General features: G+C 42.5%; 1 protein-coding gene across 4 annotated transcripts; it reads right to left on the bottom strand.

The window, feature by feature from the left end:
- Positions 1–23,506: 23,506 nt before the first annotated feature.
- GPR20 (G protein-coupled receptor 20) lies at positions 23,507–107,474 on the bottom strand. Of its 4 annotated transcripts, none has more exons than XM_077268341.1 (5): positions 107,159–107,474; positions 102,330–102,418; positions 26,010–26,162; positions 25,585–25,751; positions 23,507–24,960 (listed from the first exon to the last, which is right to left on the bottom strand). In XM_077268341.1, exon 5 carries the CDS (start codon positions 24,939–24,941, stop codon positions 23,874–23,876), a length of 1,068 nt encoding a protein of 355 aa, XP_077124456.1. In that variant the 5' UTR covers positions 24,942–24,960; positions 25,585–25,751; positions 26,010–26,162; positions 102,330–102,418; positions 107,159–107,474; the 3' UTR covers positions 23,507–23,873. The 4 variants fall into 4 exon arrangements, with proteins under 4 accessions (XP_077124456.1, XP_077124457.1, XP_077124455.1 ...); XM_077268342.1 differs by having other exon boundaries at positions 25,585–25,737; positions 107,159–107,271; XM_077268340.1 differs by lacking the exon at positions 25,585–25,751 and having other exon boundaries at positions 107,159–107,473.
- Between the last annotated feature and the right edge of the window lie 36,705 nt (positions 107,475–144,179).

The raw sequence follows: 144,179 nt of genomic DNA on the forward strand, positions 1-144,179 counted from the left end.
AACGGAGCAGAGCACTATATGGCACAGCTATGGGGCAATAATGGTGCAGAGCACTGTATGGCACAGCTATGGGGCAATAATGGTGCAGAGCACTGTATGGCACAGCTATGGGGCAATAATGGTGCAGAGCACTATATGGCACAGCTATGGGGCAATAATGGTGCAGAGCACTGTATGGCACAGCTATGGGGCAATAATGGTGCAGAGCACTGTATGGCACAGCTATGGGGCAATAATGGTGCAGAGCACTGTATGGCACAGCTATGGGGCAATAATGGTGCAGACAGGGGCTGACTGGCCCAGGTGGCAAAGAGGCAAATGCCCCCCGGGCCGCTCCCCCAGCAGCTGTTCAGGGCCGGCTGCCTGATGGTGGCTACAGCCACACAGCAAATTGTGCGCAGCCATGTCTGCTGTACTGTGACATGGCTGACAGCAGACACAGCCGCATCACAGTTAGTGCACACGTCTGCGCTGGGGCCAGGAGCTATGCTTGGCTGTCACCTTGACGGCTGCGCAGCTACTGCTCCCTTCATGTTCTCTATACTTCCAGGTTAGCTGTTGGGCATGCGCAATGGCGTCCTCACGCACACGCTGACATGACCCGGATGCTAGAAGCAGAGAGGCACTGCAGGGCAGCGACTGGTGAGGTAAGTATGAAGAACTTTTTTGTTTTCTTTATAAAATAAATTTAATGGTGGGTAACTGCAAGTTATGAAGTGGGGGGTGTAAGGAGGCTGCACATGATAGAATTTGGGGGTTAAAGGAGACTGCACATGATGGAGTGAGGGGGTAAGTGGGGCTGCACATGAAGGTTGAGTGGGGCTGTACATGATGGAGTGGGGCTGCACATGATGAAGGGGGAGTGGGGCTGCTGTTATGATCCCAATGGCAGAGGATCTCTGATATTCCGGCAAGATAGCAAAAACATAAATACTGCTCTAGGGAGGTGGAAACTGGGCTAACCGCATACCTGATCCTAACACAAACAACTAGAAGCAGCCGGTGAACGTGCCTACGTTGGTTCTAGACGTCTCGAGCCAGCCGGAGAACTGTCTACCCCTGAAGGGAAAATAAGACCTCACTTGCCTCCAGAGAAATTGAACCCCAAAGATATAGAAAGCCCCCAACAAATAATAACGGTGAGGCAAGAGGAAAACACAAACGTAGAGATGAACTAGATTTCAGCAAAGTGAGGCCCACTAGTCTAGATAGGCAGAAAATAGATAGTGGACTATTCGGTCAGCAGAAAACCCTACAAAAACATCCACGCTGAACATTCAAGAACCCCCACACCGACTGACGGTGCGGGGGGAGAACATCAGCACCCTTAGAGCTTCCAGCGAGCCAGAAAATCAAATATAAGCAAGCTGGACAAAAACACTGAAAAATGCAAACGATCCAAATTGTTCAAAACAGACTTAGCTTTTCTTGCATGAGACAGACTGAAAGGAATCCGGAGGAGACCATATAGGTCTGGATACAACGATGCCAGGCAAGAGACTGAGTCCAGAGGAGACTTAAATAGGGAACACCCGCTGCTTAACGACACAGCTGGAGCTCAGGCCTGCAACAAGACATGCCTAACACAATACCGTTAGTGACCACCAGAGGGAGCCCAGAAACACAGTTCACAACAGTACCCCCCCCTTGAGGAGGGGTCACCGAACCCTCACCAAGACCCCCAGGGTGATCAGGATGAGCAGCATGAAAGGCATGAACCAAATCAGCCGCATGAACATCAGAGGCGACAACCCAGGAATTATCCTCCTGACCATAGCCTTTCCACTTAACTAAATACTGGAGTTTCCGTCTAGAGATATGAGAATCCAGAATCTTCTCCACCACGTACTCCAACTCGCCCTCAACCAAAACCGGGGCAGGAGGCTCAACAGCAGGAACCACAGGCACCACGTACCGCCGCAACAAGGACCTATGGAACACATTATGAATAGCAAATGACGCTGGGAGGTCCAAGCGAAAAGACACCGGGTTAAGGATTTCCAAAATCTTATAAGGACCGATAAAGCGAGGCTTGAACTTAGGAGAGGAGACTTTCAAAGGAACATGCCGAGAAGACAACCAAACCAAATCCCCAACACGAAGTCGGGGACCCACACCGCGGCGGCGGTTGGCAAAACGCTGGGCCTTGTCTTGTGACAATCTCAAATTGTCCACCACATGGTTCCAAATCCGCTGCAACCTTTCCACCACAGAATCAACCCCAGGACAGTCAGAAGGTTCAACCTGGCCCGAGGAGAAACGAGGATGAAAACCAGAGTTGCAGAAAAAGGGTGAAACCAAAGTGGCAGAACTAGCCCGATTATTAAGGGCAAACTCGGCCAGTGGCAAAAAGGTAACCCAGTCGTCCTGATCAGCAGAAACAAAACATCTCAAATAAGTCTCCAACGTCTGATTAGTTCGCTCGGTCTGGCCATTAGTCTGAGGATGAAAAGCCGAGGAAAAAGACAAATCAATACCCATCTTAGCACAAAAGGATCGCCAGAATCTGGACACAAACTGGGATCCTCTGTCAGATACAATATTCTCAGGGATGCCGTGCAAACGAACCACATTCTGAAAGAACAAAGGGACCAAATCAGAGGAGGAAGGCAACTTAGGCAAGGGCACCAAATGGACCATTTTAGAAAAACGATCGCACACCACCCAGATGACAGACATCTTCCGAGACACCGGAAGATCCGAAATGAAATCCATGGAAATGTGCATCCAAGGCCTCTTTGGGATAGGCAAGGGCAAAAGCAACCCGCTGGCACGAGAACAGCAAGGCTTAGCCCGAGCACAAATCCCACAGGACTGCACAAAAGAACGCACATCCCGCGACAAGGAAGGCCACCAAAAGGACCTAGCCACCAAATCTCTGGTACCGAAAATCCCAGGAAGTCCCGCCAACACCGAAGAATGAACCTCAGAAATAACTCTGCTGGTCCATCTATCAGGGACAAACAATCTCTCTGGTGGGCAACGATCAGGCCTATCAGCCTGAAATTTCTGCAGCACTCGTCGCAAATCTGGGGAAATGGCAGACAAAATCACTCCCTCTCTGAGAATACCAGCCGGCTCAGAGACTCCCGGAGAGTCAGGCACAAAACTCCTAGAAAGTGCATCAGCCTTCACGTTCTTCGAGCCAGGCAGGTACGAGACCACAAAGTCAAAACGGGAGAAAAACAACGACCAACGAGCCTGTCTAGGATTCAGGCGCTTGGCAGACTCGAGGTAGATCAGATTTTTATGATCAGTCAAGGCCACCACACGATGTCTAGCTCCCTCGAGCCAATGTCGCCACTCCTCAAATGCCCACTTCATAGCCAACAACTCCCGATTACCAACATCGTAGTTCCGCTCAGCAGGCGAAAATTTCCTTGAAAAGAAGGCGCATGGCTTCATCACGGAGCCATCAGAACTTTTTTGCGACAAAACAGCCCCTGCACCAATCTCAGAAGCATCAACTTCAACCTGGAAGGGAAGAGAGACATCCGGCTGGCACAAGACTGGCGCTGAAGTAAACCGACGCTTCAGCTCCCGAAAGGCCTCCATGGCCGCAGGAGACCAATTAGCAACATCAGAACCCTTCTTGGTCATATCCGTCAAAGGTTTAACCACGCTGGAGAAATTAGCGATAAAACGACGGTAAAAATTAGCAAAGCCCAAGAACTTCTGCAGGCTCTTAACAGACGTGGGCTGAGTCCAGTCATGAATGGCACGGACCTTGACTGGGTCCATCTCCACAGTAGAAGGGGAAAAAATAAAACCCAAAAAAGAAACCTTCTGTACCCCAAAGATACATTTTGAGCCCTTCACAAATAGAGCATTCTCCCGCAGAACCTGAAACACCATCCTGACCTGGTTCACATGGGACTCCCAATCATCAGAAAAAAACAAAATATCATCCAGATAAATAATCATGAATTTATCCAGATATTTCCGGAAGATGTCATGCATGAAGGACTGAAACACAGAAGGGGCATTAGATAATCCGAAAGGCATCACCAGGTACTCAAAATGACCCTCGGGCGTATTAAATGCCGTTTTCCATTCATCTCCCTGCTTAATGCGCACAAGGTTATACGCACCACGGAGATCTATCTTGGTGAACCAACTGGCATCCTTAATCCGAGCAAACAAATCAGACAACAATGGCAAAGGATACTGAAATTTAACCGTGATCTTATTCAGAAGACGATAATCTATACAAGGTCTCAGAGACCCGTCTTTCTTGCCCACAAAAAAGAATCCTGCACCAAGAGGGGACGAGGATGGGCGAATATGTCCCTTCTCCAAAGACTCCTTTATATAACTCCGCATCGCGGCATGCTCTGGCACAGATAAATTAAAGAGTCGTCCCTTAGGAAACTTACTACCAGGAATCAAATCTATAGCACAATCACAGTCCCTATGAGGAGGAAGGGCACTGGACCTGGCCTCATTAAATACATCCTGAAAGTCTGACAAAAACTCAGGGATCTCAGAAGGAGTAGAAGAAGCAATAGACACCAATGGAGAATCGCCATGAATCCCCTGACACCCCCAACTAGACACAGTCATAGCTTTCCAATCTAAAACTGGATTATGGGCCTGTAACCATGGCAGACCCAAAACGACAACATCATGCATTTTATGCAGTACCAGAAAACGAATCACCTCCTGATGTACAGGAGTCATGCACATGGTCACTTGCGTCCAATACTGAGGTTTATTCTCTGCCAATGGCGTAGAATCAATTCCTCTAAGAGGAATAGGATTTTCCAAAGGCTCCAGGACAAAACCGCAGCGCTTGGCAAACGACAAATCCATCAGACTTAAAGCAGCACCAGAATCCACAAAAGCCATAACTGGGTAAGAAGATAATGAACAAATTAAAGTCACAGACAAAATAAACTTAGGCTGAAAAGTACCAATGGCGACAGGATTAACTTTCTTCTTTAAACGTTTAGAGCATGCTGAGATAACATGTGTTGAATCACCACAGTAGAAACACAACCCATTTTGACGTCTATGATTTTGTCACTCGGCTCTGGTCAGAATTCTGTCACATTGCATAGAATCAGGTGACCGTTCAGACAGCACCGCCAAAGGATTATCAGATTTGCGCTCCCGCAAACGTCGATCAATTTGAATGGCTAGAGCCATTGAATCATTCAGACCTGTAGGGATAGGAAACCCCACCATCACATCTTTAATGGCTTCAGAAAGACCATTTCTGAAATTTGCGGCCAGTGCACACTCATTCCATTGAGTAAGCACGGACCATTTCCGAAATTTTTGGCAATATACCTCAGCTTCGTCCTGACCCTGAGAGATAGCCAGCAACATTTTTTCAGCCTGATTTTCAAGATTAGGCTCCTCATAAAGCAAACCAAGCGCCAGGAAAAACGCATCAACATTCACCAATGCAGGATCTCCTGGCGCCAGAGAGAAGGCCCAATCTTGAGGGTCGCCGCGCAAGAAGGAAATAACAATCTTAACTTGCTGAGCGGAACCACCAGAGGAACGAGGTTTCAGAGACAGAAACAATTTACAATTATTCCTAAAATTCAGGAACTTAGATCTATCTCCAAAAAACGGCTCAGGAATAGGTATTTTTGGTTCAGACATAGGGCTATGGATAACAAAATCCTGAATGCTTTGCACCCTAGCAGCAAGCTGATCCACACTAGAAGTCAGAGTCTGGACATTCATATCTGCAGCAGAGTTTCAGCCACTCAGAGAAAAAGGGGATGGAAGAAGCTAGGCAAACTGCAGCAAAAAAACCCCCCAAAAACTCAGAACTTCTTTTTAATCCCGCTTCTGCGATGCATTAAACATTTTCTTTGGGCCTGGCATTCTGTTATGATCCCAATGGCAGAGGATCTCTGATATTCCGGCAAGATAGCAAAAACATAAATACTGCTCTAGGGAGGTGGAAACTGGGCTAACCGCATACCTGATCCTAACACAAACAACTAGAAGCAGCCGGTGAACGTGCCTACGTTGGTTCTAGACGTCTCGAGCCAGCCGGAGAACTGTCTACCCCTAGAGGGAAAATAAGACCTCACTTGCCTCCAGAGAAATTGAACCCCAAAGATATAGAAAGCCCCCAACAAATAATAACGGTGAGGCAAGAAGAAAACACAAACGTAGAGATGAACTAGATTTCAGCAAAGTGAGGCCCACTAGTCTAGATAGGCAGAAAATAGATAGTGGACTATGCGGTCAGCAGAAAACCCTACAAAAACATCCATGCTGAACATTCAAGAACCCCCACACCGACTGACGGTGCGGGGGGAGAACATCAGCACCCTTAGAGCTTCCAGCGAGCCAGAAAATCAAATATAAGCAAGCTGGACAAAAACACTGAAAAATGCAAACGATCCAAATTGTTCAAAACAGACTTAGCTTTTCTTGCATGAGACAGACTGAAAGGAATCCGGAGGAGACCATATAGGTCTGGATACAACGATGCCAGGCAAGAGACTGAGTCCAGAGGAGACTTAAATAGGGAACACCCGCTGCTTAACGACACAGCTGGAGCTCAGGCCTGCAACAAGACATGCCTAACACAATACCGTTAGTGACCACCAGAGGGAGCCCAGAAACACAGTTCACAACAGGCTGCACATGATAGTTTAGTGGATAAAGGAGACTGCACATGATGAAGTGGGGAGAGTGGGGCTGTACATGATGGAATGGGGCAGCACATGATGATGTGGGGGTAAGGGGGATTGCGCATGATGAAGGGGGAGTGGGGCTGCACATGAAGTGGGGGGTAAGGGGGACTGCACATGATGAAGTGGGGGGTAAGGGGGACTGCACATGATGAATTGGGGGGTAAGGTGATCTGCACATGAAGTGGGGGGAAATGGGGACTGCACATGATAAAGTGGAGTGTAAGATGGACTGCACATGATGAAGTGGGGGGTAAGGGTGACTGCACATGATGAAGTGGGGGGTAAGGGGACTGCACATAATGAAGTGGGGGGGTAAGGGGACTGCACATGATCAAGTGGGAGAAGGGGACTGCAGGACTGCACATGATGAAGTGTGTCTGATGTGGGACTGCTCATGATGAAATGGAAGGGGGATAGGGGGCTGCAAATGATGAAGGGGCACTGCAGATGAAGTGAGGGAGTGATAGGGGACTGCAATGAATGATGTAAGGGGACTTCAAATAAAAGTGGGGGGACTGCAAAATGATAAATTCAGTGTGAGGGACAGGGGACAGCAATTTGGGAGAGCAAATGATCAATTGAAGAGGGGGTGGGGAGAGCAAATCTAGGGGAAGAACAAATAATGAATTTTAAGGGTGGGGGAGTAAATGATGTATTGAATGTGGGGTAGAGCAGTTGATAATGAATAGAGGGTGAGAGAGAGACATGACAATGAATTGGGGCGGGAGGGGCATGTAACTATAATGAATCGGGGTTAGGGTTAGAGTGGTAGGTACATAGTGGGGGGCGTTGAGGATGAAGTGACTGGTAATGCATTGGGGGAAAGAGTACAGGTGCTAATTAATTTATATATTAAATGGGGAAAGTGGCTATTTATAGTTAGTGGGTGCACAGTGGTGGATTATAATTTATATTTGGAATGGTCAGTTAATAATAATAATTATAATAATTTTATTTCTATAGTGCCAACACTTTACATTTTAGAGGGAACTTGTACAGACAATGGACATTAAGCATAACAATAAACACATAGATCAACAGATACCAAAAGTAATGAGCGCCCTGCTCGCAAGCTTACAATCTATGAGGTTGCATAATAACCAATTATATATTGTTTGTGGGTGCACCTCTGTATTCAGATGTCTAGTGTACACCATGTTCCAAATTATTATGCAAATTGGATTTAAGTGTCATAAAGATTTAATTGTTTTGTTTTTCAAATAAACTCATTGATGGTATTGTGTCTCAGGGCTCAATGGATCACTGAAATCAATCTTAAATACATGTGATCATTAGTTTTCCAAGTGATTTTAATTAAAGAAAAACTACTTAAAAATGATGTTCCACATTATAAAGCAGACCACAGGTTTCAAGCAAAATGGGAAATAAAAAGGATCTCTCTGCTGCTGAAAAGCATTAAATAGTGCAATGCCTTGGTCAAAGTATGAAAACATTAGATATTTCACGAAAACTTAAGAGTGATCATCATACTGTGAAGAGATTTGTGACTGAAACAGAGCACAGACAGAGTTCATGCAGATAAAGGCATAATGAGGAAGGTTTCTGCCAGACAAATTCATTGGATAAAGAGAGCAGCTGCCAAAATACCATTACAAAGCAGCAAACAGTTATTTGAAGCTGCTGGTGCCTCTGGAGTCCCTCGAACCTCCACTGGTTCCACTGACCTCAACCCTATAGAGAACCTTTGGAGTATCATCAAGCAAAAGATCTATGAGGGTGGGAGGCAGTTCACATCAAAACAGCAGCTCTGGGAGGCGATTCTGACTTCATGTAAAGAAATACAAGCAGAAACTCTCCAAATACTCACAAGTTCAATGGAGGTGAGAATTGTGAAGGTGATAACAAAGAAGGCTCCTATGGTAACATGTGACTTGGCCTGTTAGGATGTTTTGGAGTTAAATAGCTTTTTTTGTTCAGTAAATGTGACCTCCTAATGCTGTAAATTCCACAAATGAGCATTTTCAGTTCTTTAAAACAGATCAAATGTTTAGAAATTCTACTGTGCCTAACAATTTTGAACAGTGCATTTTGAGGTTTTATTCATTTTGTAGATTATACTGTTATCATTGGCAGGTTTCTTCAATAAAATTCGATGTATACTCTAACGGGTGATGACTTTTATTAGACTGACTGTCATTTGCTCCGACCATTTAGGAAAATCCGAGAAAAATATAATTTGCATAATAATTTGGAACATGGTGTAGAAGAAAGGGAAAAAGTGGGGAATGTGGTCTGGAAGCCGTGCTCTAGGTAACTGTGTTATTTTATGCAGAGACGAGTCCTGGCTGGAAGAAGTGATGGCAGTCTGTGCTGGATGAAAATGAAAAGCAAAGATGAAGGACTACAGCTAGAGACGTCACTAGTGAGTCAGTGTATTACCTGTACACTGACACTATACACTGTATACCATATACAAAGCTCCTATGTATAATGTCACTGGCAGTGGTGATCACTGTATTACCTGTACACTGACACCTTATACAGATCTCCTGTGTATAATGTCACCAGTGATCACTATAGTATCTTTAACCTGACCGTAAATAGAGTTTCTGTATACAATGGCACTTAGTGTTGTGCTTTTTTAAAATTAATGATCAGTATTGTAGTATACAAGAAGTAAAAGTTGTACACTCCCTGACAGAAGTAATGTCGCTTATCCATGTTATGTAAATAAAAGCTTATAACCTGATGTTAAATTCATCCATTGGTTGTATAAATTATTCTTTTGAAAGCTAAAACCTTCCAAAATGTGGTTTAGGTTAAGAAAATTAATTGACATCAATGCAGAAATATTGATCAGTTAATGGACACAGAATGGTCAGATTTTAGCAAGACAAAAGTTTTGTCGCCTGGTCATGTAATGCACCCAATCCTAGTTTACATCCTCACCTGTGCTCAGTAAATGATCGGTTATTTAGTGTGTGTGTATAAAAAGAAACCCAGCACCGGAGACCTTAACTTGAACTGCAACTTGAGCTCTTGACAACATGCCAAAAATCCACCCTGCGACCAAAGCCTGGATTATCAAGAGGCTAAAGACCAGATCCACTGCAGAGGTGGCTAGCACCTTTAATGTGTCTCAGCGTCAAGTACAAAGAATTAAAAAAAAGATTTGAAGAGACTGGAGATGTGTTTGACTAGCCCAGGTCCGGCAGACCCCGCAAGACAACTGCTCAGGAGGAATGTTTGTTGGTTAGAAAATCCAAAGCAAGCCCCTCTTCCACAGCAGCAGAGCTCCAACAGGTCTGGTCACCTCAAGTCCCTGTGTCAACTAGTAAATGTTAAATTCACCGCACGTGACACGCCGATCGTTAGCAAGGCGCTGGAGCGCCGCTTGTCATAACAGACACTGCAGGTCCACACTACTGGACAGGATCTTCCATAGGCGGACATTTAGATTACAATAGAGCTTATATTGCACCGCTGGGACTTTCCGCCTTCTCTGTATATCACTATCTTAGCTGGAACAAGCGATTACGTGACAAAGGCTCTGGTTGAGCGGAAACGTTGTATATAAAAAATCGCAGATGCTGTAATATTCTGTTACGCTCCCAGTTTATGTATAATAAATTTATACCAGACTTTGCATAAGAAACCTAGAGAGAGTGCGGTGAATTTAACTTTTACTGTTATTCTGGGCCATTGGTCCGTTACACCAGCACCTCGCCATATTAAGGCTGAGTGCACACCTAAACCTTTACCTGTGTCAACTAGAACAGTTTGTAGGATTCTGTCTCAAAATGGCCTCCATGGTCGAATCAGTGGCCAGAAGCCAGCACTAAACAAAAGGCAAATAAAAAACCGTGTGGCATTTGCAAACTCCCACAGCCTGCTAAACAGATGGACACTGGAAAAGTGGCAGAAGGTGGATTTCTCTTCAGTAGAATTACACCACAGCTGCCTGCCACAAACACTGCAGGAGACCTACTGGAGCCAGTATGCATCCAAAATACACACAGAAGACAGTTAAATTTGGTGGTTGAAAGATCATGGTCTGGGGTTAAATTCAGTATGGGGGTGTGCGAAACATTTGCAAGGTGGAAGGCAATATCAATAGCCTAAAATATCAAGAAGTATTAGCTACCGCTTATATTCCAAATCATAAAAGAGGTCAAATTCTGCCGCAGGATGGTGCTCCATCTCATACATCCATCTCTGCAACAAAGTTCCTCCAGGCAAAAAAGATCAAGGTGCTCAAGGACTGGCCAGCCCAGTCACCAGACATGAACATCATTGAGCATGTTTGGGGAAGGATGAAAGAGGAAGCTTGGAAGACAAAACCACAGAATCTAGATGAGCACCACAACTTCATTCACCAATGTTATTCAACATATATTTGTATTTTAAGTTAATTATTTGTCTGTGGGCAACAAAAATTTTGTCTTGCCAAAATCTGACCTTTCTGTGTCCATTAACTGATCAATATTTCTGCTTTTGATAACAATTTATTTTCTTAACCTAAATCACATTTTGGAGGGTTCCAGCTTTCAAAAGAATAACTTATACAACCAATGGATGAATTTAACATCAGGTTATAAGCTTTTATTTACATAACATGGAAAAGAGACATAACTTCTGTCAGGGAGTGTATGGTGGCATCATTGGTCTTTGTATAGAGTGTAGTTTCATGTAGAGGTAATAATGATATTATAATATGTATTCACTGTGTAGTGGTGATAGTACTAGGCACTGTGTAGCTGTATTGTTGTATGTATGTTTGTAAGTAAGCTCCGTTATGGCACCATATCTAAGCAGTAAGCTTGGTTCTGGTACTCTATCAATGTAGTAATCTAGAATATGGTACTGTATGTATGTCGTAATCTCAGTTCAGCTCCAGTTTCTATGTAGCAGACTTGGTTCCATGTAGTAGACTTATTAAGCTCGTTCCGGCTCCCTTATCTCTGTAGTAAGCTCGGTTCTGCTCCCATATCTCTGCAGTAAGCTCGGTTCTGCTCCCATATCTCTAGTAAGCTTGGTTCTGCTCCCTTATCTCTCTAGTAAGCTCGGTTCTGCTCCCTTATCTCTGTAGTATGCTAGGTTCTGCTCCCATATCTCTGTAGTAAGTTTGGTTCTGCTCCCATATCTCTGTAGTAAGGTCGATTCTGTTCCCATATGTCTGCAGTAAGCTCGGTTCTGCTCCCATTTCTCTGCACTAAGCTCGGTTCTGCTCCCATATCTCTGTAGTAAGCTTGGTTCTGCTCCCATATCTTTGCAGTAAGCTCGGTTCTGCGTCCATATCTCTGTAGTAAGCTCGGTTCTGTTCCCATATCTCTTTAGTAAGCTCGTTTCTGCTTCCTTATCTCTGTAGTAAGCTCGGTTCTGTTCCCCTATCTCTGTAGAAAGCTTGGTTCTGCTCCCTTATCTCTGTAGTAAGCTCGTTTCTGCTGCCATATCTCTGTAGTAAGCCCCGTTCTGCTCCCATATCTCTGCAGTAAGCTTGGTTCTGCTCCCATATCCTTGCTGTTAGCTCGGTTCTGCTCCCATATCTCTGTAGTAAGCTTGTTTCTGCTGCCATATCTCTGTAGTAAGCCCCGTTCTGCTCCCATATCTCTGCAGTAAGCTTGGTTCTGCTCCCATATCCTTGCTGTTAGCTCGGTTCTGCTCCCATATCTCTGTAGTAAGCTCGGTTCTGCTCCCATATCTTTGCAGTAAGCTCGGTTCGGCTCCCATATCTCTAAATCTAGTAAGTTCGGTTCTGCTCCCATATCTCTATAATAAGCTCTGTTCTGCTCCCATATTTTTGTAGTAAGCTCTGTTCTGCTCCCATATCTCTGTAGTAAGCTCCGTTCTGTTCCCATATCTCTGGAGTAAGCTCGATTCTGCTCCCATATCTATGCAGCAAGCTCCGTTCAGTTCCCATATCTGTGTACCAGCCTGTTTTTAAAGCCTGTTATCTCTGCTACTTTAATGCAGTGGCCAGATATAAGCAGGGAAAAGGAGGACCACTGCAACTCGACGGCCATTGCCTTGTGATTGCCGCCCAGGCTGAAAATTGCCAGCCAGCCCCTGGGTGCAGAGCACTATATGGCACAGCTATGGGGCAATAATGGTGCAGAGCACTATATGGCGCAGCTATGGGGCAATTATGAACGGTGCAGAGCACTGTATGGCACAGCTATGGGGCAATAATAAACGGTGCAGAGCACTGTATGGCACAGCTATGGGGCAATAATAAACGGTGCAGAGCACTGTATGGCACAGCTATGGGGCAATAATGGTGCAGAGCACTATATGGCACAGCTATGGGGCAATAATGGTGCAGAGCACCAGGGAAACAAGCATGGTGCTCCCACTCATTCTGAACCTATGGTAAGTTGAATCACATTCTCATTATAAATGTCATAATTATATGATAAGTATGCACTAAGCTCCATCCCTCCATAACCCCACCCCCATATGACCAAAGCCCCGCCCCTGCCCCACCCCCACCGGGCCATGGAAAACTGGTCTTGCTTAAAGCCGGTCCCTGGTGCAAAAAAGGTTGGGGACCTCTGCTCTAACGGGTGATGACTTTTATTAGACTGACTGTCATTTGCACTGACCATTTAGGAAAACCCGAGAAAAATGTCATTTGCATAATAATTTGGAACATAGTGTAGTGTCAGTGTACAGATAATACAGTGATCACCAGTGACATTATACACAGGAGCTCTGTATATAATGTCATTGTACAGGTAATACAGGAATCGCCAGTGACATTTTACACAGGATCTCTGTATATAGTGTGTGTACAGGTAATACAGTGCTCACCAGTGACATTATACACAGGAGCTCTGTATATAGTGTCAGTGTACAGGTAATATATTGATCACCAGTGATATTATACACAGGAGCTCTGTATATAGTATCAGTTTACAGATAATACAGTGATCATCGGTGACATTACACAAAGGAGCTCTGTATATAGTATCAGTGTACAGTTAATACAGGCATCACCAGTGACATCACACACAGGATCTCTGTATATAGTGTCAGTGTACAGGTAATATAGTGATCACTGGTGACATTACACACAGGAGCTCTCTATATAGTGTCAGTGTACAGGTAATACAGTGATCAAACAGTGATATTATACACAGGAGCTCTGCATATAGTGTCAATGTACAGATAATACAGTGATCACCAGTGACATTATGCACAGGAGCTGTGTATATAGTGTCAGTGTAAAGGTAATACAGGGATCGCCAGTGCCATTATACACAGGAGCTCTGCATATAGTGTACAGGTAATACATTGATCACCAGTGACATTATACACAGAAGCTCTGTATATAGCGTCAGTGTACAGGTAATACAGTGATCATCAGTGAGAATATACACAGGATCTCTGTATATAGTGTCAGTGTACAGGCAATACATTGATCACCAGTGACATTATACACATGAGCTCTGTATATAGCGTCAGTGTACAGGTAATACAGGGATCACCAGTGACATACACAGGAGCTCTGTATATAGTGTCAGTGTACAGTTAATACAGTGATCACCAGTGACATTATACACAGAAGCTCTGTATATAGCGTCAGTGTACAGGTAATACAGTGATCATCAGTGAGAATATACACAGGATCTCTGTATATAGTGTCAGTGTACAGGCAATACATTGATCACCAGTGACATTATACACATGAGCTCTGTATATAGCGTCAGTGTACAGGTAATACAGGGATCACCAGTGACATACACAGGAGCTCTGTATATAGTGTCAGTGTACAGTTAATACAGTGATCACCAGTGACATTATACACAGAAGCTCTGTATATAGGGTACTGTGTATAGTGTCAATGTACAGGTAACACACAGACTCACCAGTGACGTCTCTAACTGAAGTCCTTTATCTTTGCTTTTCTTTTTCATGCAGCACAGACCGCCATCATTTCTTCCAGCCAGGACTCATCTCTGCATAAAATAACACATAGTTACCTAGAGCACTGCTTCCAGAGCACATTCCCCACTCTTTCCCTTTCTTCTCCACTAAACAGCTGAATACAGACGTGCACCCACCATTAATATGTAATTAGTTATTATGCAATCCACCATTCCAAATATAAATAATAATCCACCACTGCACCCCCACCAACTATACATAGCCATTTTCCACACCTAATAAATATATAGATTAATTAGCACCTGTACTCTTTCCCCCAATTCATTAACAGTCAATGCATCCTCAACGACCCCCACTATGTGACTCCTGCTCCACCGATTCGTTACTATTATATGCCCCTTCTGCCCCAATTCATTGTCTTGTCTTCTCTCTCCCACCCTCTATTCATTATCAACTGCTCTCCACCCACATTCAATACATCATTTACTCCAACCATCCTCACAATTCATCATTATTTGCTCTCCCCCATCTCCCCACCTTCAATTTAAATTGCTGTCCCGTATCCCTCACCCTCAATTCATCATTTGCAGTCCCCCTCACTTCATCATTCGCTGTCCCTGTCCCCCTCACTTCATCATTTGCAGTCCCCCGTTCTCCCCCAACTTCATCATGTGCAGTCCTCTTCCGTTCATGTGCATTCCTCCCACTTCATCATGTGCAACCCCCTCCATCATTTGCAACCCCCTCCATCATTTGCAGCCCCCTTCATAATTTGCAGCCCCTTCATCATTTGCAGCCTCACCATCATTTTCAGCCCCCAACATCATTTTCAGCCCCCTCCATCATTTGCAGCACCCCTCCATCATTTGCAGCCCCTCCATCATGTGCAGACCCTTCTTCATTTGCAGCCCCTTCATCATTTGCAGCCCCCCACCATCATTTGCAGCCCCACACCATCATTTGCTTCCCCCTCTATCATGTGCAGCCTCCCTCCATCATGTGCAGCCCCCTTAATCATGTGCAGCCCCCCTTCATCATGTGCAGCCCCCTTTACATACTTACCTCATAAGCGATCCTTAGCAGGCGTAGCTTCGCTTCTGATCTCAGTGTCCTCGTACATGTCGGCGGGTACATTTCCCACACACACAGTATGAAGCCCCACAGTGCATTCCCCTACAGACAGTATGTTGTCCCACAGTACATTCCCCACACACAGCATTATGTTTCCACAGTACATTCCCCCCCAAACAGTATGATATCCCTACAGTACGTTCTCCACATGCAGTATGCTATCCGCAAAGTAAATACTTGTCTGCACAGTACATTCCTCTACACACAGTATGATCAGTATTCCCCTACACAGTATGATGTTCCCACAGTACATTACACCACAGTACATTCCCCCACACACAGTATGATGTCCCCACAGTACATTTCCCCACATACAGTATGATGCCCCCACAGTACATTTCCCCCCACACAGTATGATGTCCCCACAGTACATTCCCCCACACACAGTATGATGTCCCCACAGTACATTCCCCCCACATGCAGTATGATGTTCCCACAGTACATTCCCCCACACACAGTATGATGTCCCCATAGTACATTACCCCCCACACAGTATGATGTCCCCACAGTACATTCCCCCACACACAGTATGATGTCCCCACAGTACATTCCCCCACACACAGTATGATGCCCCCACAGTACATTTCCCCACACACAGTATGATGTCCCCACAGTACATTCCCCCACACAGTATGATGTCCCCACAGTACATTCCACCACGTACAGTATGATGTCCCCATAGTACATTCCCCCACACAAAGTATAATGTCCCCACAGTACATTCCCCCCACACACAGTATGATGTCCCTATAGTACATTCCCCCCACACGCAGTATGATGCCCCCACAGTACATTCCCCCCACACAAAGTATAATGTCCCCACAGTACATTCCCTCACACACAGTATGACGTCCCCACAGTACATTCCCCCACACACAGTATGATGTCCCCACAGTACATTCCACCACGTACAGTATGATGTCTCCATAGTACATTCCCCACACAAAGTATGTCCCTACAGTACATTCCCCCACACAAAGTATGTCCCTACAGTACATTCCCCCACACGCAGTATGATACCCCCACAGTACATTCCACCAGTGGTGGCTGTATGAATCTGTATGTAGTGAGCTCCCCCTAGTGGTGGCTGTATGAATCTGTATATAATAATAATAATCTTTATTTTTATATAGCGCTAACATATTCCGCACCTCTTTACAGGTTGCACACATTATCATCCCTGTCCCCGTTGAGGCTCACAATCTAAATTCCTTATCAGTATGTCTTTGTATATAGTGAGCTCCCCCTAGTGGTGGCTGTATGAATATTTACTGTATGCAGTGAGCTCCTCCTAGTGGTAGCTGTATAAATCTGTATAATATGAGATTGTCCTAGTTTTGGCTCTACGCTAAATTAGTTTTTTTTTTTTAATTGCTGTGATAGAATTTGGAATTCTGATCAAAACTCCAACCCCCTATATAAAGTCATCCTATTATTCTTTACATATAGCCAATAAATATACAGTATTATTTCTGTTGAATACATAAGGTAAGCTCTGCATCAGGAAGGTGTAATATGATTATTAAGCTACATAAGGATCATACTATTCTTATTGTGTATCTATGTACATATTTATTGGTTTTTTGTTAATTAGGTGAATCCACTGTACATATTCTGCAGATTGGACACCCACCGATTCCTGAAAACACTACTAAGGAGCCGACAGCTCATCAAGCAGAGGCGCTCAGCATACACATGAGCATGCACGCCGAGCGCTGTCCCTGCGCTGCAGTATGCACATTCCCATGCCGGAGCTGTGGACTTCTGCTTGCAGAGCTGCACTCTTTAGCAATAGTTGGGGTTCTCAGCACCTGGACCCCCACAATTTGCAGGATGTGTATCATATGGTCCACAAAGGATCTCTCCCCAACCCATATACCCTCCCCCCACAGCCGTAAAGCAGAAGATTACGTTTTTCGGGCAAGAGGCAGGCTGGCTTATATTCTGCATGGGAAAAACAATTGGCCTACGGGGACCCTAATCCCCTAAACTCTAGAGATAACAACCTAAAATCTGAACATACTTTCTTTTTTTTTAGAAAAACAAATACATTACATATAGTTATTGCTGGAAGACACTCATCATTTTACTGCATTTATTATTCAGTCTTTGCAGCACTGGAGGTTTTCCAAGGAAACATTATATGTCAAAAAGTGAAGAACAGAAAAGAACAGATAATGATCCCATTGTTTAATTCTTGACTATTAATGGAACCAAAAACTAAACATGGATAATAAATATTTGCCTTCGCTTCTCTCAGATTCAGCGCCTGCAGGTGACAAATCTCCATTTGTTTGGCCAAAAAAAAGCAAAACTTTGAAACAATAGAAACAAAAAAAAAAGTAAAATGTGTGAGAAGTTTTCCTGATCTAATCTCCCCTGCAGCGCTCGCTCTTAGTTCTGGAGTATTTAGAGCTTTGGGCTCATGTGAAGCCGCAGACACGATGTAGATACAAATCTGCTCATGAATAGAACATTCTCTTCTGCCAACTCGTAATCCAAATGTTGCAGCCATAACGCCCAAGAACCACTTGGAAGATGATTCCGTAGACGAGATAACGGGAAGGCCGTCATCGCTCTTACACCTTCTATCACCAGATAATTACCGGTAGATTTAATCTGGACTTTAGGACTGTCTATATTAAGGAATGTCTTCTTTTCTTAGGGATCCCTTAATCCAGTACTGTCTAATCTGAGTATCTCCTTAAAGGGAATTGTTACATTGTAAATGGTGTCTGCAATATGTTAGACATCAGGATTGATAGTTTTGTGAGAAAATATTCAGTATAACTAGCAAGGAATACATATCCATGGTCATTCTGCTGGGCTTAGGAGTCCAGTGGGTGGTCTTGACAGATCGCAGTTATTGAGTAAGACCGCCTATTGGACTCCTAATCTGAGAATGAGCTTAGATTAAAATGAACTAATTGCAAGTTATTCTACAAGACTATATATCCACGTCTTCCGCTCCTTTCGTGCCCTATAACCAGGGCCGGACTGGCCATCTGGCAATTCTGGCAAATGCCAGAAGGGCCTGTCTGGTCATGGGCTGTCTTGTCTGCTATGTTGTTAACAGAATCGGTGTTCTCAAGATACCCATACTGTTAAGAGTTGGGAGGTATCATTAGAAATATTGGTCTTGTAGTAAATCTCCCTTTCTTCCATCCAGGGTAATATTAGTAATATATCCCATCTGGTGCTTGGGGATGGGGACAGCATGGGCCTGTGTGATTTCAAATGCCAGGACTGAATTTCAGCCCCAGTCCGTACCTGCCTATAACCTACCGTCCTCAGATGACAGGGTTTCATTAACTACCTTGGCTATCTGCGATCGATGATTCGTAGGACAATTTACATTGATTTGTATCATAACATGATCATTACAATATTACATCTCCAGCTCTTGGCCATTAGGACTTTCTCCATTGATTCTCTCGGATTCTTTGGTGTCTAGGCAGCACCCCAGGGTCCTGGTCGTTGCAGTAATGTCATTCTTCCACCAGGGGGAGTGATGTTACGTCTGAAGGCAATAAAGGAGATCTCTTTACCAGGTATCACAAACCGCACAACACACTTCACACTCCAGTCCACCAGGTGGAGCTATGCTCCTATTACTAGGGCTCTCCTCACAATTAGGTAAAACTGGTGGTCTGGATAGGAAGTTAGTCAGAAGCTGACTGGGCTTCACCCAGGTAGCACCTGTCAGGCAGACAGAGAGGAAAAGGGAACATCTAACAGTTGCCGACAGGGTGGTCCCTGACAGGGGTGGGATCCTGTCAGAGGCCTAGACAGAAGGCCACGGAGCTGCGCCTGCCCCACATGCGGCAGCATCCTAAGGAAGAGACAAGAACAGCGAATTGTATTGTAGAGGGTGAGAAACGAAGTCATAGCAAAAGGAGAGGAAACCTGAAGGAGTTCTGCCCTACACTGGCTGCCTCCTTCTGAGGCGCAGGATCCGGTAGCCGGAACACCAGGGAGCAACAGTCTCCAAGCCTTGCTCCAGAGACCGTCAGGACAGCTAATTCCACGTTAGCTGCCCAACCATATACCCAGGAGGCACAGTGGCAACTTGTGGGGGCCGGGGCATGATAGAGTCCCTGTAAAAAGCCTCAGGCCATCAGTCATACGGGTTTGTTCCTATCCATCTGGGGGACAGAGAGAGAGACATAACATCTAGAACACCAACATCAGTTGTGAGGACCTTACCGAGAAGCTCAGCAGGGAGGTACTACAACACCCAGGGGCTAGAGGAAGGCTACTGATTTCCATATGGATAAGGGGACTCTGGATTTGCCTTCAGACCGGCCGGACTCTGCCTGCCCTGTGATCTGGTACTCTGGACTGTGGACACTGAAGCCTTCAGTAAAGGTAAAGAGACTGCAACCTTGTGTCCTCGTTCTTCTCTGCGCCTCTCACCGTCCACCATCTACACTCTGGGAAGCCCTGGGGGTACACTTCACCTGTGGGAGGGTATACCATCTAGCTGCCATCACATCACCCCAGCGGACCCCTTAAAGCAGCATCGGTCACCCTGACCGAATACCACAGGTGGTGTCACGAACATTATCCCTTTAAAGACATTTCCCCCCTTTTATTAACGGACGTCCCTAGGGCCACGGACAGGGTCAGCCACCGTGACATCCCCCTTGAGAACCGAAGGGCCCGGTACCGAGTTCCCCAAGCCCTTGGGGGCGCTCCATCTACACCGAGTATCATCTGGACTGGTGGGGTTAAAAGAGGACCACTGTGCTACACCGCCATATAGTGACAAAGGAGAGGAGTGCGTCCCACCCCCCATCAACTTCAGGGGAAAGAACCTTATGTCGAAATGCCGGCAGATGGTTCTTTATTGTTAATTATGAGATCTCTGAATAAAATCCTCAGGTTTCTTTGCAAATAGTTTATGATCCTGATGACGTCTTAGATGAAGTAAGCAGCGAACAGATAGTTGATGAAATAAAATAAGTGTAAATCCACCAAATTAGTTACTGGAGTAACACATGCTTATTAACACATTAATGAGAGGTATTTTTGTTTTTGCATTTTCATTTTTTTTATCCCTTTCTTCCCAGAGCCATAACTTTTTTCGTTTTTGGTCAATATGGCCATGTGAGGGCTTGTTTTTTGCGGGATGAGTTGTATTTTTGAACGACACCATTGGTTTTAACAAATAGAGTACTTGAAAATGGGAAAAAAATTCAAAGTGCGGTAAAATTGCCAAATAAAATGCAATCCCACACTGGTTTTTTGTTTGGTAGGCTCACTAAATGCTAAAACTGAGCTGCCATTATGATTCTCCAGGTCATTACAAGTTCACAGACACCAAACATGTCTAGGTTCTCTATTATCTAAGTGGTGAAAAAAAATTCCAAACCTTGTTACATTTTTTTTTAAATTTGCTCCATTTTCTGATACCTGTAGCATCTCAATTACCTCTCGGGTCGGGTGAGGGCTTATTTTTTGCGTGCCGAGCTGCCATTTTTAATGATACCATTTTGGTGCAGATACGTTCTTTTGATTGCCCTTTATTACATTTTAATGCAATGTCGCGGCGACCAAAAAACATAATTCTGGCATTTAGAATTTTTTTTTCTCGCTACGCTGTTTAGCGATCAGGTTAATCCTTTTTTTTGTTGATAGATCGGGCGATTCTGAAAGCAGTGATACCAAATATGTGTATGTTTGATTTTTTAATTATTGTTTTATTTTGAATGGGGAGAAAGGGGGGTGATTTGAACTTTTATATATTTTTTATATTTTTAAAAACATTTGTTTTTACTTTTGTCATGCTTCATCCTTGGGAGACTAGAAGATTTCATAACCCAATTGGCTCTGCTACATACAGGCAATGGTCAGATCGCTTGTATGTAGCAGAATTGCTCACTTGTTATGATCACCGACCACCGGGTGGTGCTCATAACAATCCATCAGTGACAACCATAGATCTGCAGGAGACTTCTGGATGTCATGCCAACCCATTGGTGACCCGCGATCGCATGACAGGGGTCACTGGTGGGTGGATTTCCGGCGCGATTGCCGGAAGCGCATGTTAAATGCCACTGTCAGCGTTTGACAGCGGCATTTAACAGTAATAGCCGTGGGTGGATCGTGATTCCACCCACGGCTGTTCCGGGCACACGTCAGCTGTTCAAAACAGCTGACATGTGCCGGAAAAGGTGCGGGCTCACCGCCGGAGCCCACATCAAAGGGAGGGTGTCCGACATCGGCGTACTATTACTATTCCATGTGGTGGCTAATTATGTTTTATTGAAGCACTTATTTCTTTTCATGTTTGTAAGTATAACTTAATTAATGTTTGTTACTCCTGCATGGAATTTGGTGGATTTGCACTATGTTTTATTCATTGACTAGATGTTCACTGCTCACTTTCTCCAAGTTATACTGTAATCACGATCCAAAGCTGTTAGCACGGACAGCTGTGCATTTCTTCAGGAACATCACCAGCAGCGACATATAACAATCTGCTGGCATTTCTACGTCAAGTTTTTTTTCCCCCTGAGCTATAAGTTGGTGATGAGTGTGGAGCAATCCATCGTTGTCTTCTCTGGGAGTATACGTTGTTGTAGTACTGTGATTTTCTTTTAAACCTGTTTGTTGCTGGATTATTTGTCCGCACTTTAAAAACATTTGTTGGTCTTCTGAACTGTGACATGCATTGATACGGCAACACAGGAGCCATAGTCCATCTCTATATGGAGAATCGTTTCACTACGTATAATCTTGACTGATTGGTTGCCCATATTAAATATCTTCATACTTTGCCTATCCTCTTGACTAGGAATACTATCTACACCTCGACCCTAGGATCTTGTTAAATATTAATTATTGGTTATTGATTTATTCTTATTATTCTTAATTCTGTACTGAGCATATTGCCTTTTGCTGACATTACATGTATTATTCCTGTATATTTAGCCATATACAGAGAACACGTGCTCTATGGGACGTATATAACACATGACCCACAGGTAGGGGGGCTCTCTTCGCTCTCTTCGGACTCTTCACACACTCCACACATAAACCATCTGTCCAACGTTCAACCTGAAGTCTGAGTTAGCCACGTACTTCTTGATGGACTTCTACCATGCTCTTGACAGAGACAGAAGCCATTTACCATTCAGGGTCCCAAAAAAGATGGGGAACAAACTTTGATATGGACAAATGAACAATCTCTTTGTAACTATTTCATCTATTTTATGTTTTGCTGCAATGATTCTTTTTGGTGGACAATCCAATAAACCACTACATTTTTTTATAAGAAATATCATGACATTTTCTTTAGAGTATCGCATCTGATAAGAAGTCCTGAATAAATATATGATATAAGTATATTTAGCAGGTCTCTACGATGAGAATCTTATCAACTGGTACGGTTTCTTTAGACGAAGTATAATTTTTACTGAACAGGAGCCTACGTTGACTAGGAGAACTTTCTTCATTGATTTGCATTTTGTTTGGCCTTACTATTTACAGCTAGAGTTTCATCCTGACCGGTATGGTAACTTCTTGACTGGCGGGGCACTCTACATTGACTATCATCTTGACAATTGGGGTCTTTACAGTGAATATCATCTTGACCAGTTGGGTTTCTACATTAAATATTATCTTGACTTCAAGGGTCTTTGGCTTTGAGTATCATATTGACTGGTAAGGTTCTATTCTTTACATAACCTGTTGATTATCTTTACGTTGAGTATCAGCTTTACTGGTTGAGTCTCTCTGTTGACCATTATCCCGACTGGTTGGGATATCTGCTGTATATTGAATTTGTAAGTATAATGAATATCACATTTTATTGTGTCGGGGAGACTTATCTACTTTGAGACTGACACCATCACCAGCGGCATAGATCTTCACCATTAGGATTGCCAGTTTTGAACTACATGTGAACCTTATAAAAACATAATCTCCTTTGTTTTTGAAAGAAGAAAAAATAATTTATTGTAGAATCGTTTACACCAAATTATATCAAATTAGCTTGTGGATAAATAGTTTTTCATTAGAAAAGAAAAAAAAAATGAAAAGTTAGAAAAACTACAGTACAACTGAATTCCCCCATTACATCTCCATGTACAATAGGTCGTCTTTGGAATGCATCTTGTTTAGGTTTTGGTCTTCATCACCAGTCATATGTCTCTAGTGATACAATGTCTTCCCTCGTTGAATGCTTGACTCGTCGTCCACATTTATGTGACCATGTTGACCACACTATATAAGATTGCTGCTCTGTAATGGCAAACTCACTATTGCGTTGGAAATAGCAGTGATCGTCCCGGATCCCTTAGAGTTTTTGTGTAGACTCACGATGTCCATGCTGGTCTGCTGCGGTCGATGCTTTCTGAAGATACTCTTCATGGTGGACTGGAAGTTGTTGGTGACAAAACAGTAAACTATTGGGTCCATACAACTATTTAGGCTGCTCAGAGTCACAGTGACATGGTAGACAATAAGTATAACATCCCGAGGCATGGATAGACTGGCACAGAAGACTACTTGGCTAACATGTATGGGTGTGAAGCACACCGTGAATATGATGAGCACGGTAATGAGAAGTTGGACCGCCTTCATGCGCCTCTCCCGGCTTTGGTTCATGAGGGTTGATCTGGACAGGGCCCACATGATTCTTAGGGTGTAGAAAGTGATGATGACAAGCGGCACAAAGTATTCGAAGACAGTCAGAGTAAAGAGCTGAAATAGGCAACATGACTTGTGACTGATGGTTGTGGTCAAGATGGTGAAGGTCACCACAACAGCGAATATCCATATAATGATGCATATGCACTTGGCGTAGTTGGGACTCCTCCACCTACGTGAAGCCTCAACCTGCACGATGGCCATATAGCGATCGACACATATACAGGTCAGGAAGAGTATACTACAATACATGTTCACAAAGTAGGTGAAGCTGTGAACAAATGAACAGATCGGACAAGCCTTGGCGCTGTAGTACATGATGATTCGGGTCGGCATGGAGAGACCCACCAGGAGGTCCGTCACTATCAGGTTGATGGTGTAGATGACTGATGTCGTCTTGGCTTTGGTTCGAAAGCAAAACACATAAATGGCCAAGCTGTTTAATATTATCCCCACGAGGAATATAAGGGTGTTAATGATCAGCAGGGCCACCCAGAGTCGGTAAAATCTGTTGTGTAATGTTTCATCCAAGTCTCCCATTTGGTTCATTTGGGGTTTCTGTGTATATGCAAGAGATGTGTTCAATCCGTGGTTGCCCGTTGTGCTGTTGGGCTCCGCTTTCTGGCTGAGTAGGCACTCCATGGTCAGTCACCAAACCAACCTACACAGAAAGTGGAAGAAGTGTTAAAACAGGTTACATCCTCAATATATACCACAAGTAAACTTTTACATGGAGTGTTGGGTTCTTCCACCACCCTGAGTATTTTGGTGTGTGAATCACCAATTGGGAGTCTGACGAAAGAGCTACCAAACATATCAAAGCTACACAGAAAGTGGAAGAAGTGTTAAAACAGGTTACATCCTCAATATATACCACAAGTAAACTTTTACATGGAGTGTTGGGTTCTTCCACCACCCTGAGTATTTTGGTGTGTGAATCACCAATTGGGAGTCTGACGAAAGAGCTACCAAACATATCAAAGCTTTTGACCCCCTAAAATCTCAGAAAATGGCTACTTATGAAGCTTTGTAATATGGTTGATCAGGGAAATCTTTTTCCACTTAGGAGCCACATCTTCCTCTCTCCCTGGATCAAGAATTCATCATCTACTCTGAAAAACTCACTGAGAGATCAGAATATGGCTTCCTTTTAAAATCTATGAAGAGGTCAGTGGGAGGAGGAGAGGGGTGAAGGTGACTGGCTTAGACACAGGCAGACAGAGCTGCTGCTATCTTGTAACTATTTACTTGACCACAGAGCTGGATTCACAGCTACACTGCTCACCTGTTTATGATGTTCTCCCTGCTGCTTCTGATCATGTGCTACATAGAGATAGAGCAGGAATCCCTCATGTCAGTGTGTGCAGTGTATGGAAGACATTATAGCAGCTCGTTTCCAGCCACCACCTCAGAGACAACTGAACAGTAGAGATAAAGTCTGTAGAAGGGAAACTAGTGAAAAATTCAGGACACAAGTCATATATAGGTCATAAAACTCCATGTGCACAAACAGGACCGTGTGAAAATCACCCGCAGAATATATCTGGACTTACTATTACAAACAGGTGTGACCGTCTTTTAGCAAAGTTGACTCAATAACGTGACAAATCATGAATTCTAGAAAAGAGATCAATCTACACTCTGCTCCTAAACGATTTACATATTTCAGAAGAAAGAGCAGTCAGGTTTATGGACAGTAAAGGAACATACCGTGTGAAATCAAAAAGGAGCAGATGCAGTACCCGCAGGGCTTCGTTATTGCACATGCAACAAGTTGCTGAAGGCAAAATTAGGCGGCAAAGAGCAGCACCGTGGAACCGTCATGAAGACAACAGGAAAGTCCCAATCGAGGACTGTGTGTGCCTGGGAACAAAAACAGTAAATACATAACTATGACAACATAGATTCTTCTACTTAGTGACAATATTATAGTAGCTATATTCTTCTAGTTAATGGCAGTATGATAGTAGTTACATTCTTGTACATAGGGGCAGTATTATAGTAGTTATATTATTGTACATAGGGGGCAGTATTATAGTAGTTATATTCTTGTACATAGGGGCAATATTATAGTAGTTATATTCTTGTACATAGGAGCAGTATTATAGTAGTTATATTCTTATACATAGGGGCAGTATTATAGTAGTTATATTCTTGTACATAGGGGCAGTATTATAGTAGTTATATTGTTGTACATAGGGGCAGTATTATAGAAGTTATATTCTTGTACATAGGGGCAGTATTATAGTAGTTATGTTCCTGTACATAGGGGCAGTATTAAAGTAGTTATATTCTTGTACATAGGGGCAGTATTATAGTAGTTATATTCTTGTACATAGGAGCAGTATTATAGTTGTTATATTCTTGTACATAGGAGCAGTATTATAGTAGTTATATTCTTGTACATAGTGGCAGTATTATAGTAGTTTTATTCTTGTACATAGGAGGCAGTATTATAGTAGTTACATTCTTGTACATAGGAGCAGTATTATAGTAGTTATATTCTTGTATACAGGGGCAGCATTATAGTAGTTTTATTCTTCTACATAGGAGGCAGTATTATAGTAGTTACATTCTTGTACATAGGAGCAGTATTATAGTAGTTATATTCTTGTACATAGGGGCAGTATTATAGTAGTTATATTCTTGTACATAGGAGGCAGTATTATAGTAGTTACATTCTTGTACATAGGAGCAGTATTATAGTAGTTATATTCTTGTACATAGGGGCAGTATTATAGTAGTTACATTCTTGTACATAGGAGCAGTATTATAGTAGTTATATTCTTGTACATAGGAGCAGTATTATAGTAGTTATATTCTTGTACATAGGAGCAGTATTATAGCAGTTATATTCTTGTACATAGGAGCAGTATTATAGTAGCTATATTCTTGTACATAGGAGCAGTATTATAGTAGTTATATTCTTGTACATAGGAGCAGTATTATAGTAGTTATATTCTTGTACATAGGAGCAGTATTATAGTAGTTATATGTTATGATCCGGTGACTTTGGAGCCGCATGAACTTTCTCTGGAGTAGGTGGAAACTGTACTGACCGCAAAACCTGAACTAACACCGCAACTAGAAGTAGCCGTGGGGTGTGCCTAACAAACCCTAGACACCTTGACACAGCCGGAGGTGTTGTGAATTTGGTTTTTGGGCTCCCCCGGTGGTCACTGGTGGTACTGGACTTGTGTGCTTCACTTTCTCTGTTCACCTGTTTCCATCAGGATATGGGTGTATCCTATTTAGCCTTGCTGCTCAGTTATTCTAGTGCCGGCCATCAATGTAACCAGAGCCTTTCTGTTGCATGTTCCTGCTTCTAGACTACTATCAGCTAAGTTGGACTCTTAGTCCTAAGTTTGTTTTGCATTTTTGTTCCAGTTCACAGTTATGTTATTTTTCTGTAGCTGGAAGCTCTTGTGGGCCGAAATTGCCACTCCGGTGTCATGAGTTGACACATGAGTCTTAAAGTAATTTCGGGATGGTACTTTAATAGGGTTTTCAGCTGACCGTGAAGTTCCCTATTGTATCTTCTTGCTATCTAGTAAGCGGACCTCGCTTTGCTGAACCTACCTTCATACTGCGTATGTCTTTTCCTCTGAACTCACCGTCAATATATGTGGGGGGCTTCTGTCTCCTTTTTGGGGGAATTTCCCTAGAGGTAAGCCAGGTCTGTCTTTTCCTCTATTAGGGTTAGTTAGTCCTCCGGCTGGCGCTAGGCGTCTAGGGATAAAACGTAGGTACGCCACCCGGCCACTGTTAGTTGTGTGGTAGGTTTAGCTCACGGTCAGCTCGAGATTCCATCACCCAAGAGCTGTTCTGTTATTTATGTTCTCTGACGTTCCCTTGCCATTGGGAACCATGACAGTATGGCCGGCCCAGTGTTAAAACCGTTGGCAGAAGAAAGGAGAGAAAAAGAAGTCTGCAGATTTTTTATTTTTTTCTTCTGAGCTTGCTCTATAGTTTACTCAGTTGCATTTCTGCTCTAATTGCAGCCTTTGTCTCTCTCTCTCCTTCTAATCCTTGAATGGCTCTGATCTCACCTGATTAAAATGGATCCTCAGAGTTTGGCTACAGCTTTGAATAATCTTGCTATGAAGGTTCAAAATTTACAGGATTTTGTTATTCATGCTCCTATATCTGAACCTAGAATTCCTATACCAGAATTTTTCTTCGGGGATAGATCTCGTTTCCTGAATTTCAAAAATAATTGTAAATTATTTCTTTCCCTGAGATCTCGCTCCGCTGGAGATCCCGCACAGCAGGTTAAGATAGTAATTTCCTTGCTGCGGGGTGACCCTCAAGACTGGGCATTTGCATTGGCACCCGGGGATCCTGCGTTGCTCAATGTGGATGCGTTTTTTCTGGCTTTGGGGTTGCTTTATGAGGAACCTAACTTAGAGATTCAGGCTGAAAAAGCCTTGATGGCCCTATCTCAAGGGCAAGATGAAGCTGAAATATACTGCCAAAAATTTCGCAAATGGTCTGTGCTTACTCAGTGGAATGAGTGCGCCCTGGCGGCGAATTTCAGAGAGGGTCTCTCTGATGCCATTAAAGATGTTATGGTGGGGTTCCCTGCACCTGCAGGTCTGAATGAGTCCATGACAATGGCTATTCAGATTGATCGGCGTTTGCGGGAGCGCAAACCTGTGCACCATTTGGCGGTGTCTTCTGAGAAGGCTCCAGAAAATATGCAATGTGATAGAATTCTGTCCAGAAGCGAACGGCAGAATTTTAGGCGAAAAAATGGGTTGTGCTTCTATTGTGGTGATTCAACTCATGTTATATCAGCATGCTCTAAACGTACAAAAAAGGTTGATAAGTCTATTTCAATTGGCACTTTACAGTCTAAGTTTATTCTGTCTGTGACCTTGATTTGTTCATTATCGTCAATTACCGCGGATGCCTATGTCGACTCTGGCGCCGCTTTGAGTCTCATGGATTGGTCCTTTGCCAGGCGCTGTGGGTTTGATCTAGAACCTCTGGAAGTTCCTATACCTCTGAAGGGTATTGACTCTACACCATTGGCTAGTAATAAACCACAATACTGGACACAAGTGACTATGCGTATGAATCCAGACCATCAGGAGATGATTCGCTTCCTTGTGTTGTACAATCTACATGACGTTTTGGTGCTCGGATTACCATGGTTACAATCTCATAACCCAGTCCTTGACTGGAAAGCAATGTCTGTGTTAAGCTGGGGATGTCAGGGGGCTCATGGGGACGTACCTTTGGTTTCCATTTCGTCATCTATTCCCTCTGAGATTCCGGAATTTTTATCTGATTATCGTGATGTTTTTGAGGAGCCTAAGCTTGGTTCACTACCTCCTCACAGAGATTGCGATTGTACCATAGATCTGATTCCGGGCAGTAAATTTCCAAAGGGTCGTTTATTTAATCTATCTGTACCTGAACATGCTGCTATGCGAGAATATATTAAGGAGTCCCTGGAAAAGGGACATATTCGTCCTTCTTCATCTCCCTTAGGAGCCGTTTTTTTCTTTGTATCTAAAAAAGATGGCTCTTTGAGGCCGTGTATTGATTATCGACTCTTGAATAAAATTACAGTCAAATATCAGTATCCTCTGCCACTGCTGACTGATTTGTTTGCTCGAATAAAAGGGGCTAAGTGGTTCTCTAAGATTGATCTCCGTGGGGCGTATAATTTGGTGCGAATTAAGCAGGGGGATGAGTGGAAAACCGCATTTAATACGCCCGAGGGCCATTTTGAGTATTTAGTAATGCCTTTTGGTCTTTCAAATGCCCCTTCAGTCTTTCAGTCCTTTATGCATGACATTTTCCGTGAATATTTGGATAAATTTATGATCGTGTATCTGGATGATATTTTGATTTTTTCGGATGACTGGGATTCTCATGTCCAACAGGTCAGGAGGGTTTTTCAGGTTTTGCGGGCTAATTCCTTGTGTGTGAAGGGTTCTAAGTGTATTTTTGGGGTTCAAAAGATTTCTTTTTTGGGGTACATTTTTTCCCCCTCTTCCATTGAGATGGATCCTGTCAAGGTTCGGGCTATTTGTGATTGGACGCAACCTTCTTCTCTTAAGAGCCTTCAGAGATTTTTGGGCTTTGCTAATTTTTATCGTCGATTTATAACTGGTTTTTCTGATGTTGCTAAACCTTTGACTGATTTGACCAAAAAGGGTGCTGATGTTGTTGATTGGTCCCCTGCTGCTGTGGAGGCCTTTCGGGAGCTTAAGCGCAGCTTTTCTTCCGCCCCTGTGTTGCGTCAGCCTGATGTTACTCTTCCTTTTCAGGTTGAGGTCGATGCTTCCGAGATCGGAGCTGGGGCGGTCTTGTCGCAGAAAAGTTCCGACTGCTCCGTGATGAGACCTTGTGCGTTCTTTTCTCGAAAATTTTCGCCCGCCGAGCGAAATTATGATATTGGTAATCGGGAGCTTTTGGCTATGAAGTGGGCTTTTGAGGAGTGGCGTCATTGGCTTGAGGGGGCTAGACATCAGGTGGTGGTATTGACCGATCACAAGAATTTGATTTATCTTGAGTCTGCCAGGCGCCTGAATCCTAGACAGGCGCGCTGGTCGTTGTTTTTCTCTCGGTTTAATTTTGTGGTCTCATACTTACCAGGTTCTAAAAATGTGAAGGCGGATGCCCTTTCTAGGAGTTTTGAGCCTGATTCCCCTGGTGATTCTGAACCTACAGGTATCCTTAAGGATGGGGTGATATTATCTGCTGTTTCCCCAGACCTGCGACGGGCTTTGCAGGAGTTTCAGGCGGATAGACCTGATCGTTGCCCGCCTGGTAGACTGTTTGTTCCTGATGATTGGACCAGTAGAGTCATCTCGGAGGTTCATTCTTCTGTGTTGGCAGGTCATCCCGGGATCTTTGGTACCAGGGATTTGGTGGCTAGGTCCTTCTGGTGGCCTTCCCTGTCTCGAGATGTACGAGTTTTTGTGCAGTCTTGTGATGTTTGTGCTCGGGCCAAACCTTGTTGTTCTCGGGCTAGCGGATTGTTGTTATCTTTGCCTATTCCGAAGAGGCCTTGGACTCACATCTCTATGGATTTTATTTCTGATCTCCCTGTTTCTCAGAAAATGTCTGTCATCTGGGTGGTGTGTGACCGTTTTTCAAAGATGGTTCATTTGGTGCCCTTGCCTAAGTTGCCTTCCTCATCCGAGTTGGTTCCTCTGTTTTTTCAAAATGTGGTTCGCTTGCATGGTATTCCGGAGAATATCGTTTCTGACAGGGAGACCCAGTTTGTGTCTAGATTTTGGCGGGCGTTCTGTGCTAGGATGGGCATTGATTTGTCTTTTTCGTCTGCGTTCCATCCTCAGACAAATGGCCAGACTGAGCGAACTAATCAGACCTTGGAGACTTATTTGAGGTGTTTTGTGTCTGCGGATCAGGATGACTGGGTTGCCTTTTTGCCGTTGGCGGAGTTTGCCCTCAATAATCGGGCTAGTTCTGCCACTTTGGTTTCTCCTTTCTTTTGCAATTCGGGGTTTCATCCTCGTTTTTCTTCCGGTCAGGTGGAGTCTTCGGATTGTCCTGGAGTGGATACTGTGGTGGATAGGTTACATCGGATTTGGGGACAGGTGGTGGACAATTTGGAGTTGTCCCAGGAGAAGACTCGGCATTTTGCTAACCGCCGTCGTCGTGTTGGTCCTCGTCTTCGTGTTGGGGACTTGGTGTGGTTGTCTTCTCGTTTTGTCCCTATGAGGGTTTCTTCTCCTAAGTTTAAGCCTCGGTTCATCGGCCCGTATAAGATTTTGGAGATTCTTAACCCCGTGTCCTTTCGATTGGACCTCCCAGCATCTTTTTCTATCCATAATGTCTTCCATCGGTCATTATTGCGCAGGTATGAGGTACCGGTTGTGCCTTCCGTTGAGCCTCCCACTCCGGTGTTGGTTGAGGGTGAATTGGAGTACGTTGTGGAGAAGTGTGTTTCCCGTGTTTCCAGACGGAAACTTCAGTATCTGGTCAAGTGGAAGGGCTACGGTCAAGAGGATAATTCTTGGGTGACAGCCTCTGATGTTCATGCCTCTGATTTGGTCCGTGCCTTTCATAGGGCTCGTCCTGATCGCCCTGGTGGTTCTTGTGAGGGTTCGGTGCCCCCTCCTTGAGGGGGGGGTACTGTTGTGAGTTTGGTTTTTTGGCTCCCCCGGTGGTCACTGGTGGTACTGGACTTGTGTGCTTCACTTTCTCTGTTCACCTGTTTCCATCAGGATATGGGTGTATCCTATTTAGCCTTGCTGCTCAGTTATTCTAGTGCCGGCCATCAATGTAACCAGAGCCTTTCTGTTGCATGTTCCTGCTTCTAGACTACTATCAGCTAAGTTGGACTCTTAGTCCTGAGTTTGTTTTGCATTTTTGTTCCAGTTCACAGTTATGTTATTTTTCTGTAGCTGGAAGCTCTTGTGGGCCGAAATTGCCACTCCGGTGTCATAAGTTGACACATGAGTCTTAAAGTAATTTCGGGATGGTACTTTAATAGGGTTTTCAGCTGACCGTGAAGTTCCCTATTGTATCTTCTTGCTATCTAGTAAGCGGACCTCGCTTTGCTGAACCTACCTTCATACTGCGTATGTCTTTTCCTCTGAACTCACCGTCAATATATGTGGGGGGCTTCTGTCTCCTTTTTGGGGGAATTTCCCTAGAGGTAAGCCAGGTCTGTCTTTTCCTCTATTAGGGTTAGTTAGTCCTCCGGCTGGCGCTAGGCGTCTAGGGATAAAACGTAGGTACGCCACCCGGCCACTGTTAGTTGTGTGGTAGGTTTAGCTCACGGTCAGCTCGAGATTCCATCACCCAAGAGCTGTTCTGTTATTTATGTTCTCTGACGTTCCCTTGCCATTGGGAACCATGACACGGAGGACTAAATACCCCTATAGATAGAAATAGGAATACTACCTTGCCTCAGAGCAGAACCCCAAAGGATAGGCAGCCGGAATATTGACTGTGAGTAGGAGAGGAAAGACACACGCAGGCAGAAAACAGGATTCAGCAAAAGAGGCCACTCTAGCTAAATAGGGAAAGATAGGACAGAATACTAAGCGGTCAGTATTAAAACCCTTCCAAAAATATCCACAGCAGATAATATAAAAAGTTCCACAATCTAACTAAAGACATGGAATGTATATCTGCCACTCCAGAGAATCCAACAAGACTGAGAAAATACTGACAATCTAAGCTGGACAAAAAAACACTGAATAGCACAGAATTATTAAGCACACAGCATGTGTGCCACAGAAACAAAACCAGACACTTATCTTTGCTGATTTGGCAGAAGGCAGAAGGAACCAAACCAGGACCAAAACCTCCCAACAACCATGGACAACTGGCAAGGACTAATGAATCCTGCACGCCTAAATACCCCAGTCAGAACTGCAATCAGCAGATACACCTGACCAGGACTGCAACTCAGGGGCAACTGCATTACCACCTACAACCACCGGAGGGAGCCCAAAAGCAGAATTCACAACAGTTATATTCTTGTACATAGGGGCAGTATTATAGTAGTTATATTCTTGTACATTGAGGGCAGTATTATAGTAGTTATATTCCTGTACATAGGAGCAGTATTATAGTAGTTATAGTCTTGTACATAGAAGCAGTATTATAGTAGTTGTATTCTTGTACATAGGGGCAGTATTATAGTAGTTTTATTCTTGGACATAGGAGGCAGTATTATAGTAGTTACATTCTTGTACATAGGATAATAAAGGAAACCCAAGAAGAAAAATAACCATTTAAAGTTCACCCGCATGCTCACAACCCCAGTGGGGGAGCCTAAAGAGAGGGGGGACACAAATAATTGAAAAAGGACACTCCTGCTACATAAGGAACCAGAAAAAATTGGAGTACATGTCCAGAAAAATATAACAAGTTTTATTAAATTACACAGATGACATAGACAAATTTATCACAACACTTAAAAACATGAGTATATGATCTCAGACAAGGTAGGTAGCACAGACCGAACAACCGGTGCTGTCCATCACCAACGCCATATGTATACAAAAAATCACATGCATAATGCAAAATATAGGAGGGGCACAGAGTCAAAGAGAAATATGTTGGGTCGTATACGAAAGCACAGTACAGCCCTGTACACAGGCTAATACCCAAATGGCTATATGTTCAAACCCATCCCCGTGCTCTTACCACAATACTGGCGTCAGACCTGGACAGCACCGTTGCCCCAACGCGCGTTTCGCGTCAGCTTCGTCAGGGGGCGATGCTGTCAAGTGTCTGGCGCTGCTGTTTATCATACCCCCAATCTAAAACGCTCCGGTCCACCTGTGGCGGCGCATGTTCAGGCGTCACTCGGCCAGAAACCGCATGGCGAGCGGCACCCAAGATGGCGCTCCAATTCTTTAAACATCTGTGGAACAAAAGAGGAGAGAAAAAAAGAAAATTCTAGTGTGTTCTCTTATGGCGTTGGTGATGGACAGCACCGGTTGTTTGGTCTGTGCTACCTACCTTGTCTGAGATCATATACTCATGTTTTTAAGTGTTGTGATAAATTTGTCTATGTCATCTGTGTAATTTAATAAAACTTGTTATATTTTTCTGGACATGTACTCCAATTTTTTCTGGTTCCTCTTGTACACAGGAGCAGTATTATAGTAGTTCTATTCTTGTACATTGAGGGCAGTATTATAGTAGTTATATTCCTGTACATATGAGCAATATTATAGTAGTTATATTCTTGTACATAGGAGCAGTATTATAGTAGTTATATTCTTGTACATAGGAGCAGTATTATAGTAGTTATATTCTTGTACATAGAGAGCAGTTTATAGTAGTTATATTCTTGTACATAGGGGCAGTATTATAGTAGTTATATTCTTGTACATAGAGAGCAGTTTATAGTAGTTATATTCTTGTACATAGGGGCAGTATTATAGTAGTTATATTCTTGTACATTGAGGGCAGTATTATAGTAGTTATATTCCTGTACATATGAGCAATATTATAGTAGTTGTATTCTTGTACATAGGGGCAGTATTATAGTAGTTATATTCTTGTACATAGGGGCAGTATTATAGTAGTTATATTCTTGTACATAGGGGCAGTATTATAGTAGTTATATTCTTGTACATAGTGGCAGTATTATAGTAGTTATATTCTTGTACATAGGGGGCAGTATTATAGTAGTTATATTCTTGTACATAGGAGCAGTATTATAGTAGTTATATTCTTGTACATAGGGGCAGTATTATAGTAGTTATATTCTTGTACATAGTGGCAGTATTATAGTAGTTATATTCTTGTACATAGGGGGCAGTATTATAGTAGTTACATTCTTGTACATAGGAGCAGTATTATAGTAGTTATATTCTTGTACATAGGAGCAGTATTATAGTAGTTATATTCTTGTACATTGAGGGCAGTATTATAGTAGTTATATTCCTGTACATATGAGCAATAATATAGTAGTTGTATTCTTGTACATAGGGGCAGTATTATAGTAATTATATTCTTGTACATAGGAGCAGTATCATAGTAGTTGTATTCTTGTACATAGGGGCAGTATTATAGTAGTTACATTCTTGTACATAGGAGCAGTATCATAGTAGTTGTATTCTTGTACATAGGGGTAGTATTACAGTAGTTATAATCTTGTACATAGGGGGCAGTATTATAGTAGTTATATTCTTGTATATAGGGGCAGTATTATAGTAGTTATATTCTTGTATATAGGGGCAGTATTATAGTATTTTTATTATTATTATTATTTATTATTATAGCGCCATTTATTCCATGGCGCTTTACATGTGAGGAGGGGTATACATAATAAAAACAAGTACAATAATCTTAAACAATACAAGTCATAATGGTACAGGAGGAGTGAGGACCCTGCCCGCGAAGGCTCACAATCTACAAGGGATGGGTGAGAATACAGTAGGTGAGGATAGAGCTGGTCGTGCAGTGGTTTGGTCGATCGGTGGTTACTGCAGGTTGTAGGCTTGTCGGAAGAGGTAGGTCTTCAGGTTCTTTTTGAAGGTTTCGATGGTAGGCGAGAGTCTGATGTGTTGTGGTAGAGGGTTCCAGAGTAGGGGTGATACGCCAGAGAAATCTTGAATACGATTGTGGGAAGAGGAGATAAGAGGGGAGTAGAGAAGGAGATCTTGTGAGGATCGGAGGTTGCGTGCAGGTAAGTACCGGGAGACGAGGTCACAGATGTATGGAGGAGACAGGTTATGGATGGCTTTGTAAGTCACGGTTAGGGTTTTGTACTGGAGTCTCTGGGCAATGGGGAGCCAGTGAAGGGATTGACAGAGGGGAGAGTGTTATGGACCTGGTGGTTAGGAGCACCCGGAATGACCTGATGAGTAAACTAGTAATAGGAACAAGCTCTGGGAAAGTGGGAACTCTGCTGACTGCAAACCCTACTCCTATCACACACACACTAGAAATAGACGTGGAGCGTACCTAACTCTCCCTAGACGCCTCTTCACAGCCTAAGAGCTAACTACCCCTAAAGATAGAAATAGAAGCCTAACCTTGCCTCAGAGAAATTCCCCAAAGGTAAAGGCAGCCCCCCACATATATTGACTGTGAGTTAAGAGGAAAGTCACAAACACAGGAATGAAACAGGTTTTAGCAGAGGAGGCCAGACATCACTAAATAGTCAGAGGATAGAAAAGGGAACTATGCGGTCAGCACAAAAGACTACAAAAAACCACGCAGAGTAAGCAAAAAGACTCCCCACACCGACTCACGTTGTGGAGGTGCCACTCTGCACCCCAGAGCTTCCAGCTAGCAAGGGAATATCATGATAGCAAGCTGGACTAGAAATTGGCAGTACTAAGAAATATATTCAGGAAGCAGTAACAACAAATGAACTAGCAAAGACTTAGCTTCTGCTGGAGTAGACAGGTCCTCAGAGAAGTCCAAGAGAGATCTGAACCAATACTGAAACATTGACAGCTGGCATCAAGTAACGATCTGAGTGGAGTTAAATAGGGAAGCCAACATAGCAATAAACGATAGCAGCTGACAAAGCCAACCTCAGTGACCAGCAGTTCCGCTCAAAGCCACCAGAGGGAGTCCAAGAGCAGAACCAACCAAAGTACCATTCATGACCACAGGAGGGAGTCCGAGAACGGAATTCACAACAGTACCCCCCCCTTGAGGAGGTGTCACCGAACCCTCACCAGGGCCCCCAGGCCGATCAGGACGAGCCAAATGAAAGGCACGAACTAAATCGGCAGCGTGGACATCGGAGGCAACAACCCAGGAATTATCCTCCTGACCATAGCCCTTCCACTTAACCAGGTACTGAAGCTTCCGCCTCGAAATACGAGAATCCAAAATTTTTTCCACCACATACTCCAACTCCCCCTCAACCAACACCGGGGCAGGAGGATCAACGGAGGGAACCATAGGCACCACGTACCTCCGCAACAACAACCTATGGAACACATTATGGATGGCAAAAGAAGCTGGAAGGAGCAAACGAAATGACACAGGGTTGAGAATTTCAGAAATCTTATAAGGACCAATGAAACAAGGCTTAAACTTTGGAGAAGAAACCTTCATAGGAACATAACGAGAAGACAACCAAACCAAATCCCCAACACGAAGTCGGGGACCAACACAACGACGGCGGTTAGCGAAACGTTGAGCCTTCTCCTGGGACAACGTCAGATTGTCCACTACGTGAGTCCAAATTTGCTGCAACCTGTCCACCACAGAATCCACACCAGGACAGTCCGAAGGCTCAACCTGCCCCGAAGAAAAACGAGGATGAAAACCAGAATTGCAAAAAAAAGGCGAAACCAAAGTAGCCGAACTAGCCCGATTATTAAGGGCGAACTCAGCCAATGGCAAGAAGGTCACTCAATCATCCTGATCAGCAGAAACAAAGCATCTCAGATAGGTTTCCAAAGTCTGGTTGGTTCGTTCGGTTTGGCCATTTGTTTGAGGATGGAAAGCCGAAGAAAAAGACAAATCAATGCCCATCTTGGCACAAAAGGACCGCCAAAACCTAGAGACAAACTGGGAACCTCTGTCCGACACAATGTTCTCCAGAATGCCATGCAAACGAACCACATGTTGAAAAAATAATGGCACCAAATCAGAGGAGGAAGGTAATTTAGGCAAGGGTACCAAATGAACCATCTTAGAAAAGCGATCACAAACCACCCAGATGACAGACATCCTTTGAGAGATAGGAAGATCTGAAATAAAATCCATGGAAACATGCGTCCAAGGCCTTTTCGGGACTGGCAAGGGCAAAAGCAACCCACCGGCACGAGAACAGCAGGGCTTAGCCCGAGCACAAGTCCCACAGGACTGCACAAAAGAATGCACATCCCGAGACAAGGAAGGCCACCAAAAGGACCTAGCCACCAAATCTCTGGTCCCAAAAATCCCAGGATGACCAGCCAACACTGAGCAATGAACCTCAGAAATAACTCTGCTAGTCCATCTATCAGGGACAAATAGTTTCTCCGCTGGACAACGGTCAGGTGTATCAGCCTGAAACTCCTGCAGCACCTGCCGCAAATCAGGGGAGATGGCAGACAGAATTACCCCCTCTTTGAGAATACCAGCCGGCTCAGGGACACCCGGAGAATCAGGCACAAAACTCCTAGAAAGGGCATCCGCCTTCACATTCTTAGAACCCGGAAGGTACGAGACCACAAAATCGAAACGGGAGAAAAACAGCGACCATCGAGCCTGTCTAGGATTCAACCGCTTGGCAGACTCGAGATAAGTCAGATTTTTGTGATCCGTCAAGACCATCACGCGGTGCTTGGCTCCCTCAAGCCATTGTCGCCACTCCTCGAATGCCCACGTCATAGCTAGCAGCTCCCGATTGCCAACATCATAATTACGCTCAGCAGGCGAAAATTTTCTAGAAAAGAAGGCACATGGCTTCATCACAGAGCCATCAGAACTTCTTTGAGACAAAACAGCCCCTGCTCCAATCTCAGAAGCATCAACCTCGACCTGAAAAGGGAGCGAAACATCTGGCTGACGCAACACAGGGGCCGAAGAAAAACGACATTTCAGCTCCTGAAAAGCCTCAACGGCCGCAGAGGACCAATTCACCACATCAGCACCTTTCTTTGTCAAATCAATCAAAGGTTTAACCACACTAGAAAAATTAGCGATGAAGCGACGGTAAAAATTAGCAAAGCCCAGGAATTTATGGAGGCTCTTCACAGATGTAGGTTGAGTCCAATCATAAATGGCCTGAACTTTAACAGGATCCATCTCGATAGTAGAAGGGGAAAAAATGAAGCCCAAAAAGGAAACCTTCTGAACTCCGAAGAGACATTTAGACCCCTTCACAAACAAGGAATTAGCACGAAGGACCTGGAATACCATTCTGACCTGTTTCACATGAAACTCCCAATCATCCGAAAAGACCAAAATATCATCCAAATATACAATCATGAATCTATCCAGATACTTTCCGAAGATGTCATGCATAAAGGACTGAAACACAGATGGAGCATTAGAAAGCCCGAATGGCATTACCAGGTACTCAAAATGGCCCTCGGGCATATTAAATGCTGTTTTCCATTCATCGCCCTGTTTAATACGCACAAGGTTATACGCCCCTCGAAGATCTATCTTGGTGAACCAACTAGCCCCCTTAATCCGAGCAAACAAATCAGACAGCAGAGGCAAAGGGTACTGAAATTTGACCGTGATCTTATTGAGAAGGCGGTAATCTATACAGGGTCTCAGAGAACCATCCTTCTTGGCCACAAAAAAGAACCCTGCTCCCAACGGTGATGAAGACGGGCGAATATGCCCTTTCTCCAAGGACTCCTTTATATAACTCCGCATAGCGGCGTGTTCTGGCACAGATAAATTGAAAAGTCGGCCCTTAGGAAACTTACTACCAGGAATCAAATTTATAGCACAATCACAATCCCTATGAGGGGGTAGGACACTGGATTTTGGCTCATCAAATACATCCTGGTAATCCGACAGAAACTCAGGGACTTCAGAAGGAGTGGAAGCAGAAATTGACACCAACGGAACATCGCCATGTACCCCTTGACAACCCCAACTAGACACAGACTTTGATTTCCAATCCAATACTGGATTATGAACCTGTATCCAAGGCAAACCCAACACGACCACATCATGCAAATTATGCAACACCAAAAAGCGAATATCTTCCTGATGTGCAGGAGCCATGCACATGGTCAACTGAGTCCAGTACTGAGGTTTATTCTTGGCCAACGGCGTGGCATCAATTCCCCTTAATGGAATAGGATACTGCAAAGGCTCCAAGAAAAAACCACAGCGCCTGGCAAACTCCAAGTCCATCAAATTCAGGGCAGCGCCTGAATCCACAAATGCCATAACCGAGTAGGAAGACAAAGAGCAAATCAGAGTAACAGACAAAAGAAATTTAGGCTGTACAGTACCAATGGTGACAGACCTAGCGAACCGCTTAGTGCGCTTAGGACAATCAGAGATAGCATGAGTGGGGTCACCACAGTAAAAACACAGCCTATTCTGACGTCTGTGTTCTTGCCGTTCAGTTCTGGTCAAGTTCTATCACATTGCATAAGCTCAGGCCTCTGCTCAGAGGACACCGCCAAATGGTGCACAATTTTGCGCTCACGCAAACGCCGATCAATTTGGATGGCCAAGGACATTGATTCATTCAGACCAGCAGGCGTGGGGAATCCCACCATAACATCCTTAAGGGCTTCAGAAAGACCCTTTCTAAAAATTGCTGCCAGGGCACACTCATTCCATTGAGTAAGCACAGACCATTTTCTAAACTTCTGGCAATATACCTCCTCTTCATCCTGACCCTGACACAAAGCCAGCAAGATTTTCTCTGCCTGATCCACAGAATTCGGTTCATCATAAAGCAATCCAAGCGCCAGAAAAAATGCATCTACATTAAGCAATGCAGGATCTCCTGGCGCAAGGGAGAACGCCCAGTCTTGAGGGTCGCCACGCAACAAAGAAATAATAATTTTTACTTGCTGAATGGGGTCACCAGAGGAGCGGGGTTTCAAAGCAAGAAACAGTTTACAATTATTTTTGAAATTCAGAAACTTAGATCTATCCCCAGAAAACAAATCAGGAATTGGAATTCTAGGCTCTAACATCGGGTTCTGAACTACATAATCTTGAATGCTTTGTACCCTTGCAGTGAGATGATCCACACAAGAGGACAGACCTTGAATATCCATATCTACACCTGAGTCCTGAACCACCCAGAGGTTAAGGGGAAAAGAGAGACAAAACACACTGCAAAGAAAAAAAATGGGTTCAGAACTTCACTTATCCCTCTTTTGAGATGCATTAACACTTTGTTGGCCAGCTGTACTGTTATGGACCTGGTGGTTAGGAGCACCCGGAATGACCTGATGAGTAAACTAGTAATAGGAACAAGCTCTGGGAAAGTGGGAACTCTGCTGACCGCAAACCCTACTCCTATCACACACACACTAGAAATAGCCGTGGAGCGTACCTAACTCTCCCTAGACGCCTCTTCACAGCCTAAGAGCTAACTACCCCTAAAGATAGAAATAGAAGCCTAACCTTGCCTCAGAGAAATTCCCCAAGGTAAAGGCAGCCCCCCACACATATTGACTGTGAGTTAAGAGGAAAGTCACAAACACAGGAATGAAACAGGTTTTAGCAGAGGAGGCCAGACTTCACTAAATAGTCAGAGGATAGAAAAGGGAACTATGCGGTCAGCACAAAAGACTACAAAAAACCACACAGAGTAAGTAAAAAGACTCCCCACACCAACTCACGGTGTGGAGGTGCCGCTCTGCACCCCAGAGCTTCCAGCTAGCAAGGGAATATCATGATAGCAAGCTGGACTAGAAATTGGCAGTACTAAGAAATATATTCAGGAAGCAGTAACAACAAATGAACTAGCAAAGACTTAGCTTCTGCTGGAGTAGGCAGGTCCTCAGAGAAGTCCAAGAGAGATCTGAACCAATACTGAAACATTGACAGCTGGCATCAAGTAACGATCTGAGTGGAGTTAAATAGGGAAGCCAACATAGCAATAAACGAGAGCAGCTGACAAAGCCAACCTCAGTGACCAGCAGTTCCGCTCAAAGCCACCAGAGGGAGTCCAAGAGCAGAACTAACCAAGGTACCATTCATGACCACAGGAGGGAGTCCGAGAACGGAATTCACAACAGGAGAGGCCGGGGAATAGCGGGGGGACAGGTGGATTAGCCGGGCAGCAGAGTTTAGAATAGATTGGAGGGGTGCGAGAGTGTTCGAGGGGAGTCCACAGAGCAGGAGGTTGCAGTAGTCATGGCGAGAGATGATGAGGGCATGGACTAGGGTTTTTGCAGATTCTTGGTTGAGGAATGAACAGATTCGTGAAATATTTTTGAGTTGAAGTCGGCAGGAAGTGGAAAGGGCTTGGATATGTGGTTTGAAGGAGAGATCAGCATCAAGGATTATCCCGAGGCAGCGAGTAGTTATATTCTTGTATATAGGGGCAGTATTATAGTAGTTATATTCTTGTACATAAGGGCAGTATTATAGTAGTTGTATTCTTGTACATAGAAGCAGTATTATAGTAGTTATATTCTTGTACATAAGGGCAGTATTATAGTAGTTGTATTCTTGTACATAGGGGCAGTATTATAGTAGTTATATTCTTGTACATAGGGGGCAGTATTATAGTAGTTATATTCTTGTACATAGGGGCAGTATTATAGTAGGTATATTCTTGTACATAGGGGCAGTATTATAGTAGTTATATTCTTGTACATAGGGGGCAGTATTATAGTAGTTATATTCTTGTATACAGGAGCCGCATTTTAATGTTGGAATATTTTCTATCTTGTCGGCACTATTATCAGCTCTTAGTGGAGTTGCTTTCTTATGTCTCCTTGTTTGCTCGCTCTATAAAACAGTAATCTCTTGCGATTCACCTCCTTCATGATATATCTGACAATATTCTGTGAAAACTTTAGCTCAGATCACCAAATATGGCAGCATAAAGGGCTTTTCTACCACCGTGCGCATGAGAGAGTTAGAGTCGGATTATTGTAGTGATTACTTTCAGTGAACACAGATCTCAGTTCTCAGAAGTCGCTCCGTGCAGTTTACTTTTACCTCCAGTAATGGAGGGCAGCAAGACATAAAGCCTGAGAAATCACATGAGAGCGGCCATAGGTCCTATACTTTACATACTATTGATTCCTATAAATCTATGAGAAAATACTTCCAGAAAACATCTGAAAATATAGTATTTTAGAAGTGTAAATATCAGGAGCTGATCCCTAATGAGTAACCGTCTTGTTAATTTTTGTTTCTAAACTTAACCCCTTCATGACCTTGGGATTTTCCATTTTTCCGTGTTCGTTTTTCGCTCCCCTCCTTCCCAGAGCCATAACTTTTTTATTTTTCAGTCAATATGGCCATGTGAGGGCTTATTTTTTGCAGGACGAGTTGTACTTTTAAACTACATCATTGGTTTTACCATGTCTTGTACTAGAAAACGGGAAAAATATTCCAAGTGCGGTGAAATTGCAAAAAAAGTGCAATCCCACACTTGTTTTTTGTTTGGCTTTTTTGCTAGGTTCACTAAATGCTAAAACTGACCTGCCATTATGATTCTCCAGGTCACTACGAGTTCATAGACACCTAACATGTCTAGGTTATTTTTTATCTAAGTGGTGAAAAAAAATTCCAAACTTTGCTAAAAAAAAAAAAAATTGCGCCATTTTCCGATACTCGTAGCGTCTCTATTTTTCATGATCTGGGGTCGGTTGAGGGCTTATTTTTTGCGTGCCGAGCTGGCATTTTTAATGATACCATTTCGGTGCAGATACGTTCTTTTGATCGCCCATTATTGCATTTTAATGCAATGTTGCGGCGACCAAAAAAACGTAATTCTGGCGTTTCAAATTTTTTTCTCGCTACGCCGTTTAGCGATCAGGTTAATGCTTTTTTTTATTGATAGACCGGGCGATTCTGAACGCGGCGATACCAATTATGTGTAGGTTTGATTTTTTTATTGATTTATTTTAATTGGGGCGAAAGGGGGGTGATTTAAACTTTTATATTTTTTTCACTTTTTTTTTTTTTACTTTTTTTTTTACTTTTGCCATGCTTCAATAGCCTCCATGGGAGGCTAGAAGCTGGCACAACTTGATCACCTCTGCTACATATCAGCGATCATAAGATCGCTGCTATGCAGCAGAAATGCAGGTGTGCTGTGAGCGCCGACCACAGGGGGGCGCTCACAGCTACCGGCGATCAGTAACCATAGCGGTCTCATGGACCTCTATGGTTACTCTGCAGAAGCATCGCTGACCCTGACCCATGTGACAGGGGTCGGCGATGCGCTCATTTCCAGCCGCCGGAAGCGCCGGTTAAATGCCGCTGTCTGCGTTTGACAGCGGCATTTAACTAGTTAATAGCGGTGGGTGGATCGCGATTTCACCCGCCGCTATCACGGGCACATGTCAGCTGTTCAAAACAGCTGGCATGTCCCGGCTTTGATGCGGGCCCACCGCCGGAGCCCGCATCAAATCGGGGGTTCTGACCTCGGACGTACTATCCCGTCCGAGGTCAGAAAGGGGTTAAAATTACACATGAAAATAAACAACTTTATAATATATCTTATCAGGGAAATTTTTTTCCTCCTCCTCGACTGATCTGTCATTATAAATTTATGGGTATAATTTACAGTGTTCCCCAACTCCGGTCCTCAAGAGCCACCAACAGGTCATGTTTTCAGGATTTCCTTAGTATTGCACAGGTCATTGAATACTTGCCTGTCCAGGTGATGCACTTATCACCTGTGCAATACTAAGGAAATCCTGAAAACATGACCTGTTGGTGGCTCTTGAGGAACGGAGTTGGGGAACACTGATCTAGGAGATAGGAGATGACAGTTGGTGCTTGTAAAATTCTATGGAGACAGGATTTGCTGGAGGCCACAGAGACATTCTGCTGCATGTTCTTCTGAAATTCTGTTCTAAAAATCCATACAGACCCCGTGCTATAGAACAGATCCCAACCAAATTGCATAACTGATAAAATGGATCAATTATTCCATTTATTTGTTCCTTAAACAGACATGTGAACAGAGCTTAAAGGTTTGTGTAACTTTGCAACCTAGTATTGCTCCACTGAAAAGAAAAGAAAAAAGTAACTTTGCATACATACTACGCATTCTGTGTACACAAAACTTTTGTATTGTGTACGCAGCTCCTATGCGGACTCATGTTATTTTGTAGATATTATCATTGTAGTCTTACCTGGGATGTCAGGAACAATAATACTGCACTGTGTTCCAAATTATTATGCAAATAATATTTCCTCCTATTTTCTCTAAATTACCTATCTGAATTGCAGTCATTGTTATTTTCCAATCATCTACTATTCTAGTATAATTGCAATGTTTTGGAACAAACTGCCTATGAAAACAGTATCTTTCTAAAAAAAATAAACACTCAAAATGCATGTTCCAAATTATTATGCACAGCAGAGTTTTCAACCTTTTTTTTTTATTTTGAACAAAAAAATGGTCAGTTGTGAAGTTATAAGCATTATCAGCTTATTACAAAATGGAATCAAACAGTTTTCAAGTGATAACTTTATTCTAGGTGATGTTACATTTGCACATAGGACCCCTTGTTGGAAAGAAGCTTCTGAACTCTCTCGTCCATTGAATTTGTCAGTTTTTGGATGGTTTCTGCTTCAATTGTTTTGCATGTGGACAGAATCCCCTCCCAGAGCTGTTGCTTAGATGTGAACTGCCTCCCGCCATCATAGACACTCCTTTTGATGATGCTCCAGAGGTTCTCAATGGGGTTGAGGTCAGGGGAAGATGGTGGCCACCCCATAAGTTTGTCCTCTTTTATGCCCATAGCAGCCAGAGATGCAGATGTGTTTTTTGCAGCATGAGATGGGGCATTATCATGCATGAAAATGATCTTGCTGCGGAAAGCACGGTTCTTCCTCTTGAACCATGGCAAGAAGTGTTGTTTTAGAAACGCCACATAGATTATGGAGTTCATCTTTACCCCTTCAGGGATCATAAAGGGGCCGACAATCTCTCTCCCCATGATTCCAGCCCAAAACATTACTCCACCTCCTCCTTGTTGGGGCCTTAGCCGTGTTTTCATGGGGTGTCCATCAACCAGCCATCCTCCACTCCATCCATCTGGACCATCGAGCGTTGCACGGCACTCATCGGTGAACAAAACAGTTTGGAAGTCAGTCTTCATGTATCGTTTGGCCCACTGCTTGTGTGCAGTGGATAGAGGTGGTCCACAGGATGGCTTACGCACAGCTGCAAACCTCTGAAGGACCCTGCATCTTGTTGTTCTGGGGACGTTGGAGGCACCAGCAGCTTCAAAAACTTGTCTGCTGCTATGACAAGGCATTTTTGCAGCTGCTCTTTTAACCTTACGCAATTGCCTGTTGGAAGAGTCCTCAATTTTTCCTTATCAGCACGCACACGTGTGTGCTGGGAATCAGCTACATACTTCTTGATTGTGCGATGATCACGATGACGTGTCTTGGCAATGTTGATTGCAGTCATGCCTTGACCTAAATACACCACAATTTGTTGCTTCTCAGCAGCCGACACATCCTTTTTCTTTCCCATTTTGGCAAAAAATGTAGGCTGCTTAATAATGTGGAACAGCCTTCTTAAGTAGTCTGGCCTTTATTTGGACACACCGGCCAAACTAATGTGCACAGGTATCTGCAATTGGTTCCAGTGATATAAAGAGCCCTGACACACATCACCATCCATGAGTGTAAATGACAAACAAAAAAATTCTAACCTCATCACTCCTAAACTCTTTGTGCAGAATCATTTGGAACACAGTGTATATTTGTTTGTGTTTTATCTGGGTCTTTCCTTTCCTATGTTGGTGCCGGTAAATGCATATTTTCTAAATCCACGACTGATTTAGGGGCTTTTCCGTTGGTTAATTATTTACGATTCTTACAATTCTCAACTTTGCTTCTTTTTTTTTTCAACATGCAGTCTCACAGACACACAGAGATAGGAAAACTGCAGCTGCATCTCCCTCCTCTCCTTCTTGCCTACTATTTTACGTGACTTTACAGGAAGTTTTTGCGTCTCTAGTCTGTGGTCAGTATATTCGGGACCAAAGTAAGAAAAGACAGGAGGGGAGCGCCAGAGAGCTCAGAGTGGTAATCCTATAAGTTAAGTTCTAGAAGTTTAATATATGGTTGTGATGGTGGGATATGGTATGTGGATATCATTTTATTTTTATGGCTGTTGTTGCCATCTGTTATCAGCCCCCACAGTTCTGTATTGTTCTCTTCTCACAGGGTCAGTGAATAATCATGTTTGCTAATATGCTAATGACATATTGAACTAGCTTATTGAAACAATGAGCCCCTGCGACCCACCCCCCTAACCTGTAAGTGAGCAGGGGGACTTGTAAAATATCAGTGAGGTGAGACACAGATCAGTCTTGTGTGGAACTATGATGTGTTCACAGCACCTCAGAGAGAAAGAGTATATGGACTATGTGATCCTCTGCCTGCTGGATTGTTGGACTTTTATCCTGTTACTGAACTGCATTCGTGTTCTGGACTATTTTATCCTTTGTGTGGTGGATCGTATATGGACCTTTCATATTTTTGCCTAAATAAAGGTCTTGGAATTGTTTACTATTCTCTTGCTCTGTTGATTGTGTGGTACCGGAGAAGGACCCCGTGACAATAGTATAATATTTTTTGTTTTTCCCACCCAATCTCCACTCTAATTAATTTTTATGTCCAGAAACACCTTTGACACTGTTCACAAACCAGTATACAAAATTTCTGCTTATCCCCATGCTTTACACTGCAGCTCCACTACTACTAATCAGCTGTAAAATAACTAGGAAATTAATAAAAAATATCTAGACTGCAAAAAAAAAAATATATATATAAAAAGTGAAAGCAAATACTAAACTTCTATTCCTTTACTGGCAACAGACCAAGACGGGATACAGATCATTGCTGTATATACATCATCCGTATATACAGAGACCGCGCAAATGTGATATACGCTCAGTTTATCTAGAAGCGAGAAGTAGAGTCAGTGCAATTACATACAAGTGACAGTTAAGACAAATCCGCGCTATACAGGAGACACGAAAATGTAAATTCAGGGATATACACAGAGAAATCCTCGCCGCCAGCAACATCCAGTGGAAAAATGTGAAATTTATGAGAGTTTTTCTTAGTTATTCTAAAGCAAATGCCTTGTGTTCTCTGTTATAGGCTATGTGGAGCGAGGCCGGGCTGAGAGCGTGGTAGGCGTGTGCCAGGTCCGGACCTGAGTGTGGATGACTGGGTGTGGTTATCCACAAAAAACATAAGACTCAAAATACCGTCCCTTAAATTGGGTCCACGGTTTATTGGTCCATTTAGGGTCACCGCCGTCATTAACCCAGTAGCGTACCGACTGGAGCTCCCTACGGTGTATAAGATACACAACGTGTTCCACAGGTCTCTTCTAAAGAAGGTGGTGGGTTCTGTGGATGCGGCGCCTATGCCACCTCCAGTCTTGGTGTATGGTATTTTGGAGTTTGAAGTCTCCAAGGTGGTTGACTCTCGTGTAGTGCGCTGCACTTTACAGTACTTGGTACACTGGCGTGGTTATGGGCCTGAGGAGAGGTCCTGGGTACCAGCCTCGGACGTTCATGCGGATCGGCTGGTCAGGTTTTTTCATCGTCGCCATCCAGACAAGCCGGGTCCTATAAGCCGTGAGGGCCCTGGGGTCCCTCGTAGAAGGCGGGGTACTGTCATGTCAGACGCTGTTCAGACCAGGTCGTCCAACAGACAGCGGTAATTCCGCTTTTGACCACTATTTGCTCATTGGTGTCTGCTAGATTTTGTCTAGCTGTTCCGGGGTTAATTTACCTGATCCTCGGATTGGAAGCTGGGCCATGCCCATTGCCTTTAAATAGTTCTCCTGTTCATTGGGCGTCGCCGATTATAGCTTCTGTCTTGCGTTGTTATCTCGGTCTGGAGTGGAGAGCTGGTGGTTGGAGATTCGTTGCTGGTGGTGTATATTCCTTCGTCTTATTTACTCCTTCCTATATTTGTATTTATTTTGCCTTGCACATTTATAGTGTATTCCTGAGTGACTGCGGCGTGGTGTATATTTTCCTTTATCCTTGTCTGTGCTAACTGTGGGTATTGGTGTATTACCTCTTCACTGGGTGGAGGGCGGAGGTATCAGCCTAGGGTTGAAACAGGAGTCAGGGTGAGGTTCGAGGCCTGGACATGCACACCATCAGTGTAAACTCCAGGTAGAGGGTCAGTCAGGATTTCCCTAGTCTGAGGGAAACTGCAGGGGCCCGGGTTATTAGCTCTCGCTCACCTAGTCTCCCCGTGACAGCCATTTAAAGGGAATGTCTCCAGCATGTCACTTTTAGTGTCATTTATAAGATATCAGTCTGTAGATGACAAATAATGTTTTTTTTAATTTATATATGATTAGCTGTCATCTGTTCTTCAGTGATAATGAGATGACTCTGCTCATTATGCCTCTGTCTATACAGTAAAGCTGACAAGTGATTTACAGGAAATGTGAGCCTCCAATATGGCCAGTGTAAAAAATCTATAATAGGTTAAGATGTATTTTATACAAAAAGTCACATTAAAGCAAATTACAACTTAATATTTTTCTTTTTTTTAGCTATTATTCCTAATTTACATTCCTATTTTGTGAACACTAAAGGTATGTACACACGCTGTGGATTACTCGGCGGATTTTTCCGGACTGATTTTGATAAATCCGCAGGTAAACCGCACTGCAGATTTCTTACGGGGTCTTTCTGGTTTTCTTCATTAGATGGATGTAGAGGAAAGGGTGGTCTCAGGGTAGGAATGATGGGGCACTTAGTTGCCTTTTTACATTTTTCGAGAAGGGCACATGTTCAAAAGATACAGAATAAGGGATAAAACTGAAAAAAATATATGCAGCTGCAAAAAATATCATGACATTGGCAGTGACATCACAGAAGTATTCTACAGTGACAGAACACAATGATGATATCCCATTATGTCACACTTTGCCGTATGAGCTGTGACATGACAGCATGATAGTTTTAGCAGTGACATTACACAATGATTATAGCTGGGGCTTTAAATTTAAGAGAAGATACGCAAGGATGGGTGTTATTCCAGCAGTGACATTACACAATAAATACATAGACAGTGACATCACACAATATACCAGCAGTGACATCACACAATATACCAGCAGTGACATCACACAATATACCAGTAGTGACATCACACAATATACCAGCAGTGACATCACACAATATACCAACAGTGACATCACACAATATACCAACAGTGACATCACATAATATACCAGCAGTGACATCACATAATATACCAACAGTGACATCACATAATATACCAGTAGTGACATCACACAATATATCAGCAGTGACATCACACAATATACCAGCAGTGACATCACATACAGTTAGGTCCATATATATTTGGACAGAGACAACATTTTTCTAGTTTTGGTTATAGACATTACCACAATAATTTTTAAACAAAACGATTCAGATGCAGTTGAAGTTCAGACTTTCAGCTTTCATTTGAGGGTATCCACATTAAAATTGGATGAAGGGTTTAGGAGTTTCAGCTCCTTAACATGTGCCTCCCTGTTTTTAAAGGGACCAAAAGTAATTGGACAGATTAAATAATTTTAAATAAAATGTTCATTCCTAGTACTTGATTGAAAACCCTTGGCTGGCAATGACTGCCTGAAGTCTTGAACTCATGGACATCACCAGACGCTGTGTTTCCTCCTTTTTGATGCTCTGCCAGGCCTTCACTGCGGTGGTTTTCAGTTGCTGTTTGTTTGTGGCCTTTCTGTCTGAAGTTTAGTCTTTAACAAGTGAAATGCTGCTCAATTGGGTTGAGATCAGGTGACTGACTTGGCCATTCAAGAATATTCCACTTCTTTGATTTAATAAACTCCTGGGTTGCTTTGGCTTTATGTTTTGGGTCATTGTCCATCTGTAGTATGAAACGACGACCAATCAGTTTGGCTGCATTTGGCTGGATCTGAGCACACAGTATTTCTCTGAATACCTCAGAATTCATTTGGCTGCTTCTGTCCTGTGTCACATCATCAATAAACACTAGTGACCCAGTGCCACTGGCAGCCATGCATGCCCAAGCCATCACACTGCCTCCACCATGTTTTACAGATGATGTGGTATGCTTTGTGTCATGAGCAGTACCACGCCTTCACCATACTTTTCTCTTTCCATCATTCTGGTAGAGGTTGATCTTGGTTTCATCTGTCCACAGAATGTTCTTCCAGAACTGTGCTGGCTTTTTTAGATGTTTTTTAGCCTTTTTATTCTTGATGCTTATGAGTGGCTGCACCGTGCAGTGAACCCTCTGTAGTTACTTTCATGCAGTCTTCTCTTTATGGTAGATTTGGATATTGATCCGCCGACCTCCTGGAGAGTGTTGGTCACTTGGTTGGCTGTTGTGAAGGGGTTTATCTTCACCATGGAGATTATTCTGCGATCATCCACCACTGTTGTCTTCCGTGGGCGCCCAGGCCTTTTTGCATTGATGAGTTCACCAGTGCTTTCTTTCCTTCTCAGGATGTACCAAACTGTAGATTTTGCCACTCCTAATATTGTAGCAATTTCTCGGATGGGTTTTTTCTGTTTTCGCAGCTTAAGGATGGCTTGATTCACCTGCATGGAGAGCTCCTTTGACCGCATGTTTACTTCACAGCAAAACCTTCCAAATGCAAGCACCACACCTCAAATAAACTCCAGGCCTTTTATCTGCTTAATTCAGAATGACATAACGAAGGGATTGCCCACACCTATCCATGAAATAGCCTTGGAGTCAATTGTCCAATTACTTTTGGTCCCTTTAAAAACAGGGTGGCACATGTTAAGGAGCGGAAGCTCCTAAACCCTTCATCCAATTTTCATGTGGATACCCTCAAATGAAAGCTGAAAGTCTGAACTTCAACTGCATCTGAATTGTTTTGTTTAAAATTCATTGTGGTAATGTCTATAACCAAAATTAGAAAAAGGTTGTCTCTGTCCAAATATATATGGACCTAACTGTAATATACCAGCAGTGACATCACACAATATACCAGAAGTGACATCACACAATATACCAGCAGTGACATCACACAATATACCAGTAGTGACATCACACAATATACCAGCAGTGACATCACACAATATACCAGCAGTGACATCACACAATATACCAGTAGTGACATCACACAATATACCAGCAGTGACATCACACAATATACCACTAGTGACATCACATAATATACCATCAGTGACATCACACAATATACCAGCAGTGACATCACACAATATACCAGCAGTGACATCACATAATATACCAGCAGTGACATCATACATTATATCAGCAGTGACATCACACAATATATCAGCAGTGACATCACACAATATACCAGCAGTGACATCACACAATATACCATCAGTGACATCACACAATATACCAGCAGTGACATCACACAATATACCAGCAGTGACATCACACAATATACCAGCAGTGACATCACACAATATATCAGCAGTGACATCACACAATATATCAGCAGTGACATCACACAATATACTAGCAGTGACATCACACAATATATCAGCAGTGACATCACACAATATACCAGCAGTGACATCACACAATATACCAGCAGTGACATCACATAATATACAAGTAGTGACATCACACAATATACCAGCAGTGACATCACACAATATATCAGCAGTGACATCACACAATGTATCAGCAGTGACATCACACAATATATCAGCAGTGACATCACACAATATACCAGTAGTGACATCACACAATATACCAGCAGTGACATCACACAATATACAAGTAGTGACATCACACAATATACCAGTAGTGACATCACACAATATATCAGCAGTGACATCACACAATATACCAGCAGTGACATCACACAATATACCAGCAGTGACATCACACAATATATCAGTAGTGACATCACACAATATACCAGCAGTGACATCACACAATATACCAGCAGTGACATCACACAATATACCAGCAGTGACATCACACAATATACCAGCAGTGACATCACACAATGTATCAGCAGTGACATCACACAATATACCAGCAGTGACATCACACAATATACCAGCAGTGACATCACACAATATACCAGCAGTGACATCACACAATATACCAGCAGTGACATCACACAATATACCATCAGTGACATCACACAATATACTAGCAGTGACATCACACAATGTATCAGCAGTGACCATCACACAATGTATCAGCAGTGACATCACACAATATACCGGCAGTGACATCACACAATATACCAGCAGTGACATCACACAATGTATCAGCAGTGACATCACACAATATATCAGTAGTGACATCACACAATATACCAGCAGTGACATCACACAATGTATCAGCAGTGACATCACACAATATACCAGCAGTGACATCACACAATATACCAGCAGTGACATCATACATTATATCAGCAGTGACATCACATAATATACCAGCAGTGACATCACACAATATACCAGCAGTGACATCACACAATATACCAGCAGTGACATCACACAATATACCATCAGTGACATCACACAATATACCAGCAGTGACATCACACAATATACCAGCAGTGACATCACACAATGTATCAGCAGTGACATCACACAATATACCAGCAGTGACATCACACAATATACCAGCAGTGACATCATACATTATATCAGCAGTGACATCACATAATATACCAGCAGTGACATCACACAATATACCAGTAGTGACATCACACAATATACCAGCAGTGACATCACACAATATACCAGCAGTGACATCATACATTATATCAGCAGTGACATCACATAATATACCAGCAGTGACATCACACAATATACCAGCAGTGACATCACACAATATACCAGCAGTGACATCACACAATATACCATCAGTGACATCACACAATATACCAGCAGTGACATCACACAATATACCAGCAGTGACATCACACAATGTATCAGCAGTGACATCACACAATATACCAGCAGTGACATCACACAATATACCAGCAGTGACATCACACAATATACCATCAGTGACATCACACAATATACTAGCAGTGACATCACACAATGTATCAGCAGTGACATCACACAATGTATCAGCAGTGACATCACACAATATACCAGCAGTGACATCACACAATATACCATCAGTGACATCACACAATATACTAGCAGTGACATCACACAATGTATCAGCAGTGACATCACACAATGTATCAGCAGTGACATCACACAATGTATCAGCAGTGACATCACACAATATACCGGCAGTGACATCACACAATATACCAGTAGTGACATCACACAATGTATCAGCAGTGACATCACACAATATATCAGCAGTGACATCACACAATATATCAGCAGTGACATCACACAATATACCAGCAGTGACATCACACAATATACCAGCAGTGACATCACACAATATACCAGCAGTGACATCACACAATATACCAGCAGTGACATCACACAATGTATCAGCAGTGACATCACACAGTGTATCAGCAGTGACATCACACAATATACCAGCAGTGACATCACACAATATACCAGCAGTGACATCACACAATATACCAGCAGTGACATCACACAATGTATCAGCAGTGACATCACACAATATACCAGCAGTGACATCACACAATATACCAGCAGTGACATCACACAATATACCAGCAGTGACATCACACAATATACCAGCAGTGACATCACACAATATACCAGCAGTGACATCACACAATATACCATCAGTGACATCACACAATATACTAGCAGTGACATCACACAATGTATCAGCAGTGACCATCACACAATGTATCAGCAGTGACATCACACAATATACCGGCAGTGACATCACACAATATACCAGCAGTGACATCACACAATATATCAGTAGTGACATCACACAATATACCAGCAGTGACATCACACAATGTATCAGCAGTGACATCACACAATATACCAGCAGTGACATCACACAATATACCAGCAGTGACATCATACATTATATCAGCAGTGACATCACATAATATACCAGCAGTGACATCACACAATATACCAGCAGTGACATCACACAATATACCAGCAGTGACATCACACAATATACCATCAGTGACATCACACAATATACCAGCAGTGACATCACACAATATACCAGCAGTGACATCACACAATGTATCAGCAGTGACATCACACAATATACCAGCAGTGACATCACACAATATACCAGCAGTGACATCATACATTATATCAGCAGCGACATCACATAATATACCAGCAGTGACATCACACAATATACCAGTAGTGACATCACACAATATACCAGCAGTGACATCACACAATATACCAGCAGTGACATCATACATTATATCAGCAGTGACATCACATAATATACCAGCAGTGACATCACACAATATACCAGCAGTGACATCACACAATATACCAGCAGTGACATCACACAATATACCAGCAGTGACATCACACAATATACCAGCAGTGACATCACACAATGTATCAGCAGTGACATCACACAATATACCAGCAGTGACATCACACAATATACCAGCAGTGACATCACACAATATACCATCAGTGACATCACACAATATACTAGCAGTGACATCACACAATGTATCAGCAGTGACATCACACAATGTATCAGCAGTGACATCACACAATATACCAGCAGTGACATCACACAATATACCATCAGTGACATCACACAATATACTAGCAGTGACATCACACAATGTATCAGCAGTGACATCACACAATGTATCAGCAGTGACATCACACAATGCATCAGCAGTGACATCACACAATATACCGGCAGTGACATCACACAATATACCAGTAGTGACATCACACAATGTATCAGCAGTGACATCACACAATATATCAGCAGTGACATCACACAATATATCAGCAGTGACATCACACAATATACCAGCAGTGACATCACACAATATACCAGCAGTGACATCACACAATATACCAGCAGTGACATCACACAATATACCAGCAGTGACATCACACAATGTATCAGCAGTGACATCACACAGTGTATCAGCAGTGACATCACACAATATACCAGCAGTGACATCACACAATATACCAGCAGTGACATCACACAATATACCAGCAGTGACATCACACAATATACCAGCAGTGACATCACACAATATACCAGCAGTGACATCACACAATGTATCACAATGTACCATAGAAACTTTCAAAAAGAACCTGAAGACTCACCTCTTCCGACAAGCCTACAGCCTGCAGTGATCCTGAACCTACTGAACCGCCGCACAACCAGCTCTGCCCTCTCCTAGTGTATCATCACCCATCCCCTGCAGATTGTGAGCCCTCGCGGGCAGGGTCCTCCCTCCTTATGTACCCGTGTGCCTTGTTTTGTTTTTTTTTCGTTTTTTTTTTGCTCATGTCTAATGTATTTGTCTATATTTGCCCCGTATTTCACATGTAAAGCGCCATGGAATAAATGGCGCTATAAAAATAAATAATAATAATAATAAAAAAAAATAAATGTATCAGCAGTGACATCACACAATGTATCAGCAGTGACATCACACAATATACCAGCAGTGACATCACATAATATACAAGTAGTGACATCACACAATATACCAGCAGTGACATCACACAATATACCAGCAGTGACATCACACAATATACCATCAGTGACATCACACAATATACCAGCAGTGACATCACACAATATACCAGTAGTGACATCACACAATATACCAGCAGTGACATCACACAATATACCAGCAGTGACATCACACAATATACCAGCAGTGACATCACACATAATAGGTACGCTTTTCTGTTTATAAAAAATACATAATGAAGTATATTATTATGCTTTTCTTACTGTTCCCTGCGGTCAGTCATTAGGGGGCAGACGCCATATTACTTACAATGCTATCTGGAAGTAATCATCAGATATATTTTACAAGTATCTGGCAGAACATCCATGGGAAAGCTCCTACCCTACAATGTACCGTGTAGCCAGTGAATATTGGACGATGCGTTATTAAATCGTTCTTTTCCAATTAAATTCCATTTGATACATTATAAATTATTCAGTTTATACCAAAAATAAAAATAACTGATCATAAGATTCATAACTGATCCCAGCGAGATGCAGATGGAAACCTCCAGTGGAGACCAGGTGACAAGAGAAGAAACTCTCTGTGTCCGTGCGGCACAACCAGTGAGTCCCGAGTGCTGATCCTAGTAGGTGACAAAGGTCTTATGAAGACGAAGGACAGTAGACTGAGTTTATAAAAGGGAACGTGTAGTTACACACGATTATTTCCTGTATGTGTATTAGAACAACACAAAAAACTAAGATGAAAAAGCAAATTGGACATTATTTTACACAAAACCCCAAATATAGGTTGGACAAAATTTTTGGCGCCCTCAACTTAACATTTGGTTGCACCCCTTTGGAATATATAACTGCAATCAATCGCTTCCTATAACCATCCCCAAGCTTCTTACACCTCTCAGCTGGAATTTTGGACGACTCTTTTACAAACTGCTCCAGGTTACATCTGGACTCACTTGCTGCCACTTCAGAACTCTCCAGCGCTTTGTTTCCATCCATTTCTGGGGTATTCGTGAAGTATGTTTGGGGTGATTGTCCTGCTGATCTAGGACGCAAACCCAGCTTTCTGACATTGGGCACTACATTGCCATCCAAAATCCTTTGGTAATCTTCAGATTTCATGATACCTTGCTCACAGTCAAGGCACCCAGTGCCAGAGGCAGCAAAATGACCCCAAAACATCTTTGAACCTCCACCATATTTAACTGTAGGTACTGTGTTTCTTTGTAGCCTCATTCCATTTTTGGTAAACAGTAGAATGATGTTCTTTGCTGAAAATCTCTAACTTGGTCTCATCTGTCCACAAGATGCTTTCCAAGAAAGATTTTGGCTTATTCACATACATTTTTGCAAACTGCAGTCTAGCTTTTCTATTTCTCTGAGTCAGCAGTGGGGTCCTCCTGGGTCTCCTGCCATAGCGTTTCATTTCATTCAAATGTCTATGGACAGTTTGCGCTGACCCTGATGCCCCCTGATCCTGTAGGACAGCTTGAATTTCTTTGGAACTTGATTGGGGCTGCCTATCCACCATTCTGAGTACCCTGCTTTGCAACCTTTCATCAATTTTTCTCTGCCGTTGATATCCAGGGAGATTATCTACAGTGACATGGGTAGTAAACTTCTTGATTATCTTGCACATTGTGGACAAAGGAATATCAAGATCTCTAGAGATGGACTTGTAGCCTTGAGATTGTTGATATTGTTCAAGAATTTTGGTTCTCAAATCCTCAGCCAGTTCTCTTCTCCTCTTTCTATTCTCTGTGCTTAGTGTGGCACACACAGACACACAATGCAAATATTGAGTCAAATTCTCCCCTTTTTATCTAGTTTGAGGTGTGATTTTCATATTGCCCACACCTGTTACTTGCTATAGGTGAGTGTGAACGAGCATCACATGCTTGAACAAAACTTGTTTGCCCACAATTTTGAAAAGGTGCCAATAATTTTGTCAGACCTATTTTTGGGGTTTTGTGTGAAATGCTGTCCAATTTCCCTGTTCATTTCTGTTTTTTGTGTTGTTCCAATAAATACAAAGGAAATAAACATGTGTAATTTCAATAATTTTCTGAGAGAAATACTTCCTTTTCTGGAACAATTTCAAGGATGCCAAAACTTTCAGCCAAGACTGTATGTCCCTCATCTTGGGCCCCTTCCTGGGGCCCTTCCTTTTGTACATAGGGACAGTATTATAGTAGTTATATTCCTGTACATAGGAGCAGTATTATAGTAGTTATATTCTTGTACATAGGGACAGTATTATAGTAGTTATATTCTTGCACATAGGGGCAGTATTATAGTAGTTATATTTTTGTACATAGGGACAGTACTATAGTAGTTATATTCTTGTACATAGGGACAGTATTATAGTAGTTATATTCTTGTACATAGGGACAGTATTATAGTAGTTATATTCTTGTACATAGGAGCAGTATTATAGTAGTTATATTCTTGTACATAGGAGCAGTATTATAGTAGTTATATTCTTGTGCATAGGGGCAGTATTATAGTAGTTATATTCTTGTACATAGGAGCAGTATTATAGTAGTTATATTCTTGTACATAGGGGCAGTATTATAGTAGTTATATTATTGTACATAGGAGCAGTATTATAGTAGTTATATTCTTGTACATAGGGGGCAGTTTTATAGTAGTTATATTCTTGTACATAGGAGCAGTATTATAGTAGTTATATTCCTGTACATAGGAGCAGTATTATAGTAGTTATATTATTGTACATAGGGACAGTATTATAGTAGTTATATTCTTGTACATAGGGACAGTATTATAGTAGTTATATTCTTGTACATAGGAGCAGTATTATAGTAGTTATATTCCTGTACATAGGAGCAGTATTATAGTAGTTATATTCTTGTACATAGAAGCAGTATTATAATAGTTATATTCTTGTACATAGGGGGCACTATTATAGTAGTTATATTCTTGTACATAGGAGCAGTATTACAGTAGTTATATTCCTGTACATAGGAGCAGTATTATAGTAGTTATATTATTGTACATAGGGACAGTATTATAGTAGTTATATTCTTGTACATAGGGACAATATTATAGTAGTTATATTCTTGTACATAGGGGCAGTATTATAGTAGTTATATTCTTGTACATAGGAGCAGTATTATAGTAGTTATATTCCTGTACATAGGAGCAGTATTATAGTAGTTATATTATTGTACATAGGGGCAGTATTATAGTAGTTATATTCTTGTACATAGGAGCAATATTATAGTAGCTATATTCTTGTACATAGAGGCAGTATTATAGTAGTTATATTCTTGTACATAGGAGCAGTATTATAGTAGTTATATTCTTGTACATAGGAGCAGTATTATAGTAGTTATATTCTTGTACATAGGAGCAGTATTATAGTATTTATATTCTTGTACATAGGGGGCAGTATTATAGTAGTTATATTATTGCACATAGGAGCAGCAGTATTATAGTAGTTATATTCTTGTACATAGGAGCAGTATTATAGTAGTTATATTATTGTATATAGGAGGCAGTATTATAGTAGTAAGTTCACATATTTTCATATACTCTGGTACTTGACAAGCTAGTATTTAAATGTGGTTGGAAGATAACATCAGCTTTTCATAAAATTGCACAAATAACAGAATCTTTTCCTAGCAGTGCTGCAGTATATAACATGTAAGTAAGAGCGCTACAGCTGGTGACAAGGAACATACCATATCAGATCAATCAGTGACCTAAGAACAAGTTGCGTATTAATATTGACTGACTCTGGTCTTATTCCAACTCATGATAATTGGTGAACATATCACTCGAAGATTCTTTGAAAATGTCACATCATTGCCTTAGAGAAAGTGTCATTTCTCACCATCGGGCCACAGATTTAGATATTAGACTGTGAAACCCAAGTGCGGGCTCTGTGCCAGATTCTGCTAGAAATATGTAATCGCTACGATGATTGATTTCCTGTTGGACTCTCCAGAATCTGTGGCCGATCGTGACCCTGATGGAGGGAGATAATTATAGTCTATAATGTGTCTGTTTCCATCTCATCAAAGTCGGGGGTCTGTCCTCGTATTCATGTACAACACAAAATGTCATGTTCAGTAAAACAGAAAGTGATGATGAAATGTTTACAAGACAATCGCACAAACCAGGGTCAAAAAGTTTTCGAGAGTTCTAATCCACAACGAGTGATTTACCAGAAAAAAAAAAGAACTTACAATATTTATGTAACTTTATCTGATACTTTCTCAGTGATGTAACATGGTGGTTCTTGTCTAGTAAAAGGTTCATGCTGGGGTCCCTGGTGGTCCGGGGTTATTTATACCTGGTGCCCAGAGGGTCACGTGCCCCTTTGTGTCACACAGAATTATCCAGCTATCGGATACTATAACTGATCCCATTCAGCTCCCTCTGTTTGCCTGATCATAGATTTGCGCGGCACAAGGAGGTACATTATAAGACCCAGAAGTCTAAGCTGAGTCTCCTGGGCCCCAACCTATAATCTGTAATAGGGCCCCTCTATCATATACACACTCCTCAGCATTGAAACTGCAACTCCAAGAAGGAAAAGTAATGGACTGATGGAAACGTTATGGAAAAAAAATGGATGCAAAATGTTTTAAACATCTGGATTTATTCTGTATTGAGATTGGGAGATCTCAGCCAACGGAATGCACTAGGGCAAATCATCAAGATCCACTGCTGGCAGCTCCTGTGTAGAGTTGAGCGAATATTTTCTAAATCGGTCACCGAATCTGAATTTGCCATATTGGTACCCTATTTGTGCCGAATTTATGTTTGATGACCGGTTCCGAACATATTCGGTAATTTCTACTCTCATTGACTCCAATGACATTCGTGTTCGGCGACTATTTAAAAAACAATATTCGCCGCCAATCGTAATCGGAACAGAATTTTGAAAAATTTGCTCAACTCTACTCCTCTGTAATCACCGCCTAATGATGTCCCAGATATGCACAATGGAGACAAGTCTGGAGACGCTGCAGCCATGGGAGCTTGTTTAGGTCACGTCGGCTGCTCACGGTAGCATGATTAGCATGTGGTCTGACACTGTCCTGTCGAAATATGGCTCCTGGGACACTTTGGAGAAATAGCTGCACCACTGGTTCCACCACCAAATCAATGTAATGCCAAGATTTTAGTGACCTAGAAGGAAAACTAGAGGGGTCCGGCTACCGTACACAGTAACCTAGCGATCCATGCGGAGGGGGGACACGCCGACACCAGCGCCTACTTCAGCTGGATGTACAGATGAGAACACACATTCAGCTGAAATGTATTGCGGTGCAGTGACCCGATGGATCCTGGCTGGCAGCTGATGTTGGCGTATCAGTCACAGGCAGCCCACAGCAGTTGCCATCATGCGTCACCCATATCAGGCATGCCGAAAACAGCTGCCGGCCTTTGCACCAGCTATAGTAGAGGACTCTACATGTCGTGGGAACAGGGGAAGGTGAGAAGAATCATTTTTGCTTAGTTTTTTTAAAATGTTTATGATGGATGGGTCCAGGAGCGAGGACATTATACCAGGCAGGGGCCCAGGATGTGAGACATTATTACTGGAAGCGGCCATGATGGATGACATTATACCCAGAGGTGGACAAGATGGGGGACATTGTACCTGGAAGGGGCCAGGTTGGGGGACATTATTAGTGGAAGGGGCCATAATGTGGATATTACACCAGGATTAGGGACATTACTACTGGAAGGGGCCCAGGATAGGGGACATTATTACTGGAATGGGACCCGGATGGGGACTTTAACACTGGAAGAAACCCAGGATGGGTGACATTATTATTGGAAGCGGCCCAGGATGAGGGACATTATCACTGGAAGGGGCCCAAGAAGGGAGGCATTATTAATAGAAGGGGCCCAGGATGAGAGACATTATTATTGGAAGGGGCCCAGGATGGCAGACATTATTGCTGGATGGGGACCAGTGTGGGAGACATTATACCAGGAAGGAGCCAGGGTGGGGACATAATTACAGGAAGGGATTGAGGATGAAGGACATTATACCAGGAACTAGTCCAGGATTTTGGACATTATTATTGCAGGGGGCCCAGGATGGGAGACGTAATTACTGGAAGGGGCATGGAGTCAGGTACATTTTTACTGGAAGGGTCTTAGGATGGAAGACATTATACTAGGAAGGGGCCCAGGATGTGTGATATTAGTACAGGATTGGAGACATTATTACATTATGGGGGGCAACAAATATGTCTTTGTAGGATTTAGAACATTACAAGGGCACATCCATCTGACCAACATGCAGGTGGGGGCCCAGGTCCAAATTTTGCACTGGTGTCCATTGGACTCTAGTTACGCCACTGACCACACATTATGCCACAACACAATCTTGGGAGTAGGACCGGTTTGACATTCCCTTGTGAAGGTCTCATCATGGTGGTGCCTCCATGGACTCCAGAGCAATCTCCGGCTATCATAGTGTCCAAGGCAGTAGCAGGACTCATCACTGAGAGGAAAGACCTCCATTATAGTGGCCTGTCTCCAACTGGATATCGACATGGGCAACGCCATGAAGAGGCCTTCACAAGGAAACTGTCATGACACAGCTGTGGGGTGACCAGGGGCTCCTCCCTGTCCCTAACACTAGGGGGCGCCCTAGCTCGCCCTGTTCCCCGGAATGCTTCAGTTGGCGAAGATGCCGGGGCCTCTGCCCTTGCCTTATCTCCTAAGCTAGCCCTCCGTCTGTTCTCCTCCCCCACCCAGGGAAGAGGGGGTGCTACTGTGCACCGTAGTAAACCAACCCGACAAAAAAGGCAACATAGACAAGGGTTAACAGAAAACTCCAGGCACACAAAATATTCACTCACATGTAATGGAGGAATGCACCTGGGTGTGAAGGTAGGGGAATAAACAAAAACTGATAAGTGACAAACCAAGCAACAGTCACTAATAACTCCTCCAACTCTCCTTCTCATATGTGCTCCTCGCCCTCCAATAGCCATGCAGCAAATGCTAGCTCTGACAAGGATTAGTAACTGAGCCCAGATTATAAAGGGAAAAGGAGTGGCTAACCGAGCTCGTCTGTAAGCACAGGGATTTCCAACATGGCTGATTAACCCCTGTTCTGCCAGAAGAAATAAACCCATTTAAAATGAAGGAGAAGTGCTTCTTCTCAGCACTGGAGTAGGAGCAATCAGACGCTGCGATCTTCTGGCTCCACACTGTCGCTGTATCTCCGTGACAGAAGCATCACACCAGTGGTGTATTTATAATACTGTCATCCCTGAGATCAGGACCCCCATTACACCAGCTATCTCTGCAGACCCTACCTCCCTGCCCCCGATAAGACTCTCTAAGACTTTGATAAAACAATTTCCAATTGATATTAGAGTCTGTCAGATAATATAAAATTGCTGCACTGATAATCCTACAGTGCAAAACAATAAGGAATATGTATATATATATATATATATATATATATATATATATATATATATATACACACACACACACACAAACTGTCTGCTCACAAAACTCCTCCACTGGAATTTCTGGTGGACCTTAGCAGCAGCAAATGCTCAATTTTATACAGCGCCTCCAGAGGAGAAACAAAGAATTGCATAATTATCAATAAAATGAAACTTCTGTCCCAGATAATACCCGTCCAGAACGAGAGCTCTCACTACTTGTATCTATGTGGGTTCTCAGCTCTTAGATCCAATATGTGACATAACGATGACAAAAAATGTCCAATTTAATGCAAAGAATCCCCAATAGCAGAGTTGTATTTGTGAACGGACAATCAAATATTGTGGGTCTGGAAATCATGCAGCAAAGTTCAACAGCAGAACTAAATTTGTAAGACGACAGCCAGCTATCCTAGGCCTGGAAAATAAAGAATGCAAAAGTAGCAGAACTGAGGTTGCAGCGGTGGAGAAGTTGGAGCCAAAATAATCGAATTGACATTGCAGCAGGGATAGCAGAGCCGAAGAGGAAATTGCAGCACCAAAGTAGCAGAAACTGCCATGGCAGCAATGGGAGGGCAGAGGTTGTAGCAGGAATTGCAGAGCTGTGGTTACCACACAGACTACAACAGAAACTGCAGAGCAGAGGCTGCAGCAAGAACAGCAGAGCCAAAATTAGAGCAGGAACAGCAGAGCCAAGATACCGCAAGAACAGCAGAGCACAGGCTGCAGCAAAAACAACAGAGATAAAATTACAGCAAGAACAGCAGAGCTGAGATTGCAAAAAATGTAGCAGAGTAAAATTGCAACAGGAACAGCAGAGCTGAAGCTGCAGCAGAAACAGTAGAGCTGAGATTGCAAAAAAATGTATCAGATGAAAATTGCAGCAGGAACAGCGGAGTTGAAGCTGTAGCAGAAACAGAAAAGCTGAAATTGCAAAAAAAAAATGTAGCAGAGTAAAATTGCAGCAAGAACTGCAGAGCTGAAGCTGCAGCAAAAACAGTACAGCTGAGATTGCAAAAAAGGAGCAGAGTAAAATTGCAGCAGGAACAGCAGAGCTGATGTAGCAGTAGGAACACAGCAGAGGTTGCAGCAGAAATGGAAGCGGCAAAGTAGCAGAAACTGCCAAGTCAAGGTTGCAGCAGGAGCAGAATTGCAGAGCTGAGGTTGCGGCAGCAGCTGCAGCAGAGACGGCAGAGCAGTAGCTGCAGCAAAAACAGCAGAAATTAAATGAAAGCAAAAACAGCAAAGCTAAGATTGCATAAGGAAAAACAGCAGAGCATAACTGTAGCAGGAACAGCAGAGCTGAGGTTGCAGCGGGAGCGTCTTATCACAGAAAGACTGTATAGATGTTGGAGCTGGATCAGCTGCACAACAGGAACAGGTTCCAGGATGCAGGTCCAAAATTCAAAAATAATGTGAAAAACTGGACGATTGCTTGGAAGGCAAAGCATCGATTCGCTGGATGGTACAGAGCAGATCACAACCTCCCATAAGTAATGTGTAGCCCCCAGCTGATATCATACTGCATAACGTAGCATGTCGTCCGTTACAATGTATCACTGTGTTCTACCAAAACTAAAGAAGTGAGTCTCCCCCATGAAATATTTAGGAGGGGGAGGTCTCAGCTAAGATAAACAGTATTGAGGCCTCCAGGACCTGATTTTACGGTAGATCAAATATAATTTGTACCAAGATGTCCCGGCCAAAAATAAACACTTATTTTTATTGGATTGGCCAGATGGAAAGCTTAAAATTGTTTCTCATGTTGTTAAGTAAAAATACCCTGAACCCGGAATGTACATCCTCAAGGAAACGAAGCGGGAAAATCATCCGAAAACCAGCAATGACTCTAAGTGCTGATGGACGGCTGTGAATGAGGCGTTTTATAGTAATAAGATGACATTCTGGGAAAACACTTGTCCTTGTCCGTATAGACGGGAAAGATTAAAAAGAGGAGGAGGGGATAAAGCAACGTGTAATATATGCAGGGCATAATAAAAAAGCGGGAGCGGTCCGGGAACAAGGATCTCCAAGGATAAACTGTCATTATAATATGTTATCTTTGTGCAATTAATAAACGTTGGCACAGGCCCAGTATTCCATCAGAACAAGAATCAGGAGGAATTCTACCAATTTCAATTCCATGCTAAATTCTCATTATGTTTCTAATACTTTCTCAAGGATTCAGCACTGGGAAGTCAGAGAGATTGTAATACAACTAATAACAAGCAAATCATAGGCCAGTAATTATCTACACAACATGCCTGTTAGGCTACTTTCACACTAGCGTTAACTGCATTCCGTCACAATGCGTCGTTTTGCCGAAAAAACGCATCCTGCAAAAGTGTTTGCAGGATGCGTTTTTTCACCATTGATTAACATTAAGCGACGCATTGTGACGGATTGCCACACGTCGCACCCGTCGTGCGACGGATGCGTCGTGCAGTGGCGGACCGTCGGGAGCAAAAAACGTTGCTTGCAACGTTTTTTGCTCCGTCATAAACGTCTTTTCCGACCGCGCATGCACGGCCGGAACACCGCCCCCACCTCCCCGCACCTCACAATGGGGCAGCGGATGCGCTGGAAAAATGCATCCGCTGCCCCCGTTGTGCGGCGGAGACAACGCTAGCGTCGGGAACGTCGCTAGTGTGAAAGTAGCCTTATCCAGCTGCTATGTACAAGAGTATAACTACTATAATACTGCTCCCATGTACAAGAATATAACTACTATAATACTGCTCCTATGTACAAGACTATAACTACTATAATACTGCCCCTATATACAGAATATAACTACTATAATACTGCTCCCATGTACAAGAATATAACTATTATAATACTGCCCCTATGTACAAGAATATAACTACTATAATACTGCCCCTCTGTACAAGAATATAACTACTATAATACTGCCCCTATGTACAAGAGTATAACTACTATAATACTACCCCTATGTATAAGAATATAACTACTATAATACTGCCCCTATGTACAAGACTATAACTACTATAATACTGCCCCTATGTAAAGGAATATAACTACTATAATACTGCCCCTATGTACAAGAATATAACTACTATAATACTGCCCCTATGTACCAGAATATAAGTACTATAATACTGCCCCTATGTACAAGAATATAACTACTATAATACTGCCCCTATATACAAGACTATAACTACTATAATACTGCCCCTATGTAAAGGAATATAACTACTATAATACTGCCCCTATGTACAAGAATATAACTACTATAATACTGCCCCTATGTACCAGAATATAAGTACTATAATACTGCCCCTATGTACAAGAATATAACTACTGTAATACTGCTACTATGTACAAGAATATAACTACTATATTACTGCTCCTATGTACAAGAATATAACTACTATAATACTGCTCCTATGTACAAGAATATAACTACTATAATACTGCTCCTATGTACAAGAATATAACTACTATAATACTGCCCCTATGTGCAAGAATATAACTACTATAATACTGCTCCCATGTACAAGAATATAACTATTATAATACTGCCCCTATGTACAAGAATATAACTACTACAATACTGCTCCTATGTACAACAGTATAACTACTAAACTACTATAATACTGTCTCTATGTACAAGAATATAACTACTATAATACTGCTCCTATGTACAAGAATATAACTACTATAATACTGCCCCATGTACAAGAATATAACTACTATAATACTGCTCCTATGTACAAGAATATAACTACTATAATACTGCTCCTATGTACAAGAATATAACTACTATAATACTGCCCCTATGTGCAAGAATATAACTACTATAATACTGCTCCTATGTACAAGAATATAACTACTATAATACTGCCCCTGTGTACAAGAATATAACTATTATACTACTGCCCCTATGTACAAGAATATAACTACTACAATACAGCTCCTATGTACAACAGTATAACTACTAAACTACTATAATACTGTCTCTATGTACAAGAATATAACTACTATAATACTGCCTCTATGTACAAGAATATAACTACTATAATACTGCTCCTATGTATAAGAATATAACTACTATAATACTGCCCCTATGTACAAGAATATAACTACTATAATACTGCTCCTATGTACAAGAATATAACTACTATAATACTGCTCCTATGTACAAGAATGTAACTACTATAATACTGCCCCTATGTACAAGAATATAACTACTATAATACTGCCCCTATATACAAGAATATACAGTAACTATTATATACTGCTCCTATGTACAAGAATATAACTACTATAACACTGTTCCTATGTACAAGAATATAACTACTATAATACTGCCCCCTATATACAAGAATATAACTACTATAATACTGCCCCTATATACAAGAATATAACTACTATAATACTGCTCCTATGTACAAGAATATAAATACTATAATACTGCTCCTATGTATAAGAATATAACTACTATAATGCTGCCCCTATGTGCAAGAATATAACTACTATAATACTGCCCCTATGTACAAGAACATAATATGTCGGACGCTATTCACACTAGGGCATCCGACAGACAGCGGTAATTCCACATTCGTCCACTATACGCTCAGTGGCGCGGCTAGATTTTATCCAGGTTGTCCGGGGTTAATCTAGCTGGTAATCTGGTTGGAGGCTGAGTCACGCCCGTGGCCTTTAAATAGTGTTTCTGGACTTTGGGCGTCGCCGATTATAGCTTGTGTCTTGTGCCTGGTGATCTCGGTCTGGAGTGGTGGTCTAGGAGAAGAAATATCGTATCTGGTGGTGTATTATCCTTTGTCATATTTCTCCTTCCTATATTTGTATTTGTTTTGCCCTGTGCACTGTTGTGAATTCTGCTCTTGGGCTCCCTCCGGTGGTTATAAGTGGTAGCGCTGCTGTCTCTGGATCGCAGCATTCATCAGGTGTGTCCACTTTTTGCAAATCTGACTGGGCTATTTAGTCTTGCTTGACCCTTTAGTCAGTGCCAGTTGTCCATTGTTCCTGGAGGATTCACATCCCTGCCTGGTCTCTCCTGCTTTGCTGTTCATTTCAACCAAGATAAGTTCTGCCCTGATTCTTGCAGTCCACATGCTGTGGGCCTTATTGCTCAGTTCTTTTCCACGTTTTTGTCTTGTCCAGCTTGGTCTGTATAAGGATTTGTTTAGCCAAGCTGGTATCTCTGGAGATGCAGATATACCCTCCATATCTTTAGTTAGATGTGGAGATTTTGTATTTTCTGTGGTGGATATTTTCTAGTGTTTTAATACTGACCGCATAGTACTCTGTCCTATCCTTTCTATTTAGCTAGAAGTGGCCTCCTTTGCTAAATTCTGATTTCAGTCTGTGTATGTTTTTCCCCTCTCCTCTCACAGTCAATATTTGTGGGGGGCTGTCTATCCTTTGGGGATTTTCTCTGAGGCAAGATAGTTTTCCCTTTTCTATCTCTAGGGGTAATTAGTCCTCCGGCTGTGTCGAGATGTCTAGGGAGTGATAGGTACATTCCACGGCTACTTCTAGTTGCGGTGTTAAGTTCAGGGTCTGCGGTCAGTACAGGTACCACCTTCTCCAGGGTACGTCTCATGCTGCTCCTAGGCCACCAGATCATAACAGTACAACTGGCCAACAATGAGTTAACCGCATCTCAGAAGAAGGGAAGGAAAGTGCTGAGCCATTTTTTTTTCTGTAGTCTGTTGTGTTTTTTTTCCCTCTTTACCTCTGGGTGGCTCAGGAGTTTGGCGCTGGCATGGATGTTCAGGGATTGGCTTCTCATGTGGATCAACTTGCTGCTAGAGTACTGGGTATTTCCAATTATATCGTTCAGACTCCGGTTTTAGAGCCTAGAATTCCAACTCCTGATTTGGTTTTTGGGGACAGGTCCAAATTTTTGAGCTTTAAAAATAACTGTAAACTGTTTTTTGCTCTGAAACCCCGTTCCTCTGGTGATCCCATCCAGCAGGTTAAAATTGTTATATCTCTGCTGCGTGGTGACCCCCAGGATTGGGCATTTGCCCTGGAACCTGGGAATCCGGCGTTGCTTAATGTAGACACCTTTTTTCAGGCACTTGGGTTATTGTATGATGAACCTAATTCAGTGGATCATGCTGAGAAGACCTTGTTGGCCCTGTGTCAGGGTCAAGAAGCGGCAGAATCATATTGCCAGAAATTTTGAAAAATGGCCTGTGCTGACTAAATGGAATGAGGATGCCTTGGCGGCAATTTTCAGAAAGGGTCTTTCTGAATCCGTTAAAGATGTTATGGTGGGGTTCCCCACGCCTGCTGGTCTGAGTGATTCTATGTCTCTGGCCATTCAGATTGATCGGCGCTTGCGCGAGCGCAGAGTTGTGCACACTATGGCATTGTCTTCCGAGCGGAGTCCTGAGCCTATGCAGTGTGATAGGATTGTGTCTAGAGCTGAACGACAAGGATTCAGACATCAGAATAGGTTGTGTTTTTACTGCGGCGATTCTGCTCATGTTATTTCTGATTGTCCTAAGCCTACCAAGAGAATCGCTAGTTCTGTTACCATCAGTACTGTACAACCTAAATTTCTGTTATCTGTGACCCTGATCTGCTCATTATTGTCATTTTCTGTCATGGCATTTGTGGATTCAGGCGCCGCTCTAAACTTAATGGACTTAGAATTTGCCAGACGTTGTGGTTTCCCCTTGCAGCCTTTGCAGAGTCCTATTCCTTTGAGGGGCATTGATGCTACACCGTTGGCTAAAAATAAACCTCAGTTTTGGACACCGCTGACCATGTGCATGGCGCCAGCCCATCCGGAAGATTGTCGTTTTCTGGTGTTGCATAATTTGCATGATGCTATTGTGCTGGGTTTCCCATGGTTACAGGTGCATAATCCAGTATTAGATTGGAAATCTATGTCTGTGACTAGTTGGGGTTGTCAGGGGGTTCATGGTGACGTTCCTTTGATATCAATTGCCTCCTCCCCCTCTTCTGAAATTCCTGAGTTTTTGTCAGATTTCCAGGATGTATTCAATGAGCCCAAGTCCAGTTCCCTTCCACCGCATAGGGACTGTGATTGTGCTATTGACTTGATTCCAGGCTGTAAGTTCCCTAAGGGCCGACTTTTCAACCTGTCTGTGCCAGAACATACCGCCATGCGGAGCTATGTTAAGGAGTCTTTGGAGAAGGGGCATATTCGGCTATCTTCTTCACCATTGGGAGCAGGTTTTTTTTTTGTTGCCAAGAAGGATGGCTCCTTGAGACCCTGTATTGATTATCGCCTCTTGAATAAGATCACGGTCAAATTCCAATCCCCTCTGCCTTTGCTTTCTGATCTGTTTGCTAGGATTAAAGGGGCTAGTTGGTTTACTAAGATTGACCTTCGAGGGGCATATAATCTTGTTCGTATTAAGCAGGGTGACGAATGGAAAACTGCGTTTAATACGCCCGAAGGCCATTTTGAATACCTTGTGATGCCATTTGGACTCTCTAATTCTCCATCTGTGTTTCAGTCCTTCATGCATGATATACAGTGGGGCAAAAAAGTATTTATTCATTCAGCAATAGTGCAAGTTCCACCACTTAAAAAGATGAGAGGCGTCTGTAATTTACATCATAGGTAGACCTCAACTATGGGAGACAAACTGAGAAAAAAAAATCCAGAAAATCACATTGTCTGTTTTTTTTATCATTTTATTTGCATATTATGGTGGAAAATAAGTATTTGGTCAGAAAAAAACAATCAAGATTTCTGGCTCTCACAGACCTGTAACTTCTTCTTTAAGAGTCTCCTCTTTCCTCCCCTCATTACCTGTAGTAATGGCACCTGTTTAAACTTGTTATCAGTATAAAAAGACACCTGTGCACACCCTCAAACAGTCTGACTCCAAACTCCACTATGGTGAAGACCAAAGAGCTGTCAAAGGACACCAGAAACAAAATTGTAGCCCTGCACCAGGCTGGGAAGACTGAATCTGCAATAGCCAACCAGCTTGGAGTGAATAAATCAACAGTGGGAGCAATAATTAGAAAATGGAAGACATTCAAGACCACTGATAATCTCCCTCGATCTGGGGCTCCACGCAAAATCCCACCCCGTGGGGTCAGAATGATCACAAGAACGGTGAGCAAAAATCCCAGAACCACGCTGGGGGACCTAGTGAATGAACTGCAGAGAGCTGGGACCAATGTAACAAGGCCTACCATAAGTAACACACTACGCCACCATGGACTCAGATCCTGCAGTGCCAGACGTGTCCCACTGCTTAAGCCAGTACATGTCCGGGCCCGTCTGAAGTTTGCTAGAGAGCATTTGGATGATCCAGAGGAGTTTTGGGAGAATGTCCTATGGTCTGATGAAACCAAACTGGAACTGTTTGGTAGAAACACAACTTGTCGTGTTTGGTGGAAAAAGAATACTGAGTTGCATCCATCAAACACCATACCTGCTGTAAAGCATGGTGGTGGAAACATCATGCTTTGGGGCTGTTTCTCTGCAAAGGGGCCAGGACGACTGATCCGGGTACATGAAAGAATGAATGGGGCCATGTATCGTGAGATTTTGAGTGCAAACCTCCTTCCATCAGCAAGGGCATTGAAGATGAAACGTGGCTGGGTCTTTCAACATGACAATGATCCAAAGCACACCGCCAGGGCAACGAAGGAGTGGCTTCGTAAGAAGCATTTCAAGGTCCTGGAGTGGCCTAGCCAGTCTCCAGATCTCAACCCTATAGAAAACCTTGGGAGGGAGTTGAAAGTCCGTGTTGCCAAGCGAAAAGCCAAAAACATCACTGCTCTAGAGGAGATCTGCATGGACGAATGGGCCAACATACCAACAACAGTGTGTGGCAACCTTGTGAAGACTTACAGAAAACGTTTGACCTCTGTCATTGCCAACAAAGGATATTTTACAAAGTATTGATATGAAATTTTGTTTCTGACCAAATACTTATTCTCCACCATAATATGCAAATAAAATGATAAAAAAACAGACAATGTGATTTTCGGGAATTTTTTTTCTCAGTTTGTCTCCCATAGTTGAGGTCTACCTATGATGTAAATTACAGACGCCTCTCATCTTTTTAAGTGGTGGAACTTGCACTATTGCTGAATGACTAAATACTTTTTTGCCCCACTGTATTTTGGAATTATCTTGATAAATTCATGATTGTATATTTGGATGATATTTTGATTTTTTCAGATGATTGGGAGTCTCATGTGAAACAAGTCAGGATGGTATTTCAGATCCTTTGTGATAATGCCTTGTTTGTGAAGGGGTCTAAGTGCCTCTTTGGAGTACAGAAGGTTTCTTTTTTGGGCTTCATTTTTTCTCCCTCATCTATAGAAATGGATCCAGTTAAGGTTCAGGCCATTCATGATTGGATCCAGGCCACATCCGTGAAGAGCCTTCAGAAATTTTTGGGCTTTGCAAATTTTTATCGCCGTTTCATTGCCAACTTCTCCAGTGTGGTTAAACCCCTGACCGATTTGACGAAGAAAGGCGCTGATGTGACGAATTGGTCCTCTGCGGCAGTTTCTGCCTTTCAGGAGCTTAAACGCCGATTTACTTCTGCCCCTGTGTTGCGTCAGCCGGATGTTTCTCTTCCTTTTCAGGTTGAGGTTGACGCTTCTGAGATTGGGGCAGGGGCCGTTTTGTCTCAGAGGAATTCTGATGGTTCCTTGATGAAACCGTGTGCCTTCTTTTCTCAAAAGTGTTCGCCTGCGGAACGCAATTATGATGTCGGCAATCGTGAGTTGTTGGCTATGAAGTGGGCATTTGAGGAGTGGCGACATTGGCTTGAGGGGGCCAAGTACCGTATTGTGGTCTTGACCGATCATAAGAATCTGATTTACCTCGAGTCTGCCAAACGGCTGAATCCTAGACAGGCCCGATGGTGTCTGTTTTTCTCCCGTTTTGATTTTGTGGTCTCGTATCTTCTGGGTTCTAAGAATGTTAAGGCTGATGCCCTCTCTAGGAGCTTTTTGCCTGATTCTCCTGGGGTCCTTGAGCCGGTCGGCATTCTGAAGGAAGGGGTGATTCTTTCTGCCATCTCCCCTGATTTACGACGGGTTCTCCAGGAATTTCAGGCTGATATACCTGACCGCTGTCCAGTGGGGAAACTGTTTGTTCCTGACAGATGGACTAGTAAAGTGATTTCTGAGGTTCATTGTTCTGTGTTGGCTGGTCATCCTGGGATTTTTGGTACCAGAGATTTGGTTGGTAGGTCCTTTTGGTGGCCTTCTTTGTCACGGGATGTGCGTTCTTTTGTGCAGTCCTGTGGGACTTGTGCACGGGCCAAGCCTTGCTGTTCCCGCGCTAGTGGGTTGCTTTTGCCTTTGCCGGTCCCTGAGAGGCCTTGGACGCATATTTCTATGGATTTTATTTCGGATCTTCCGGTTTCCCAGAGGATGTCGGTTATCTGGGTGGTTTGTGACCGGTTTTCTAAGATGGTTCATTTGGTACCTTTGCCTAAATTGCCTTCCTCTTCTGATTTGGTTCCGTTGTTTTTTCAGCATGTGGTTCGTTTGCATGGCATTCCGGAGAATATTGTGTCCGATAGAGGTTCCCAGTTTGTTTCTAGGTTTTGGCGGGCCTTTTGTGCTAGGCTGGGCATTGATTTGTCTTTTTCTTCCGCATTTCATCCTCAGACAAATGGCCAAACCGAGCGAACTAATCAGACTTTGGAAACTTATTTGAGATGCTTTGTGTCTGCTGATCAGGATGATTGGGTGGCTTTCTTGCCATTGGCCGAGTTTGCCCTTAATAATCGGGCTAGTTCTGCTACCTTGGTTTCACCCTTCTTTTGTAACTCTGGTTTTCATCCTCGTTTTTCTTCAGGGCAGGTTGAGCAAATTTGGGCTCATGTTGTTGACAATTTGGTGTTGTCTCAGGAGGGGGCTCAGCGTTTTGCTAACTGTCGTCGGTGTGTTGGTTCCCGGCTTCGGGTTGGGGATTTGGTCTGGTTGTCTTCCCGTCATGTTCCTATGAAGGTTTCTTCCCCTAAGTTCAAGCCTCGGTTTATTGGTCCTTATAGGATTTCTGAGATCATCAATCCAGTGTCTTTTCGTTTGGCCCTTCCAGCCTCTTTTTCCATCCATAATGTTTTTCATACATCTTTGTTGCGGAAATATGTGGTGCCCGTTGTTCCCTCTGTTGATCCTCCTGCCCCGGTGTTGATTGATGGGGAGTTGGAGTATGTGGTTGAGAAGATTTTGGATTCTCGTTTTCCGAGGCGGAAGCTTCAGTATCTTGTCAAATGGAAGGATTATGGCCAGGAGGATCATTCTTGGGTTGTTGCCTCCGATGTTCATGCTGAGGATTTGGTTCGTGCCTTTCATTTGGCTCGTCCGGATCGGCCTGGGGGCTCTGGTGAGGGTTTGGTGACCGCTCCTCAAGGGGGGGTACTGTTGTGAATTCTGCTCTTGGGCTCCCTCCGGTGGTTATAAGTGGTAGCGCTGCTGTCTCTGGATCGCAGCATTCATCAGGTGTGTCCACTTTTTGCAAATCTGACTGGGCTATTTAGTCTTGCTTGACCCTTTAGTCAGTGCAAGTTGTCCATTGTTCCTGTAGGATTCACATCCCTGCCTGGTCTCTCCTGCTTTGCTGTTCATTTCAACAAAGATAAGTTCTACCCTGATTTTTGCAGTCCACATGCTGTGGGCCTTATTGCTCAGTTCTTTTCCACGTTTTTGTCTTGTCCAGCTTGGTCTGTATAAGGATTTGTTTAGCCAAGCTGGTATCTCTGGAGGTGCAGATATACCCTCCATATCTTTAGTTAGATGTGGAGATTTTGTATTTTCTGTGGTGGATATTTTCTAGTGTTTTAATACTGACCGCATAGTACTCTGTCCTATCCTTTCTATTTAGCTAGAAGTGGCCTCCTTTGCTAAATTCTGATTTCAGTCTGTGTATGTTTTTCCCCTCTCCTCTCACAGTCAATATTTGTGGGGGGCTGTCTATCCTTTGGGGATTTTCTCTGAGGCAAGATAGTTTTCCCTTTTCTATCTCTAGGGGTAATTAGTCCTCCGGCTGTGTCGAGATGTCTAGGGAGTGATAGGTACATTCCACGGCTACTTCTAGTTGCGGTGTTAAGTTCAGGGTCTGCGGTCAGTACAGGTACCACCTTCTCCAGGGTACGTCTCATGCTGCTCCTAGGCCACCAGATCATAACAGTGCACATTATAGTGTTTTCCTGTGAGTCTGCGGCGTGGTGCGTTTTTAGTTTTCCCTGTCTGTGCTTTCTGTAGGGGTTGGTGTGTGGTCTAATCACTGGGTGGCGGGTGGAGGTTTCAGCACAGGACTGAAACAGGAGTCAGGGTCAGGCCTGGCGGCCCAGACAAGCACACCATCAGTGTAAATTCTGGGAGAGGGACAGACAGGGTTTTCCCTAGTCTGAGGGATATCGCAGGGGCCCGGGTAATCAGCTGTAGCCTACCCAGTACCCGCATGACACTATAATCGGACAAAATAAATTTTGGATGCCATGGATCCCATGATTTCCATAACCCGCCAGTTGGAGGCGCTGTCCTTACAGGTCACTGAGTTGAAGGGGGCAGTTCAGCAACAGGGTCTTGTAGTATCTAATGTGCAAGCTGAAAATGCAGGTAGAGTTGCAGAGCCAAAGATTCCTTTACTTGAGAGGTTTACTGGGGAACGCAGTAAATTTGTTGTTTTTCGTGAGGCTTGCAAATTATATTTTCGTATGCGCCCGGTTTCCTCAGGTAATGAGGCTCAGCGTGTGGGCCTGGTATTGTCATTACTGAACGGAGACCCCCAAGGATGGGCATTTTCATTACCTTCTGATTCAGCTGCATTTAACTCAGTAGAGAGTTTTTTTTTCTGCTCTTGGACTCATATATGATGATCCTGACAGATTGGCTCTAGCAGAATCTAAAATACGCGATCTCCGCCAGGGGTAGCGAATGGCGGAGGATTACTGTTCTGAATTTCGCCGCTGGGCGGTGGACACACAATGGAATGACCCAGCGCTGCGGAGTCAGTTTGTACATGGGGTTTCGAGAAGGGTTAAACAAGCCCTCCTGATGTATGAGACTCCTGCTTCTCTAGAGTCTGCCATGAGTATTGTTGTCTGCATTGATCACCATTTGCGTCAGGGGGTGCAAGAGACGCCGCTTATGGAGGAGGGCGTAGGTGCACGTGAGGTTGCTGCAGGTGAGCCCACGGAGCCTATGCAAATCGCAGGGGTGTCACATCATCGAGCCCCCTCACTCAGGAAGCAGGGAGCCTGTTTTTGCTGTGGTAAAAAAGGGCATGATGTAAATGCTTGTCCTCTGTTTTCTAAGAAAAGCGCAACGGCGGAAAACTACTAAGCTCAGAGGGTGTGGAGGAGGCCAATCTGAGCTTATGCATATCCTCCATGGTGGTCTCTAAAGGTATTCTCCCTGCCAGAGTTATGGTCACTGGCAGAGAGCTGACAATCACTGTTTTGTGGATAGTGGTTCGGCCACTAATCTCATTGATGAGTTTGCGTGCACGGCCGGGTTCACGGTCGAAAAACTGCCTCATCCTATCCGGGTGGTCACCATCAATGCTACTCCACTCCCACAGGGGGAGATTACTGAGTTTGTGGCTGAGGTTCAACTCCACATTGGTGTCCTACATTTTGAGCAGGTTACATGTAGGGTGCTCAGTAATCTTCCTGCACAAATGGTTCTGGGTTTTCCATGGTTGTCTATGCACAATCCGGTGATTGACTGGAAAACTCAGGACATAATTCAGTGGAGCGGATTCTGCCAGGAGAATTGCCTGGCCACATGTGTGTCCGCTGTGACTCCTAGCATTCCTGAGTCACTGCTGGATTTCGCAGATGTGTTCTCTGAGAAGGATTGCTCAGAATTGCCACCACATCGACCCTATGACTGTACTATTAGGGGACAAATTGCCAAAAGCTAGGATGTTTAACATCTCTGGTCCTGACAGGCAAGCTTTAAAAGACTACATTGCTGAGAGTTTGAGCAAAGGGCACATCAGGCCTTCGTCCTCGCCGGTGGCAGCAGGGTTCTTCTTCATTAAGAAGAAAGATGGCGGACTACGCCCGTGTCTGGATTTCAGGGAGTTAAACCAGATTACGGTTCGTGATCCATACCCTATGCCTCTGATACCAGATTTGTTCAACCAGGTGGCTGGTGCTAAGTGGTTTTCCAAGCTTGACCTCAGGGGGGCGTACAACCTCATAAGAGTCCGTCAAGGTGATGAGTGGAAGACGGCTTTTAATACTCCTGAGGGTCATTTTGAAAATTTGGTGACGCCATTTGGGTTGACAAACGCGCCTGCTGTATTTCAACATTTCATAAATGATGTGTTATCGCATGTCCTGGGGAAGTTCGTTATCGTGTACCTAGATGACATTCTCATATATTCTTGCGACCGTGATACTCATTTAGAGCATGTGAGGCAGGTGTTACAGCTACTCAGAGAAAATAAGCTGTATGCAAAACTGGAGAAATATGTATTTTCGGTCCATGAGTTGCCTTTCTTGGGTTATATTGTGTCTGCTTCAGGGTTTAAAATGGACGCCACTAAGGTGCAAGCGGTGCTGCATTGGGAACGTCCTGATAACCTAAAAGCACTCCAGCAGTTCCTTGGATTTTCTAATTATTATAGAAAATTTATCAAAGATTTTTCTACCATTGCTAAACCGCTTACTGACATGATGAAAAAGGGTACCAATTTCTCGGCCTGGCCTGAGGCTGCTGTGCGCGCATTTGAATTTCTGAAGAACAGTTTTGCTTCGGCCCCCATTCTGGTGCAACCGGACGTATCAAAACCATTTACCATGGAAGTCGATGCGTCTGAGGTTGGAGTGGGGGCGGTGCTGTCACAAGGCTCATCCTTGGGCGAGTTGCGTCCATGCACCTACTTTTCCAAAAAGCTGTCGCCCGCCGAACGTAACTACGATATCGGCAACAGGGAGTTGTTGGCTATCAAATTGGCCTTTGAGGAATGTCGACACTTCTTGGAGGGGTCGGTACATCAGGTTACGGTTATCACCGACCATAAAAATCTGCTGTATTTGGAGTCAGCCAAGTGTCTGTCCCCCAGGCAGGCTCGCTGGGCATTGTTTTTCACGCGATTCAACTTTTTTGTCACGTACCGTCCGGGGCCTAAGAACACTAAGGCAGATGCTTTATCCAGGTGTTTTCCGGGGAGAGCACCTCGGGAAAATCCGGTACCCATCCTCCAAAAGGGTGTAGTGGTCTCGGCTCTCACTACAGAGGTTGAGGCTGAGATTGCCGAGGCTCAGGAGGAAGTACCACCAGAGCTTCCCATTAACATATCATTTGTACCGCTCCATCTTCGCCTAAAGGTGTTGGGTGAGCATCATGATGCTGTTCTGGCTGGCCATCCAGGGGTTAGGGGTACCTTGGAGTTGGTGTCGCGTCGGTTTTGGTGGCCCAAAATCCGACAGGACGTGGTCTCGTACGTATTAGCATGTACCACGTGTGCTAGGGCTAAGACGCCTTCGCTCCCGTCCTGCTGGCTCATTACATCCTCTCGGGGTACCCAGTAGGCCATGGACGGAGATATCCATGGATTTTATTACAGACCTACCCTCCTCAGCTGGGATCACGATCATCTTGGTGGTTGTTGATCGGTTCTCAAAGATGTCGCACTTTGTGTCCTTGCCTTCCTTGCCTAAGGCCGGAGACACACTGGTGCGAGATACGGCCGAGTCTCGCTGGTTAAAAGCAAGCTGTGGCACCGGCACTCCGGAGCGGAGCGTGCAGCTGCATAGCAATACATGGAGCCGCACGCTCTGCTCCGGAGTGCCGGTGCCACAGCTTGCTTTTAACCAGCGAGACTCGGCCGTATCTCGCACCAGTGTGTCTCCAGCCTAACGCGAAGACTCTGGCTCAGGTTTTTGTGCAGGAGGTGGTCAGACTTCACGGGGTCCCGTCTGACATAGTGTCTGATAGGGGTACTCAGTTTGTGGCAAAGTTTTGGAAAGCATTTTGCTCACGGCTGGGGATCAAGTTGTCGCATTCTTCGGCGTTTCATCCTCAGTCAAATGGTCAGACCGAGCGTATGAACCAGAATTTGGAGCAGTACTTACGCTGCTTTGTTTCTGACAACCAGGAGGAGTGGTCGACGTTCCTTCCTTTGGCTGAGTTTGCCATTAATAATCACCGCCAGGAATCGTCTGGGGAGTCCTCGTTCTTTTGTGTTTACGGGCACCATCCTCAATTTTGTACTCTGCGTCAGGGTGGCTCTGCTGGCGTTCCGGAGGAGGACCAGCTAGGAGCACAACTGACATCCGTTTGGAGGAGAGTGAAACAGCGCTTGCTGAGCGTGGGTGCAAGGTACAAACTAGTGGCTGACAGTAGGCGTGTGCCAGGTCCGGACCTGAGTGTGGGTAACTGGGTGTGGTTGTCCACAAAAAACATAAAACTCAAAGTACCATCCCTGAAATTGGGTCCAAGGTTTATTGGTCCATTTAAGTCGCCGCCATCATTAACCCGGTAGCCTACCGATTGGAGCTTCCTACGGTATATAAAATACACGTGTTTCACAGATCTCTTTTAAAGAAGGTGGTGGGTTCCGTGGACGCGACGCCGATGCCACCTCCAGTCTTGGTGGATGGTAATTTGGAGTTTGAAGTCTCCAAGGTGGTTGACTCTCGTATAGTGCACCGCACATTACAGTACCTGGTACACTGGCGTGGTTATGGGCCGGAGGAGAGGTCTTGGGTACCAGCTTCGGACATACATGCGGACCGGCTGGTCAGTATGTTTCACCGCCGCCATCCGGACAAGCCGGGTCCTATAAGTCGTGAGGGCCCTGGGGTCCCTCGTAGAAGGCGGGGTACTGTCATGTTGGACACTATTCACACTAGGGCGTCCGACAGACAGCGGTAATTCCACATTCGTCCACTATACGCTCAGTGGTGCCGGCTAGATTTTATCCAGGTTGTCCGGGGTTAATCCTGCTGGTAATCTAGTTGGAGGCTGGGTCACGCCCGTGGCCTTTAAATAGTCTTTCTGGACTTTGGGCGTCGCCGATTATAGCTTGTGTCTTGTGCCTGGTGATCTCGGTCTGGAGTGGTGGTCTAGGAGAAGAAATATCGTATCTGGTGGTGTATTATCCTTTGTCATATTTCTCCTTCCTATATTTGTATTTGTTTTGCCCTGTGCACATTATAGTGTTTTCCTGTGTGTCTGCGGCGTGGTGCGTTTTTAGTTTTCCCTGTCTGTGCTTTCTGTAGGGGTTGGTGTGTGGTCTAATCACTGGGTGGCGGGTTGAGGTTTCCGCACAGGACTGAAACAGGAGTCAGGGTCAGGCCTGGCGGCCCAGAAAAGCACACCATCAGTGTAAATTATGAGAGAGGGACAGACAGGGTTTTTCCCTAGTCTGAGGGATATCGCAGGGGCCCGGGTAATCAGCTGTAGTCTACCCACTACCCGCATCACACATAACTACTATCACACTGCCCCTGTGTACAAGAATATAACTACTATAATACTGCCCCTATGCAGAAGAATATAGCTACTGTAATACTGCTCCCTATGTACAAGAATATGACTACTATAATACTGCCCCCTATGTACAAGAGTATAACTGCTATAATACTGCTCCTATGTACAGGAATATAACTACTATAATACTGCTCCTATGTACAAGAATTTAACTACTGTAGTACTGCTCCTATGTACAAGAGTATAACTACTATAATATTGCTCCCTATGTACAAGAGTATAACTGCTATAATACTGCCCCTATGTATGAGAATATAACTACTATAATACTGCCCCTATGTACGAGAATTTAACTACTATAATACTGCCCCTATGTACGAGAATATAACTACTATAATACTGCCCCTATGCAGAAGAATATAGCTACTGTAATACTGATCCCTATGTACAAGAATATGACTACTATAATACTGCCCCCTATGTACAAGAAGAAAAATCGGAGTGACAAGATCCACCAGAGAATAATGAAATCCGAAAAAGTTTATTGATATAAACAATTACATATATGGCACTGTAAAATTGTATATAACAACATAAAAACACAGGACATCAGCTGTATTGAAGCAAAACTCAGATGCAGCACCACATGCGGACCGACCAGACACCAAGGTAAGAAATTAAAATTAAATTAAAGTGCTCGTGCAATCAATATAAATTCTTTAAGTGCTACTACCAGGGATAGCCATAGAGAATTAACACAGAGTCATAGTGACCCCTAGTGCCAGACGACATTAACAATACCCTCCCATGGCATGCATAATAATATAAGACTCAGTGATTATTTCTTACCCATATCTTGTCAGGTCGGCCGCACGTGTACCCCTACGTGCGTTTCGCGTGGGCTTCGTCAGGGGGGCTGTGATCACAACCCCCCTGACGAAGCCCACGCGAAACGCACGTAGGGGTACACGTGCGGCCGACCTGACAAGATATGGGTAAGAAATAATCACTGAGTCTTATATTATTATGCATGCCATGGGAGGGTATTGTTAATGTCGTCTGGCACTAGGGGTCACTATGACTCTGTGTTAATTCTCTATGGCTATCCCTGGTAGTAGCACTTAAAGAATTTATATTGATTGCACGAGCACTTTAATTTAATTTTAATTTCTTACCTTGGTGTCTGGTCGGTCCGCATGTGGTGCTGCATCTGAGTTTTGCTTCAATACAGCTGATGTCCTGTGTTTTTATGTTGTTATATACAATTTTACAGTGCCATATCTGTAATTGTTTATATCAATAAACTTTTTCGGATTTCATTATTCTCTGGTGGATCTTGTCACTCCGATTTTTCTTTTTGTTAAAAAACTTGTGTGGAGTGGTTCCATGGCTAACGCCTGTGGTGGCCGGGATATGTAGGCCTACAGTCACCGGTGTTAACATTTATACTGTCCTAAAGGTCTTTTTGTTTTCCCCTATGTACAAGAGTATAACTGCTATAATACTGCCCCTATGTACAGGAATATAGCTGCTATAATACTGCTCCTATGTACAAGAATATAACTACTATAATACTGCCCCTATGTACAAGAATATAACTACTATAATACTGCTCCTATGTACAAGAATATAACTACTATAATACTGCCCCTATGTACAAGAATATAACTACTATAATACTGCATCGATGTATGAGAAAATAATGTTAAAACTGAATGTGACTCTTGTGTTTTCATGGAAATATTTTTAGTTTTTAGGGGTCAGTCATAATTTTTTTTTTTAACCCAATCAGCTACTTTTCCCAGAATGCATTGCAGCCCAGTTCTTTTTCCATTGATCTTACATGTGGACCAGGCCATATGACAAATGTCAGCCGTGCGTTGATGTCCCGGCTGGGAAGCACCATGCTATGTATATATTTCCATGCAATGTCACGGGAAAGCAGAAACTTCTCAAAAACAACACAACTTTTTTAGGGTTTTTTTTTTTTTGCCCAAAGACTCAGCCTGCGCAAAGAATTTTTGGACTGATGCCACTGAATAAATTTCTCATCCTTTTAAACATTGCCCTGGGATGCGAGCTGCCCACAGGATGGGCCGGGCACTTGTGTCTTATCTGGGAGATGACAAATCCCTGGAAGGAAAAATGCAGCCGCTCCGAACATCAATCCTTTCTCTTTCTTTTGTAAAGTGAAGTAAACAGAACAATCGCGGCTCCTGGGTTTTTCTTCCACCTTCCTGTCTGGTAACATCTATTTTTAATCTTCCCTAAACCCTTCAAATTTGTCACTCATGTTCTTCGTAGATCAGGGAATTGCATTGTAAGCAATCTCTCAATGTGCCAGTATGAGATTAAAAAAGACAGCGCCACTTTTGCTCATAGGTTGTTTCTGGTATTGAAGCTGCCATTCCCCAAACATTCTTCTGTTTTTTTCTTTAAATTAGTATTATTGAAGGCAATGGCTGTCCACAGAATAGAAGGGTTGTCAGAAACAGCCATAATAGAAAGGTGTCAGGACACACAGAGCATCACAGCTATGATAGAAAGGTGTCAGGACACACAGAGCACCACAGCTATGATAGAAAGGTGTCAGGACACGCACAGCATCACAGCTATGATAGAAAGGTCTCAAGACACACAGAACATCACAGCTATGATAGAAAGGTGCCAGGACACACAGAACATCACAGCTATGATAGAAAGGTGTCAGGACACACAGAGCACCACAGCTATGATAGAAAGGTGTCAGGACACGCACAGCATCACAGCTATGATAGAAAGGTGTCAAGACACACAGAACATCACAGCTATGATAGAAAGGTGCCAGGACACACAGAACATCACAGCTATGATAGAAAGGTGTCAGGAAATACAGAGCATCACAGCTATGATAGAAAGGTGTCAAGACACAGAACATCACAGCTATGATAGAAAGGTGTCAGGACACACAGAACATCACAGCTATGATAGAAAGGTGTCAGGACACGCACAGCATCACAGCTATGATAGAAAGGTGTCAAGACACACAGAGCACCACAGCTATGATAGAAAGGTCTCAAGACACACAGAGCATCACAGCTATGATAGAAAGGTGTCAGGAAATACAGAGCATCACAGCTATGATAGAAAGGTGTCAGGACACAGAACATCACAGCTATGATAGAAAGGTGCCAGGACACACAGAACATCACAGCTATGATAGAAAGGTGCCAGGACACACAGAGCATCACAGCTATGATAGAAAGGTGCCAGGACACACAGAGCATCACAGCTATGATAGAAAGGTGCCAGGACACACAGAGCATCACAGCTATGATAGAAAGGTCTCAGGAAATACAGAGCATCACAGCTATGATAGAAAGGTTTCAAGACACACAGAGCATCACAGCTATGATAGAAAGTAGTCAGGACACACAGACAGGGTCCGACTGGCCTGGTGGGGTAACGGGTAAATGCCCGGTGGGCCCGGGGTCACGCGGGGGCCCTTTAAAAACATGGGCCCCTTTAAAAACACGGGCCCGGGGTCACACGGGCCCCTTTAAAAGCGTGGGCCCTTTAAAAGCGCGTCCTAAGTTTTTTCAGTGATGCGCGCACGTACCATGACACCAGGCTCGGCTCTGCTGCTCTGATTGCTGCGACGCTGGCTCCCTCACTGTCGCATCGCCGCCCACAGGATAAGGACCTTGACGTTAAGGACCTTGACGTTCTTTGTGGGCGGTGACACGCACCGCGCTCTTTTTCCCACACTATTGGTGACCCTTTGTCTGCGCTCTGCTCTCCCGGCTCCCGCTGTGCTGGCTGCTGTGTGGTGAGTAGAACTTGAAGTAGTCGGTCGGTGACTAACTTCAATTCACTCTGCTCTCCCGGCACCGGCTCCCGCTGTCCTGCCGCCGTGTGAGTGACTGACTGAGTGTGACACTCACTCTCAGTCAGTCTGTCTGGTCTACCGTCTAGGCACTCTGAGTACCTTGAAGGTGCCACCTTCTGTCCTGACTCCTGCCCTGGCCTGTAGACTGTAGCAACAGGGCGACGGATGTGGTGAGCTGCAGTGCAGCCTGCAGAGCCTGACACCCTCCCTGAAAGTGCTGGCCCGGCTAGATTTCTCTCAATAACCTGCTGCTGCAGTGCTGCATTTAAAGTAAAGTGCTGTGCAATACATTTTTTTCTGGGTGAGTGCAGCCTGAGCCTCCATTCCATCCCCCTTGATCCATTCCCATCCCCCATGATCCATTCCCATCCCCCATGATCCATTCCCATCCCCCATGATCCATTCCTATCCCCCATGAATGATCCGATCCCCCATGATCCAGTCCCATCCCCCATGATCCATTCCCATCCCCCATGATCCATTCCCATCCCCCATGATCCAATCCCCCATGAGCCATTCCCATCCCCCATGATCCCATCCCCCATGATCCATTCCCATCCCCCATGATCCAATCCCCCATGAGCCATTCCCATCCCCCATGATCCCATCCCCCATGATCCATTCCCATCCCCCATGATCCAATCCCAAATGAGCCATTCCCATCCCCTATGATCCCATCCCCATGATCCAATTCCCTATGAGCCATTCCCCCATGATCCATTTCCCCATGATCCATTCCCATCCCCCATGATCCCATCCTCCATGATCCATTCCCATACCCATGATCCCATTCCCCCATGATCCCATTCTCCCATGATCCATTTCCCCACGATCCATTCCCATCCCCCATGATCCCATTCCCCCATAATCCCATTCCTCCGTGATCCATTTCCCCATGATCCATTCCCATCCCCCATGATCCCATCCTCCATGATCCCATCCTCCATGATCCCATCCTCCATGATCCATACCCATACCCATGATCCCATTCCCCCATGATCCCATTCCCCCATGATCCATTTCCCCATGATCCATTCCCATCCCCCATGATCCCATCCTCCATGATCCCATCCTCCATGATCCATTCCCATCCCCCATGATCCCATCCCCATGATCCCATCCCCCATGATCCCATCATTGGCCACCAGTGCACAATAGCAATGTTTTTTTATTTTACACATGATGCATGACAGATCACAATCTCGGCCTTCTATATAACATACACACACACTCTTCTTAGGCTGTCTTTCCACGGTCAGGAAACGCTGCGTGTTTGACGCTGCATAGAGCTGCAGCGTCAAACACGCACAGGGTCCAGATATTACTGCATAGCCATAGGGTGGGCCCCTAGAGTCAATTCCCCTAGTGGGCCCTAGGCACCCCAGTCCGACCCTGCACACAGAGCATCACAGTTATGATAGAAAGGTTTCAGGACACACACAGCATCACAGCTATGATAGAAAGTGTGATGGTGTGATATGCTATGTGGGTATAATTTTTGTGTATATTCCTATTTTACTTATTTTCATGGTGTTCTCTTGTAGAATGAGTTATTTGCTAATTGATGAGTGGCTGTTTCTGCCATCTGAGATCTGCCCCCACAGTTCTGTATTTTTTGCTAATATGCTAATGACATGTAGACCTAGCTTGTTGAAACAATGAGCCCCTGACACCTTCCTCCTCCTGACCTGTGAATGAGGAGGGAGACTTAAAATATCAGGGAGGTGACACACAGATCAGTCCTGTGTGGAATGATGATGTGTTCACAGCATCTCAGAGAGAAAGAAGAGTATATGGACTATGCTATCCTCTGTCTGCTGGATTGTTGGACTTTTATCCTGTTACTGAACTGCATTCGTGTTCTGGACTATTTTATCCTTTCTGTGGTGGATCGTATATGGACCTTTCGTATTTTTGCCTAAATAAAGGTCTCAGAATTGTTTTTATACTCTAGCTCTGTTGATTGTGTGATACCGGAGAAGGACCCCATGACAGAAAGGCATCAGGATGCGCTGAGCATCAGAGCTATAATAGAAAGGTGTCAGAACACAGAGCATCACAGCTATGATAGAAAGGTGTCAGGAAACACAGAGCATCAGAGCTATAATAGAAAGGTGTCAGAACACAGAGCATCACAGCTGTGATAGAAAGGTGTCAGGACACAGAACATCACAGCTATGATAGAAAGGTGTCAGGACACAGTGCATTGCAGCTATAATAGAAAAGAGTCAGGATACACAGAGCATCACACCTATGATAGAAAGGTGTCAGGACACACAGAGTATCACAGCTATGATAGAAAGGTGTCAGAACACACAGAGCATCACAGCTATGATAGAAAGGTGTCAGAACACACAGAGCATCGCAGCTATGATAGAAATATGTCAGGAGATGCAGAGCATCACCGCTATGATAGAAGGGGGTCAGGAAACACAGAGCATCACAGCTGTGATAGAAAGGTGTCAGGAAACACAGAGCATCACAGCTATGATAGAAAGGTGTCAGAACACACAGAGCATCACAGCTATGATAGAAAGGTGTCAGGAAACACAGAGCATCACAGCTGTGATAGAAAGGAGTCAGAACACACAGAGCATCACAGCTATGATAGAAAGGTGTCAGAACACACAGAGCATCACAGCTATGAGAGAAATATGTCAGGCGATGCAGAACATCACAGTTGTGATAGAAAGGAGTCAGGAAACACAGAGAATTATCGATTGTTGTGTATGTGGCTGTGTATCCACAGAGCAGTATGGGTTCCCACTGTTCACTGCAGAGTTGGCACCAGGAAGAGTATAGGAATAACACAAGCTGATGGAGGCTGCAGGGAGAATTCGGCTCCTTGCACTATGCAACTTTCAAGCTGTGACCTTGAACAGGACCAGTGCACTCTTCTCCTGAAATACTCTGTGCTGTGGGAGGACGCTGTTTCAAATATGTATCTAATTGGGTTGGTGGAGAAATTGGTGCATCTTTTGGCGGTCTGTATGTCCGCTTCAGAAAACATTCTCATACATTTTTGCAGTAAGTGAATTTTTCTGGCATAAATGATAGTGAATCTCTTGGGCCTCTTGGGTTCACACCTCCTTCCATTTAGTTCTGCTTGAGTAAAAATACTAAAAAAAATGCACAAAATGTTGTGCAGCTACACAGTGTGATTTTAAAACTTTCTGACAAATTGGCCCCCGACTCTCTAATCACAATATACTGCTTGTGAGCGCCCAGAGTATCAGAAGTTTCCTCTCCTGAAGTACTCCCCTAACTTTAATTTTGTGACCTTCCCCTACATCAGTGCAATCCTCTGCTGAAATACTCTGTGCTGTCTCATGTGACACTACAACTCTTATTCTGACAATGAACAATGTTTATTGCTCAAGGTCAAAGGTCATCTATAAACTGTATCTGTTTATGTAATTAACACCATAATTATTAGATAATTATGGTGAAAAGTGACACAACATAATTCTGCTACATGAACACATGGACACCACTGACAGTCCATGAAATGCGTCAGCAATGGGTGTAAACAGGTAGAAAACAAAATGCTGCACAAACAACAACATAAACATCATATACATTCTGCAGCAAAATAATCCACTACAAGAACAAAGCAACATAAAACACAATAGAACGAGTTCTACAGAGCAGAGACGCTGCAGGGACACGACTTATCTAAAAATGTCCCATTTGTAATCCGAGGACAGACAAGAAAACAATGAGAAAAACGGGTATAAGGCCGGCGTCACACTAGCGAGTTTTACGGACATAAGAGCGCAGAAATTACGTCCGTAAAACTCGCCAAACAAACGGCACAATTATTCTCAATGGGGCTGCTCCTATCAGCCGTATATTACGGTTCAGTATTATACGGCTTTCTACGGCTGTACAAAATCGCAGCATGCTGCGTTTGTCAGCGTATTGCGCAAAAAATACGCCAATGAAAGTCTATGGGGGCGAGAAAAATACGGATTCCACACGGACCAGCAGTGTGACTTGCGAGAAATACGCAGCGGTGTTAGTGAAAAGTCGGTAATTCAATTGCCGGCTTTTCATTTCTCCTTCCCAAACCCGACATGATATGAGACATGATTACATACAGTAAACCATCTCATATCCCCTTTTTTTTGCATATTCCACACTACTAATGTTAGTAGTGTGTATGTGCAAAATTTGGTTGCTGTAGCTGCTAAAATAAAGGGTTAAATGGCGGAAAAAATTGGCTATTAATATCTGCCCTCAGTCACTGGCTTTACCATTCTGGCGGAGAAAATTGGGCGGGAGCCCACGCCAATTTTTTCCGCCATTTAACCCTTTATTTTAGCAGCTACAGCAACCAAATTTTGCACATACACACTACTAACATTAGTAGTGTGGAATATGCAAAAAAAAAGGATATGAGATGGTTTACTGTATGTAATCATGTCTCATATCATGTCGGGTTTGGGAAGGAGAAATGAAAAGCCGGCAATTGAATTACCGGCTTTTATGATATCTAGCGCTGTATGAAATATAAATATATATATATATATGTGTCTCACTGACATATATATATATATATATATATATATATATATATATATATATATATAGATACTGTATATATGTTTTAACGGACATTTGAGCACATAAATCCATTAGATGTCGGTTTTGCAAGCCTGCGAGAAAATATCGCAGTACGGATGCCATACGGATTACATACGGAGGATGCCATGCGCAAAATACGCTGACACACCCTGCCTACGGATGACATACGGATCACTATTTTGGGAACATTTCTGCTTATTACGGCAGTAAAAAACGGACCGTATTGTCTTACGCTGAGTGTGACGCCGGCCGAAGTCAGCAAAGCACAGATCCCAGACTGACGTACAATGTATACCAGCTATACCTGTGTAATATACAGAAGATGCCCGGGTTATACCAGCTGTACTTGTGCCATTATGCACAGAAGATGTCCAGGTTATACTGGCTGTACTTGTGTAATATACAGGAGATGCCCGGGTTATACCAGCTGTACTTGTGTAATATACAGGCGATACCCAGGTTATACCGGCTGTACTTGTGTAATATACAGGCGATACCCAGGTTATACCGGCTGTACTTGTGTAATATACAGGAGATGCCCAAGTTATACCAGCTGAACTTGTGTAATTATGCACAGAAGATGTCCAGGTTATACTAGCTGTACATATGTAATTATATACAGAAGATACCCAGGTTATTCCAGCTGTACATATATAATTATATACAGGAGATGCCCAGGTTATACCAGCTGTACATATATAATTATATACAGAAGATACCCAGGTTATTCCAGCTGTACATATATAGTTATATACAGGCGATGCCCAGGTTATACCAGCTGTACCTATATAATTATATACAGGAGATTCCCAGGTTATACCAGCTGTACCTATATAATTATATACAGGAGATGCCCAGGTTATACCAGCTGTACCTATATAATTATATACAGGCGATGCCCAGGTTATACCAGCTGTACATATATAATTATATACAGGCGATGCCCAGGTTATACCAGCTGTACATATATAATTATATACAGGAGATGCCCAGGTTATACCGGCTGTACATATATAATTATATACAGGAGATGCCCAGGTTATACCAGCTGTACATATATAATTATATACAGGAGATGCCCAGGGTATACCAGCTGTACATATATAATTATATACAGGAGATGCCCAGGTTATACCAGCTGTACATATATAATTATATACAGGAGATGCCCAGGTTATACCAGCTGTACCTATATAATTATATACAGGAGATGCCCAGGTTATACCAGCTGTACATATATAATTATATACAGGCGATGCCCAGGTTATACCAGCTGTACATATATAATTATATACAGGAGATACCCAGGTTATACCAGCTTTACATATATAATTATATACAGGAGATACCCAGGTTATACCAGCTGTACATATATAATTATATACAGGAGATACCCAGGTTATACCAGCTGTACATATATAATTATATACTGGAGATGCCCAGGTTGTACCAGTTGTACATACATAATTATATACAGGAGATACCCAGGTTATTCCAGCTGTACATACAGGGGTTTCTCACAAAATTAGAATGTCATCAAAAAGTTTATTTATCTCAGTTCTTCAATACAAAAAGTGAATCTCCTATATTCTACAGAGTACTTACACACAGAGTGATGCATTACACGCGTTTATTTCTGTTAATGTTGATGATTATGGCTTTTGGGTTTTCATTGGCTGTAAGCCATAATCATCAACATTAACAGAAATAAACACGTGAAATAGATCACTCTGTGTGTAATGACTCTATAGAATATATGAGTTTCACTTTTTGTATTGAAGACCTGAAATAAATTCACGTTTTGATGACATTCTAATTTCGTGAGAAGCTCCTGTATGTGCTGCCTCCTTGTCTCTGCCTGGAAATTATTTCGGCACAGATAGTTTTGCCTCCCTGTTTTCCCTGTAAATGATATATGTACAGTTAGTGCTACCTTCCTGTCTCTCCCTACAGACGGTGTAGCACAGATAGTACTGACTCCTATTTCCCTGAAAATTCTTTAGGCACAGATAGTTTTACCTCCCTGCTAATAAGAAGTAGATTTTTCTTTCTACTCTTCATGCTGAAAAATGAATTGCTCAACCCAAACAGTGTGAATCCCTCTGGCTGCTTCGGCCCTCGCTGTGTGCCTGCGGCAGGCACTGGAAGACAGCAGTCATTGCCCAACCGCAGACTAAACGCCAACAGAAAAAGTAACGATACAACACATATAAATCTAACCCCGTCCTCAAAACGATTACAGCAAGAAACAGTGTAATAATATTTATATGAACTTCACACGGATGATGGGAGTGCGCGATATTACTCTCCACACTTCTGTATACAAGGTCTTAAATAGTTTGAGCCTCATCTTGGCGACATTTCTAAACTATCCTCATATAAACTGTCCATCCTAGATAGTCCTAAGTCCTGGCAGGAAGACGCTCCAGACCGGTCTCTCTATAGTACGAGTCCCAGAAGAACAAGACACATTTTTTTTCTGTCTTTTTGGATCTCACTTACACTAGAGATGTTATCAGTCATTGTACAGGAGGAGGAGGTGAGCTGTGACATCTCCTATTGTGAATGGTGGATCCTGTGTTATCTACTGTATATAGAGGAGTTATCAGTCATTATACAGGAGGAGGAGGAGGTGAGCTGTGATATCACCTATTGTGAATGGTGGATCCTGTGTTATCTACTGTATATAGAGGTGTTATCAGTCATTGTACAGGAGGAGGAGGAGGTGAGCTGTGATATCACCTATTGTGAATGGTGGATCCTGTGTTATCTACTGTATATAGAGGTGTTATCAGTCATTGTACAGGAGGAGGAGGTGAGCTGTGACATCACCTATTGTGAATGGTGGATCCTGTGCTATCTGCTGTATGTAGAGGTGTTATCAGTCATTGTACAGGAGGAGGAGGAGGAGGTGAGCTGTGACATCACCTATTGTGAATGGTGGATCCTGTGTTATCTACTGTATATAGAGGTGTTATCAGTCATTGTACAGGAGGAGGAGGTGAGCTGTGACATCGCCTATTGTGAATGGTGGATCCTGTGTTATCTACTGTATATAGAGGTGTTATCAGTCATTGTACAGGAGGAGGAGGTGAGCTGTGACATCACCTATTGTGAATGGTGGGTCCTGTGTTATCTACTGTATATAGAGGTGTTATCAATCATTGTACAGGAGGAGGAGGTGAGCTGTGACAACACCTATTGTGAATGGTGCATCCTGTGTTATCTACTGTATATAGAGGTGTTATCAGTCATTGTATAGGAGGAGGAGGTGAGCTGTGACATCACCTATTGTGAATGGTGTATCCTGTTATCTCCTGTATATAGAGGTGTTATCAGTCATTGTACAGGAGGAGAGGAGGTGAGCTGTGATATCACCTATTGTGAATGGTGGATCCTGTGTTATCTACTGTATATAGAGGTGTTATCAATCATTGTACAGGAGGAGGAGGTGAGCTGTGACAACACCTATTGTGAATGGTGAATCCTGTGTTATCTACTGTATATAGAGGTGTTATCGGTCATTGTACAGGAGGAGGAGGAGGTGAGCTGTGACATCACCTATTGTGAATGGTGGATCCTGTGTTATCTGTGTAAAAACAGTTGTGCTCAAAGGTTTACATTCCCTGGAAAATGTTTTGCTTTCTATGCCTTTTTTCAGAGAATATGAATGATAACACCAAAACTTTTTCTCCACTCATGGTTAGTGGTTGGGTGAAGCCATTGATTGTTAAACTACTGTGTTTTCTCTTTTTAAATCATAATGACAACCCAAAACATCCAAATGACCCTGACCAAAAGTTCACATACCCCATTTCTTAATACTGTGCATTGCCCCCTCTAACATCAATGACAGCTTGAAGTCTTTTGTGGTAGTTGTGGATGAGGTTCTTTATTTTCTCAGATGGTAAAGCTGCCCAATCTTCTTGGCAAAAAGTCTCTGGTTCCTGTAAATTCCTTGGCTGTCTAGCATGAACAGCGTGCTTGAGATATCCCCAGAGTGGCTCAATGATATTGAGGTCAGGAGACTGAGATGTGTTGTGAAATTGGATTCTGGGCTCCCCCGGTGGCCACTTGTGGAATTGAACTTGTGTGCATCATCCCCTCTGTTCACCTGCTCCTATCAGGATGTGGGAGTCGCTATATAACCTTGCTCCTCTGTCAGTTTTTTGCCGGTCAACAATGTAATCAGAAGCCTTCTGTGCTTGTTCCTGCTACTAGACAACTCCCAGCTAAGTTGGACTTTTGTCCTTGTGTGTTTTTGCATTTTGTTCCTGTTCACAGCTGCTGTTTCGTTACTGTGTCTGGAAAGCTCTTGTGATCGGAAATTGCCACTCTGGTGTTATGAGTTAATGCTAGAGTCTTAAAGGAATTTCTGGATGGTGTTTTGATAGGGTTTTCTGCTGACCATGAAAGTGTCCTTTCTGTCTTCCTGCTATCTAGAAAGCGGACCTCGATTTTGCTAAACCTATTTTCATACTACGTTTGTCATTTCATCTAAAATCACCGCCAATATATGTGGGGGCCTCTGTCTGCCTTTTGGGAAAATTTCTCTAGAGGTGAGCCAGGACTGTCTTTTCCTCTGCTAGGATTAGGTAGTTCTCCGGCTGGCGCTGGGCATCTAGGGTTAAAAAACGTAGGCATGCTACCCGGCCACTTCTAGTTGTGCGGCAGGTTTAGTTCATGGTCAGTATAGTTTCCATCTTCCAAGAGCTAGTTCTCATATATGCTGGGCTATGTTCTCTCGCCATTGAGAATCATGACAGTTTGACCGGCCCAAAAAAGGGTTAAACTACTGGCTGAGAAAGGAGAGAAAAAAGAAGTCTGCTACAATTTTTTTTTTTTTTTCCTCTAGTTCTGAGTGTGCTCTTAATTGAATCACTTGCTAGTCTGCCTATACTGCAGCCTTCCTCTCTTTCTCTCCTTCTAATCCTTGAATGGCTCTGTGTTCACCTGTTTCAAATGGATCTTCAGAGTGTAGCTACAGGTTTGAATAATCTCGCCACAAAGGTACAAAATTTGCAAGATTTTGTTGTTCATGCACCTGTGTCTGAGCCTAGAATTCCTTTGCCTGAATTCTTCTCGGGGAATAGATCTCACTTTCAAAATTTTAAAAATAATTGCAAATTGTTTTTGTCCCTGAAGTCTCGCTCTGCCGGAGACCCTGCACAGCAGGTCAGGATTGTAATTTCCTTGCTCCGGGGCGACCCTCAAGACTGGGCTTTTGCATTGGCACCAGGGGATCCTGCGTTGCTCAATGTGGATGCGTTTTTTCTGGCCTTGGGGTTGCTTTATGAGGAACCTCATTTAGAGCTTCAGGCGGAAAAGGCCTTGATGTCCTTGTCTCAGGGGCAAGATGAAGCTGAAATATACTGCCAAAAATTCCGCAAATGGTCTGTGCTTACTCAGTGGAATGAGTGCGCCCTGGCGGCGATTTTCAGAGAAGGTCTCTCTGATGCCATTAAGGATGTTATGGTGGGGTTCCCTGTGCCTGCGAGTCTGAATGAGTCCATGACGATGGCTATTCAGATCGATAGGCGTCTGCGGGAGCGCAAACCTGTGCACCATTTGGCGGTGTCTACTGAGAAAACGCCAGAAAATATGCAATGTGATAGAATTCTGTCCAGAAGCGAGCGGCAGAATTTTAGACGAAAAAATGGGTTGTGCTTCTATTGTGGTGATTCAACTCATGTTATATCAGCATGCTTTAAGCGTACTAAGAAGCCTGACAAGTCTGTTTCAATTAGCACTTTACAGTCTAAGTTTATTCTATCTGTGACCCTGATTTGTTCTTTGTCATCTATTACCGCGGACGCCTATGTCGACTCTGGCGCTGCTTTGAGTCTTATGGATTGGTCCTTTGCCAAACGCTGTGGGTATGATTTGGAGCCACTGGAGGCTCCGATACCTCTGAAAGGGATTGACTCCACCCCATTGGCTAGTAATAAACCACAATACTGGACACAAGTGACTATGCGTGTTAATCCGGATCACCAGGAGGTTATTCGCTTTCTGGTGCTGTATAATCTACATGATGTTTTGGTGCTGGGATTGCCATGGCTGCAATCTCATAACCCAGTCCTCGACTGGAGAGCTATGTCTGTGTTAAGCTGGGGATGTAAAGGTACTCATGGGGACGTACCTTTGGTTTCCATTTCATCATCTATTCCCTCTGAGATTCCTGAATTCTTGTCTGACTTTCGTGACGTTTTTGAAGAACCCAAGGTTGGTTCACTACCTCCGCACCGGGAGTGCGATTGTGCCATAGACTTGATTCCGGGTAGTAAATACCCTAAGGGTCGTTTATTTAATCTGTCTGTGCCTGAACACGCTGCTATGCGAGAATATATAAAGGAGTCCTTGGAAAAGGGACATATTCGTCCTTCGTCATCTCCCTTAGGAGCCGGTTTTTTCTTTGTGTCTAAGAAAGACGGCTCTTTGAGGCCGTGTATTGATTATCGACTTTTGAATAAAATCACGGTTAAATATCAATATCCGTTACCACTGCTTACTGATTTGTTTGCTCGTATAAAGGGGGCCAAGTGGTTCTCTAAGATTGATCTCCGTGGGGCGTATAATTTGGTGCGAATCAGGCAGGGGGATGAGTGGAAAACCGCATTTAATACGCCCAAGGGCCATTTTGAGTATTTGGTGATGCCTTTTGGTCTTTCAAATGCCCCTTCAGTCTTCCAGTCCTTTATGCATGACATTTTCCGCGATTATTTGGATAAATTTATGATTGTGTATCTGGATGATATTCTGATTTTTTCGGATGACTGGGACTCTCATGTCCAGCAGGTCAGGAGGGTTTTTCAGGTTTTGCGGTCTAATTCCTTGTGTGTGAAGGGTTCTAAGTGTGTTTTTGGGGTTCAAAAGATTTCTTTCTTGGGATACATTTTTTCCCCCTCTTCCATCGAGATGGATCCTGTCAAGGTTCAGGCTATTGGTGATTGGACGCAACCCTCTTCTCTTAAGAGTCTTCAGAAATTTTTGGGCTTTGCTAACTTTTATCGTCGATTTATTGCTGGTTTTTCTGATGTTGTAAAACCATTGACTGATTTGACTAAGAAGGGTGCTGATGTTGCTGATTGGTCCCCTGATGCTGTGGAGGCCTTTCGGGAGCTCAAGCGCCGCTTTTCTTCCGCCCCAGTGTTGCGTCAGCCTGATGTTGCTCTTCCTTTTCAGGTTGAGGTCGACGCTTCTGAAATCGGAGCTGGGGCGGTGTTGTCGCAGAGAAGTTCCGACTGCTCCGTGATGAGACCTTGTGCTTTTTTTTCCCGTAAATTTTCGCCCGCCGAGCGGAATTATGATATTGGGAATCGGGAGCTTTTGGCCATGAAGTGGGCTTTTGAGGAGTGGCGTCACTGGCTTGAGGGGGCCAGACATCAGGTGGTGGTATTGACTGACCACAAAAATTTAATTTACCTTGAGTCTGCCAGGCGCCTGAATCCTAGACAGGCGCGCTGGTCGTTGTTTTTCTCTCGGTTTAATTTTGTGGTGTCGTACCTACCGGGTTCTAAGAATGTTAAGGCGGATGCCCTTTCTAGGAGTTTTGAGCCTGACTCCCCTGGTAATTCTGAGCCCACAGGTATCCTTAAAGATGGAGTGATATTGTCTGCCGTTTCTCCAGACCTGCGGCGGGCCTTGCAGGAGTTTCAGGCGGATAGACCTGATCGTTGCCCACCTGGTAGACTGTTTGTTCCTGATGATTGGACCAGTAGAGTCATCTCTGAGGTTCATTCTTCTGCGTTGGCAGGTCATCCTGGAATCTTTGGTACCAGGGATTTGGTGGCAAGGTCCTTCTGGTGGCCTTCCCTGTCACGAGATGTGCGAGGCTTTGTGCAGTCTTGTGACGTTTGTGCTCGGGCCAAGCCTTGTTGTTCTCGGGCTAGTGGATTGTTGTTGCCCTTGCCTATCCCGAAGAGGCCTTGGACGCACATCTCGATGGATTTTATTTCGGATCTGCCTGTTTCTCAGAAGATGTCTGTCATCTGGGTGGTGTGTGACCGTTTCTCTAAGATGGGCCATCTGGTTCCCTTGCCTAAGTTGCCTTCTTCTTCCGAGTTGGTTCCTCTGTTTTTTCAAAAAGTTGTTCGTTTGCATGGTATTCCTGAGAATATCGTTTCTGACAGAGGGACCCAATTCGTGTCTAGATTTTGGCGGGCATTCTGTGCTAGGATGGGCATAGATTTGTCTTTTTCGTCTGCTTTCCATCCTCAGACTAATGGCCAGACCGAGCGGACTAATCAGACCTTGGAGACATATTTGAGGTGTTTTGTGTCTGCGGATCAGGATGATTGGGTTGCTTTTTTGCCTTTGGCGGAGTTCGCCCTCAATAATCGGGCCAGCTCTGCCACCTTGGTGTCCCCGTTTTTCTGTAATTTGGGGTTTCATCCTCGATTTTCCTCCGGTCAAGTGGAATCTTCGGATTGTCCTGGAGTGGATGCTGTGGTGGAGAGGTTGCATCAGATTTGGGGGCAGGTGGTGGACAATTTGAAGTTGTCCCAGGAGAAGACTCAGCTTTTTGCCAACCGCCGTCGTCGTGTTGGTCCTCGGCTTTGTGTTGGGGACTTGGTGTGGTTGTCTTCTCGTTTTGTCCCTATGAGGGTTTCTTCTCCTAAGTTTAAGCCTCGGTTCATCGGCCCGTACAAGATATTGGAGATTCTTAACCCTGTGTCCTTCCGTTTGGACCTCCCTGCATCCTTTTCGATTCATAATGTTTTTCATCGGTCATTGTTGCGCAGGTATGAGGTACCGGTTGTGCCTTCCGTTGAGCCTCCTGCTCCGGTGTTGGTTGAGGGTGAGTTGGAGTACGTTGTGGAAAAGATCTTAGACTCTCGTGTTTCCAGACGGAGACTCCAGTATCTGTTCAAATGGAAGGGATACGGTCAGGAGGATAATTCTTGGGTCACTGCCTCTGATGTTCATGCCTCCGATCTTGTCCGTGCCTTTCATAGGGCTCATCCTGATCGCCCTGGTGGTTCTGGTGAGGGTTCGGTGCCCCCTCCTTGAGGGGGGGGTACTGTTGTGAAATTGGATTCTGGGCTCCCCCGGTGGCCACTTGTGGAATTGAACTTGTGTGCATCATCCCCTCTGTTCACCTGCTCCTATCAGGATGTGGGAGTCGCTATATAACCTTGCTCCTCTGTCAGTTTCTTGCCGGTCAACAATGTAATCAGAAGCCTTCTGTGCTTGTTCCTGCTACTAGACAACTCCCAGCTAAGTTGGACTTTTGTCCTTGTGTGTTTTTGCATTTTGTTCCTGTTCACAGCTGCTGTTTCGTTACTGTGTCTGGAAAGCTCTTGTGATCGGAAATTGCCACTCTGGTGTTATGAGTTAATGCTAGAGTCTTAAAGGAATTTCTGGATGGTGTTTTGATAGGGTTTTCTGCTGACCATGAAAGTGTCCTTTCTGTCTTCCTGCTATCTAGAAAGCGGACCTCGATTTTGCTAAACCTATTTTCATACTACGTTTGTCATTTCATCTAAAATCACCGCCAATATATGTGGGGGCCTCTGTCTGCCTTTTGGGAAAATTTCTCTAGAGGTGAGCCAGGACTGTCTTTTCCTCTGCTAGGATTAGGTAGTTCTCCGGCTGGCGCTGGGCATCTAGGGTTAAAAAACGTAGGCATGCTACCCGGCCACTTCTAGTTGTGCGGCAGGTTTAGTTCATGGTCAGTATAGTTTCCATCTTCCAAGAGCTAGTTCTCATATATGCTGGGCTATGTTCTCTCGCCATTGAGAATCATGACAGAGATGGCCACTCCAGAACCTTCACTTTGTTCTGCTGTAGCCAATGACAGGTCGACTTGGCCTTGTGTTTTGGATTGTTGTCATGTTGGAACGTTCATGTACATCCCATGCGCAGCTTCCGGGCTGATGAGTGCAAATTTGCTGATAACGTGCTGCATTCATCTTTCCTTCAACTTTGACCAAGTTTCCTGTGCCTTTGTAGCTCACACATCCCCAAAATATCAGCGATCCACCTCCGTGCTTTACAGTAGGAATGGTGTTCCTTCATCAATTACCTCTCTCCAAATGTAACATTTATGGTTTTGGCCAAAAAGTTCAGTTTTGGTTTCATCACTCCAAATTACCTTGTTCCAGAAGTTCTGAGGCTTGTCTCTGTGCTGTTTTGCATATTGTAGGTGAGATACTTTGTGGCATTTGCGCAGTAATGGTTTTCTTCTGGCGACTCGACCATGCAGCCCATTTTTCTTCAAGTGCCTCCTTATTGTGCATCTAGAAACAGTCACACCGCTAGTTTTCAGAGAGTCCTGTATGTCAGCTGATGTTATTTGTGGGTTTATCTTTGCATCCCGAACAATTTTCCTGGCAGCTGTGGACAACATTTTTGTTGGTCTACCTGATCGTGGTTTTGTTTTTACATAGCTCCTGATTTTTCCATTTGCTAATCGCAGATTGAACGTTGCTGACTGGCATTATCAATTCCTTGGATATCTTTTTTGTATCCCTTTCCTGTTTTATACAGTTCATCTACCTTTTCCCGTAGATCTGTTGACAATTCTTTTGCTTTCCCCATGACTCACAATCCAGAAATGTCAGTGGCTGGATGAAAGATGCAAGAGTCTGTCTGGATCCCAGAAACTCACTTAGCTTTTATGCACACACACAGATTACAAGCAAACAGGTCACAGGTGAGGATGTTACCTTTAGTAGCCATTCAAACCCATTTGTGTCAACTCCAGTGCATGTTATCAGGCCAAAATCACCAGGGAATGTGAACTTTTGATCAGGGTCATATGGATGTTTTGGGTTGTCATTATGATTTAAAGAGAGAAAACACAGTAGTTTGACAATAAATGGCTTCACCCCACCACTAACCATGAGTGGAGAAATTTTTTGGTGTTATCATTCATAGTCTCTGAAAAAAGGCCAAGAAAGCAAAAATTCTGCCGGGGTATGTAAACTTTTGAACACAACTGTTTGGGTGTTACCTTTCATTGTAATCTTGTCTGCGATGATGATGAAACTGCTGAAAAGTCATATGTTCAGAACAGGCAGTATCTGTCTAGTATAATGCTTAGTGCTCAGTGTGAAAACTACAAGAAGGTGATCACTTGTAGACCAGTAAGTGCCCGGCTACTGGTAGCCCAAGGAACCTAAGAACCGAGCTCTGAAATGCCCCATCCTATATGCTACAACTGCTTTACTCTTATGGGTCATTTCAGAGCCTCAGGATTGGTGGGGGTCCTAGCAGTCAAAACCCGACCTCGTAATTTCTAAGGCAACTGAGGGCTGATGTTTTTAGCCTGGGATGGACCAATATCCATGGCCTCTTCCTAGCCAATTAATGTCAGCCCACAGCTGTTGGCCTAGCCTTTGCTAGTTACTAATTTTGCGGGGGACCCCAAATCATTTTTTTGGGGGTCCCCCAATTTAATAACCAGTAAAGGCTAAGTATGCAGCCGTGAGCTGATATTAATAGCCTGGGAAGCTCCATGGGTATTACCCCCTTCCCAGGCTATCAACATCAGCCACCAGCTGTCGGCTTTCCCTCAGCTGGTTTTTAAATTATTATTTAATGATGAGCTAAATACATGTACAGTAAGTTGCACTGTACTTATTATATATGTCAATTACATCTATGTATCTATATATCTATCTGTAAAAGCTGATGTTAAAAACGCATTGCATACAGATTCTAGGTGAGAAAAATCGCATGATACTCGCATGACATTCGTCCTACTTTTCAGGAACAACTTTGGAACAACTTTTTTAGGAGGCACTGGCGGCACCGATAGCGTGCCTGGCAACAAGATGAGATCTGCTACATCTGCACATATATGTCGGCATTTCCTATTGAAGTCAGTGCTTAAAACATTTGCAGGGCCAGTCTGAGTGTGCTGTAGTGAAGGTGCGAAAAGCTGCTCCCTGCACCACCACTAGGCGGCGCTCACCGCATACAATCTTATTACTGAGGTCAGGGTATAACAGTATACAGAAGAGATAAAGCAGGCAGCAGAGATCTCTGTACCTCACACCTGCAGACGCAGATCCCATCTAGCCGACCATGAATTTCTCCAATGTTTCCTCCAAATAATTGACATTTAAAATTGAGAATCCCTGGAATAAAATGTAAGGAATAAAGGTGTATGAGAAAGAGAAAACCCTAAGAGGGATCTGTCACCAGAACTCACAGGGCAAACTGCATCAGACAGGAAATAGATCACATGGACCCGATGATACTGGTGTACTTATTTTATAAATCTTTGATAATGAAATAAGGATTGAATAAACGGCTCAGCAGTCAGTATCACACATAAAAGGATTATATACACAGCTCAGCAGTCAGTATTACGCTGGAGAAGATTAGATACACAGCTCAGCAGTCAGTATCCCATAGGATAGAATTAGATACACAGCTCAGCAGTCAGTATCACACAGGACAGGATTAGATACACAACTCAGCAGTCAGTATCACACAGGATAGGATTAGATACATGGCTCAGCAGTCAGTATCACACAGGACAGGATTAGATACACAGCTCAGCAGTCAGTATCACACAGGATAGGATTAGATACACGGCTCAGCAGTCAGTATCACACAGGATAGGATTAGATAATAAGCTCAGCAGACAATAACACACAGGATAGGATTAGATACACGGCTCAGCAGACAGTATCACACAGGATAGGATTAGATACACAGCTCAGCAGACAGTATCACACAGGATAGGATTAGATACAGCTCAGCAGTCAGTATCACACAGGATAGGATTAGATACACAGCTCAGCAGTCGGTATCACACAGGAGAGGATTAGATACACAGCTCAGCAGACAGTATCACACAGGATGGGATTAGATACACAGCTCAGCAGTCAGTATCACACAGGAGAGGATTAGTTACACAGCTCAGCAGTCAGTATCACGCATGATGGGATTAGATACACGGCTCAGCAGACAGTATCATGCAGGGTAGTATTAGATACAGCTCAGCAGACAATATCACACATGGTAGGATTAGATACAGCTCAGCAGACAGTATCACACAGGATAGGATTAGATACACAGCTCAGCAGTCAGTATCACACAGGATAGGATTAGATACACGGCTCAGCAGTCAGTATCTCACATGGTGGGATTAGATACACGGCTCAGCAGACAGTATCACACATGGTAGGATTAGATACAGCTCAGCAGACAGCATCACACATGATGGGATTAGATACAGCTCAGCAGTCAGTATCACACAGGATAGGATTAGATACACGGCTCAGCAGACAGTATCACACAGGATAGGATTAGATACAGCTCAGCAGACTATATCACACATGGTGGGATTAGATACACGGCTCAGGAGTCAGTATCACGCATGGTGGGATTAGATACAGCTCAGCAGACAGTATCACGCATGATGGGATTAGATACAGCTCAGCAGACAGCATCACGCATGATGGGATTAGATACAGCTCAGCAGACAGTATTACACAGGAGAGGATTAGATACATAGCTCAGCAGACAGTATCACACAGGATAGGATTAGATACACGGCTCAGCAGACAGTATCACACAGGATAGGATTAGATACACAGCTCAGCAGTATCACACAGGATAGGATTAGATACACGGCTCAGCAGTCAGTATCACACAGGAGAGGATTAGATACAGCTCAACAGACAATATCACACAGAATAGGATTAGATACAGCTCAGCAGACAGTATCACACAGGATAGGATTAGATACACAGGTCAGCAGTCAGTATCACACAGGATAGGATTAGATACAGCTCAACAGACAGTATCACACAGGATAGGATTAGATACACGGCTCAGCAGTCAGTATCACACAGGATAGGATTAGATACAGCTCAACAGACAGTATCACACAGGATAGGATTAGATACACGGCTCAGCAGTCAGTATCACACAGGATAGGATTAGATACAGCTCAACAGACAGTATCACACAGGATAGGATTAGATACATGGCTCAGCAGTCAGTATCACACAGGAGAGGATTAGATACACGGCTCAGCAGTCAGTATCACACAGGATAGGATTAGATACAGCTCAACAGACAGTATCACACAGGATAGGATTAGATACACGGCTCAGCAGTCAGTATCACACAGGATAGGATTAGATACAGCTCAGCAGTCAGTATCACACATGATGGGATTAGATACAGCTCAGCAGACAGTATCACACAGGGTGGTATTAGAAACACGGCTCAGCAGTCAGTATCACACCGGATAGGATTAGATACACAGCTCAGCAGACAGCATCACACATGATGGGATTAGATACAGCTCAGCAGACAGTATCACGCATGATGGGATTAGATACAGCTCAGCAGACAGTATCACGCATGATGGGATTAGATACAGCTCAGCAGACAGTATCACGCATGATGGGATTACATACAGCTCAGCAGACAGTATCACACATGATGGGATTAGATACACGGCTCATCAGACAGTATCACACAGGATAGGATTAGATACAGCTCAGCAGTCAGTATCAGACAGGAGAGGATTAGATACACAGCTCAGCAGTCAGTATCACACAGGATAGGATTAGATACACAGCTCAGCAGTCAGTATCACGCATGATGGGATTAGATACACAGCTCAGCAGACAGTATCACGCATGGTAGGATTAGATACAGCTCAGCAGACAGTATCACACATGGTAGGATTAGATACAGCTCAGCAGACAGCATCACACAAGATGGGATTAGATACAGCTGAGCAGACAGTATCACTCAGGTTGGGATTAGATACACGGCTCAGCAGACAGTATCACACAGGATAGGATTAGATACACAGCTCAGCAGTCAGTATCACACAGGATAGGATTAGATACACAGCTCAGCACAGTATCACACAGGATAGGATTAGATACACAGCTCAGCAGACAGTATCACACAGGAGAGGATTAGATACACAGCTCAGCAGTCAGTATTATACAGGATAGGATTAGATACACAGCTCAGCAGTCAGTATCCCACAGGAGAGTATTAGATACACAGCTCAGCAGTCAGTATTATACAGGATAGGATTAGATACACAGCTCAGCAGTCAGTATCACACAGGATAGGATTAGATACACGGCTCAGCAGTCAGTATTACACAGGATAGGATTAGATACACAGCTCAGCAGTCAGTATCCCACAGGAGAGTATTAGATACACAGCTCAGCAGTCAGTATTATACAGGATAGGATTAGATACACAGCTCAGCAGTCAGTATCACACAGGATAGGATTAGATACACAGCTCAGCAGTCAGTATCACACAGGATAGGATTAGATACACAGCTCAGCAGTCAGTATCACACAGGATGGGATTAGATACACAGCTCAGCAGACAGTGTCACACAGGATAGGATTAGATACACAGCTCAGCAGTATCACACAGGATAGGATTAGATACAGCTCAGCAGTCATTATCACACAGGATAGGATTAGATACAGCTCAGCAGTCAGTATCACACAGGACAGGATTAGATACACAGCTCAGCAGTATCACACAGGATAGGATTAGATACACAGCTCAGCAGTCAGTATCACACAGGATAGGATTAGATACACAGCTCAGCAGTATCACACAGGATAGGATTAGATACACAGCTCAGCAGTCAGTATCACACAGGAGAGGATTAGATACACAGCTCAGGAGTCATTATCACACAGGATAGGATTAGATACACAGCTCAGCAGTCAGTATCACACAGGAGAGGATTAGATACAGCTCAGCAGTCAGTATCACACAGGAGAAGATTAGATACATGGCTCAGCAGTCAGTATCACACATGGTGGGATTAGACACAGTTCAGCAGACAGTATCACACAGGATAGGATTAGATACAGCTCAGCAGACAGTATCACACAGGAGAGGATTAGATACACAGCTCAGCAGTCAGTATCACACAGGAGAGGATTAGATACAGCTCAGCAGTCAGTATCACACAGGAGAGGATTAGATACACAGCTCAGCAGTCAGTATCACACAGGAGAGGATTAGATACAGCTCAGCAGTCAGTATCACACAGGAGAGGATTAGATACACAGCTCAGCAGTCAGTATCACACAGGAGAGGATTAGATACAGCTCAGCAGTCAGTATCACACAGGAGAGGATTAGATACACAGCTCAGCAGACAGTATCACACAGGAGAGGATTAGATACACAGCTCAGCAGTCAGTATCACACAGGAGAGGATTAGATACAGCTCAGCAGTCAGTATCACAGGAGAGGATTAGATACACGGCTCAGCAGTCAGTATCACACAGGAGAGGATTAGATACACAGCTCAGCAGTCAGTATCACACAGGAGAGGATTAGATACAGCTCAGCAGACAGTATCACACAGGATAGGATTAGATACATAGCTCAGCAGACAGCATCACGCATGATGGGATTAGATACAGCTCAGCAGACAGTATCACACAGGATAGGATTAGATACATGGCTCAGCAGACAGTATCACACAGGATAGGATTAGATACACGGCTCAGCAGACAGTATCACACAGGATAGGATTAGATTCAGCTCAGCAGTCAGTATCACACAGGATAGGATTAGATACACGGCTCAGCAGACAGTATCACACAGGAGAGGATTAGATACACGGCTCAGCAGACAGTATCACACAGGATAGGATTAGATACACGGCTCAGCAGACAGTATCACACAGGAGAGGATTAGATTCAGCTCAGCAGACAGTATCACACAGGAGAGGATTAGATTCAGCTCAGCAGACAGTATCACACATGGTGGGATTAGATACACCAGTGATACAGTACACCTCAGAGCTCCCTCCCTGCGGATGGTCCTGTGCTATAACATGGGCGCTCTACTTACAGCAGGTGCCGACAGATCCCGGCCGCAGATGTTCGCAGACACAAATGACAGGATCGTCTGCAGCCGGCGAGGAGCGATGCAGGATCAGCCCCGCGTTTACTTTGACTTTGACGTCAGCGGTTCCTCTGAATCCTCGGCTACGTTTGGGTTAGGGACGTCCTAAGGGGAAGAAAAAAAAGTCTGTGTCTGGGAACTGCAGGAATGACAGCAACCTATAATCAGGGACGATGAGAGGGCAAGCCTGGAGCTGCTGGACCCCAGTGCGAAAGTCTGAGCACCCCACCAGACTTTACCATGGCCAAAGCCTTAGCACCTAAACCTGCCATATATAAGTATCTACTCTCGTATCAGCCGCGTGTTCATTGGTGAGGAGCGATTCCGCCACTGGCACAACTATTATTATTATTTTTTATTATTATTATTTATATAGCACCATTAATTCCATGGGGCTGTACATGAGAAAGGGTTACATACAGGGTTATAGATATCGTTTACAGTAAACTATGGCGCCACTTTCACCGCGGTGACGTTTTTCCCTCCTCGTTTTACAAGGACCAAAACTTTTCTACTTTTCCCTTATCATGGCCGTACGAGGCCTTGTTTTATGGGGGCACAATTTATCGTGGTATTTAAAGTATAAACAATTGTGGGTGGAAAATAACAACATTTGCGCACTTTGGGGGTTTTGCTCCTTAAGTTGTTTTTTTTTTAGATTTGTATATATATTATTATTATTACGCTTTTACTTTTTATTAGTTATTTTTTCTGTGATGAGCTGTCGTTTGTATTGGAGCCATTAGACGGTACTTTCGACTTTTTGATCTTTTATTTTTTTGGAAGGCGAATAAAACAGTAAATGAATTTTATCTTATTTTTACGGGAAAAACATTGTGTGCCCATGAACTGGTTCTGATCTCGACCCGTCGGACCATCGCCTGTATGGTCGCACATCTGATGAAGAGGTGAAGACAGCGCTGCACTCACCGCTCGCAGCTCTGACGAAAATATTTTGTAATGACTGAATACGGAGGCTCGTTGACAGATGGACAAAGTGTATTGAAAAGCAGCGAGATTATGTTAAAAAATTACATATTTGACTTTTTTAAAAATTAAAATAAATTCTAAAGCCAGAGTGCAGATAATTTTTGACTCACCCTTGTATATATAGATTTTTTATTTATTTTTTATTGTTTTTTTTTTATTTTACTTTTTATTAAACTACTTTTTACATCCATCTTTAGCACTATTATGATTACTAATTTCAACAACGCGATATTACAGAGTATCATTGCCTGTCACTTCAGATGTATACAGTCCCCCCTCTGTTATAACACCCATCTCACCTTACAAGTGTCTGTGCCGAATCTTGAGTTCTGCACTGGATGTACTGTATGAAGATGACTAATAATATTGTTACTATCATGTCTGTATAACACACAACAAGACCTGGACATCAACCATTAATTAAGCCCTAAAAGTTTTTCGGTAATGTTTACTCATCAGCAGATAATATACTTTGTTTCAATGGCTCTGGAATAAAAAATATGAAGCCGTTTTCCTCCCAGTTTTACTTGAAAAAAAAAAAAAAGTACCATTTTACGTACACAGCTCCCATGCAGACCTACAGGAGCCTCTCACAAAATTAGAATATCATCAAAAAGTGAATTTATTTCAGTTCTTCAATACAAAAAGTGAATCTCCTATATTCTATAGAGTCATTACAGAGTGATCTATTCCAAGTGTTTATTTCTGTTAATGTTAATGATTATGGCTTACAGCCAATGAAAACCCAAAAGTCATTATCTCAGTAAATTAGAATAATTAAAAAAAAAAAACCTGAGAAGGCTTCCTAAGGGTTCATAAAGGTCCTTTAGTCTGTTTCAGTAGCTCCACAATCATGGGGAAGACTCCTGAATGACAGATGTCCAGAAAGCGTCACTGACACACTCCACAAGGAAAGTACATTTTTCATTTCATTCAGAAATCAAGGTCCCGGAGTCTGGAGGAAGAGTGGAGAGGACACAGTCCAAGCTGCTGGAGGTCTAGTGTGAAGTCTCCACAATCAGTGATGGTTTGGGGAGCCATGTCATCTGCTGGTGTAGGTCCACTGGGTTTTATCAAGACCAAAGTCAGCGCAGCCATCTACCAGGACACTGTAGAGCACTTCATCCTTCCCTCTGCTGACAAGCTTTTTGGAGATGGAAATGTCATTCTCCAGCAGGACTTGGCCCCTGTCCACACGGCCAAAAGTACCAATACCTAGTGTAAACACAACAGTATCACTGGGACTGATTGGCGGCAAACTCGTCTGACCTTATCCCCATAGAGAATCTATGGAGTATTGTCAAGAGGAAGATGAGACACCAGACCCAACAATGCAGACAAGCTGAAGGCTGCTATCAAAGCAACCTGGGCTTCCATAGCCACTCAGCAGTGCCACAGGCTGATCGCCTCCATGCCACGCCTCATTGATGCAGTAATTGATGCAAAAGGAGCCGCGACCAAGTTCTGAGTGCAGTTACTGAACATACATTTCAGTAGGGAACATTTCAGATTTTAAAATCATTTTTCAAGCTGGTGTTATAAAGTATTCTAATTTACTGAGATAATGACTTTGGGGTTTTCATTGGCTGTAAGCCATAATCATCAACATTAATAGAAATAAACACTTGGAATAGATCACTCTGTGTGTAGTGACTCTATAGAATATACGAGTTTCACGTTTTCAAGAACTGAAATAAATTCACTTTTTGATGATATTCTAATTTTGTGAGAAGCTCCTGTATGTGTCACTACAAGCAAACCATGTCCATTCTGATCCCGAGCTCACATGTTACTCCCTTTTTGTCACTGTTATGAATAGGGGTTTGTAACTATAAGAATACATTGGTGTGCGTAGGAGCTGTATACACAAAACAATAGGAGATCATTTTGTAAAAATGCTTCATTTTTCATTTTGTCAAAAGTTGCAAAAGTATACATAGTATAGTATATTAACTACCCATTTCTGTATAATAACTCGGTTAACAGGGATAAATCTAGATGTGCTGCAGTCATGAGTGGATGTGTAGTAAGGAAGGAGGACGGGACGTAGATGTCCAGTTAGGAGTCCTTGAAAAAGCCACGGTGGCGAAACGTACGTTGCAGCTGGAGTCCTGGGGCACTACACATCATCTTTACACTGGTACTAGTATTTGCTTAGAGACTTTTCATGCACTTCATTTGGTCTTTTGAGACCGTTCATGATACACTTCTGCACCTATAGGTTTGTCCCTTTGGAGATTACTCTCCAGCATGTATATTTGATCTGTACCCTACATGATGCGTTTTTTTTGCACTGTGATATTTATTATGTATTATTCTGTCAGTTTGTCCTTTTTTAAAATAATATTTAATATACTGTTTGAACATTGGTTTTTGATGTTTTGGTTTAATGTTCACTTTTGGGAGGTCTTATAAAAGATATTCAAGGAATACTAATAATAATATAAAGCGCTATCATATTCTGCAGCGCTTTACATACATTATCCTCAGTGTAATAAGAAGATTACAAGCTGTCACACAGCTGCAGTGCTTGTTACAGTGTAGCAGTATTGCAGCTTCGGATGAATGTACAGGAATAAAATATCAATCACTATAAGTCATAATCTACAGTCTTTTGTTTGGCGCACATATCGCACTAACAAGTATTGGGGTTTCCTCGGGTCAAGGACGCACCGGGGTTTCCTCGCTCTGATCTTTCCTGCAGTCCTGTGTAAGGAAGGATGTGATTGTAAGAAGGGAGACGCAGAGACAATGGTGAGAAGATCATGGTTGTGCAGAGAGATGGACAGATTTTTTTTTTTACAGAATATTCTGACAACCAATATATCCCCCATTAAGGTACCTCAGGGGTTGTGTCCTGGTGCTCAGTGTCTTCTGATTGGCCGGTTTAGACAGTAATCCCTCCCCTGCTTTCATATTAAACCTGTACTCCTATTCTCACAGCTGAGACCCTGCTATAATTAGAGGGTGCTCAGTGCACATAGACCAATGCACTGATTACTGCACTGCTACGCCCCTTTCTTTGTCCCGGTGTTGGGGTCTTCATCTGTCCTCTGATGTCATTGGTTCACTAGGGTCACCTGGCGTACAGCTCTCATGTCACTCCCTAGGATCATATAGGCCAGAGCAGGTAGTTGGGCTTCTATGTTGCTACCACGTTTTATGACGTCTACATGCTGTGCTTTCAGACATCTCAGCTCTGCTATTCTGCCACAATGGGGTCTACTGTCATATCCAGGTCTGCTACTTTGCAGGCCTCTGCTACAGTACCAAAAGTAGAATCCAGACAAAGTCAGCTCTGCTTCAACAACTCATTCCAAGGTACCAGTCTGCACAAACAGTTCTGCTGTTCCAATGTACTAAACCACATACTCGGGTCTGCCGATCCACGTCCAAGGTGCCATCCAGCAATTCAGCACTGCTATTCCACATCCAAGATGCGATCCTGCATATTCAACTCTGCAATCCAATGTTCAAGGTGCCATCTGGCATTCAATATTCAGCTCTGCTGTTCCGCACCCAAACTGTCATCCTGCATCCTCTGCCATTCCATACCCAAGGTGCCATCCTGCATACTCAGCTCTGCCATTCCACATCCAAGGTGCCATCCTGCATACTCAGCTCTGCCGCTCCACATCCAAGGTGCCATCCTGCATACTCAGCTCTGCCGCTCCACATCCAAGGTGCCATCCTGCATACTCAGCTCTGTCGTTCCACATCCAAGGTGCCATCCTGCATACTCAGCTCTGCCGCTCCACATCCAAGGTGCCATCCTGCATACTCAGCTCTGCCGCTCCACATCCAAGGTGCCATCCTGCATACTCAGCTCTGCCGCTCCACATCCAAGGTGCCATCCTGCATACTCAGCTCTGTCGTTCCACATCCAAGGTGTCATCCTGCATACTCAGCTCTGCCATTCCACACCCAAGGTGCCATCCTGCATACTCAGCTCTGCCATTCCACATCCAAGGTGCCATCCTGCATACTCAGCTCTGCCGCTCCACATCCAAGGTGCCATCCTGCATACTCAGCTCTGTCGTTCCACATCCAAGGTGCCATCCTGCATACTCAGCTCTGCCGTTCCACATCCGATGTGCCATCCTGCATACTCAGCTCTGCCGCTCCACATCCAAGGTGCCATCCTGCATACTCAGCTCTGCCGTTCCACATCCAAGGTGCCATCCTGCATACTCAGCTCTGCCGCTCCACATCCAAGGTGCCATCCTGCATACTCAGCTCTGCCGCTCCACATCCAAGGTGCCATCCTGCATACTCAGCTCTGTCGTTCCACATCCAAGGTGCCATCCTGCATACTCAGCTCTGCCGTTCCACATCCAAGGTGCCATCCTGCATACTCAGCTCTGCCGTTCCACATCCAAGGTGCCATCCTGCATACTCAGCTCTGCCGTTCCACATCCAAGGTGCCATTCTGCATACTCAGCTCTGTCGTTCCACATCCAAGGTGCCATCCTGCATACTCAGCTCTGTCGTTCCACGTCCAAGGTGCCATCCTGCATACTCAGCTCTGTCGTTCCACATCCAAGGTGCCATCCTGCATACTCAGCTCTGCCGTTCCACATCCAAGGTGCCATCCTGCATACTCAGCTCTGTCGTTCCACATCCAAGGTGCCATCCTGCATGCTCAGCTCAGCCATTCCACATCCGATGTGCCATCCTGCATACTCAGCTCTGCCATTCCACATCCAAGGTGCCATCCTGCATACTCAGCTCTGCCGTTCCACATCCAAGGTGCCATCCTGCATACTCAGCTCTGTCGTTCCAGATCCAAGGTGTCATCCTGCACACTCAGCTCTGCCATTCCACATCCGATGTGCCATCCTGCATACTCAGCTCTGTCGTTCCACATCCAAGGTGCCATCCTGCATACTCAGCTCTGTCGTTCCACATCCAAGGTGCCATCCTGCATACTCAGCTCTGTCGTTCCACATCCAAGGTACCATCCTGCATACTCAGCTCTGTCGTTCCACATTCAAGGTGCCATCCTGCATACTCAGCTCTGCCATTCCACATCCAAGGTGCCATCCTGCATACTCAGCTCTGTCATTCCACATTCAAGGTGCCATCCTGCATACTCAGCTCTGTCATTCCACATCCAAGGTACCATCCTGCATACTCAGCTCTGCAGTTCCACATCCAAGGTACCATCCTGCATACTCAGCTCTGTTGTTCCACATTCAAGGTGCCATCCTGCATACTCAGCTCTGTCATTCCACATCCAAGGTACCATCCTGCATACTCAGCTCTGCAGTTCCACATCCAAGGTGCCATCCTGCATACTCAGCTCTGCCGTTCCACATCCAAGGTGCCATCCTGCATACTCAGCTCTGCCGCTCCACATCCAAGGTGCCATCCTGCATACTCAGCTCTGCCGCTCCACATCCAAGGTGCCATCCTGCATACTCAGCTCAGCCATTCCACATCCGATGTGCCATCCTGCATACTCAGCTCTGTCGTTCCACATCCAAGGTGCCATCCTGCATACTCAGCTCTGCCGTTCCACATCCAAGGTGCCATCCTGCATACTCAGCTCTGTCGTTCCACATCCAAGGTGCCATCCTGCATACTCAGCTCTGCCGTTCCACATCCAAGGTGCCATCCTGCATACTCAGCTCTGTCGTTCCACATCCAAGGTGCCATCCTGCATACTCAGCTCTGTCGTTCCACATCCAAGGTGCCATCCTGCATACTCAGCTCTGTCGTTCCACATCCAAGGTACCATCCTGCATACTCAGCTCTGTCGTTCCACATTCAAGGTGCCATCCTGCATACTCAGCTCTGCCATTCCACATCCAAGGTGCCATCCTGCATACTCAGCTCTGTCATTCCACATTCAAGGTGCCATCCTGCATACTCAGCTCTGTCATTCCACATCCAAGGTACCATCCTGCATACTCAGCTCTGCAGTTCCACATCCAAGGTACCATCCTGCATACTCAGCTCTGTTGTTCCACATTCAAGGTGCCATCCTGCATACTCAGCTCTGCCGTTCCACATCCAAGGTACCATCCTGCATACTCAGCTCTGTCGTTCCACATCCAAGGTGCCATCCTGCATACTGAGCTCTGTCATTCCATATTCAAGGTGCCATCCTGCATACTCAGCTCTGCCGTTCCACATCCAAGGTACCATCCTGCATACTCAGCTCTGACGTTCCACATTCAAGGTGCCATCCTGCATACTCAACTCTGTCATTCCACATTCAAGGTACCATCCTGCATACTCAGCTCTGCCGTTCCACATCCAAGGTACCATCCTGCATACTCAGCTCTGCCGTTCCACATCCAAGGTACCATCCTGCATACTCAGCTCTGTCGTTCCACATCCAAGGTGTGTCCTGGAAATCCCGTGTCTCTGATTGGACCAATCAGAGACGGGCACAGCATGGCGACGATGATGTCATAAAGGTTGCCTCGACCAATCAGCGACGGGCACAGTCTGCCGCCAGGCCTCGACCAATCAGCGACGGGCACAGTATCGACGTAGATGTCATAATGGTTGCCATAGCAACGATGATGTCATAAAGGTTGCCTCGACCAATCAGCGACGGGCACAGTCTGCCGCGAATTCTGGAATCATCATTGTCCATATACTACGGGGACATGCATATTCTAGAATACCCGATGCGTTAGAATCAGGCCACAATCTAGTCTTGCATATTTAGCTCTGATGTTCCATTTCCAAGATGCATTCCAACATGCTCAGCTCTGTTGTTCCATGCAATAGGCGTCGTCTTATACACTGTGTTCCAAGTTATTATGCAAATTGGATTTAAGTGTCAAAACGATTTAATTGTTTTGTTTTTCAAATAAACTCATGGATGGTATTGTGTCTCAGGGCTCAATGTATCACTGAAATCAATCTTAAACACATGTGATAATTAGTTTTCCAGGTGATTCTAATTAAAGGAAAAGTATTTAAAAATGATGTTCCACATTATTAAGCAGGCCACAGTTTTCAAGTAACATGGGAAAGAAAAAGAATCTCTCTGCTGCCGAAAAGCATCAAATAGTGCAATGCCTTGGTCAAGGGATGAAAACATTAGATATTTCTTGAAAATTTAAGCGTGATCATCTCACTGTTAAGAGATTTGTGGCTGAATCTGAGCACAGATGTGTTTGTGCTGATAAAGGCATAATGAGGAAGATTTCTGCCAGGCAAGTTCATCGGATTAAAAGAGCAGCTGCTAAAAAGCCATTACAAAGCAGCAAACAGATATTTGAAGCTGCTGGTGCCTCTGGAGTCCCTCGAACCTCAAGGTATAGGCTCCTTCAAAGGCTTGCTGTGCTGCATAAACCTACTATTCGGCCACTCCTAAACAGTGTTCACAAGCAGAAACGGTTGCAGTGGGCCCAGACATACATGAAGACTAATTTTCAAACAGTCTTATTTACTGATGAGTGTCGAGCAACCGTGGATGGTCCAGATGGATGGAGTAGTGGATGGTTGGTGGATGGCCACCATGTCCCAACAAGGCTGCAACAACAGCAAGGAGGTGGAGGAGTCATGTTTTGGGACGGAATCATGGGGAAACAGCTGGTAGGGCCCTTTAAGGTTCCTGAAGGTGTGAAAATGACCTCTGCAAAGAATATAGAGTTTCTGACTAAACTTTCTTCCATGGTATAAGAAACAGAAACATGCCTTCAGGAACAAAATCATCTTCATGCTGACAATGCCCCATCTCATGCTGCAAAGAATACCTCCGAGTCATTGGCTGCTATGGGCATAACAGGAGATAAACTCATGGTGTGGCCACCATCTTCCCCTGACCTCAACCCTATAGAGAACCTTTGGAGTATCATCAAGCTAAAGACCTATGAGGGTGGGAGGCAGTTCACATCCAAACAGCAGCTCTGGGAGGCGAAGAAATACAAGCAGGAACTCTTCAAAAACTCACAAGTTCTATGGATGCAAGAATTGTGAAGGTGACATCACAGAAGGGCTCCTATGTTAACATGTAACTTGGCCGGTTAGGATGTTTTGGAGCTAAATAGCTTTTTTGTTCAGTGAATGTGACCTCCTAATGCTGCAGATTCCACAAATGAGCATTTTCAGTTCTTTAAAAAAGATCAAATGTTTAGAAATTCTACTGTGCCTAATAATTTGGAACAGTGCATTGTGGGGTTTTATTCATTTTGGAGATTATACTGTTATCATTGGGAGGTTTCTTCAATAAAATTCGATGTATACTCTAACGGGTGATTACTTTTATTAGACTGACTGTCATTTGGACCGACCATTTAGGAAAATCCGAGAAAAATATCATTTGCATAATAATTTGGAACATAGGGTATATTTAGCTCTGCTGTTCCACATCCAAGGTGCCATCTTGCATATTTAGCTCTGATGTTCCATTTCCAAGATGCATTCCAACATGCTCAGCTCTGCTGTTCCATACCAAAGGTGTCTTCTTGTATATTTAGCTCTGCCGTTCCACATCCAAAGTGCTGTCCTGCATATTCAGCTCTGACGTTCCTCATCCAAGGTACCGTCTTGCATGTTCATCTCTACAGTGCCAGGCTGCAAAAAGTGCCATCTAGTGTATTTATGTCTCGTGTTCTGTGCTGTACAACCTCCTACGGTCCGCACGCGGCATCCAGACTTACGCTTTTGGGAATACACCTCACCAGCTGAGCATTGCACTCATTGGGAGCTGTATACATTTCTCCATAGTGAGCTCCCCCTAGTGGTGAGTGCAGGTGGACAGAATTCTATCATTTAACCCTCTGGGCGCTCACACATATTACACAATCTCGTCGTGGGGAGACGCTGTAGCAATAACCTTTTCCTGCTCAGTGACCGGATGTACAGCAAGTCTTCTGTGTCTTATGCCAGCTGTATATGGACTCCAGGACACTTCCGGCCTCTTTGATATCACATCCTATGAATCATCACAACGTTTTATGGGGCATTGAGCGTTATGTGGCAGACTAGAGACGTACTATGGAGCATCCCGGACCTCTGAGCCAAGCATGGTAAAGAATTCCAGGCTCCTGTGCTCACCCCAGACGGCTGAAGGGAATTTTCCATAGGAACCTTCTGCGTAGATCTATTATGAGCACGCAGTGATGGGAATGTAGCGGACACATTCTCCTGGATGTCAGCACGCTGGGTCTATGGCGGTATTATTTGGCTATTAAGTGAGAGTATTTTGCAGGCATTGTGTTGCAGCATTATTTGGGTCTGTATTGTGTAGTTATTGTATGGCGGTATTATTTGGCTTTTAAATGAGTTTTGTGTAGTCACTATATTGATGTATTATTTAGCTCTGTATTGTGTAGGTATTGTATGACTGTATTATTTGGCTATTTAATGACAGTATTGTGTAGGCATTGTAGTGCCGTATTATTTGGGCTCTGTATTGTGTTGTTATTGTATGGCAGTAATATTTGGCCATTTAATTACAGCAGCATGTAGGCATTGTATTGCTGTATTAATTGGGCTCTGTATTGTGTAGGCATTGTATGGCAGAATTATCTGCGCTCTGTATTGTATGGTGGTATTATTTGGGCACTATATTGTGCAGGCATTGTATGGTAGTATTATTTGGGCACTATATTGTGCAGGCATTGTATGGTAGTATTATTTGGGCTCTGTATTGTGTAGGTATTGTGTGGTGGTATTATTTGGGCTCTATATTGTGTTGTATAGGCATTGTATAGTAGTGTTGTTTGGGCTCTGTATTGTGTAGTCATAGTATTGCGGTATTATTTAGGCTTGGTATTGTGTGCACATTGTATGGCGGTATTATTTGGCTATTAATTGACAGTATTGTGTAGGCATTGTATTGCTGTATTATTTGGGCTCTGTATTGTGTAGGTATTGTGTGGTGGTATTATTTGGGCTCTATATTGTGTTGTATAGGCATTGTATGGCAGTTTTATTTGGGCTCTGTATTGTGTAGGTATTGTATGGCTGAATTATCTGGGCTCTGTATTGTACAGTCATAGTATTGTGGTATTATTTAGGCTCGGTATTGTGTACGCATAATATGGCGGTATTATTTGGCTATTAAATGATAGCTTTCTGTAGTCATTATGTTGAGCCAATATTTGGCACAGCATGGCGCATATAAAATGAATATTTGCCTGATTTTTAAATGTATCGGATATTTTGTAAATATTGGAACTGTCTGTAATAATTATAGGGGATAACTCAGGAGACTCTTTGCGTGGAACAAGACAACTACAGGACACAGTTTTATAAGTGGTAAAGTCTATATTGTCACACGGTGATTCAAACACGTGCAGAGAGAAACTCAAGTCCACAACACTTGGTGCAAATATCAAACGCAGCTTAGCAGTCAATAGGAAACTTCAGAGGAAAATGCAATCACGCAGAAAGTCTATGAAGCACAATTATTCTTGAGGATACTTGACACGAATAAGTCCTTGTTTAGTCCAAAACACAGATAGATATGCTTATAAGGCAGTTCAAATAATATCTTAGCTCAATCAGGGAGCTCTGGGTAATAGTCTCAGGTTCTTGCAAAGCAGCAACAGCTTACATGTCCAGCAAATGCAGGTGGAAGTAAACACGAGCAGCAGATGAAGGAGGATTACTGGAACTGGTGTATGCAGCAGGAACTCAGAGCAGAGTAGCAGGATCACCACACAGGTTCACAGGAGCAGGTATATAGCCAGGGAGTCACCAGAGGTCAGGAGCTGGATGCAAGGCAGAATACTCTAGCACAGACTGAAGGCTGGGGTGGAGTTTTATAGCAGGAAGACACAGTGCACATGAGACCAAAGACGCCATCTTGGAAGAGGGCAGTAATGCACAAAAAGGTAATAAAAAATGTTCAGAGTCCTGACACTGTCTAGAAATGGCAAGCGGGGACCCTACTTGCTGCTCTGTGCCCTATTAGTTATAAAACGAGCTCTGCAGCCTGCAGGTACAGTTTCATTAGGTAAAGTTGCCCCTCTGCACCTTCTTCCGTAAAAAAAAAAGTACAGATGATCCCAACCTGCTGTAACTTTCTGCTGTGATGTCCGTCCTGGATGGCGGAGTCATTTCTGCCATGACTATGGAGGATGTGTTTGTATGAACGGTTCCGGTGTGTGCTTCACATCCAGATAAATGTTCCTCTCTGTTTGGAAAAACGACAATGAGTTATGAAAACATTTATCCGAGGGTGATGCATGGGCTGATGGAGGGATCTGCAGGGAACGTTTATAATGAGGCTCTGGGTCAGCGCAGAACAGATCCACAACCCTGGAGGGAAATCGCCAGCGGGTCCAGATGTGGGTCCTGAGTGCACCCTATTGAATCCGCCAATTGCCGGCATCGGAATGATCTGAAGAATGGTCAATGGGCTGCCATGGTGGGTCGGCCATAGTAGCACTTGCCTGTATCTGGACTTAATTTTACAATACACTGTAATATCACAGTAGTCCCCTAAAATGACGAATATAATACTGTGAAAAAATAAATTAAAAATTACCCATAAAATAAAAAAGTTTAAATCACTCCCTTTTTGTGAGTAGTGAAATGTAAAAAGTAAAAAAATAAATATAAAAATATTAAGCCCAATTGCAGTTTTTGGTCACTTTATATCTCCACCCCCACCCCCCCCCCCAAAAAAAAAAATGCATTAAATCTGAAAGTTGCATGATGCCTCAAAATGGTAATGAAAAAGGTAAAGTTAGTTTCTAAAAAAATAAATAAATAAATAAATAAATAAAACCTAAAACTTAAAGTGCAAAGAAATTTGAATATGGCAAATGAAATCAAATTATTTTTGCAAGTTTTTTTTATTCTCTTTTAGACCATTCTATATAAAAAAAAAATCCACCTTCTTCAAAAAATTGGCTACAAGTCAGATCTTTTTTTTTATTTCTGCCCCACTTATTATCATTTTATGGTAAAGTGAATGGCGTAATTCAAAATTACGATTCGTCCCACAAAAACAGACCTCATAAGACTATGTGGGCGGCAAAACTAAAAAGTTATGGCTCCTGAAAGGTGAGAAGGAAAAATGTAAAGATAACAAAAAATGTCCACATCTACACGGGGTCCAACATCTGCTGCTGATCATAGCAAAGGATGATAGCAGCTTGTGTAGACTCGCCATAGAAGGACAGCGCATTCACTAGAGCCCAATACTGTCCACTATAGTATAATACAATTTCACCGCACGCTCATGGTGATATCATGCTAAATCATTCAAAATGTTTATTACATAGAATAAATTGGGAGCAAAACAGGAATATAAAGTAGAAGCGATATACACAGATGTTTTGGCTCTACCAGAGCCTCAATCGTTTTATTGCTTGTTCCAAAGTCAGATCAAGAATGTAACACCCCAGGTAACCGGTTGTTACAGTGATGTTGTCTTCCTTTCGGGGAGGGTGATATCATGCTTGGAGGCAAGGAGGAGTCTCTTTACCAGGTAAGCACACACATGCAACACATTCCGAATCCAGGCCAAAAGGCGGAGCTCAGGACCCGGAGTCAGGGCAGCTTCCCTCAAATATGGATATATGTCCTGGCCTGGAGGAGGAGTTAGCCAGTTGGAGGGAGAGAGCGGAGGAAGCCAGTTGGATTGAGAGAGCGGAGGAAGCCAGTTGGTCCAGGGAGACCAAGCAAGCCAGTCGTTCACAGACAGTGGACAAGGACAGTTGGTTCAGGGAGACCTAGGAGAAGGAAGTCTGAGAGAGCAGACAGTGGAGCCGGGCAGCCAGGATTGTGCTGCAGCTCCTGGGAAGCGGAGAACCTGAAAGGTTGTTGCATGCAGTGTAGCATTGAGCGCAGGAGTGGAATAGGACTCAGAGGGAAACTGTGACCGGGCACCCTCAGAGCCAGAGCGCAGAAACCAGGTATCGGGAGCCTGAGGCTTTTGTGGGACTCTAAGACACGAAGCAGAACCGGAGGGCACTAGACTATACGTTAACCGCAAGCATCAAGCCTGAGGTACAGCAGTACTCTAAGATCCTGGGTCGTGGTAGAAACCCTATAAAAAGGCTCAAACTGCCTACTATGCAGGCAACTGTCCCAGGACAGGGGGAAGAGGATACCTTGCCATCACCACCTGTGCCTGATACCCTGGACTGTGGCCTGCTAACCACAGGTAAAGACTTTACAACTTTGTCCTCCACTTATTCGGACCCCGCTTCACCTGTGGGAAGTGTCACCATCTAGCCGACATATCATCACCCCAGAGGACCCCTTTAAGCGGCGTCAGTCCCTACTGACCAAGAACCATAGGTGGCGTCATGACAGACTTTATCACAATTCCCTTTAAAGACCATTCCCCTTTAAGTGAGCGCCCAGGGCCACGGACCGGGTCGTAGCCACCATGACATCCCCTTTAAGAGTGACTGGACCCGGTACCGAGTACCCCACTTTCCAGGCGGGCGACTCAAAGAGTAAGGTGCAGACTAAGGGATAGATTTCCCCGCAGTGCCTTGAAACGGCTGATATGTTCTGGATGTAGAGTGGCGCTCCTGCTCCTAGCTGAAATGGCGGCCATTATGTACAATCAAATTGTCATGCAGAAATTAGCAATAGAATCCTCCCAAAAACAAAGTGAAAATTTCTTTATTGAAAATAATACCAAATATAAAAAAAAAAATTGTAATGTTATACAGCTGATAATAGGAGCACATAGAATAATATTGCAGAGAAAACCCAAAAGTAATAATAAATATATCAATGTACCATGCTAAAAAATGTGGATAATACTCAAGAAATAAGCACCCACAAAAAGTATATAAAAAAAAGTGAAAAAAAGCCAATATATCATACACAATAATATATTTTAATAACCTTGTGTTATGCCTATATAGTGTTAAATATAATATGAATTAGTGACAGAACAAACAACACTATATACAATTATTGTGATAATCCATAATAATATCAGAAAGTGCAATGGTGCTGGTACTACAAATTATATTGAGTATATCCCAAATGTATATCCAGTAATGTATAACACTGCCGTGCAACAAATAATATAAAGTGCTGCAGTGCTAAAAAGATACCGTAAATACACTTTCCAGCTCTGCAGCACTTTATATTATTCGTTGCATGGCAGTGTTATACATTATTGCTTTTGCAAAGCGTTTCTTATATACATGACTTACATGAATGACAGAATTTCCCTCCTGGAGTTCCAACAAGGTGAAGCGACATAATACTAGGCTGTCCTCCCTACTTCTCCCCCACTGGTGGCAGAATAGTGCCCCCATCTGTGACAGCATTGTGCCTCACCACTAGGGGCAGCATCGCTCTCCTACCCTCCTCTCCCCCACTGGCAGCAGCACTGTGTCCCCCTTCCCAATACTCTTCCACAGGGTTATTTTTTCCCAAACTCCCTTCCCCACTCAATAACACTTTTTTTCAATTCCTCCTCACCCTCACTCCAGCCCTAGACCGGAAAGGGATGGCGGTGTCAGAGGAGGAAGGAGAGCTCTCCAGTGTCATACAGCCTCTCCAGTTCTTCTGCAGATGTCAGACTGCTGCAGGTTAAAGGACCTGTTGTCGTACGACCATGATGTCAACTACCAAATAGACACTCATCACTTTGTGCATGCATAGCTTCTATCCTGCACTTATTTCCTCTTCCTCTCTTTATCAATACTCGCTTTCTCTGTCCTCCCTAAGACTGCACATGCTTTCCTCCCTCTCTCCAAACTGTGACGATCCAACGGACGGATTTGTAGCATTTTTGCGAAGCGCTGAGCTAGATAATGGACTTATAGACACTTTGCAGCACAAAAATAGTTGACAATTTGACTCTTTAGAAAGTTGCTTAACTTTCTTTATTTGCTTCCAAAATGCAAATGTGTATAACCTTTCAGTTTCAGAAAATGTGATGAAGAGACGTAGATTGTCAGTTTCCTGTTACTAAATATCTCGCACACAGAAGCATATATATAACACCCGTAAAATCTACCCCTGTATACACAGTATATATACACATACATACTTTATTTACGTCATCGTCCAGTTACAGAGGAGACCACAAGAGTCTCCTCAGGGTCTCCCCGTCTGCTGAAAATAACGTGAAGCTGGTAACAATGGAATGTAAACTGTATATCTCTGCTTCAGCTTCTGTAACTTTGCCTGATATGGAGCCAACTGTTGGGAAGTCGTTATATTTGCCGCTTGCATCTTGTTTTGCATTTTAGGGAATATAAGAAAAGTTTATCAAATTCCATCTATTTGCATCTGCAACTGGGAAAAAGTAGCACCCAACTTTCCCACAGCCGGAAATACAAACCTAGGGGATGGGATATTGAGGGACATCCCTTTGTAGCTGGGTGATAACCCCTATGAGAGCAGTAATGGTGCTCATAGCGGTCACCTAACTTTCTCAGACGACCAAAAATATATATTTTTGTAATAAAAAGGCTTCTTATCGACTTTTGTGTCTTGTGAAATGTAATTTAGGGGAAGCGATCCTTAAATATTACAGAAAAGAAATCAGAAGTGACGTTGGGTCTGAGAATCACTGTGTTCCTGAAAAATCCGTCCTTTTTTCTTGCAATAATAAAGAAAATAGAAAATTTCCAGAAATAAAACGCTTTTTTGAAATTCTGTATTTTTCTAATTAGAAAATGCAAAAAGTAATTAAACAAACACAATCCAATTAAATCCACAATTTTACTGGATTATCAGAAAACCCAAATCAGTTATCAGTGTTAAAGGGGTTTTCCGGGTATAAGTTTTTCATCCCTATCGGTTTCCGCTTGATGATTTAATGACTATAATACACGTGACCACTGCAGCCGATCCCTGGGCTTAGCAGCTCTGCCAAAAAAATCTCATTTGGTTTTCAAGAGAAATCCGTATCAGGAAGCCATGTGTTTTTTTTCCCAAAGTTATTAGAGTTTTTTCTTTTTTGAAGATTTTGAAGCAGTTTTGAAATCTTTTTTTTCCCCACATGGTTTTGCATTTATTCTTTGTTACTTCACAGCGTCAAGTTGGAACAGATACAACGAGGATTTCGAATCAATGTTTTGAAAAACTCTTTGGAAAAAGAGTTCTTTAAAAAATACTGCGTAAACAATAAGCGTATGTGCAAACGGTGTCTTTCTCAGGAGCCCCCAAAATGGACATAATGCACTTTTTTTCTTTATTTTCCCTTCGGGAAGGTTGTCAAAACCTCGTCAGAAAAGAACCTCTCAGGATATGTGCGCATCGCGTCTCCTAAACCCCGGCACAGCCGCAGAGGTTTCCCAGGCAAAGCTGCTTCACGAAATGCTGGCAGTCGTTTTCTTGAAGCAGATTTTCTGCCAGCTTTGTAATTGTTCTTACATCATTCTTTGCAGTCATTCTTGCATTGTTCTTTGCTCTCGTTCTTGCATCTTTCTTGCATCATTCTTTGCAGTCGTTCTTTCATCGTTCTTTGCGGTCTGTCTTCCATTGTTCTTTGCAGTCGTTCTTGCATCTTTCTTGCATCATTCTTTGTAATCATTCTCACATTGTTCTTTGTGGTTGTTCTTACATCGTTCTTTGCGGTCGTTCTTACATCATTTTTTGTAGTCTTTCTTGCATCATTCTTTCCAGTCTTTCTTACATCCTTCTTTGCGGTTGTTCTTGCCTTGTTCTTTGCGGTCGTTATTGCATCATTCTTTGCGGTTCTTCTTGCATTGTTCTTTTCAATCATTCTTCTTACATCATTCTTTGCAGTAGTTCTTGCATCGTTCTTTGCGGTCGTTCCTGCATCGTTCTTTGCGGTCGTTCTTGCATTGTTCTTTGCAGTTCTTCTCGCATTGTTCTTTCCGATTGTTCTTCTTACATCATTCTTTGCAGTAGTTCTTGCATCGTTCTTTGCGGTCGTTCTTGCATCGTTCTTTGCGGTCGTTCTTGCATCGTTCTTTGCGATCGTTCTTGCATTGTTCTTTGCAGTTCTTCTCGCATTGTTCTTTCCGATCGTTCTTCTTACATCATTCTTTGCAGTAGTTCTTGCATTGTTCTTTGCTGTTGTTCTTGCATCATTCTTTGCGGTTGTTTTTTGCATTGTTCTTTGCTCTCGTTCTTGAATCTTTCTTGCATCATTCTTTGTAGTCTTTCTTGCATCATTCTTTGTAATCGTTCTCACATTGTTCTTTGTGGTTGTTCTTACATCGTTCTTTGTGGTCGATCTTACATCATTTTTTGTAGTCTTTCTTGCATCATTCTTTCCAGGCTTTCTTACATCCTTCTTTGTGGTTGTTCTTGCCTTGTTCTTTGCGGTCGTTATTGCATCATTCTTTGCGGTTCTTCTTGCATTGTTCTTTTCAATCATTCTTCTTACATCATTCTTTGCAGTAGTTCTTGCATCGTTCTTTGCGATCGTTCTTGCATTGTTCTTTGCAGTTCTTCTCGCATTGTTCTTTCCGATCGTTCTTCTTACATCATTCTTTGCAGTAGTTCTTGCATTGTTCTTTGCGATCGTTCTTGCATTGTTCTTTGCAGTTCTTCTCGCATTGTTCTTTCCGATCGTTCTTCTTACATCATTCTTTGCAGTAGTTCTTGCATTGTTCTTTGCTGTTGTTCTTGCATCATTCTTTGCGGTTGTTTTTTGCATTGTTCTTTGCTCTCGTTCTTGAATCTTTCTTGCATCATTCTTTGTAGTCTTTCTTGCATCATTCTTTGTAATCGTTCTCACATTGTTCTTTGTGGTTGTTCTTACATCGTTCTTTGTGGTCGATCTTACATCATTTTTTGTAGTCTTTCTTGCATCATTCTTTCCAGGCTTTCTTACATCCTTCTTTGTGGTTGTTCTTGCCTTGTTCTTTGCGGTCGTTATTGCATCATTCTTTGCGGTTCTTCTTGCATCGTTCTTTCCAATCGTTCTTCTTACATCATTTTTTGCAGTTGTTCTTGCATTGTTCTTTGCAGTCGTTCTTGCATCGTTCTTTGTGGTCGTTCTTGCATCGTTCTTTGCAGTTGTTCTTGCATCGTTCTTTGCGGTCGTTTTTGCATCGTTCTTTGCGGTCTGTTATGATCTGGTGGCCTAGGAGCGGCATGAGACGTACTCTGGAGAATGTGGTAACTGTACTGACCGCAGACCCTGGACTTAACACCGCAACTAGAAGTAGCCGTGGGATGTACCTACCAATCCTAGACACCTCGACACAGCCGGAGGACTAATTAACCCTATAGATAGAAAAGGGAAAGCTATCTTGCCTCAGAGAAAATTCCCAAAGGATAGACAGCCCCCCACAAATATTGACTGTGAGAGGAGAGGAAAAAACATACAGAGGCTGAAAACAGAATTTAGCAAAGGAGGCCAATCTAGCTAGTTAGAAATGATAGGACAGAGAACTATGCGGTCAGTATTAAAATACTAAGAAATGTCCACCACAGATAATACAAAAAACTCCACATCAAACCAAGGACATGGAAGGTAAATCTGCCTCTCCAGAGATTCCAGCTAGGCTGCATAAATCCTTACACAGATTAAGCTGGACAAGAAAAAACATGCAATGCACTGAACAATGAGGCCCACAACATGTGGGCAGAAAAACAAGCAGAACTTATCTTGAAGAAATGAACTGCAAGCAGGAGCGACCAGGAAGGGATGTGAATCCTCCAGAAACAATGAACATCTGGCACTCACTAAAGGGTGAAGCCAGACTAAATAGCCCCGACTGAAGTGGACACACCTGATGACTACTGTGAAGGACAAACAGCAGCACTACCACTTATAACCACCGGAGGGAGCCCAAGAGCAGAACCCACAACAGAATTCACAACAGCGGTCGTTCTTGCATCGTTCTTTGCAGTTGTTTTTGCATTGTTCTTTGCGGTCGTTCTTGCATCGTTCTTTGCGGTCGTTCTTGCATCGTTCTTTGCAGTTGTTTTTGCATTGTTCTTTGCGGTCGTTCTTGCATCGTTCTTTGCGGTCGTTCTTGCATCGTTCTTTGCAGTTGTTCTTGCATTGTTCTTTGCAGTCGTTCTTGCATTGTTCTTTGCAGTCGTTCTTGCATCGTTCTTTGCAGATGTTTTTGCATTGTTCTTTGCGGTCGTTCTTGGATCGTTCTTTGCGGTCGTTCTTGCATTGTTCTTTGCAGTTCTTCTTGCATCGTTCTTTCCGATCGTTCTTCTTACATCATTCTTTGCTGTTGTTCTTGCATAGTTCTTTGCAGTCATTCTTGTATCGTTCTTTGCTGTCTTTCTTCTTACTGTGAACTATAGAGACAAACACTCCTTGAATAATCCTCCTATTGATTTCAGTGAGAAATACAAAATGATTTACAGGTCTCTGATCAAGAAATTAGTCTGTGTCTGTCAGACAAGAGCCTTGGGTGCCCCTTCTACCTGCGGGCATCTCCAGCACCTCTTTAGATTACTAGACCTGTCATGACGTCACCATTACGTTGTGACGCTCACATGATGTTGTGCCAGGTCTACTGACCAGTTAAGGCACCAGTTGGTAGGAGGTTTACAAGCTTCTGGTTCGGCGGATGTTGACTACCGATGCAGCCTCTGGACCATGACCTCATGGATCATTTTGTCAACTCAAGTTGTCCATCTTGTATTTTCTTCAAAATAGAATCAGCATTGTCTAAGAATGTAAAACAAAAACATGCTAACCTATCAATCCCCCGCTGCTAAAGGATAAAGAATAAAATAAAAAAAACAATCCCTTCAGAATAGAGATAACATAAATTGGAGAACTAAAATACAGTTTCCCTGAAGAGTCTCGGAGGACAGTCCAGGGGGAATTCTACATATTGGGCTGACAAGCCCTGTGTGCCACTGGAAATTATGCCAGACAATTGACTTTTCAAACCCTGGCAGTGACCCAATGCAAGAAAATAAGCCTGAGAAAATGCGGAGAAAGCCATGAGGGACAGCTCCTCAGGACGGAGGAAGAATCTCATCTTAATATCACCACTCACCATCATATCTCATCCATCCCCAGCATTCGGGATGCCGTGTGGTGTCACCAGGCTCGGGGATCATATTTGTAGATTTATGGTTTATTATGGTGAAGAAATCAATTATAATATAAAGAATAACTATGTGCAGAAATACATTTGTCCAATATAATGAGCTAATAAAGAATCGTTTAATTCACTGATAATTCACAGAACTGAGTCAGCGCCTTGTGATACATTTTTCAAAAGGCGCAAATGGGAAAAAAAATAAAAACAGTTTCAAATACCTAGATTGGCCTTTTATGGAACTAATAATAACACAATAACCCAAACCTTTCATGGGTTCCTTTACAACATTTCTCCCTCTATTCTTAGTGTTAGACAGTCTGCCATGTTCCTAGGGGGTTGGTCTTGCAATAGAAAACCCCGCCCCTGAGCACTACTATTATAATCAGTGCTTGATGTAAGTTGAGTTTAATAGAACATGCATATTATTTTATTCAACTTTTTATAATCTACATTCCGATATACATGTCTTAGGAGGGCTGATCCTATTGGCAGCCGGATCAAAGTTTTCTGGGCTGCCGAATACCAGAAGGAGGTGCTGGCGGGACTGTAGAGGTGATGCCGATGCAGATGTGCATTGTGGTGCTGAAGTGCTGCACCCAAATGTTGGTTATAGGGAGGAGTATAATACGGGCACCCAGAGGAAAGTTTGGTGGCATTATGTGATTTGCCTCGAGAACCTGGTATGGGCCTTTTGTACCTGTTGTGCCTGGGCCATTGGCATGTGCTGTATCTTAGACTCAAGCCTGGAAAAGTTAGTGGGTTGGGTGAGATCTTCAGGCCTGGGCTCTGAAATGCGTCAGCTTGTGAAAAATTTCAATTAGGAGAAAAGGGATGGTTGACTTCCCTGTTAGCCATCTATTATTCCAGTCCTGGAGGGTGGTGGTCAGCGGACGGGAGTTTGGAGGGAGTGTTTATCTAATGGTCTCGCTCAGATAAAGACAGCTGCTTAAAGAGTGGCTCTCCTCCAGGTGTTAAAAAATTGCCTTTTTATTGAAAAACTCCTGACGCGGTCAGTGTAAAGTAGTGCACTTGGTGGCTTGTGGCCACATGCAGGACTCATTTGTACATGCAATCGAAATTTTGCGTTCTTGGCAAAAATAACTTTGGCAATGACTATTAAAATAATGTTTTCACGTGTGTTTAAGTCCTAAATGATTGGTTTAATAAACCAAAAGCATTTCCGGCTCCTTTAATAAATCTGTCTACATTGAGCTCCCCCTAGTGGTGGCTGCAGGCGGAGAGGATTTTATCGTGTCACTTTATGGCTATTAAGGCTATTTGGATTTTTTAAATATTTCAGATAAATGAAGATAAGTTAAGAAATGAATCAGCAACAGGAAGATTGACTTTATGGGTGCAATGACGAGTGATTTCCCAGAAAACATCAGGATGACATAATCTGTGGATAATAGCCGCGAGATGAGGATCAGACTGATCTCTCGTTGTCGGTAATCTCATGATTTATAAGGGATCAAGACGAGTGTATTAAAGTTGAGAGCCATTAGATACATATAAATCACCCAGCAGAATGTCAGCATCCTCGTATTGGATATTTTTATATATCTGGCCGCATGCCTGGAGCGTAATATTCTCATGTACCCGCTGGCCGTTTCTCAGTCAGGTTAGTCGGGATCTATTTAGAGCTGGTGTTGACCTTGGGATTTGGGGCTTTGTAATTGTATACTATGTAAGTTCATGTTGTCCAATTACACCGGTGTCTCAAAGGTCTCAAACGGACCGGTCAGCCAATCGAGGGCAAAATAGTCCATAAATGACAAAATGCAAAAACATTCATCTCTGAGGAGTCGTGTGATCTTCCTAGTTCCTCCAGGTGCCCGATGTAGGATGATCATCCATTCATATGAAAGGAAACTGTCAAAAAGCAAAGCTTCTATCATCGTAGAGTGGCATGCAAAAGTTTGGGCACCCCTGGTCAAAATTACTGTTATTGTGAACAATTAAGCAAGAAGACAATGAAATGATCTCTAAAAGGCCTCAAGTTAAAGATAACACATTTTCCTTATATTTTGTGCAAAAATTAAAAAAAATAATATGTCACATTTTACATTTTAAAAAATTACAAAAAGAAAATTGGGACTATGCAAAAGTTTGGGCGCCCTTGGAGATTTGTGTGCTCAGATAATTTTGACCAAGGTTTCAGACTTTAATGAGCCTGTTAGGGTTATGGCTTGTTTATTATTATTGTTAGGAAAGGCCAGGTGATGAAATTTCCCAGCTTTATAAAAACCAGCCTTCTCTAACCTTGTGCCAAAAATAGCAGCTACGGGTTCTTCTAAGCAGGTGCCCCACACTCTGAAAATGCCGACAAAGGAGAAGGCTATAAGAAAATAGCAAAGCGTCTTCAATTTGCCTTTTTCTCAGTTTGAAATGTTATTAAGAAATGGCAGTTAACTGGAACAGTGGAGGTCAAGATAAGGTCTGGAAGACCAAGCAAATTGTCAGTGAGAGCTTCTCGCAGGATTTCGAGAGAAACGAATCAGAAGAGAGGCAAATCTGAACCCCCTGCTGACTGCAAAAGACTTTCAGAAAGATTTAGCAGACTCTGGAGTTGTGGTACATTGTTCTACTGTTCAGAAACAACTGCACAAATATGGCCTTCATGGAAGAGTCATCAGAAGAAAACCTCTCCTGCGCCCTCACCATAAAATTCAGCATTTTTCTTTGTTCCTGCTCCTCTCTATTCCTGAGATGTGACTCCTTTTTACTTGTATATAAATTTAGCTTTGTGAGCAAGAAGGTGTGGATCTCAAGTATTCTATGTGGGCGTCTTCTTGAGAACCACACCCAGTTGACTAATAAGACTAGATTTACTGTATGTTCAAGGAAAAAGGGGCCATATCTCAGGAACGGAGAGGTTCAGGAACTAGGGAAAAACAGCGGCATTTACATCAGGTAAATATATATATATATATATATATATATATATATATATATATATATATATATATACACATGTATATATATACATAAATGAGAAATGACAGGTGCTATTTTAAAGGGATATCTGCTTTCTTAAATTTTTTGTTTTTTTAAAAAGTTCAGAATGTAGACAGATAATAAAAGAAGTAATACTTCTTTTACGGATCCCCTGCTACTTCAATTCTGTTTCTTTCTGGGGACCCTTCCCATCTCTGTACTTGCTGCACCATTTGGTGTCCTGCTATCAATACCTCCAATCACTGCTGTGTCACTCATAATTACAGATACTGCGGGCCTGATTAATCTTTTCTTTTTTTACATCACTTTTTTTTTTATTCATTGACGTTTTTTGAGCCGAATTCTTCAAAATGAGTAATTTTGTGCAAAATAAAAAAAATGCAGCGTTTTTGGGTCTTTTACAGTTTTTTTGCCTTTATAGAGTAAAAAGTTGCACGGGTTATTACAAATGTTGCATGCAAGTTTAACTTTTGTGCAAAAATTTCTGAGGTACACTTATAAAAAAAAAAATCACTCTAGTAGGGAGGGGAGGAGGGACTGCAGTTCATTTGCTCATAAATTGTGCGTCTTTTTAAAAAGATGCAATAATGAGTTTGGTAAATATCAGGATGGAAAAAAAGGCGACAAAACAAATAGAAAATATACTTCAAAATCGATGCAACTTAAAAGAAGAAAAGCAAAAAAACTGCAGAAAACCAAGAAAAAGTAGACAAAAAATCAAGCGTATAATACCGCCAACCGTTGCATATAAGATAATACGGAAATGTAATGCACACGTTTATGAGCGCTCCGTGTACGTCGGATTTTCATGGTCCACCCTTTATAATACCGCCAACCGTACAATATGAGATAATACGGAAATGTAACGCACACGTTTATGAGCGCTCCGTATACGTCGGTTTTTCATGGTCCACCCTGTATAATACCACCAACCGTACCATATGAGATAGTACAGAAATGTAACGCACACGTTTGTGACCGCTCCGTGTACGTGTTACGGTATTACATTTCCAGTTCGGACTGAGAGCGACACTTTTCTCCTGGGTAATTTGTACATTGTGTTTGGTGCACATCCTGCTTTTTGCACCGCAATCCCCTGTGTCATAAATCTGCTGTCACCCCGCTATAACTTTGTGATTTGTGTCCAGATTGATCTGGAGTCTCCACATTACCTCCTTCCTGCTTACTTCACATGTCACAATGACACAGCGCAGAAAGGCGCAGGATTTACACCAGCGATCCCGGGGTCACATCACGGGACACCACAGTCTCACAATACACATAGTATCCTCACAATTACTGGTTATGGATCAGAGGTGAAAATGCAAAGAGATCGCGACCCACATTTATGTCCCTGATCCCTATGAACGATTGCAACGACGGAGCGCAGAACTCGCCTCATATGTCAGAACGCGACACCTTACACCGCCATCATGGATTTTACTAACAATTCTGCTTTATTCATCTCTTCCTGGATTGTTGGATCTCGAAGATAACTTCCCATACAATCATTAATAACAGCGTGTCTCCTGCTTCTCACTGGTGCTGTCCAGATATATTTATACAGAGTCCTGTCTTGTAACAAACTGTGACACCTGCGATGTGTAACCTGACATGTCACATTACTGCAAAAGGGAAGTTATATTCCTGTACATAGGGAGCACGAGAGCAGTATTATAGCAGTTCTATTCTTATACATAGGGGCAGTATTATAGTAGTTATATTCTTATACATAGGGGCAGTATTATAGTAGTTATATTCTTGTACATAGGAGCAGTATTACAGTAGTTATATTCTTGTACATAGGGGCAGTATTATAGTAGTTATATTCTTGTACATAGGAGCAGTATTATAGCAGTTCTATTCTTATACATAGGGGCAGTATTATAGTAGTTATATTCTTGTACATAGGGGGCAGTATTATAGTAGTTATATTCTTATACATAGGGGCAGTATTATAGTAGTTATATTCTTGTACCTAGGAGCAGTATTATAGTAGTTATATTCTTGTACATAGGGGCAGTATTATAGTAGTTATATTCTTGTACATAGGAGCAGTATTATAGCAGTTATATTCTTGTACATAGGAGCAGTATTATAGCAGTTATATTCTTGTACATAGGGGCAGTATTATAGTAGTTATATTCTTGTACATAGGGGCAGTATTATAGTAGTTATATTCTTGTACATAGGGGCAGTATTATAGTAGATATATTCTTGTACATAGGAGCAGTATTATAGCAGTTATATTCTTGTACATAGGGGCAGTATTATAGTAGTTATATTCTTGTACATAGGGGCAGTATTATAGTAGTTATATTCTTGTACATAGGGGGCAGTATTATAGTAGTTATATTATTGTACATAGGTGCAGTATTATAGTAGTTATATTCTTGTACATAGGGGCAGTATTATAGTAGTTATATTCTTGTACATAGGTGCAGTATTATAGTAGTTATATTCTTGTACATAGGGGCAGTATTATAGTAGTTATATTCTTGTACATAGGTGCAGTATTATAGTAGTTATATTCTTGTACATAGGGGCAGTATTATAGTAGTTATATTCTTGTACATAGGGGCAGTATTATAGTAGTTATATTCTTGTACATAGGGGCAGTATTATAGTAGTTATATTCTTGTACATAGGGGCAGTATTATAGTAGTTATATTCTTGTACATAGGAACAGTATTATAGTAGTTCTCTTCTTGTACAAAGGGGCAGTATTATAGTAGTTATATTCTTGTACATAGGGGCAGTATTATAGTAGTTCTATTCTTGTACATAGGGGCAGTATTATAGTAGTTCTATTCTTGTACGTAGGGGCAGTATTATAGTAGTTCTATTCTTGTACATAGGGGCAGTATTATAGTAGTTATATTCTTGTACATAGGGGCAGTATTATAGTAGTTATATTCTTGTACATAGGGGCAGTATTATAGTAGTTATATTCTTGTACATAGGAGCAGTATTATAGCAGTTATATTCTTGTACATAGGGGCAGTATTATAGTAGTTATATTCTTGTACATAGGAGCAGTATTATAGTAGTTATCATCTTGTACATAGGAGCAGTATTATAGCAGTTATATTCTTGTACATAGGGGCAGTATTATAGTAGTTATATTCTTGTACATAGGGGCAGTATTATAGTAGTTATATTCTTGTACATAGGGGCAGTATTATAGTAGTTATATTCTTGTACATAGGAGCAGTATTATAGCAGTTATATTCTTGTACATAGGGGCAGTATTATAGTAGTTATATTCTTGTACATAGGAGCAGTATTATAGCAGTTATATTCTTGTACATAGGGGCAGTATTATAGTAGTTATATTCTTGTACATAGGGGCAGTATTATAGTAGTTATATTCTTGTACATAGGGGCAGTATTATAGTAGTTATATTCTTGTACATAGGTGCAGTATTATAGTAGTTATATTCTTGTACATAGGGGCAGTATTGTAGTAGTTATATTCTTGTACATAGGGGCAGTATTATAGTAGTTATATTCTTGTACATAGGGGCAGTATTATAGTAGTTATATTCTTGTACATAGGGGCAGTATTATAGTAGTTATATTCTTTCACATAGGAACAGTATTATAGTAGTTCTCTTCTTGTACAAAGGGGCAGTATTATAGTAGTTATATTCTTGTACATAGGGGCAGTATTATAGTAGTTATATTCTTGTACATAGGGGCAGTATTATAGTAGTTCTATTCTTGTACATAGGGGCAGTATTATAGTAGTTATATTCTTGTACATAGGGGCAGTATTATAGTAGTTATATTCTTGTACATAGGGGCAGTATTATAGTAGTTCTATTCTTGTACATAGGGGCAGTATTATAGTAGTTATATTCTTGTATATAGGAGCAGTATTATAGTAGATATATTCCTGTACATAGGAGCAGTATTATAGTAGTTCTATTCTTGTACATAGGGGCAGTATTATAGTAGTTATATTCTTGTACATAGGGGCAGTATTATAGTAGTTCTATTCTTGTACATAGGGGCAGTATTATAGTAGTTATATTCTTGTACATAGGAGCAGTATTATAGTAGATATATTCCTGTACATAGGAGCAGTATTATAGTAGTTATATTCTTGTAGATAGGGGCAGTATTATAGTAGTTATTTTCTTGTACATAGGGGCAGTATTATAGTAGTTATATTCTTGTACATAGGGGCAGTATTATAGTAGTTATATTCTTGTACATACGGGCAGTATTATAGTAGTTATATTCTTGTACATAGTGGCAGTATTATAGTAGTTATATTCTTGTACATAGGGGCAGTATTATAGTAGTTATATTCTTGTACATAGGAGCAGTATTATAGTAGATATATTCCTGTACATAGGAGCAGTATTATAGTAGTTCTATTCTTGTACATAGGGGCAGTATTATAGTAGTTATATTCTTGTACATAGGAGCAGTATTATAGTAGATATATTCCTGTACATAGGAGCAGTATTATAGTAGTTATATTCTTGTACATAGGGGCAGTATTATAGTAGTTATATTCTTGTACATAGGAGCAGTATTATAGCAGTTATATTCTTGTACATAGGGGCAGTATTATAGTAGTTATATTCTTGTACATAGGAGCAGTATTATAGCAGTTATATTCTTGTACATAGGGGCAGTATTATAGTAGTTATATTCTTGTACATAGGGGCAGTATTATAGTAGTTATATTCTTGTACATAGGGGCAGTATTATAGTAGTTATATTCTTGTACATAGGGGCAGTATTATAGTAGTTATATTCTTGTACATAGGGGCAGTATTATAGTAGTTATATTCTTGTACATAGGGGCAGTATTATAGTAGTTATATTCTTGTACATAGGAACAGTATTATAGTAGTTCTCTTCTTGTACAAAGGGGCAGTATTATAGTAGTTATATTCTTGTACATAGGGGCAGTATTATAGTAGTTCTATTCTTGTACATAGGGGCAGTATTATAGTAGTTATATTCTTGTACGTAGGGGCAGTATTATAGTAGTTCTATTCTTGTACATGGGAGCAGTATTATAGTAGATATATTCCTGTACATAGGAGCAGTATTATAGTAGTTATATTCTTGTACATAGGGGCAGTTTTATAGTAGTTATATTCTTGTACATAGGGGCAGTATTATAGTAGTTCTATTCTTGTACATAGGGGCAGTATTATAGTAGTTATATTCTTGTACATAGGGGCAGTATTATAGTAGTTATATTCTTGTACATAGGGGCAGTATTATAGTAGTTATATTCTTGTACATAGGGGCAGTATTGTAGTAGTTATATTCTTGTACATAGGGGCAGTATTATAGTAGTTATATTCTTGTACATAGGAACAGTATTATAGTAGTTCTCTTCTTGTACAAAGGGGCAGTATTATAGTAGTTATATTCTTGTACATAGGGGCAGTATTATAGTAGTTCTATTCTTGTACATAGGGGCAGTATTATAGTAGTTATATTCTTGTACGTAGGGGCAGTATTATAGTAGTTCTATTCTTGTACATGGGAGCAGTATTATAGTAGATATATTCCTGTACATAGGAGCAGTATTATAGTAGTTATATTCTTGTACATAGGGGCAGTATTATAGTAGTTATATTCTTGTACATAGGGGCAGTATTATAGTAGTTCTATTCTTGTACATAGGGGCAGTATTATAGTAGTTATATTCTTGTACATAGGGGCAGTATTATAGTAGTTATATTCTTGTACATAGGGGCAGTATTATAGTAGTTCTATTCTTGTACATAGGGGCAGTATTATAGTAGTTATATTCTTGTATATAGGAGCAGTATTATAGTAGATATATTCCTGTACATAGGAGCAGTATTATAGTAGTTCTATTCTTGTACATAGGGGCAGTATTATAGTAGTTATATTCTTGTACATAGGGGCAGTATTATAATAGTTCTATTCTTGTACATAGGGGCAGTATTATAGTAGTTATATTCTTGTACATAGGAGCAGTATTATAGTAGATATATTCCTGTACATAGGAGCAGTATTATAGTAGTTATATTCTTGTACATAGGGGCAGTATTATAGTAGTTATATTCTTGTACATAGGGGCAGTATTATAGTAGTTCTATTCTTGTACATAGGGGCAGTATTATAGTAGTTATATTCTTGTACATAGGGGCAGTATTATAGTAGTTATATTCTTGTACATAGGGGCAGTATTATAGTAGTTCTATTCTTGTACATAGGGGCAGTATTACAGTAGTTATATTCTTGTATATAGGAGCAGTATTATAGTAGATATATTCCTGTACATAGGAGCAGTATTATAGTAGTTCTATTCTTGTACATAGGGGCAGTATTATAGTAGTTATATTCTTGTACATAGGGGCAGTATTATAGTAGTTCTATTCTTGTACATAGGGGCAGTATTATAGTAGTTATATTCTTGTACATAGGAGCAGTATTATAGTAGATATATTCCTGTACATAGGAGCAGTATTATAGTAGTTATATTCTTGTACATAGGGGCAGTATTATAGTAGTTATTTTCTTGTACATAGGGGCAGTATTATAGTAGTTATATTCTTGTACATAGGGGCAGTATTATAGTAGTTATATTCTTGTACATACGGGCAGTATTATAGTAGTTATATTCTTGTACATAGTGGCAGTATTATAGTAGTTATATTCTTGTACATAGGGGCAGTATTATAGTAGTTATATTCTTGTACATAGGAGCAGTATTATAGTAGTTATATTCTTGTACATAGGGGCAGTATTATAGTAGTTATATTCTTGTACATAGGGGCAGTATTATAGTAGTTATATTCTTGTACATAGGGGCAGTATTATAGTAGTTATATTCTTGTACATAGGAACAGTATTATAGTAGTTCTCTTCTTGTACAAAGGGGCAGTATTATAGTAGTTATATTCTTGTACATAGGGGCAGTATTATAGTAGTTCTATTCTTGTACATAGGGGCAGTATTATAGTAGTTATATTCTTGTACGTAGGGGCAGTATTATAGTAGTTCTATTCTTGTACATGGGAGCAGTATTATAGTAGATATATTCCTGTACATAGGAGCAGTATTATAGTAGTTATATTCTTGTACATAGGGGCAGTATTATAGTAGTTATATTCTTGTACATAGGGGCAGTATTATAGTAGTTCTATTCTTGTACATAGGGGCAGTATTATAGTAGTTATATTCTTGTACATAGGGGCAGTATTATAGTAGTTATATTCTTGTACATAGGGGCAGTATTATAGTAGTTCTATTCTTGTACATAGGGGCAGTATTATAGTAGTTATATTCTTGTATATAGGAGCAGTATTATAGTAGATATATTCCTGTACATAGGAGCAGTATTATAGTAGTTCTATTCTTGTACATAGGGGCAGTATTATAGTAGTTATATTCTTGTACATAGGGGCAGTATTATAATAGTTCTATTCTTGTACATAGGGGCAGTATTATAGCAGTTATATTCTTGTACATAGGAGCAGTATTATAGTAGATATATTCCTGTACATAGGAGCAGTATTATAGTAGTTATATTCTTGTACATAGGGGCAGTATTATAGTAGTTATATTCTTGTACATAGGGGCAGTATTATAGTAGTTCTATTCTTGTACATAGGGGCAGTATTATAGTAGTTATATTCTTGTACATAGGGGCAGTATTATAGTAGTTATATTCTTGTACATAGGGGCAGTATTATAGTAGTTCTATTCTTGTACATAGGGGCAGTATTACAGTAGTTATATTCTTGTATATAGGAGCAGTATTATAGTAGATATATTCCTGTACATAGGAGCAGTATTATAGTAGTTCTATTCTTGTACATAGGGGCAGTATTATAGTAGTTATATTCTTGTACATAGGGGCAGTATTATAGTAGTTCTATTCTTGTACATAGGGGCAGTATTATAGTAGTTATATTCTTGTACATAGGAGCAGTATTATAGTAGATATATTCCTGTACATAGGAGCAGTATTATAGTAGTTATATTCTTGTACATAGGGGCAGTATTATAGTAGTTATTTTCTTGTACATAGGGGCAGTATTATAGTAGTTATATTCTTGTACATAGGGGCAGTATTATAGTAGTTATATTCTTGTACATACGGGCAGTATTATAGTAGTTATATTCTTGTACATAGTGGCAGTATTATAGTAGTTATATTCTTGTACATAGGGGCAGTATTATAGTAGTTATATTCTTGTACATAGGAGCAGTATTATAGTAGATATATTCCTGTACATAGGAGCAGTATTATAGTAGTTCTATTCTTGTACATAGGGGCAGTATTATAGTAGTTATATTCTTGTACATAGGAGCAGTATTATAGTAGATATATTCCTGTACATAGGAGCAGTATTATAGTAGTTATATTCTTGTACATAGGGGCAGTATTATAGTAGTTATATTCTTGTACATAGGAGCAGTATTATAGCAGTTATATTCTTGTACATAGGGGCAGTATTATAGTAGTTATATTCTTGTACATAGGAGCAGTATTATAGCAGTTATATTCTTGTACATAGGGGCAGTATTATAGTAGTTATATTCTTGTACATAGGGGCAGTATTATAGTAGTTATATTCTTGTACATAGGGGCAGTATTATAGTAGTTATATTCTTGTACATAGGTGCAGTATTATAGTAGTTATATTCTTGTACATAGGGGCAGTATTATAGTAGTTATATTCTTGTACATAGGGGCAGTATTATAGTAGTTATATTCTTGTACATAGGGGCAGTATTATAGTAGTTATATTCTTGTACATAGGGGCAGTATTATAGTAGTTATATTCTTGTACATAGGAACAGTATTATAGTAGTTCTCTTCTTGTACAAAGGGGCAGTATTATAGTAGTTATATTCTTGTACATAGGGGCAGTATTATAGTAGTTCTATTCTTGTACATAGGGGCAGTATTATAGTAGTTATATTCTTGTACGTAGGGGCAGTATTATAGTAGTTCTATTCTTGTATATGGGAGCAGTATTATAGTAGATATATTCCTGTACATAGGAGCAGTATTATAGTAGTTATATTCTTGTACATAGGGGCAGTATTATAGTAGTTATATTCTTGTACATAGGGGCAGTATTATAGTAGTTATATTCTTGTACATAGGGGCAGTATTATAGTAGTTCTATTCTTGTACATAGGGGCAGTATTATAGTAGTTATATTCTTGTATATAGGAGCAGTATTATAGTAGATATATTCCTGTACATAGGAGCAGTATTATAGTAGTTCTATTCTTGTACATAGGGGCAGTATTATAGTAGTTATATTCTTGTACATAGGGGCAGTATTATAATAGTTCTATTCTTGTACATAGGGGCAGTATTATAGTAGTTATATTCTTGTACATAGGAGCAGTATTATAGTAGATATATTCCTGTACATAGGAGCAGTATTATAGTAGTTATATTCTTGTACATAGGGGCAGTATTATAGTAGTTATTTTCTTGTACATAGGGGCAGTATTATAGTAGTTCTATTCTTGTACATAGGGGCAGTATTATAGTAGTTATATTCTTGTACATACGGGCAGTATTATAGTAGTTATATTCTTGTACATAGTGGCAGTATTATAGTAGTTATATTCTTGTACATAGGGGCAGTATTATAGTAGTTATATTCTTGTACATAGGAGCAGTATTATAGTAGATATATTCCTGTACATAGGAGCAGTATTATAGTAGTTCTATTCTTGTACATAGGGGCAGTATTATAGTAGTTATATTCTTGTACATAGGAGCAGTATTATAGTAGATATATTCCTGTACATAGGAGCAGTATTATAGTAGTTATATTCTTGTACATAGGGGCAGTATTATAGTAGTTATATTCTTGTACATAGGAGCAGTATTATAGTAGATATATTCCTGTACATAGGAGCAGTATTATAGTAGTTATATTCTTGTACATAGGAGCAGTATTATAGTAGATATATTCCTGTACATAGGAGCAGTATTATAGTAGTTCTATTCTTGTACATATGGGCAGTATTATAGTAGTTATATTCTTGTACATAGGAGCAGTATTATAGTAGATATATTCCTGTACATAGGAGCAGTATTATAGTAGTTATATTCTTGTACATAGGAGCAGTATTATAGTAGATATATTCCTGTACATAGGAGCAGTATTATAGTAGTTATATTCTTGTACATAGGGGCAGTATTATAGTAGTTATATTCTTGTACATAGGGGCAGTATTATAGTAGTTATATTCTTGTACATAGGGGCAGTATTATAGTAGTTATATTCTTGTACATAGGAACAGTATTATAGTAGTTCTCTTCTTGTACAAAGGGGCAGTATTATAGTAGTTATATTCTTGTACATAGGGGCAGTATTATAGTAGTTCTATTCTTGTACATAGGGGCAGTATTATAGTAGTTATATTCTTGTACATAGGGGCAGTATTATAGTAGTTCTATTCTTGTACATAGGGGCAGTATTATAGTAGTTATATTCTTGTACATAGGGGCAGTATTATAGTAGTTATATTCTTGTACATAGGGGCAGTATTATAGTAGTTATATTCTTGTACATAGGAGCAGTATTATAGCAGTTATATTCTTGTACATAGGGGCAGTATTATAGTAGTTATATTCTTGTACATAGGAGCAGTATTATAGTAGTTATCATCTTGTACATAGGAGCAGTATTATAGCAGTTATATTCTTGTACATAGGGGCAGTATTATAGTAGTTATATTCTTGTACATAGGGGCAGTATTATAGTAGTTATATTCTTGTACATAGGGGCAGTATTATAGTAGTTATATTCTTGTACATAGGAGCAGTATTATAGCAGTTATATTCTTGTACATAGGGGCAGTATTATAGTAGTTATATTCTTGTACATAGGAGCAGTATTATAGCAGTTATATTCTTGTACATAGGGGCAGTATTATAGTAGTTATATTCTTGTACATAGGGGCAGTATTATAGTAGTTATATTCTTGTACATAGGGGCAGTATTATAGTAGTTATATTCTTGTACATAGGTGCAGTATTATAGTAGTTATATTCTTGTACATAGGGGCAGTATTATAGTAGTTATATTCTTGTACATAGGGGCAGTATTATAGTAGTTATATTCTTGTACATAGGGGCAGTATTATAGTAGTTATATTCTTGTACATAGGGGCAGTATTATAGTAGTTATATTCTTTCACATAGGAACAGTATTATAGTAGTTCTCTTCTTGTACAAAGGGGCAGTATTATAGTAGTTATATTCTTGTACATAGGGGCAGTATTATAGTAGTTATATTCTTGTACATAGGGGCAGTATTATAGTAGTTCTATTCTTGTACATAGGGGCAGTATTATAGTAGTTATATTCTTGTACATAGGGGCAGTATTATAGTAGTTATATTCTTGTACATAGGGGCAGTATTATAGTAGTTCTATTCTTGTACATAGGGGCAGTATTATAGTAGTTATATTCTTGTATATAGGAGCAGTATTATAGTAGATATATTCCTGTACATAGGAGCAGTATTATAGTAGTTCTATTCTTGTACATAGGGGCAGTATTATAGTAGTTATATTCTTGTACATAGGGGCAGTATTATAGTAGTTCTATTCTTGTACATAGGGGCAGTATTATAGTAGTTATATTCTTGTACATAGGAGCAGTATTATAGTAGATATATTCCTGTACATAGGAGCAGTATTATAGTAGTTATATTCTTGTACATAGGGGCAGTATTATAGTAGTTATTTTCTTGTACATAGGGGCAGTATTATAGTAGTTATATTCTTGTACATAGGGGCAGTATTATAGTAGTTATATTCTTGTACATACGGGCAGTATTATAGTAGTTATATTCTTGTACATAGTGGCAGTATTATAGTAGTTATATTCTTGTACATAGGGGCAGTATTATAGTAGTTATATTCTTGTACATAGGAGCAGTATTATAGTAGATATATTCCTGTACATAGGAGCAGTATTATAGTAGTTCTATTCTTGTACATAGGGGCAGTATTATAGTAGTTATATTCTTGTACATAGGAGCAGTATTATAGTAGATATATTCCTGTACATAGGAGCAGTATTATAGTAGTTATATTCTTGTACATAGGGGCAGTATTATAGTAGTTATATTCTTGTACATAGGAGCAGTATTATAGCAGTTATATTCTTGTACATAGGGGCAGTATTATAGTAGTTATATTCTTGTACATAGGAGCAGTATTATAGCAGTTATATTCTTGTACATAGGGGCAGTATTATAGTAGTTATATTCTTGTACATAGGGGCAGTATTATAGTAGTTATATTCTTGTACATAGGGGCAGTATTATAGTAGTTATATTCTTGTACATAGGTGCAGTATTATAGTAGTTATATTCTTGTACATAGGGGCAGTATTATAGTAGTTATATTCTTGTACATAGGGGCAGTATTATAGTAGTTATATTCTTGTACATAGGGGCAGTATTATAGTAGTTATATTCTTGTACATAGGGGCAGTATTATAGTAGTTATATTCTTGTACATAGGAACAGTATTATAGTAGTTCTCTTCTTGTACAAAGGGGCAGTATTATAGTAGTTATATTCTTGTACATAGGGGCAGTATTATAGTAGTTCTATTCTTGTACATAGGGGCAGTATTATAGTAGTTATATTCTTGTACGTAGGGGCAGTATTATAGTAGTTCTATTCTTGTACATGGGAGCAGTATTATAGTAGATATATTCCTGTACATAGGAGCAGTATTATAGTAGTTATATTCTTGTACATAGGGGCAGTATTATAGTAGTTATATTCTTGTACATAGGGGCAGTATTATAGTAGTTCTATTCTTGTACATAGGGGCAGTATTATAGTAGTTATATTCTTGTACATAGGGGCAGTATTATAGTAGTTATATTCTTGTACATAGGGGCAGTATTATAGTAGTTCTATTCTTGTACATAGGGGCAGTATTATAGTAGTTATATTCTTGTATATAGGAGCAGTATTATAGTAGATATATTCCTGTACATAGGAGCAGTATTATAGTAGTTCTATTCTTGTACATAGGGGCAGTATTATAGTAGTTATATTCTTGTACATAGGGGCAGTATTATAATAGTTCTATTCTTGTACATAGGGGCA

Source organism: Ranitomeya variabilis, chromosome 6 (genome assembly GCF_051348905.1).
Source record: "Ranitomeya variabilis isolate aRanVar5 chromosome 6, aRanVar5.hap1, whole genome shotgun sequence".
Lineage (NCBI taxonomy): Eukaryota > Metazoa > Chordata > Amphibia > Anura > Dendrobatidae > Ranitomeya > Ranitomeya variabilis.

What these genes read in the sequence shown, in the direction of transcription:
- GPR20 (XM_077268341.1), bottom strand. Translation starts at nt 24,941, where the DNA reads ATGGAGTGCCTACTCAGCCAGAAAGCGGAGCCCAACAGCACAACGGGC.